This window comes from Gouania willdenowi, chromosome 16 (genome assembly GCF_900634775.1).
Source record: "Gouania willdenowi chromosome 16, fGouWil2.1, whole genome shotgun sequence".
Classification (NCBI taxonomy): Eukaryota; Metazoa; Chordata; class Actinopteri; order Blenniiformes; family Gobiesocidae; genus Gouania; species Gouania willdenowi.
The window spans coordinates 38,287,572-38,431,750 of NC_041059.1; the positions used below are offsets into that span (position 1 = coordinate 38,287,572).

The 144,179-nt window shown below is 39.0% G+C and overlaps 2 protein-coding genes and 1 long non-coding RNA gene across 5 annotated transcripts; 1 reads left to right on the forward strand and 2 right to left on the reverse strand.

Moving 5' to 3' along the window:
- The first annotated feature begins 19,994 nt into the window (after positions 1 to 19,994).
- On the forward strand, positions 19,995 to 20,697 carry LOC114478302 (uncharacterized). Its single transcript, XR_003675833.1, has 2 exons — positions 19,995 to 20,179; positions 20,305 to 20,697. It is a non-coding gene; the product is annotated as an uncharacterized LOC114478302 (long non-coding RNA).
- A 4,333-nt stretch (positions 20,698 to 25,030) lies between these two features.
- otud7b (OTU deubiquitinase 7B) lies at positions 25,031 to 98,851 on the reverse strand. 3 transcript variants are annotated; one of them, XM_028470982.1, is made up of 13 exons: positions 98,435 to 98,495; positions 56,735 to 56,991; positions 56,117 to 56,349; positions 52,164 to 52,334; positions 50,976 to 51,215; positions 50,030 to 50,131; positions 47,762 to 47,889; positions 46,949 to 47,055; positions 46,752 to 46,879; positions 45,131 to 45,280; positions 43,507 to 43,621; positions 42,419 to 42,497; positions 28,690 to 30,033 (listed from the first exon to the last, which is right to left on the reverse strand). In XM_028470982.1, exons 3-13 carry the CDS (start codon positions 56,199 to 56,201, stop codon positions 28,690 to 28,692), a joined length of 2,649 nt encoding a protein of 882 aa, XP_028326783.1. In that variant the 5' UTR covers positions 56,202 to 56,349; positions 56,735 to 56,991; positions 98,435 to 98,495. The 3 variants fall into 3 exon arrangements, with proteins under 3 accessions (XP_028326782.1, XP_028326783.1, XP_028326784.1); XM_028470981.1 differs by lacking the exons at positions 56,735 to 56,991; positions 98,435 to 98,495 and adding an exon at positions 98,665 to 98,851 and having other exon boundaries at positions 25,031 to 30,033; XM_028470983.1 differs by lacking the exon at positions 98,435 to 98,495 and having other exon boundaries at positions 56,735 to 56,993.
- Positions 98,852 to 104,553: 5,702 nt separating this feature from the next.
- rbm8a (RNA binding motif protein 8A) lies at positions 104,554 to 111,116 on the reverse strand. The gene is made up of 6 exons (XM_028470793.1): positions 110,995 to 111,116; positions 109,331 to 109,390; positions 109,179 to 109,256; positions 107,172 to 107,308; positions 105,905 to 106,041; positions 104,554 to 104,809 (listed from the first exon to the last, which is right to left on the reverse strand). The coding sequence occupies exons 1-6, from the start codon at positions 111,059 to 111,061 to the stop codon at positions 104,761 to 104,763; spliced, it is 528 nt and encodes a 175-aa protein (XP_028326594.1). The 5' UTR covers positions 111,062 to 111,116; the 3' UTR covers positions 104,554 to 104,760.
- Positions 111,117 to 144,179: the final 33,063 nt, after the last annotated feature.

Here is a 144,179-nt window from a genome sequence, read left to right on the forward strand (position 1 = left end):
GCCTCGGGCCCGCTGTTGTTCGGGGTGTGCTGGCGTCGGGGGGGGTGTCTCGTGCCGGTGCGTGGGTCGTCGGGGATTGCCTCGGTGGGGGGGGGGGGGGGCTCTATTGGCGCCGTTGGTGTGGGGGGGGCGGTTCCGGGCTGGGGGTGCTTCGGTACTCTGGCTTGCTGGTCCGTGGCTGGGGGGATGGCCCTGCTTGGCGGTGGATGGCGTCCTCTCTCGTCGGGGGGGCCGGGGCCGCCTCCCGGTGGAGAGTGTTGTATCGTGGCGCCGGGTGGGCCTGTGCTGGCCCTGGTGTGGGCATGGGCCTCCCCCCTGCTCGGCCGCTCCCCTTGGTGGCGGGGTGGCGTTGCTCCGGGCCGGCGGGCGGCGGGGGTCGCCCCCTGGGGCGCCGGGGGATGGGGTTGGTGCCTGGCTGTGCCCGGGGGTGGGGGGTGTCGCCGTGCTCCGCGGGGCCGGCGCGGTCTGGGGGGTGCCGTGGGGGGGGGTCTCCGACTGTGCTGTGCCACTTGCCCGTCTGCGCCATCTACCCTCTCGCGTGGCCCGCCACGCGGACGGGCCCGGCTCACACTGGACAGGCCTCCTACATGTTCACTTCACCCCACTCCCAGCTGGTCTGGCTCACTCACAAAATGCACCACACACCGATACCCAACCCTTGGGGGGCTGGATGGTGGGGCTGGGGGTGGAGGGGGCCGCCACCTGTGTTACTATGTAGTGGCGTGGGGGCGGCCCTCCCACCTCTAGTTGCCCTACTAATCCCTCCAATTTTAATCGCATCTCAACATGCCACCCCCCGGAGGGTGTATCATCATTTACACCCTCCGGCCTATTACACCACATACACATAAATCCACAGAGGCTGGAGGGGGAGCACCGCTCCCCTCCATCCCCCTTCTTTTAATTACACCCCATACATTCACCAAACACACACATTCACACAGGGGATCGGGAAGTGCCTCTCCATTGGGGAATGGAGAGGCACCATAACAGGGTGGTGGGTTGGTAGACATATTTGGGCCTCTCCGGTGGGGGCCTGGCCCCTCTGTTGGTGGCTGGGCCACTGCATAGAGTAAAAGTACATCAAGATGGTGCGGTCGGGCGTGGCGGTGGGTCTCGGGGGGGCTTTGCCGGGGTCTTTCCTTGCGGGGTCTTTCCGGGCTGTGTCGGCCGGGTGGGGCGCGGGGGTGCCTCTCCCCCTTGGGTGTGGCTTGGTGCTTGCTTTGTCTCCTGGTGGCCTTGGGGGCGGGCCCCGCGGTGTGCGGGCCCGGGGCGGCCTGCCTCGCCGGTTTGGGGGGTGGGTGTGCTGGGGGGGTGCTGGTGTCCTCACCGGGGTTGGGGCAGGGTTGTTTGGCGCCTCGGGATGATGCTGTTTACTGGGGGGGGCGGCGTTAGCTGTTCCGGTGGTTGAGGTTGCTTTCGGCCGCCTGGTGGGTGTGTCCTGCCATCTGCGGACTGGTGGGTGGGTCCGGGGCATCTTTGGCTGGGGGCTGCTGTCCCGCGCTGGATGTGTGCCGTTGGGGTGCCTCCGTCCCCGCGATGGGGGTCGCCGGTTGCTCGCGGGCCGGCGGGGGGCGCTGCCCCGTGGCTTGCGCCGTCCGGGGGGCGGCGGGCCCTGGGCTGCTGGCCTTGTGCCGTCTGGGGCTGTGCGGTCCTGCTAAGCTGTGGCCGGGACCTGGGCTGGGGTGGGGGGCGCGTCCCGGGGGGCTTGGCCCGGGGGCTTGCCCTTGGGGGGTCCTGGTCCCTGGGGTGCTTGACCGGCTGGCCGGGCCGGTCCTGGCGGGGGTCTTCTGGGGCGGGTGGCGCGTGCCGCGCCCTTGCATACCTTCTGGTGCGGCCCCTGCTTGGGCAATCCCCCGTGAGGCAGGGTGTCGGGGCCAGATTAGGGGGCCACATCCCGGCGGGGCGGTCTGGCTTGGCCTCTGGAGGGGGCCCTGGCTTTAAAGAACTGAAGCTCGTGGCGCGGGCGGCATCAGCATCTGGGGCGCCCGGGGGGGCTAGGTTGGGGTGCCTGGGGACCGGCGGGGGGACCCCCAGCGGCCCCCTGGTGCCTTATGCGGCTTGGGGTGTGGTCGTTCGCCCTGGGCGGGCTGCTCCTGGTGCTGCATCCGTTCCGGGTCCTCCTGGCCTGGGGTCGGGTCCCTGCTGGCTCTGGGCTCACCGGCTGGTGCCCGCCGGCTGCCCGTTCGGCGTGGCTCTGGTCGTCTGCTGGGCGTGGGCTTTGGCTCCTCCGCTGGGGTCTCGGGCGGGGGGCTCTCTGGGCCCTCCCCTCGGGGGGCTGGGCGCGGGGGTGTGGGTGGTGGTGGGGGGGTGGGGGGCCTGGGGGTTGGGGGTTGGAGTCGGTGGCGTGGTGCGCTGGGTCCTTGGCTCCTTGGGGGCTTTTCGGGTGTGTATGGGGGGGGCAATGGCAGCCTCTCGGCTTGGGACCTTGGGGGCGTTCGGGGGGCTGCTTGGCCGTGGAGTGGTCGCCGGGGGCCCCTAGATCTCTCGCTCTTTCTGCTGGCCCGACTGCTTCTTCGGGCCCGGGGGCGGCTCATGGGTTTTGCAGTAGCGGTTCTTGGAATCACATTTGTCATGGACGCACTGGCCTCGGGCTGTGGGATAACACTCATACTGGGCTCAACCATAGACACGTTGTTCCCAAATACCTGTTTTATGTAACTTCCACTCACTTCCTCCTCTGCTCACAGCCACCACCATTATTCCTAAGCCGCACACTGGTCACCAGACTGGCTTGATAACACAACAATAAGCACAATATACACAACCACAATTTCACATCACATCACTTGAAATTTATTGACTATTCCCCACCCATTCGTTTTCCTATCTTGTATCCCTCCTCCCTGTTAACTCCCCCCCCCCCACCCCCCTCACCCTGGTGTAACACTGCCCTCTCTTTTTTACATCCTCCCTTTATTTACCCTTCCCTAGGGAGGGCTCGTGATGGTCACAATTATGCAATGAAATAAATTCATTTATTTAATTGCAATAATAAAATATGCATTGCTGTTAAAAGATTGCACTTCTTGTAGTGTTAACCTTCAACAGCATGTGCAGACAAGGTGAAAAAAAACAAAAAAAAAAAAAAAAACATTATTGCGGCCAGAGACTGATTTACATTGGCTGTCCCTCTGCCAGATGTTGCCAATGTAAGCACCAAAGGTGTCCAGGCTGGCAGATTTGTCCAGGGTCCAGCAACGGCTGATGCCATCGCAGCACAGATTAACAACGGCAACTCCTTGCGGCCAAAATATTATTTATTTTTTATATTGCGGAAGAGTTATGATAATTTGTCTAGAAAGATTCTTATTTAGTTATATTTTTAATATAATTCTAGACCCCAGTAAACTAGCCAGACCTACTTCAACACCAAAACCAGGACAGAACTCTGCTCACAGGACTCAGGGGTAAAAGTCACTGTCGTTGGCACCGAAGGTGAGGATGTTTTACATCTTCATGTAAAAAAAAATTGATGGTTCTTCATCACAGTCCAGCTGTGGAGTCCAGCTGAATTCCTGTCTAAATATATGTATCTGTATATCAAAGCAAAAATGAGATCCATGAGGTCAAAAGAACTTCCCCAAGAGCTCAGAGACAGAGTTGTAGAAGGCACAGATATGGAAAAGGCTATAAAAAAATGATCTGCATTTATAATTTCTAAGAGCTCAGTAGTCTCCAAAATTTTGATATGAAAGAACTTCAGGTCAACCAGGACTGGCCGTCCAGCCAAACTGAGCAGTTGGGGGAGAAGGACCTCAGAGAGAGAGAGGTAACAAAGAACCTAAAGATGACTGTGACTGAGCTCCAGAGATCCTGTGTGGAGATGGAGAAAGTTCCAGGCCTACAACCACTGCTGCAGCTCTGCACTAAAACCGGGCTCTATGGCAGAGTGGACCAATGAAAACTTCTCCTCAGTGATAGACAAATAAAAAGGCAGCACAGAGTTACTCACAGTATGGGAGTCCTTCAGATGTATTTTTTAAAAACCCTATCCTGCCTTTCATGTGGTCTGAAACTTTTTCCATCTCCTCACAGGATCTCTGGAACTCAGTCAGTCATCTTTTGGTTACCTCTGTCACCAAGGCTCTTCTCCCCAGCTGTTCAGATTGTTTGGACGGTCAGCTGTAGGAAGAGTCCTGGTTGACCCAAACATCTTCCATACCAGAATTATGGAGACCACTGAGCTCTTACAAAAAACACCAACAAACAACCTTGTCCAGATCTGTGTTTTGCTACAGCTGTCTCCAGCTCTTTTTCAGTTCTTTTGACCCCATGGATCTCATTTTTGTTCTGATATGAGCTGTAAGGCCATATAAATGATTACACGAATATAAAAACTCTCTGCTCCATAGTAGAAACATGGGTCATATGCAGTGTTAACGTTACTTTTGACAGTAACTAATATTCTAATGCAATGTTTTTTTAAAAAAAATAACACAGTTACCGTTACAATATGGTGCGTTTGTCCGTTACTTTGCTAGCTGCAGTGTACTTCCTGTTTGTAGTGACGCTACATTTTTTTGCGGGATGCCGTGCCAACCACGGTGAAACAGAAGAAGAAGAAGCATTGTCAGCGTATTTCTGTTTACATCACGTGCACCAATCATGGTGAGTCAATGCGAGAGCAGGACGAGCTTCTCAGAGTAGAAATACGCACATCATTTTACCAAAGGATACATCAGTCAAGCGCTAAGCTAATGCTGCGTTGGTGGACGTGATGGAAGCCTCTGCACCAAAACAACAGCGGCTGGATTTTAATGGACTGTGACCATTATCCAGGGATAGATCAGCAAAGCTATTGCATGGTATGTTGTTGTAAATAAGCAGCCTGTCGCTAGTGCTGAGTCACCGCTAACAGCAGCTCATTAGACTGATACGTTTATCATTGTGTAGCTGAGAAAAATGCTGTGAATTAGTTTTTCCACATTTATTTTTATTGATTTATTTATAAGCATTTTCAACAGCAGAATGTTCACCTGGAATATGCACAGCTTACTTCACATTACTGTGCTAAGGTTGAAAAATTGCAGTTTTGAGCAGTGGTTTTTGCTTTATATGAATATCATTTATGGTTGTTTCATAGCAGTTTTTGTAAAGCAGAGTTGGTCAAAATTTATTCCGAATGTTAATTCAGATTGCTTTAATTTGCTTTAGAAGGTTTTTTGTGTTTATGTTGTTCATTGTTGCTAGTTTTTGTACTAAAGCTGTAAGGGAACATTCTAAGGCTAAACACAACTGTTTTATGATGCTGAAGCCACTTTAATTTTTGATCTTTGATTTTTGATAATATTTAGGTTGTTTTGTGTTTTATTTATTTCACAGTTCCTTGTAACATTTTCAGTTTCTGCTGGTCTCAGGCAAAATAAACTGGTATTGAAAAAATATTTAGTGTTTCAGTCAGATTGGTGTTTGTAAAGATTAATAATGAGCAGAGTTTAGTTCTGTGAATGTAAATGATTATTAACTGTAGGGTTGGATACAATAACATTTCATTTATCAGAAGCGCTGATATGAAGCTGTACAGACACTAATGACCCAAAAAAATAATACAATTACTAAGTAACTCAAAAGTTACTTGTTCCAGTAGCGCATCACTTTTTGGTGTAAGTAATCAAAATACTTACTGAGTTACTTTGTGAATGAAGTAACTGGTAACAGTAACTAGTTACATTTTTTCATAGAACAACACTGGTCATATGTGATTTGGTTTTAGATCAAGAATAACATCCTGCAATTAATCGAATAACCAATTATCAATTCCTTTATATTTGAAGATGTACAGTATGTAAACTCATTCCATGCTGCAGACTTCTCCAAAATTAATGAGCCGTTATTCATTGGCTCCAATGCAAACACCTCTTCCTCTAAATAAATAAATAACTGTTAATGAAAACAAGCATAATAAAAAAGTAAATTAATTAGATGAAAAATTTCAATTATGATAAAAAATAACAATCATGTTCCTAAGATCTGCTAACTCACTCATCAAATATCATCTCAACATGACTGTACAGATTCACAATATTTACTGTATTTCCTCAATAAGAAAAGATATATCTTGATAAAAACATGGTGAAATTTGATCCTAAAACTGCTTTTGTCATGCCAATATTTAAAATCATGTAAAACTGTGATGTGACATACAGTATTTTACTGTATGACCTTATATGTTTCACTCTGTCCTTATAAACCATTACTCAGCCACACACACACACACACGTATTTGTACTAAAGTATAGTGGTTCACACTGACTGTGTGTGACTGTCCTCATATGCCAAACACTGGTCTCATACACCATGATCATGTAAACACAAAAAACACACAAGCCATAGTGAATCTTAGTCATACACAGAAGCAGTGAGTCAGCATTATTTCAGGTCATTTTAAAGCACTTCCTGTGTTTTAATCTCCACTGACACAGTCAGTGTACTGACAAACCTCTTTGACTAAGACTGTGGGACCCTTAGCATGAAGTAGTTTATTCAACTGTACTACATGTATACCTGTTTTATACTAAAACTGAAGCAGTATACTTGAAGCTTTCCCAGCTGAACGTGCCAGACTCCACCTGCAGGTGAATCACAGACTTCCTGTCTGACAGGAAGCAGCACGTGAAGCTGGGAAAAACCATCTCTGCTCCCCGGACCATCACCACTGGATCTCCTCAGGGCTGTGTTCTTTCTCCTCTGCTCTTCTCCCTGTACACCAACAGCTGCACCTCCTCTCACCAGTCGGTCAAACTCCTGAAGTTTGCAGACGACACGACCATCATCGGTCTCATCGCTGATGGAGACGAGTCCGACTACAGGTGGGAGACAGACCGGCTGGTGTCCTGGTGCAGCCAGAACAACCTGGAGCTCAATGCTTTAAAGACAGTGGAGATGATAGCAGACTTCAGGAAGAACCCAGCCCCCCTCACCCCCCTCACCCTGGGAGACTCTACAGTGAGCTCTGTAGAGTACTTCTGCTTCCTGGGGACCATCATCATCCAGGACCTCAAGTGGGAGCTGAACATCAGCTCCCTTATCAAAAAAGCTCAGCAGAGGATGTACTTTTTGCGGCAGCTGAAGAAGTTCAGTCTGCCAACAAAGATGATGGTGAACTTCTACAGCTCCATCATCCAGTCCATCCTCTGCTCCTCCATCACCATCTGGTACGCTGCAGCTACGGCCAAGGACAAGGCCAGACTGCAGCGTATCATCCACTCTGCAGAGAAGGTCATCGGCTGCAATCTGCCCTCCCTCCAGGACCTGTACGCCTCCAGGATTTTGAGGCGTGCAGGAAAGATTGTGGCCGACCCCTCCCATAAACTGTTTCAATCTCTCCCTTCTGGTAGGAGGTTTCGGTCCATCAGGACCAGAACCTCCAGACACAAAAACAGCTTCTTTCCCTCTGCCACCATCCACATGAACACACCCCAAGTCACCCACTGAACCTCCCCCCCCCCCCCCCCCCCCACCCGATCACCACCTCCACCAGCTTGATACCTGCTGCACTGTATATATATATTTATATTTATATTTATCCTATTTATCCTTTATTCTCTATCTATCCTTTATTTATCCCTCATCCTTTATATTTATCATTATTATTATTATTATTGTTGCTGGGTTGTTCTTTGTTGTTTTGTTTTTATTTCTTTTATTTCTTTTTGTTGTTTGTTTTGTGCACCAACCACCAAGTCAAATTCCTTGTACTGTCCTCAAAACTGTACATGGCAAATAAAACATTTCTGATTCTGATTCTGAAGTATACTTTTTATATACTATGTTTTATATACTTAAGAAAAGTATAGTGACGTATACTTAGCTTATACTGAAAAGTATAAAGAATAGTCTCAGACTAAGTACAATAATACTTAGACTTACATTTTAATACTAAAGCTTATACTTGTACTATAAGTGTACTTATTTTATACTAAAACTGAAACAGTATACTTCAAATATACTTTTTTTATATACCATGTTTTATATACTTAAGAAAAGTATAATGAAAAATACTTAGACTATCTTTATGCTTTTCAGTAAAAGCTAAGACTAAGTACATTGAACTTAGACTTACACTTAAAGCTTATACTTGTACATTAGTATACTTTTTTTTTTACTTCTTTCTACCACAAAGTATTAATATTTTGTATCTGGATCCAAGTACAGAATAAGGTCAAGTCATTTTGCTTACATTTCATTTAGCAGAATAAACAAGTTTCTTACTACACACATTTACTTTGAGGTATAACCATTGTTATAAACTTACATGTTCAACATCATATAGTGCTGGAGTTTAAAAGTTTACAGTAAATAGTTTGTGTGCTCAACTGCATTAACTTTATGTACCTTAAAAACATAATCAAAAAAAGAGAAACATTTGACTTGACATTATTGATCAAGTTCATTGCAGTCTAGTGAACGTACAGTAAGTAGACTGCAATGAGTTAATTTAAGAAGCATATTTCAAGTATATAGATAGTATGCTACAAATATGTTAAGCAAACCTATAAGTATGCTTAAAGTATAACAACAAGTAAACAAGTAAAAAAAATTGTAGTTTATTAAAGTATACTCTAAGTATACTTTAATAAACTAAAATGTGGACAAAAACTATGTACTTAGTACACCAGTAGTATATATGTAACGGTGTAAATAAGTTATTAAATTCATGTAAAGTTTGGGACGCAAATATTATTATTTATGTTTTATTTTGAAAATCCCAGCGGATGTTAATGCTTCGTATTGTTTGACTTTGCGCAGTCTGTGTGATGTCTGCTGGTCTCCTGTTCACCAGTCACATTCCTGTTAAAACATGTGTTTTAAAGTGCATAGAGAATGTGGAAACCATGATGTTTAATCACAAGAGTGTTAATGGTGAAGTTAGCATGTAGATTAATTTACTGTGTTTCTTTAATAGTTAATAGTAAACTTGGAAACTGAGCTATTAGCTTAATCAATGCTAACGGAAGCTAACCGCTAATTAGCTGAGATGCAGGCAGTGTTGTGCACATTGTAGTCTTACTTGCTAATGTGTGACTCTGTTTTTAGTTAATGCTGGAGTGAAGAAGCTGCCTATTTGTTGTCTCATGTGGCAGATTAAACAGCACTGTATGCTCCATCCATCCTGTCTCCTGGAAGTGTGTTTAAAACGACAAGCAGAGCAAAGTAGAGAGGGTCACATATAGATGAGTGTACTTGTCGACAGATGTACGCAGAGGCATGTGCACAGGTCTTGCAGAAAACAGTCACATGAACGACGAGTAAATAAATAATCGTGCCACAGTTATAGTGCGGATCGGGCCACATTTTCTCATCCAAGTCTGACCCAACAGATTTTTTTTTCTTAAAGAAATGACATAAGTACAGACCCTTTTCAAAAAATTAGAATATCATGAAAAAGTTTTTTAGTTTCCAAAAAACCATTCAAAAAGTTAAACATTCATAGATTATCGATTCAGGGCATACAATTTAAACAATTTAAAGTATTTATTTGTTTAATTTTACATAATTTAGGCTTCCAGCTCATAAAACCAACAAAAACAGGATTTCAAAAAATTAGAATACTGTGAAGAAATCACCATTTATTTCTCAGTTTTTGCAGAAAAAAGAGGAAAAGAAGGACTGGACTGTTTTTTATTCAGGTATCAAGGTCCAAGTGTTTTTGGAGGAAGACGGGTGAGGAACAGAACAGAACATTGCACCCAAAATCATGACTGACTGTGGATATTTCACACTGGACCTCAAACAGCTTGGGTTCTGTTTTTGTTTTTGAAGGGTCTGTATGTTTGTTAACTCACTCATCAAATATCTACTGTTATACTGTACAGATTCACAATATTTACTTTTTTTCCTCAATGGCAAAAGGCATCACTTGATGAAAACATTGTGAAATTTGACACTAGATGTATACAAAACAAGAGCAAAAACACATTAAAAAACACAAAGCATTAAAACATTGCAGAAAAAGACAAGAGAAAAACACAGAAATTACTACAAAAATTAACAAAGCGACAACAGTAATACACAAAATTGCTCAGAAAAATATGGAAAATGACAATAAAATTACACAAAAATACTAGAAAAACACAAAAAATGACTCTGCAAACCCACAGTACTAACAAATAAGCAAAACGACAACAGAAATAAACAAAAATTACTCCAAAAAAACACAAATTATAGCACACAGACAATATGACAAAAAAAAAACATATAATAGATACAAAATATATTTTACAGGAAAAATACCCAAAAGGATTACAGAAATGCACAAAATGCCTCAAAACGAGTATGCCAACAACAAACATACACAGAATGATAGAAAAACTAACTTTGTTCTTTCCTGTATTAATGCTCAGATTGCTCATTATACTAAATTCTGACATGAATGTTGATCATGTGGCCCGCCGATCAAACAAACACAGTTTTGTGGCCCCCGCTGTGATAAAAGTTGCCTATTTCTGTTATACATCAATCGAATCAGCCAGACCTGGTCTAAAATACAGCTAAAATTAAAGCTGCAGGCGGCGTCTTAGATTTCAAAGAAGTTGCCGGGGTTGGTAACCCAAGGTCGCGTATCCCAATGTTGGGGATCAGGGTTCGGTTTGATCAAATTTGGTGCAAATTGGTAGAAAAACAGCTGACATATTGCATTTAAAATGTTTTAGCATTAGCATTAGCCTTGCAATAGCATTAACCTAGCAATAGCATTAGTGTGACAATAGCATTAGACAGCAATAGCTTTGCATTAGCATACATTTAGCATTAACGTTAAGGTAGCATTAGCATAAATCTAGCATTAACATAGCATTAGCCTAGCATTGGCATTAACCTAGCATTAGCATTGGGCTAACATTAGCATTAATCTACTATTAGCAATAACCTTGCATTAGCATTAGCCTAGAAATAGCATTAACCAAGCATTAGCATGAACCTCGCAATATCATTCACCGAGCATTAACATTAGCTAGAAATAGCTTAGCATTAGCATGAACCTAACACAAAAAAAACAGTATAACTAGTAAAACCAATTAAAGGCCTGTTTACCCAGTAGTATTAGTTAAAAACCCAGTAAGAAGAGAAAACCAGTTAAAAAATTTTGATGCAAATCCATTGAAAAATAGCTACATAGATACAGCATTTAGATGTGATGGCGAAGGATTTTCCAGTGACATTATAGGCCCCTCCCACTGCTCACAGCCTGTTTTTTCTTCATCAGTGACCTGCTCCCATCTTATAAGATTCATCCAACACTAATTTGACGTTAACATGACATATCGTCTTTCCGCTAGAACTGTTGGCGTCGGACGCCACTAAAAGCGGCGCCCTCTGAGAACGCAAGGCATGATGGGTAATTTTGACATTGAGTCTTATTTAGGGATAGACAGTCAACATGTGTATCAAATATGAGGCTGTTTGAACGTTGTAAATGAGAGTTATAGCGGTTTTTCTATTATGGCGTGCTAAATGACGCCAGTCAAGAACGCAAGGCATGATGGGTAATCATCACATTGAGTCTTGTTTAGGGATGGACAACCATCATGTGTGTCAAATATGAGGCAGTTTGAAGTTTGTATTTGACAGTTATAATGGTTTTTATATTATGGCGTGCTAAATGGTGCCAGTCGAGAACGCAATGCATGATGGGTAGTTTTCACATTGATTCTTGTTTAGGGGTGGACAGTCATCATGTGTATCAAATATGAGACATTTTGAACTTTGTATATTAGTTATATGCATTTTTCTATTATGGCGAGCCACAGTTACCGTAAATTGCGCCAGTAGAAAACACAAAGCATGATGGGAAATGTTTCAAGGCAGTCATGAATGGGCTTGGGCATTAGCTTAGCTTCTAGCTAAAGTGCTAAAGCCAGGAACCTGTGATGACAAAATTAGCTTAGCAGCTAACTGCAGTGCTGGCTGGTTCTCACTGAATTACAAACCAGCTGATGATTTTCCCGCCTTGTGTGTATTATTGGCGGGAAATTGTGTGTATTTTCCCGCAAATGTGTGTAACTTGCAATGTCTCCTGCAGCCTGTGGGGGCGCTGTTAGACACACGTCATGGTCTCACAAACCTAACCTACATTATGAGACCAATATGTGTGAAGCTCAGAAAGGAAGGGGGCGTGTCATAACATTAGAACAACTATATTAACTGATTACACTATAAACTAAGTATTCACACATATATTTATAATGACTTTTACAATTAATATTCAATAATTATAACATTATAAAGTTTTAGGTTTACGAGACCATCAAAATTGGTTCCTTAACCCGATTGGTCTGTAATGCTGGTGAGTAAACCTGAAAATTGGTCTTATAAACCATGTATGCACACACACACACACACACACACACACACACACACATACACACACACACACACACACACACACAAAATCCTCCTTTTGTATACTGTATAACTAATATGCTTCCATCATGTAATTTGTCTGTTTTTTTATGGTTTGTATTGTTTGTCTTGCAATAACAATAAAATAAAAACTTTATGCCTCTTCATGTTTGTTTTAAGCCTCATAATTAAAATGCTTACAATATTGCTTGAGGACAAATGTTGCTACACATTTTTCTGTGAGACTGGTTTGGTTTGTGACACACCTTTCTAGTGCGTATGATAGGCATAGGGCAGGGCTTGTTCTTTTGACAGCTCAAGCTATAATTAAAATCCTGCTTTTTTTTAGGTTTGCATGCAACAATACCTATCAGTGGGCAATAGTGCAAATAGTGAAAAAAATGTTTTGAAATGGACTGAAAAAAAAATGGCAAACGTTTTGTGAAGGAGATGAAAGCTGTGACATCAAATGTCAATGAGGGAAAATATTCTTTTGTGCAGTGTGAGCATAAATGTATACACACACACACACACACACACACAGGGATTAATTTATCAATATCTGACCCATCCCAGCGCACAAATTCAGTGGCTGAATTTGATCATCATTACTGTAACATATTACACTCTTAAATATTTCTGGTTCAGAGGCCCCGCCCCCTGAGGTCAAACAAACACTGATAAGAAAAGAAACGTTTCTGAGATGAAAATCGGCATCCTCGCAGCTGAGATGTAACAAAACAAAAATGTGCTTTTTGACAGTGTGAAAATAGCAATTAAAGGAGCTCATAAAACACTCTGTGGAAGAGAATAACAGATGTAGTAAACAGTGTTGGAGTTGAGGATTAAATTAAATTCTTAAAATTAACTTAACCAATGCCTAACAATATTTTAAATGAAATGTTACTCACTCACAGCCTGAAAGCTTAAATGCCTGCTAAATTATCAAGAAAAGTCTTTACATTTGGATCATGAAAAGGACAAGTGAGGTTGGTGAACGTGAGCCAGTGCCGTCACCAAACCTCGTATCAGGGCAGAGATCCTGGAGAGAGACGCATAAATATTTTGTTTACGGGCCTCAATTGTCTGGAGGTAATAAATAACACACTAAAAGAAATTAATGATAACCTAAAATAACTTCAATTAAATGTTTAAAATACTAAATGTTGTCCCTGTTTCATCTTGGATATAGGCCTACTTCATCACATTACTGATTGAATACTGCAGTGCATTTGTTACTATTTTAGGTATACTTTACCTTTTAAAAGCAATGAACAAGGTCCTGCATGTCTCCTCCATAATAGTCCCCAGTGGAGGCTGTACTGCCACTGGTCCTATTCTGGCTCCTCACGCTGTGCTGGTACATCAGACATCGCTCCATTCAACGCAATGTGGCTCCCGCCTGGGGGACGGCCATTCCCCAATGGAGAGGCACTTCCCGATCCCCTGTGTGAATGTGTGTGTTTGGTGAATGTATGGGGTGTAATTAAAAGAAGGGGGATGGAGGGGAGCGGAGCAACGCCACCCCGCCGCCAAGGGGAGCGGCCGAGCAGGGGGGAGGCCCGTGCCCGCACCAGGGCCAGCACAGGCCCACCCGGCGCCACGATACAACACTCTCCACCGGGAGGCGGCCCCGGCCCCCCCGACGAGAGAGGACGCCATCCACCGCCAAGCAGGGCCATCCCGCCAGCCACGGACCGGCAAGCCAGAGTACCGAAGCACCCCCAGCCCGGAACCGCCCCCCCACAGCAACGGCGCCAATAGAGCCCCCCCCCCACGGAGGCGATCCCCGACGACCCACGCACCGGCACGAGACACCCCCCCGACGCCAGCACACCCCGGACGACAGTGGGCCCGAGGCCACCAGCCCCGCCCCGCCCAAGGCTGCGCAGCGCCGCCACGAGCCGCGGCCGGTCCCCGGGCAGATGGCAGGAGAGCACTCCCCCGGACACGTAGACCAAGGATCCGCCCCCGGGGCACCCCCGCCCCGAAATTGCGCCCACGGCGCCCGGTGCACCCAGCCAGCAGACCAGCCAATCCCGACGCGGATCCACCAGGCCAAGAACCACGCGCCGCGCCCCCGCACACCCACCCAATACGACCCCCGGGGAGGCCCCATAGCACCCCCCACTCCACCCCTCTAGCCGTAACGGCCACACCCCGGCCATTGCGGTCATACAAAAAGCCCCGGAGGGGGCCCCGCCCGGCTCGTCGCGCAAGCGACATCCCTGGCAAAGGTGCGCCCCAGGGAGCCAAGCCGAGGACCCGCAAGGGCCGACGGAGCAACCCACAGCCACACCCCGCTACCCAGCGACCCAGGAGGCAATCGCCGACCCCGGGCAGCAGCCACCCCCAAAGCCACCCCCACCCCGGATCCCCCCGGACCGGAGCCAAGGACCCCACCACCCCAGGCCCCCCAACGAGACCACCCCCCAGCCAACCCACCCGGCACGGCACCGCCCGTCCCCCAGGCGGGAGCCACAGCCCCCCCACCAGTGCCCCAGGCCAACGGGAGCCCCCCAAACCCAACCCAACAGGATGGCGGGCGCAAGAGCAAAGGAGGAGGAGGGGGGGAGGACGAGACAGGGGGACAGGGAGCAAGGGGGAGGAGCGGCAGGGGAGCACGCAGGGCCCCAGCCCCAGAGACCAACCAGATGCGCATGCAAGGGGCAACAGCGCCAAATCAAACAGCCCCGGGACCTCGTGAACACCCAGAAGGAATGCACACCCGTGCTGAAGCAACAAGGCACCCTGGCAACCCACCCCAGCCATCCTGGCCAAGACTACCCCAGAGGCCCAAGGCGGCCCAGGCCTACAGTTGGGCTAGTGTGTTAGTAAAGAGTGGTGCTGGCAGTCGCTTGCAGGCTAGATCATCAGGCTTTTAAAAATTTAGATTTAATGCAATTAAAAAAGGAGTCCAACGCTCCTCAAAGCACATTATTTTTTTTTGTTTTCTGAGAGCAGACATCTTTTCCATGGAAATAAATTCTGTGAGGAGATTTTGCCATTGGTTTATGTTTAAGGATTTTTTGTCTTTCCAATTTAGTAATATTGTTTTTTTTTGCTATGGCTAGTGCCGCAAGGATTGATTGTGATTGGTTTGCTGGATGTTGAAGCATTGTCAGGTCTCCTATCAAACAAAGATTTGGAGATAAAGGAATCCTGCAGTCCAAAATGGAGGACAGTTTTTCAGTGATTAGAATCCAAAAGTGTTGAACTGGGGAGCAAAGCCATAAGGCATGTAAATAGGAATCCGCTGTATTCTGGGTGCACTGAGAGCAGATGTCTGTTGCTGAGAAGCCCATTTTATGCATTTTCTGTTGGGTAATGTGGGATCTGTGGAGGACCTTGTATTGAATTAGATGAAGGTTTGTGTTTTTTGTCATCTTAAAAGTATTACAACAAATTTCTGCCCAGAAATCAGTGCTCGGGGTGATTGAGAGTTCGGCCTCCCACTTCGCGATTGGTAAGTAATTACAGTTAGTGTTCGAGAGCGCTCTGTATATTTTTGAGAGTTTTTTGATTTTGTTGAGATTTTTTTCATATATATAGCCAGTTCTGGAGGTTGTAACGTAGTTAAGTCTAGTGGAGTGGTTTTCTTTATTGTCTCTGTTACTTGTAAGTACTGTAGAAAGTTACTTTTATTTATATCGAATGCTTGGGTTAGATTGTTATATGACCTGATCTTGTCATTTTCAAAAAGGTCTTGGAGATGAGTGATTCCACTCTCTTCCCATGTCTTCAGATAGAGTGGTGTTTTTTTTATTTTTAAAGTCGGGGTTGTGCCAGATTGGAGATAGTATACTAGTTTTTAATTGAACATTTGTGATGTCCAGGGCTTTCCACCATGCAGTCAGTGTGGAGGCAATTAGTGGGTTTTTAAAGCAGTTGTGATGTTTGAGGGTCGCAGTGATAAAAGGGAGATCAGAGAGTTTAATGTGTTTGCAGTCTAACTGTTCTATTTCTAGCCAGGTGTTGTAGTATTCTTTTGGTTTTAGCCATTCTGTTAAATATAGTATTTGGTTTGCTAAGTAATAATGCATGAAATTAGGGGCTTCTAAACCACCCTCGTCTTTGTTTTTTTTGAAGGGTTGAAAGGCTTATTTTAGGTTTTTTATTTCTAGTATAGAATTTTGTAGTTGTAGAATCTAATCTTTGAAACCATTGTTTTGGTGGTTTTAGTGGTATCATTGAGAACAGGTAGTTTATTTTAGGTAAGATTTTCATTTTAACTGAGGCTATCCTGCCAAGTAGTGAGATGGGGAGATTGTTCCATCTCCGCAGATCTTCTGTGACTTTGTCCAACATCGGATCATGATTTAGTTTAATTAATTCATTTAAGTTTGGTGATATATTTAAGCCTAGATATTTAATTGTATTTGTGGTGGAGGGGTGTTGTGGATTTTGGTGTGCAGGATTCCATGAGTTTTTTGTCAAAGGGAGGATTGATGATTTTGTCCAGTTAATGGAATAGTCTGATAATTTAGAGAAGCTGTTTATTAGATTAAATACTTCCTCTAAAGAGGATTGTGGTTCTTCCAAATAGAGTAAGATGCCATCCGCGTAAAGATTAATTTTGTATTCTGAGATGGATGAGTGGATTCCTTTAATAACAGAGTTCTGACGTACAGCTGCTGCGAGAGGTTCAACGAATATTGCAAAAAGCAAAGGTGAGAGTGGACAGCCTTGTCTGGTTCCCCTCTGCAGTGTGAAGCTTTGGGATGTTATTTTGTTTGTGGTTACTGAGGCCTTAGGTTTATTGTACAGGGTGGAGATCCATTGTATGAATGATTCTCCGAAGCCAAATTTGCCAAGGACAGTTAGGAGGAACGACCAGTTTACTCTATCAAATGCTTTTTCTGCATCGAGTGACAAGATTATTTTTTTCTTTTTAGAGTTCTGTGCCATGTTGATCACATTAAACAGTCTTCTCACATTGTCTGGTCTTGGTGTATAATTGACTGTACTACTTTTTCTAACCTGGATGTGAGTGCTTTTAAGTCTGTGTTAATAAGTGAGATGGGACGATAGCTTGAGGGTAATATGGGGTTTTTGTCTGGTTATGTAACAATTTAATGTTCGCTGTATTCATGTGACCTCCTACATGACCTTTATTTTTGATCTCTGTTACTACTCTGAAAAATAGTGGAGCCAGCATTGACCAGAAGTGTTTTAGGAATTCAGCAGGGAACCCATCTGGACCTGGTGCTTTGCCTGTTGACATGCTGTCTAAAGCATTTTGTAATTCTTGTAAGGTTAATGGTGAGTCTAAGGTGGTTTTCTGATCTATAGTGAGCTGTGGTAGGTTTAGTTTATTGAGAAAGGTTTTAATATCTTCAGGGTCAGGGTTTAAATTTGATGAGTATAAGTTTTGATAATAATCACGAAAAATGTTATTAATGTCCTGAGGTAAGTTTAAAGTTTGACCTGCGTTATCAGAAATTGCTGCTATAAAGGAATTTTCTTTATTGTGTTTAAGCTGATTTGCTAAATATTTGCCTAATTTATTATTGTAGTCAAAGTTTTTGTATCGTAATTGTTGCAAAATGAAGTCGGTTTTTTTAGATAAGATGATATTCAGATTAAGTTTTGTATTTTGAAGTTTTTCCCATAGAAGTTCAGAAGGGTTAGCTGCGTATTCTTCCGTAAGTTTCTTAATTTTTTCTTCAAGTGTTTTTTCTGTTATCTGTTCCTGTTTTTTCTTAAAAGAAGAGTATGATATAATCTTCCCTCTAATGACAGCCTTGCCAGTTTCCCAGAGTAAGGACGGTGATATTTCCGGGGAGTCGTTTGTCAATAGAAAGTCCTCCCATTCTTTTCTTATTATTTTTCCAAATTCACTGTCATTAAGTAATGAGGTGTTAAAGCGCCATAGAGAGGATACTTTCTGATTAGAGTCACACTGCAGGGTTAGGCATATTGGGGCATGATCGCTAATAATTATAGGATGTATTTTAGAGGACATCTTATGTACGATGGAATTATTTGAAAGAAAAAAGTCAATTCGGGAGAAGGATTTATGCACGGGGGAGAAGAAGGTGTATTCTTTTTTAGTTGGGTTATTCAGTCTCCATACATCTCCTATTCCAAGATCTTCCATGTAATCCATTAATACTTTAGCAGATCGAGATGGTTTTGTATTTGAGCACTTACTAGATCTGTCCAATGATGTGTTGAGCGCCAGATTGAAGTCACCTCCGATGATTAAAGATGAGTCTGCAGAAAGGTCTGAAAGCTCTGAGAAAATTCTATGGAAGAAATCAGGGTCATCATTATTGGGGGCATATAGATTAAGAATTGTGAAACATTTATTATAGATTACTACTTTGATAATAATATATCTACCCTCTGGGTCTATGAGGGAGTTGATTATGTTAACAGGTAACCTTTTGTTGAGAAGAACCGAGACTCCTCTTTGTCTGGAATTGAAACATGAATTATATATCTTATTAAAATTTGAATCTGTCAGGGATTTTTCTTCTGATTTAAGTAAGTGAGTTTCTTGAAAGAAAACAATGTCTGCATTTAATCTTGATACATAGTCAAATATCTTAATCTTTTTAGCCTGCGAGCGAATGCCACGCACATTCCAAGAAGTTACTGTAAACTGATACATAGAATGAGGTGAATGTTAGTCCATACAGGTGTGAGCATAAGTGAGAATCTGTGGTCATTTCTGCACAACTGTGTTATAAAAGGCTTGGATGCAAGAAAAAAAGAAGAGGAGACACACTTATCATGCGATAACACCACGTGGTAAATGACTGGATCAAAAAGGTTAGTGAAAAGCACAAACATACAACAACAACAACAACAACAACAACAACAGGTATCAAAAGAGTAAAAGGAGCAAGGGGTAATTATAGGAGGTGTAGGAGGTGGGGGGTGTTGTGGGTGTTGAGTGAATGTGAAAGAAAAAAAAGAGTGAGGGGTGGGAGAAGAAAGAGTTGACATGAGGGTAGAGAGTGTCCTGTGAGAGAGTACGTGCCGAAAAGTGTTTACCAAAATCTAAGCTAATATGTAGCATACATACAAACATACATACATACACACACGTGTCTATATAAACCTATCCGTGTTTTTTTTATTTTTTTGTTTTGGTGTTATTATTTGTATGTATTTATTTATTTTAATTGTTATTATTATTTTTTTGGAATTATCATTATTTTATTTTTTATTTTTTTCCTCTATTTTTATATATATACATACATACACACACACACAGACATATATACATACACATACTTTTTTTTTTTTTAATTATATATATAGATATATACATACACACACACACAAACATATACATACACACACGTACAGCACATATATTTATTTTAACTTTAAAATAATGCTACCTTAACTTCACCTTAAGTAGAGAATTATCCTTTGAATGTTAACTCACATATCACCTATGTTTTTTTCTGCTGCACATCAGGTTTTAAAATCCTGTCAGATTATTGAAGGGACATTTGTTTTACTCTTTATATTTAGTAGCATGTTATAACCCATGTGACTTGACCTACTCTTATTTTGAAAACGTTCCGGCTGCACCACTGTTTTTCCGCCTCCAAAATGGGGTCATAGTTGTTTTAACTTCCGGGTGATTTGCAACCCAGCAGCATGCGTATTTAAATCCTATGGTGAATAGTGATGGGAAAACCGGTTCTTTCCTCTGATTCGATTCTTTAACTCTCGAACATTAAATTGAACGAGTCCCGAACGAATCATTTCGTTCATTTGTACAGCAGATGGCGCTGAAGCCTGCACAATGCAGAACTCATACCGCCGACGTGTTTTCTCCAACTATAAATACTGTAGACAAGATGGTTTGCTTCAGGTGACAAAGTATAACACACAAAATGCCATAAGCTATTCAAGCCATTTGAAAACCCAGGAAAGCTAACACACACCACAATAATGTAACTTGTGTCCTGTATCCTCTCTGTTATCATTGTTTAACAGCACGGCAGTCTGGGTAACTGTCACGTGACAGTGAAAACAGACCAATCAGAGAGAAGTAATGCTGCTGGCGCAGAGCTCAGCCTGAGCCAGAGCTGTGAACCGATGAACGATGAACGAGAAAGACCCGGTCAGCCCGCGAGTCATGTGACAAAGGAACCAGTTGGACGAACGAGAACGAAGTACTGAGCTGTGAACGATGAACGAGAAAGACCCGGTCAGCCCGCGAGTCAGACTCGTGACAAATGAACGAGTTGGATGAACGAGAACAAGTACTGCTCTGCTCCACAGCCTGAGCAGACAGAGACCCTTTCGGCTGAGCAGTCGATCACATGACAGCTGGGGAGAGGACAGCGAATGTAAAACTAATTTTGACAATTAATGATACAATTAAAACAAAAAATAATAGTTGATGAGTTGCCTATGTTTACATGGTGCATTTATTGTGTCCAAAAAGTGACATTATTATTATTACTATTATTGTTATTTTTATTGTGTTTGTTGTTATCATTGTTATGTTTGATTATTTTGTGGCAGAGTATAACACAATAAATATGCTGATATAATTTTCGAAAGTATTTATTTACAAACACATTCATTATATAGGCTATACAATAACACAACAAGGACTGAAGACCACTATAATTATGATTTCGTGAATAAATAATCTATATCGGGTGTCACATGACAAATAAACTGTAGATATCAGACATCAATCATTTCCTTGTTCAGCTCTCAGTCAACAGCCCCCCAGCCCCGTAGCTGTCTGAGCCACAGCTGTCACGTGACGAATGAACGAAAGAGCAATCCGTCATGATCCGTATGAACGAATCGTGAACGAACCGAACGAACTGCAGTGCTTGCTGCTCACAGACAGCCTGTCTGTCACGTGACTAAAGAACTGGGACCTGAGAATGGATCCAGCTGAGTGAGTGGTGAACGAATCATTTCTGTTTCCTGTCTGCTGCTGACTGAGCTCATGCAGCTGCTGCCATGTGGCGAGAGAAGGTACTGCATGAAAATGAACGAATCGCTCCCTGAGAAGACTCGTTACTCCCGAGTCATATAAAAGATTAGTTCATTTTGAACGAATCGTTCACGAACGATACAACACTAATGGTGAATCGGCACAAAAGTAACAAATTGAATCGATGGATGGATGCTGAATAAGCAAACTTTGAGTCGGATTCAATGGTGAGTGTATCGGTCCTTTTGGTTTTTAGGAGTACTAGTACAATGCCCGTTAGAAGTATGTATTCATATAGCGGGAGCTTAAGTAGAGTTGTCAATTATGGTCAAATGAGTTTGTGTTTGAAGGTTGGATGTACAAAGAGGTGAACATACTCTGAAGTGTTATAAAGGGGTTCATTTGTGGGTGCAAAGTAAAATAGTGTGTGATTTCCCTGGTTTAATTCTATGGGACATGAACACATGATATATAGATAAAGGTTTGCTGGACTTAGGTAAATGGATAATAAATGTACCAGAGCATCCCCTGTCTTTAGACCCTACCTCAGCAAAGAAAAACACAAAATTAATTACACGTAAACATGTCATGTACATCCAACATACGACCATAGAGAAGAGACAGAAAAGTGGGGGGGTTTTACACTAAAGGTGCCCCTCTCCATTTATCCAGGCTTGGGACTGGCACACAGGAACACACCGAGTGAGTCCTTTAGCGACTGGATTCCCACCACCACACCATGTTAGAGGTTAGTTTGTTAGTGGGTTCGTTCTTAGTAGTAACAGTACGTAGTATCAGTGGGCGTGTCACTCAGACACTCCTCCCTCTCATGTCTTGTTTGGTCTAATTTAATCAAAATTAATGTTTTGAAACGTAATTACTAAAGAAGTTAAAAATAAGAATCTAGTAACTATATGATAAAAAAAATTATATATTATTAATAAACTATATTAAATAGTGCTAAAGTAATATAATGATAATATAGCAATACTAATAATACAATGAGAATACCATTAACTATAATATAAAATAATAAAAAAGAATATGAGATTATAATGGTAATTATAAGAATAGCAATGACATACAGTAATACAGTAGTAGTACAATTAAACAATATTAGCAATAAAACATGACAATCCAGTAACTATAATAAACAACGTTGTATTTTTGTGCATTTTTTTGTATAATTATAGTTTTTTGTTGCCATTGTAGTGTGATTCTGGACTCATTTTGTGTATTTTTGTGTCTTTTTTAGTGTACTTTTGTTGTCATTTTGTGTACTTCCTGTATAAATTTTTTTTAGTTTTTAGTTTTACGTCATTTGTGCATTTTTTGTATAATTATTGTTTTTTGTTGCATTTTGTAGTGTGATTCTGGAGTCATTGTGTATCTTTTTTTTAGTGTAGTTTAAGCGCTTAATTAATATTAATATCTGTATCAATGTCAATCCAAAATAATTACATTTCATTAAATTGCTACATTTATGCAAGATATAGACCTACATAACATTGTAGACATACACATGTACAACTGCATTGGTAGCTTACAAGATATGAATCACTTTACTTTTCAGTGTTTGTGAGTTTCTGTGAACGCTCTGATGAGCGGGTCCCTTTATATGTTGACCCCAATAATTCACCCCAAAGATAATAGGAGGGTTCAGTCTTGTAAAAAACATAAGTAATAAAAAGCAAAGACACAGGAGTGATTTTTCTGTAATGAGATTTTATTCAAACAGTGAAAAACGAAGAAACAGAAAAACAGCCTGAAGCACAAACTGATGTCATTTCACTCTTAAATAAAACTACCCTCATGTGCAATGATGATGATGATGCTCCGGCTCATGCACAACTAAATCCAGCAGAAGTTTTGTCAGATATTTAAAAATAAAAAAGAGCCATTTTTCTCTTCAGTTGGGAAGGAAAGCAGTGAAGCCGACATTTGAACATTAAACCACAGATGTGACTATAAATATAAATTCTGCTGTTTCATCTTCTGCACAGACACCGACTACAAAAATAAGCCCCAGCTGGGTTTCCTCTGGAACATTTACAAAATAAGATGACAGGAGGAAACTCCCTTTTTAGGCTTTGGGCCAAAAATCAACACAAACTCCTTCATATTTTAGAATGTGGGAGAAATTGTCAAAATATAATCAGATTTTCTGGTTTAAATTTGCCTTCTTTCTTTTAAATCTTGAAACGTTCATTTTTAAAACTGAAAACCAGCTTTATCTCGCATAGTAATTCCAGCAAGTTCATTTTTTCTTTTTTTAAAAAAAATAATACATTATGGTTTAATTTATTCTGAATAAATGAAATCTCAAATTTTCAGGGTTAACTCCGCTTTATAAATCCGAAACAGTAGCTTTGTCTAATTTTTAAAGATAAATTCATTAAATGTAACCAGTTATGAACTATTCACTAAAAATTAAGATAAATGGTTAGGTTTTTTTTACACATTAAATCCTGTTTTTTCTCTATTTTAAGCTAAATCTAGAACATTAGATCAGTTTTTATTCAAAAGTTGGTTATGTCTTTTTTTTGGTCATTAAATTATTAAAAATGTTGACTTTTTTTCTTTTGAAAACTATTTATTTAGCAAATTTGCAAACATATTTTGTAAGTTTTAGTCATTACACATTTAGAGTAAATTTAAAGCAAGACTGGAAAAAAAAAAAAAAATCAAACAAAACAAAAATAACCCATTGTTAAAAAAAACAGAAATCAACAAACAAGGTCGCCCTCTGGCGGGCGTGGCAGTGTATTGCATATTTAATTGTGCTTCTTTTAATCAAAGGGAGTTTCATTCCCACTGTGGATTCAAAGGAGAAAAAAAACGTAAGATTGCAGCAGCTTTAAGGAGAAAATATCCTTAACACACACACACACGCTCACATTCATATCATACAGCTGGCTTCAAAATAAAAGAGATAATTTCCGACTTCAGTGTTTCTCAGCTCCATTCATTTCAAATTAATAAAGCAGTTTATTAGAAGCTAATTAATTTATTTATTTATGCAACAGAGTGTCATTTAATCTCATTCCTGAGAAAAACATCTGATGGTCAGGTGTGATGTACTATATTACAATTATGACCATTATAATTGTAATTAAAAATATGTTGCTGTTGTAAACTGAATTGTAATTGCGTTCAGATAATTGACAGACATGAACATTGAAGAACAGTCATGTGGAGACAGGACCATCTATAAGGGGAATAAAGGGGAGAGATTTTTGGGGTCCTTCCATAAAGTCAGTAAAATGATGGTCTATTGTTCTATGAATCTGTGATAAACACATTTATTTATTCATCTGAATAAAATCCACTGTTACACAAGAAGTGTGTAATTTGTACCATAGTATATAGTTATCTTAAATATGTAAATCATTGTTGCAATAAAAAATAAAATGGGTTAAAAGTGTCAAAAATGGTGGAAAAGATGGTGAAATGGGAAACTAGACTGAAGTTGCAAATTAGAGTGAGAAAAAAACAGACAGAAAAGTGGTAAAAAGGGTTCAAAGTATCAATATTGGAACAATTAGTTTAAATTGGTAAATAATGGGCATGACATCATGTGATTAAATTGGCAAAAATAAGCTTGAAATATGGTGAAAAAAGGTTAAAAGTGACAATAATGGGTCAACATATGTGACATTAGGTGAAAAAGTGGTGGAAAGGGTTTAAAGGGGCCAAAATGTCTTTAGAGTGGAGAAAAAATGCACAGATAGAGCCCTGGTGGTGCACGTTTGCACTGCATGAGAAAAGTTCCCTTTCTGCTGGAGCCCAATTTTTTATTCATTTTTTCCATTCATTTCAAAATGTGAATTAGTCTCCCTGTCACCAATTGTGTTTGGTGCTAAATTAACCACATCATCACTGGTCTGAAGATTCCTAAAAAAAACAATATACTAATAATTTTAGTTTAATGACCTTTGTCATGTTTAATATGAGTTTAGGGAGAGAATTTAAAGACAGTTTTAGTGTTCTGCAAATTAGACAAGTCCAGTTCATTTAGTTTAATTTAAAATGGTCATTATTGAGTTGAAAGGCAGGTGTTAATTTGAGCTATTGACAGTGTGCTGAGGTATACTGTGGTATGTGGTATATTATTAGTGTGACATGTTCACCTGAATGCTTGTGCAGAATCATTACTGGGGAAACAAGACTTGGGGGTCGACAGAGAGGTGAAGACAATGATTCTTGGAACAGGAAACAGAACAGAACAAAGGCCTAATAAGTCGTGCTGCTGGTTATCACAGGACCAGCAAAAAGCACCAAAGAACAAGGGAGTAAGATAGAGAAATATGTCTTATGCATCCAGAGCAGCCTGCTGTGAAGGACGCAGAGAACCTCAATCGTGCTTGTAGCTGTACATGTGTCAGGGTTATTAATTAGCAAAGGTATCAGGGTTAATTATTGTGTTTATGAATCCTGTTATCTGTGTGAGGTGATGAAAAAAATAACCAGCATTAAAAGTTCTACACTGACCGATGCTGCTCCTGGTTGAATATCATCTCCCCCTCGTCGCCCAGCCCCCGTCCCCGGGTCCATGACCCACCCCCACCTGCCCACGTGCTATGTTTCGTGACTGTGTGTTATCTTAACTGGGTTTTTTGTAGCAGAGTGGTTTTTTATCCTGGTTCTGTACTTTGTTCTCTTTTAGGGAATTCAGTTCATAATCTGCTTTTTCCCCTCACCTCTCCTTGAGTTGTTTTTCATCTAAATACACTTGCCACAGGTCTCCCGTTCTTGTCTGCCATGTTATTTATGACTGTTTTCCATGCTCTCTTTAGACGGGATGTGGGATGATACCAAATTTTTTTTTTTTTAAGCACTTTGTGGTTTCTACCTGTAAAAAGCGCTCTATAAATGAAGTTTACTTATGTACTTCACCTGAGGAGCTGAACTAACCATCCTCCTCACTTCATTTCACTGGAGCCTTTCCTTTGTAAATGGTTATATTTTATACTGTGTATTGGATGCTTCATTTCATTTAGTTTTGATAAGTTTCAAGTTCAAATATGTTTTGATTGTTTGATAAATTGTTTAGTTATTAAAAATCATTTTGGCTTTCTTTTTTCAGTTTTTTTTGCAAATTATTAATTTATCTATTCAATTTTTTGATAATTGGAGTTTGTATTGATTGTGGGTCATTCTATGTCATTTCAACAAATTTTCAGGACATCTTACGCACTTCCGTCCAAAGAAAATTCATAAATTTTTTCCCAATTGTTCCTTAATAATTTAATTGGCACACTATAAAATTTAAGTGTGATCAGATGAATACTTTTTGAGACATGGCCAATTTATTGAGGGGGGTATGTGTCGATTTTCATGTCCTTATTTTTCTTCCATTTTCAGCTTCCAATATCTCAGGAACTACATCATATAGGTAACTAAAGTTTGGTATAGTAATACAGCACCTCCTACTCTATCAGAATATACAAAAATATCTGCTCTACATTCTATCTGATGGACATGCCAGCCTCTCAAATTTGGGAAAAAGTTTGTCTGGGTTTGGGTCTGGAACATGTTTGGGCCTTCAGTAAACAACATAGCATATGCCTCAACTCTCTGTAATTTGATCAGCTGTGAGCTAAGTACATAGACTGTTCACATCACTAATGATTAGGGGGATAGTCTCTTGAAATATAAAAAATTACCTTTTTCTTTTACTTTTTTCATTGGCCCATAACTGCATGTGGGAATGTCAGAAAACATCTGATCTCTGTTATAATTTGTAGTATAAAGGTTACTCTTTCTTGGCATATGAAACAATTTTTCTTTATGTGATGACTTCATTTTATTTATGACCCCAACTTTGGGTTATTTAATCACTTGCGGATATTGAAAATGCTTTACATGAGGTAATTGCAGCTTGGCTCTGTGTCTTATCATTTATTGTTATTTTTCATTAGATTTCAGAATTTTTTGAGACAGAAGTGCATTGGCCATTTGTGAAATGACATGGAATGACCGTTGTGTTAACTAAAAAAACTGTATACAAGTTGAAAATACTGCGATGGATTGGCACACTGTCCAGGGTGTACCCTCCCCTAGTGCCTGATGTCAGCTGATAGAGATAGGCACCAGCAGACCCTGAAAACAGGGTCGTTCCATAACGTTACATTACAAAGTAAGAGTTATGACAACACCACACGCTGCCCGTTAAGCAACAGAGCTTCATTTTACAGAATGTTCACAAATTTGTAACGTGTGAAAATATTCACCTTTGACAAGTCCACAGAGAAAATGTTTGAAAACAGAAACATTTAAGATGGTAACATTAAAAAAATTGATCGTTTCATGTAAAAAAAGTAACATCACTCCATGTAATGTTAAAGGCCTGGAACTTTTTGTAACTAAATGTTAGCAAATGTAATGCAACGTTACTCAATTCAATGACAAAATTTGTAAAGTCTAAAGTATAATATTACAGTTTAAGAACATGTTATGCATCAAAATGGAAATGTTTCAAAACAACGTTTTCCAGTATTTCAGTCTAAGAATGACTTAACGCTACATCAAAGGCCTGTAATGTTACCTTGAAGTGCGAGCCACTGAATGTTACTTCATGTACCAGGAAGTTATGCAACAGAATTGTATCAGTGTCAAATTGTGGATTTTTTGTAATTTTATGTAAAGTCTCGTTACAGAGTGTGTAACTTTAACAAATGTGTATCTGTAACTGTCCAAAGTGTTAATATCAGACTGTTGCACTCTGATAGAATTAATCAGTAGGTTTGTAAACAAACAGATTGATGGATTTCTAATGTAAAGTTAGAACATAACATAGTGGAATATTACAAAATTAATGATACTGCAGGAGACGCCACGTTTCCTGTTCTTAAATACTAAAAAATAAAGCTCAGTGTTCAATTTTCAAAGAAAAACTTGAAATATTAATGAAAGTAGAAACTTTTTAAAGTATAGATGCTGTTTTAAAAGTAGTGTGAAGATAAGGAAGAGACGACACTCTGCTGCATAAGTAATATATAGTGTTACCTGCTGTAAACATTCTCTCCACCAGGAGGCGACAGCAGCCAGGCGTTCAAACTAAGAACTGAGGAGAACCTGCAAGTGTCCACACTCTCACACACACTTTCTCATACACACACACACACACACAAGTCTGCATCAGAGCCACAGCAAACAGAAAGTAACAGAAGTGCAGTTGTTCACTCGTTTGTTCTGAGTACGGCGGTGCATTTGTGCCACGATCCTGCACAATTCTTCCACCTCTATGGGAGGGGCCAACCTTTGACATGAGCGCGATGTATCATTTAGTGTTGGAGCGTCGACGCGCAGCAGAACGACAGCACAGATGTGATGCCATGGAGGAGGAGTTTAAAAAGGGGGGAGGAGTTTCTAAATGAAAAAAGGCCACTCGTCAGAATTCAAGCCACAGTGAAGTCCGTTCAGAAGCGGTGGATGCTAGGCTCCGCCTCCCTCTTCTTCAGCTCCTCACGATAACAGTAGGAGCAGTAGTTGCCCGTCTCGGGGTGTCCGTAGTAAGTGCAAGTGGGGGTCCGACAGCGGCTTGACTGCAAACCGGACAGACCCGCGGCACTGCCCAGAGAGTAGTGTCTGACAGGGGGTGGCCCATTCCGAGGGTCCACCTCCCTGAAGCCATTGGTGTAGGACTCAGCCCCAGGGTAGTCAGGTGGCTCCAACTCGGGAGGATAAATAGGTGCGAGTCGGGATGGACTGAGTGAAGGGGGGGCCTGAGTAGGGGGGCAATGGCGGGGAAGGGTGGCGTATGACGGGTAGCCGGGGTAGGAGGCCGGGGAGCCGCCGGCCAACTGTCGTCGAGTGTCTAAGTAACCGTGCATGTGGAAGGGCATGGAGGAAGGAGGGGGGTCAATGAAAGATGCGCGGGGGATGGGGGTGATGGCTGAGTACATGGACGGGCTCAAAGGAGATGGCGTGCTCAGCGTGTTGAAGCAGAGCGGCGGGTTCTCCGACAGCTCAGCACTGCCCACGGTCTCCTTCTTGCCATTGCCGAGACCGTTGCCAAGGCCTTTCCTGTCAGCATCGCGGCGCTGCTGCTCCTGCTCGGCGCGGAAACGCTCCTCGGCGTCGGCCAGGTAGCGCTGGATCATCTCCTCCTGGAAGGGCTGGCGGTTGCTGGTGGTGAGCAGCCCAGAAAACACCAGCTTCCTCTCACCCTGCATGGCGGCGCGCAGGATGCCCAGACTCACCTTGACGTCGGCACTGTACTTGTATGTGTCGCTATCGGTGCTGCTGCCGCCGCTGCTCATACTGCTGCTGGCGCCGTTGAGCCGTTCGCTGCCCGAGGATGGGGAACCTTTGCTTGAGTCCTCAGAAGCGTGGGCGGACGGTGAGCCATCCTTGCTGCCCTTCCTCCCCCTGAATGAGCTTTTCTTCTTCTCCACGCCCTCCTGCTTGGCTCCTCCCACTCCGGGGTTCTTCCCGGTCATCAGACCGCCCACATTCTTCTTCAGTTTGCTGCCGAGGCTTTTCCCGAAGCTGCCAAGCTTATTGGCCACAGAGTCGGCCCTCTTCTTCTCTTTGTCCTTCTTGGACTTGTCCTTGGCAGCCGACCCGCTGCTGGACGAGCTGGACAAGGATGACGAGCCGTTCTTGGCGAGTGAGCCTCCTGCGGTGCTAGCGCTGGTGTCTCCGTTCCCGTTGGAGCTGCTGCTGACAGATTCTTTGTCCGATTCTCCGGAGTCGGGAGGCGTTCGGGCGTCTTCTCCTGCCGACGCCGTGGGCGACTCGGGCTGAGCCAGCGGCGCCTGCTGCAAGAAAAATAAACAAAAAACAGGAGATGTTACAGCAACTGTGACTCAGCAGCAGCAATACCACCAATACAGCAAAAATCCTGCTATGTAGACATGAAGCAGTGAGGAGGAGCAGCATATGTAGATGCAACATTGTGCTTACAAACTCCTTAATTTTTGGTAAGTTTAGTGCAAGTTAGGCAGGCAGGTACACATGCAATGGACTGGTGTGCATGAATTTAGAATGGATTCACCCCCCATACGCATGCACGCACATAAAACCAGTTCGCCCAAAGGGAGCAAAGGTGAAACCACTCCAGCGGCTTGTTGGCGTTGTCCCGACCGTGAAGCACTGTTCCTCGAGCCCCCGTCTCAGCTCTGCTACCCCGACACAGAGCCTCTGCACAGCCCGCAAGACACACACGCATGGACGACGCCCCAGTCCCAGGCCGCCGTGATCAAAGCCAGCAAAAGCTCAATCCACAATGATGATGTCATCAGTTCTAAAATTGTCCACCCGGCGTGGACAATTTTATGAAAGAATCTATTAACGGTATCATTGCAGTCCAAACAATCTGACGTTGCACACCCTTAAACCAAGCAGCAGCCATGTTGAAAGTCTCAGCTCTGTCTGTCCCTGAACCGCAGAGATATTTGAGCCACACACACAGAGACAGAGATTCCTTGCTTTTACAGATAGACTAGTACAGTGTCGAAAGTATGCATTTATGTGGGAGCTTAAGTAAAGTTGTCAATTATGGGTATGTGTTTGAAGGTTGGATGTACAAAGAGGTGTAAATACTGGTGCAAAGTAAAATAGCGTGCGCAATTTCCCTGTTTTAATTCTATGGGACATGCGTTGAAGAATTGATAAAGTTTGTACCAATGCGGCGGTTTAGGTCCAATCTGATAAAAGACAAATTCGTACAAATAAAAGCATTTATTTAGCATTTAACATTTGTTAATGCAGGGGTAATTATCATGTGTGTGTGTGTGTGTTTGTGTGTGTTATTATAGTTAGTGCTGTTTATTGTAGGTGTTAAGGTGCTGTTAAAATCTTTACTCTTTGAGGGTGTGGTACCGCGAAGAAACAGGCCAGTGTCACGGTCTCAGTTTACCTCATACTGAGATCAATAATGAGCATGCGCACTTCCGGAAAATGAATTTTTGCTAGTTCCGCTGTGAGCTTTGCTACTTCCGCCGTGCTGAGATTGAAAATTCAATTTCAAAGCTAATGTTGAATGGCTCCTTTTCGTGGGGAATTTACTTTTTAAAAATGTATTCTTGCTTTCACTAATTTCCCATGGCAATCTCAGTATGGCAATCTGAGTGACAGTCTCAGTCAACAACTTGAGTAAGTAATAGTGTCTCATGCAGCAATCACAATACGGATAGGAATAGTTTACTCCAAAAAACATAATAATAAAACTCAATTCAATTCAACTTTATTTGTATAGCGCAAATTACAACAAAGTCATCTCAATGCACTTATCAAAATATAAAATTCATAACAAAAAAGAAAAAACCCAACACGATCCACATGAGCAAGCATTTAGCGACAGTGGGAAGAAACAACTTCCTCATCAGTAGTGTTCCTCCGGATCATAGGGTGTTTCGGCCATTCACTATACACCCTCCCCAGAGGTGGCCAGCCACAGGGTGACTCTGATGCAGCTTTGATGGCCGCGCACTGGCTCTGGCCCCTGACTCCCAGGTCTCTGAGTAGTTTGGTGGTAGATGTTGCTACAAACCCTCTGCATCCAACCTCCACTGGGCGGACTTCTGTATTCCAGCCGTGATGTTGTGCTTCTGCAGCTAGTTCAGAATAGCGCAGGTGTTTTTGCTCATATGCCTCATCTACGGAATCCTCCCAGGGTACGGTGAGCTCGATGATGTAAACCTTCTTTATGGAGTGGGACCAAAGCACCAGATCAGGTCTTAAGGTGGTGGTGGCCATCTCTTCAGGAAACGCCAGTTGTTGGCCAATATCTACCAGCATTGCCCAGTCACGTGCTAAGCACAGCTGGCCTCTCTCTGATGGTGCAGAGCTGCTCCTGGTTGCTTTCACCCCTTCACCAACAAAGGCAGTTGTCTATGTGGGGTTGGATATTGGGCAGTGGTAGGGAATTGATGGCAGATCTTTTGCCCTCCAAGGTGGCCGCAAGGCTCTTTAGGACTTGGCTGTGGCGCCAAGTGTACCGTCCTTGGGTGAGACTGGCTTTACAACCTGTTAGAATGTGCCGGAGAGAGGATGGCCTGGTGCATAGGGTACAAGCTAAGTTCTCCCCAAACCACTGATGGAAATTGGCAGGTGTTGGAAGGACATCATAAGTAGCCCTGATGGTAAAGCGCAAACTCTGTGCTTCCATGGCCCACACCTCTCTCCAGCTGAGCCTCCTCCTTTCCACATTGTCCCACCGTGTCCACTGTAATGTTTGAGACCGCCTTGGCCCACCTTGCAGCCTCCTCCTGACAGCGTACTTCTTCCACCACCATCTTCCTCTGTGTAGGCGCAGTTGCCTTACTCCATGATGGTTGGCTGGTATTTAGGCCAAGGCCTCCTCTTCCGCGCTGAACATTCCCCATAATGTTAGCATGTTTGAGAGTTGAAGTTTCCTCCTCCACTGCTGTTGCTGGAGTCCCAGTAGCAAAGGTTGGTGCATTTGTCTTTGGATTCATTCAGTGTCATCTGTAGTCCTGTTTTAGCACACTTGAACTCCTCCGTGAGACTGGTGAGGGGCAACTTGAGCACACCATCTCCATAAAGGCCTATGTTAGTGAGGCATCGCGGAAGTCCAAGCCACTTTTTGATATGCGCTGTGACTCCTCTTTCCAGCTTCTCTACTGTTGGGATGGGGACTACACTGCGCCACAGCACCCGGGGTAGGAGACCAAATTGAAGGCACCAAATCATTAACTTTCCAGGTAGCTGGGTATTATCGATGGACTGTAGGCCTTGCGCAGTTGTTGCACCTGGTACCTGTCCTTCAGGCTTGCATCGTAGCACCTTCCAAGGCTTTTGATTGGCTGTTCAGATACTGTGGGGATTTGTGACAGTGCAAGCCCGTCCCTAAGCGTACTTTACGGCAAAGCATGGTAAGAGGCGGGCAGCAGTCTCTCTCAAACCACATCCACACATGCACACACTCGATAGTTACTTACCTGTTTATCCGCTCCGTTTTCCGCTCGGTTTCTCCATCCATCCATCACAGTAGTCTTGGGTGCACACAAGGCCACCGTGAAAAACATCCATAGCCATAGTTTAGTAGTCCATAAAGTTTAGACAACGTACGATCTCTCATTTCACCATCCAGCTATTCAAACCGAGCACCGCGCACACTTCCGGGTTTTATCCATCACATGCGGGACGTCGGCGTCTGACGTCATCGGTGACGTCAGCGCAAATAGCAGTTTTCGTGACAAAACTAATTTAATTAATGTCATGTTGGCAGATACAACAGGGTTGAATTAATAATAAATGGCTCGATTTTTACATAGATGTTAGGGTGGAAATGAATGGGCTTTTAGGTAGAAAACCCTGATTATGGGTTTTAATGTACAAGGGGGAGGAGCCAAGGGCTATAGAAGGGAGCCAGTCTCTGCTCTCCCTGTCAGTGTATGTCCTGCCTGGGTGCAATGACGGTAAGCCAGAAGGCCTCTGTTATTTTGTTGCATGTGCAATTGTATCTATTATAAATATTTATTCTCTTTTTCTGTGTATTTGTCTAGCGCTCCTCTTCATCCTGGAGTTTTTTTTTGTTATTGTTGTTCACTTAATGGAATAAAAGCACTAAAAATGTAAATCCTGGCTATGCCATCATTTATTTAATCAAGAACCACGTCACAGGATTGGATCATCACCAATGAAGAACTTGAAGTCAGCAAGCACTCCTTTCACCACTGAGATGCTGCATGACTGAGATGGCTTGATCTTCATACGGGCCCAACTGATGTTCTCCAGTTTCCTGACCAGCCTCTTGGTGCATGGAATGGTGGTGGTCAGGGTGGTGATGTCATCCATGTAGGCTCTGAGGGGAGGAAGGCGCAGCCAACCCGCTGTCCACCTACAACCCATTTTGAGGCTTGAATGATGATCTCCATCGCCATGGTGAATGCCAGAGGACAGACAGTGCATCAGGCCATGATGCCTACTTCCAGGCACTGCCATGAGGTGGTGAACTCAGAGGGTGAGAAGCAGAACAATAAGTCTTGAAAGTAGGCTTTAACTATAGCTAAGATGGTGATAGGGATATGGAAGAACCTGAAAGCAGTCCAAATGAGTTCATGGGGCACAGAGCCAAAGGCGTTAGCGAGATCCAGGAAGATGGCATGGAGATCCTTTCTCTCCAGCTTTGCCACTTGGATCTGATGCCAGATCATGTTAGAGTGTTCCAGGCAGACAGAGAAGCCTGATACCCCTGCCTTCAGTACATCTGTATCAATGTACTCATTTCTTTGTAGGTACACGGCTATCCTCTGTGCAATGACGCTGAAGAACCCTTTACCCTCCACATTAAATAGGGAGATTGGGCGGAACTGGCTGATGTTCTTTGCATCTTTCTCCTTCGGGATCAAGACACCACCTGCTCTACGCCACACTTTGAGTATCATTTTCTTCTGCCATACTGTCCTCAGGAGCTTCCAGAGAAATCTCAAGACATCTGGAGCGTTCTTGTATACTTTGTATGGTATTCCATTGGGCCCAGGGGCTGATGCTGATCTTGCCCGATCTACTATGCTTTCCACCTTCTTCCAGGTTGGAGGGCCAATTTCAAATTGATGTTCTGGGGGGGCTATTGGTGGGATGTCTGAAGGGATGGTCAGATGTTCGTAGCGCCTTGGATCAGAGTGCGTTGTTCTCAAGTGCTCTTCCAGTTCGTCTCTTGTTGTTTGTAGGGCACCGCTTTTTTCCTTAGTGAACAAAGTTTTAAGGAATTTGAAGGGATCCTTGCAGAACTGTGTTCGTGTATGTTCTTTCTTTCTCCTTCGGTTCCTTAAATTCTCTGCTTTGCGGAGGGATGCCAGACAAGTTTTAATGTCAGCTTGGAGATTATGTATGCCCTCCTTTTCCACTTTAGAGGCTTTCTTCCAATGTTTCCTGAGCTGTCTCCTTTCTCGGACGAGACGCTTAATCTCCTGCTGCCTTCTGGAAACTGGTGGGGTTGCAACCTTTTTAGCATCTTTAACCTCTTTAACCCAAAATTGTTCGGCCCCATAATGATAGATGATGTCTCCCATTTTCTCCAACTTTTTTTCCACTGTGCATCAAAGTTGCTCAAGGTTCTGTGTCAGGTCAGCATTCACCGTTTCCCAAAGCTTCTTGTCAGCAGCACTGGGCCACTTCACATGCAGTCTGCACCCTGGGAGCCTCCTTTCAACTGCAGGTCTGGGAGGTTGGGCGGGTTCCACAACTGAGGTTTGTTCCACCACTGATTCTGTGCTTGAGTTTTCATCTTCCATGACATTGGTGCTGATGCACTGCAAGCTATGGTTTGTGTCCAGTTGCTGTGCTTCACTCGACTGATTTGATCCCTTTCACAGAAAGTAGTCAATACGAGGCCCTTGTCTCTCTTTACTCAAGCACCTTTTCTTTCCCTGGTGAATCCTCAACCCACGGTAAGATGTAATCTTCCTTCATCCACAGGCACATATCTGTAGTGTGTGGCCTGCTGTTGCGTCAGTAGCTTTGACAATTGCTGTGGTGTTCTCTTGCACTGTGCTTACTCATAGTCGTTTCCGGTCCAGTTGTTACCATGTTGTCAGCCGATGAGTCTTCTTCCGCCCCCGCTCTTGCAGACTCTGGGGGTATTCTTTTTTCTTTCATTGACTTTTTGTAGCTACGACGGGTGTCTCTGACATGCAACAAAGCATGAGAGATTACAGTCATGGGCAGCTAACCCATGACTGGTCTATTCCCTCCTGCCAGCTGTCTCTCCATGCCGTCACAGGGGCTTTCCCCTGTTATCAGCTGATCTTTCTCAGCAGTCACTGAAAAGGTCCAGATAGTAAGATTCTAAAACACAGGACAAGATGTTAATATCCTTTTTGTGCGGACTGTAAATCATAACCAGCTACATCAGAATTTGAATCTAGTAAGTAAGTAAGTAATTTACTGTATCTACAAAGCGCTTTTCGCAGATAAAATCACAAAGTGCTGTACAGAGCAGTGGAGAAATTAATACAAGTGCAACATCATAATAGCATAATAAAACAAGGGGGAATATACATCATAGGAGCAGCATCACAAAATGATAATAAAAATTTAAAATCCAGTTCACTAAAAGCTTTTCTGAAAAGCAAAGTCTTCAACAGTATCTTAAAAGTGTCCATACAGTTGAGCTCCCGGAGAGACTGGTGCAGGTTTTTCCAGAGTCTGGGGGCCACAGCTTGGAACGCCAGGTCTCCTCGGGTTTTAAATTTAGTTTTTGGGATCTTTAGGAGACCCTGACCTGAAGATCAAAGGCTACACCCTGAAGTGTAGAGGCACAACAAGTCCGAGATATATTGAGGGGCCTGACCATGTAGCACTCGGAAAGTAAGAACTAAAATTTTATATTCCATTCAAAACTTGACTGGAAGCCAGTGCATGGTAAAAAAGAATGGGGGTGATGTGGAATGTTCTGGGAGCACCAGTTAAAAGTCTGGCAGCAGCATTCTGTACAATCTGGAGTCTGTTTAGGGTTGACTTATTAAAACAAATGAAAATAGAATTACAATAGTCAATGCATGATGATATAAACGTGTGTATGACCAGTTCGAGATCCGATTTTGCTAACAAATGCCTCACTTTAGAGATATTTCTCAGGTGGTAAAAACAGTTTTTAGTCCGTTGACGATAGTGTCCCTCCAAAGACATTGCTTTATCAACCACAACCCCAATGTTTCTGAGGCTGGTATTCACAGATGAGCCCAAATCACCAAGGGAGTTTTTAATCAGAGGGATCATATTATCAGGCGCAATGATCAGAGTTTCTAATTTTGTTTGAATTTATCTGGAGATAATTTGATAACAATCAGTTTTTGATACGGGTTCTACAATCTAAGAACTCCAATAAAAAGTGAAACTCTGAGTCATTGAAGGAGCAGTACAACTGGATATCATCAGCATAAAAATGACAAGACATTTTTAAAACCACGCATCAACCAACCAAGAGGCATCAGACACAATAAAAACAAAACAGGCCGCAGAACAGAGCCCTGGGCTACTCCACATGGCAGGTTGGCCATATTAGACATAACATCGTTAATAGCAACATTAAAAGTTCTTACATTTATATAAGAGGTAAACCACTGGAGAACAGCACCAGAAAACCCCATCTCGGATTTAAGTCGATCAACCGGTCTACTGTGATCTACAGTATCAAAGGCAGCTGTCAGATCAAATAAAACCAAGACCATGTAACGACCAGAGTCAGCGGCCATCATCACGTCACTGGAAACTTTCAGAAGAGCAGTTTCAGTAAAGTGGACTGACCTAAAGCCAGATTGATATTTATCATAAAAATAATGGAACAACCACTTCTTCCATAATTTTTGACATGAAGGGAAGCTTAGATATGGGCCGGTAGTTTATAGGCTCCCCCGGATCAATTTTGGGTTCTTGAAGAATGAGATTCACTATGGCATTTTTAAAGAACCTGGGGACCAAGCCAGATGAAAGTGAAAGGTTTATCAATTTTACCACCCAAGGACCGACAACATCAAAAACATTTAAGAGTAGGGAAGTAGGAATAATGTCTACAGTGCTCGCCCCCCCACACCGGCGCAGCAGGCCGGTGTGGCGCCTGGCCTGGCGCTCTGGGATAGTGCCCTTTGCTGGGAGGCGGCTCTAGCTGTTCCGGTGGTTGAGGTCGGTATCGGCCGCTTGGTTGGTCTGTCCTGCAATCCGCGGGCTGGTGGGTGGGTGGGTTCTGCGCCTTTGGCTGGGGGCTGCTGCTTCGCATTGGTTGGGTGCCGTTGGGGTGCCTCTCTCACGCGGTGGCGGCCGCCTGTCGCTCTTGCGCCGGTGGAGGGCCTTGCCCCGTGGCTTGCGCTGTCCGGTGGGGGGCGGGGCCTGGGCTGCTGCGGGTTCCTGGGTTTGCAGTAGCGTTTTTTTCACATATACTGGTATACGATGCACTGGCACGCCTTGGGATGTGGGATAAAACTCATACTGGGCTTAACTTTAGACACGTTAATCCGAAATACCTGCTTTAGGTACTACCACTCACTAATTCCCCCTGTTCACAGCCACCACCATTATAGCTAGGCTTCACACTTGTCACTATACTGACTTGATTACACAACACAATAAGCACAATATATTCTACAACTTCACATCTCACCCTCAATGTAAAACAATCTATTCTTCCCCACCCTTTCTATTCCCTACCTTGAGTCTCTCCTCCCTGCTCCCTTTCCCCTCCCCTTCCCCCTCCCCCTCCACTTAGGTGTAACACTGCTCTCCCTTTTTATATCCTCCCTATAATAAAAGATTTCTTACCCTTCCTGAGGGAGGGCTGGTTATGGTCACAATTGAGCAATAAAATAAATCAATTTATTTTATTGCAATAACAAAACATGCATTGCTGTCTATAATGATTGCACTTCTTGTAGTGTTGACCTTTGACAGCATGTGCAGACAAGTAGGGAAAAAAAAGTTAATGCTATTATACGGTATACGCTTCAGCATATAAGTAGGTTTTGAGTTTAGCCTTAAAGGTGGAGAAGGTAGCAGCCTCCCGTACTGAGACTGGGGGCTGGTTCCAAAGGCAAGGAGCCTGGTAGCTGAAAGCTCTGCCTCCTGTTCTATTTCTAGACATGTTAGGAACTTCCAGAAGGCGAGCAAACTGAGAGCGGAGTGATCTGCCTGGACGATAGGGCACTAATAGGTCTTTAAGATACACAAGAGCTTGATCATGTAGAGCTTTCTATACTAACAGGAGGATTTTAAACTCTATTCTAGATTTTACAGGAAGTCAATGAAGGGAAGCCAACACTGGGGAAAGATGCTCTCTCCTGTTTGTTCTAGTTAGTAATCTAGCTGCAGCATTCTGGATTAACTGGAGACTTTTTAGTGAGTTACTAGGACATCCTGAAAGTAGGGAGTTACAATAATCTAATCTAGATCTATCAATGCATGGATTAGTTTTTCAGCATCACTGTGAGCCGAAATATTCCTGATTTTAGAGATATTACGGAGGTGAAAGAAGGCTGTCCTTGAGACTTGTTTAATATGAGAATAAAATGATGAAGTTTTTTACTGTGGTGCTGGGAGACAGAGTAATGCCATCCAGAGATACTATTTGCTCTGATAATTTCTCTGAGGTGCTTTGGACCAAATAAAATGACTTTGGTGTTATCCTGGTTAAGACTGAAGTTTTAATAACTGATGAGTTTAATCTGATTTCATTGACAATAGAGCTGTGTGCCATCCGCATAGTAATAGAAATGTATATCATGTTCTCTGATAATGTTACCTAGGGGAAGCATATATACAATAAAGAGTATTGGTCCCAAAACTGAACCTTGTGGAACGCCATGATTAACACTGGCGTGCGCTGAGGAGAAATTATTAACATATGTCTGATAGGTAGGATTTAAACTGTTTCTTTAATCCCAAAAACGCTTTCCAGTAGAGATAACCAGATACAACTTTTTCACTTCCGATCCGATACCGATATTGCATCCTTGAGTACTGGCCGATACCGATATGAATCCGATACAATAACGGCACAAATCATACATACTTTTATGACTTACTTTGTAGCGTGGAATGTTAGAAAAAGCTTGATCAAGTGATGTTACTCAAACAGAGAACAATAGTCAGCAACAGTAGGTATGAGAGAAACTGAACCATTTATTATTAACCAAGCGGTTACATAAATTTTAACCTTCAACATAATATCTACAGCATTCTACAATTGAATAAAATAAATTAAAAAAAATTATTATATCGGTTATGATATCGGAGATTTTAGATGCAGTCTGGTAAAATCCGATATTCGTTTTCTGGCCGATATCGGACCGATATCCGATATCACTATCGGATCGGGACACCCCTACTTTCCAGTCTCTGCAGCAATAAATAATGATCCACTGTATCGAAGGCTGCACTGAGATCTAAGAGTACCAGAATTGAGAACAACCCTCTGTCTGATGCTAAGAGGAGATCATTGGTTACTTTTACTAAGGCAGTCTCTGTGCTGTGATGGGCTCTAAAGCCAGACTGAAAACTCTCATATAAATTGTTCCTAAGTAGGTGATCACATAGTTGACCTGCGATGACTTTTTCAAGAATTTTGGAAACAAAAGGAGATTGGATGTTGGCCTATAATTGGACAAGTCACTTGGATCGAGGGGAGGTTTTTTAAAAAAAGGTTTGATTACAGCGGTTGTAAAGGCCTGTGGCACATAACCTGTTACTAAAGATGTATTAATCCAGTTCACCATATTAGTGCTGATTAGTGGAAGAACATCTTTAAATAGTGGAGTTGGGATTGGATCTAAAAGACAGGTTGTTGGTTTAGAAGCACTAACTATTGAGGTCAGTTCAGATAGGCCAATTGGAGTGAAACTATGTAAATAAAAGCTACATCTTGGGGTAATTTCAGGAGCTGTTTTGTTTAAGAAATTATTGAGCACTCCTGCAGGGGGGACATTAGCTTTGTTTCTAATTGTTAGAATTTTATCAGTGAAGAAGTTGAGGTCATCACTGCTCAGGATGACAGGAATCGAGGGTTCAACTGACCTGTGGCTTTTGGTGAACCTGGCTACAGTGTTGAATAGAAACCAAGGATTATTTTTGTTTTCCTCTATTAAAGTTGAGCTTTTTTTATAAATTAAACTCTTTCTCCAAGCAATATGAACTTCTACCATGTTTGAGGAGAGCCACTTTCTTTTCAATTTTCAGATTTATACCAGGGAGCGACCGTTTTTATGACATATCGTCTTCTTTTTAAGCGGAGCAACAGCATCCAGAGCTGTGTGCAGTGACATCATTGCACTGTTGATAAGATAATCTTAAAAAACACTGTCTTTTTTTTTAATAGATCAGCACATTTCCAAAAGAGGTCAAAGTTATCAATAAATGTGAAATTATGGATTTCGCAGCTGGATTATAAGAAGTTGTGCTGCTGTAATAAGCGACTAAATTGTTCTATACCCCTATTTAATGTAGGAAGAAGGCCAGAAATGAATAGTGATTTCCCACATGCCTTTAGAACGTTGAAGAGAAGGTAAAACTCGTTCATGGTCTATATCAATTCACGTCGGGTGGTATTGTTTGTGTACTACATGTAACACTATTTTAGTGACAGTTGCTGCAGCAATCTCAGTACGAATAGGAATAGTTTATTCTACAAAAAACATGATTATAATAAAACTCAATACAAAAAGGAATAATTTATTTTCCAAAAAAACATGATTATAATATACAATGCAATAAATAACAGTTAACCTAATGTAACTTTACAATAATAAGCTGTTGTATTCATATAAATCTGATCATGACAATCATATTTTTATATCATTGGTTTTTAATTTTACTACTTCCACCGTGCTGAGATTGAAAATTCAATTTCAAAGCTAATGTTCAAAGCTAATGCTGAATGGCTCCTTTTCTTGGGAAATATACTTGTATAATTTATTTTCCAAAAAAACATAAAATATATATTGCAATAAATAACTTTACAATAATAAGCTTTGGTATTCATTTAAATCTGATCTGATCTAATCATTTTTTTTTTTTACCATGGTCGACTGATGTGATGTTTTAAGCATTTTTTTTAAAAATAAGTACAGCAATTTCTGTGCACAGGTACATCTCAGTATGGAGCAGTCACGTACTGAAATTGCAAGAGAATCTCAGTACGGAGGTAAACTCAGACCGTGCCACCGCCACAGTGTGTGTGTGTTTACATTGTAGCTATTAGCATCTTAACACAGAATAATATAAGAATTAACACTTACCGTTGCGTAAACTCAGACCGTGACACTGGTGTTGTGCCAAAATCTGTGACCCCAAACAATCTGTGACCACAGGTGGTGACAGTTCCAACCTCTGCGGCTTCTTGGCGGACATTTACTCCCTCTTCAACACGTTTGTAATTATTCTCCAGTCTGCATTTACTTCACCCACAGGAGCGTCATGTTGAAGGGGGAGTAAACAGTTCCTTAATAGCTATGAAGAGGTTTATGCAGTTGACGTAGCCTCTTCTCTAACGCCGAGAAGCCGCAGCGGTATGGGACCCATCCGCTCACAAAAAAGTTACATTCCGCTGTCTAAAGAAGCAGATAGTTTGTGATATGGTCGGCTATTGGCCGCCAGTTGCCTATGTCCGATGTGGGAAATGTAGCGCAGCAAAAGCGTCCTTTTGCTTGAGGTAAAGCAGGAAATGAAAAAGCTGGTGACGTTGTTGTTTACCTCACAGGGCAGCGGCAGCCACGTCACTGTCATGTAGCTATGCAGCATCTGCAGCTTGGCCTCCAGAGACAGAGCCACACTGTGACAGAGAGGACACATGATCATCAGCCTGAGCAACATCTGTACACATCTGCCGCACACACACACACACACACACACACACACACACACACACACACACACACACACACACACACACACACACACACACACACACACACACACACACACACACACACACACACACACACACACACACACACACACACACACACACAGAGGCTGGATCAAGCAGGGTTAGGGTCAATTATATATGCAATTGCGTAATTGATAATTAATGTCAATTATGTCGTAATTGAATTATAATTGACTTCAGATAATTGGCTTTGTAATTGTAATGGTCATGGAAATTCTATGGAAAAACAATTTAAATAAAAAAAACATGTTTTCAGCTTTATCAAATAACACTGGGGAACCATGTACAGTTCTATGTCTTATACATACATAGTTAATTATTAAAATGTGTTTCATATCAACTTTTCCCTCTACCTGTCACTTCTCTTGAGGATCATTATAGTAAAATAAAATAATAAATCTAGGAGTACACTGACAGAAAAAAAGCTCAGACGCCCACACCAAAAACATTAATACCAATATTTTAATTGATTAGGAAGTCTAACAATGTAACCAAGGGATGAGAAACAAATTAGATGATAGATAATATTTTTTGTGTATTTTACAGCTGATTTAAGACAAAGGTCAAAACTGACCAGTTATCATAAGAGATGCTGACAGAAAGCTAACACAAAAGGATGGTTACATTTTATGGGCTTATTTATTAAAAGCTCAGTAAGTGAGATTAATTGTAATTGAACTTTAATATTTGGGAATGTAACTGTAATTGATTTTCAGGAGAAAAATAATGAGTGTAATTTCAATTGTAATTGGAAAAAATCCTGGTCACCGTAATCACAATTGAGTTGTAATTGAAGATAGATAACTGAAGACATCGTTGTAATTGAAAATGTAATTGCCCCCAAACCTGGCTGGATGTTAAAGCTACTGTTGTCGTTGTCGTTGTTGTTTACCTTGCCAGCATCACATTGTCCATGTCATCCTTCCCCCACTCCCAGTCCTTCCCTGGATCCACGGCGAAGTGCAGAGGCAGCATTTTGTGCTCAGAGTCCGTTAGAGGAATCACAACTGCACAGAGACGAGAGAGAAGCCTGATTTACACAAACTTTACAGCAACAACACAAACACCTTGTCAAGCACTCAAATATGGTTTCTCTATTTCACATCAAATCAAATCATCTCATTGGTCAGCTATATATTAAAGGCTTAAAGGTGCAGTCTGCAACTCTTATAAAAGTGACTTTTTGTCATATTTCCTAAAGGTGTCACAATATAAGGACAGCTTCACATCAAACTAATAGTTTGTGTGAAAAAAATAGACTCATTGAGCCCCGCCCCCTGCTGCTCCTGCAGCCTTTGGCAAATTGCCAAAATGCACTGCGACCAAGCAAAAAGAACAGGAATGTGTTTGATGGGCTGTCTGGCGGCTGTTGCTCACGGTCCCCGCCCCTTTCCCGGGCTGGAGCGCCGTCTTTTTTACAGTGTATGGTCTGGAGGAGTAGAAGATGGAATTGGCGACTTTCCTGCTAGAAAGGTAATTACTGCTGCTTGATTTACATTATGTTTGATTTGTAATTGTTACACTAGAACTCTGTAGTGCATGTGTTGTTGATGTGCGTGTTGCTCTCACAGCAGCCTCCGTGTGAGCTGATGTAAGTGTCACTGTGTTGTTGCTGCTGCTGCTGCTAGATTGGTGTGTGCACATTGAGAGAAAGAAACGCTGCAGTAATATGCTTTTAACAGAGCATGCTATATTACTGTGATGTTGCTGTCAGGCTAACGTTAGCTTGTTAGCTTCTCTGAGGCAGGGCAAGAGAGCAGCGGGGAGGGAGGGATCTGAGAATTGCGGACTGCACCTTGAACCCAGGGGAGCCCAACGCATCGATCATGATCTACTGGTCAATCGCAGAGGCATTTTGTGTCGATCGCACTGTGAACAAGAACGGCACAGTCACGTATACCAGAAATGATAAGTAACAATTCAGCCGCCAACCATCGGCACTACACAGATCGAGTCTTTGCTGGTGTATGATCACCAGTATCATAGTAAAAATCTTAATAAAAATCACAGTAAATCGTAGTAATCGTAGTAAAATGGGAAGATGATTATTTTCTATGAAATGTCATAAAAATGAAACAATTGCATAAATTAGGAGAAATAAAGTGTTTCATGTTGCGAGCCTTCCTTATTATGTTACCCACTAAATAAAGTGAAACCATTAAGTTTGGTATTTAAAATGTGTTTTTCTAACCGGTAGCCCTTCAGAGTGTTCAGTACCTATGAAGTAGCTCACAGTTTCAGAAAGGTTGAAGACCCCTGATTTAAATATCAAAATCAGATTATTTACAGTTATAACACCCCAACTAAGTAGATCGCAAAGAGCTGTCCATGGTAGAACGTGCTCGCGAGCCAAAAAAAGGTTGGGCACCCCTGCCTTACCCATTCCAAACCTGATCTTAAGTGTGGATGAAGGCCTAAACAATCAGTGCATAGTAGACACACTTCCTCACACAAGGTGGAGCTTCAAACTGACGTGAACATTCCCACGTTATGAAATCATAAAGTTGTGTGCTCGCCTTGTTCTTTGGTGTTGTCCTTCTGCTCCATGGAGACCAGAGCAGAGAAGTGAGCCTGGTCGTAGGCCAGCACCAGCGGAGAGCGATGACACTTGGCCGCCAGCACCTCCAGGGGGAGGTAGATCCCTCCAAACGGGATGGGAGCAAATGCTGAGGAGGCGAAAAACTCAGAGTGTGAGTGAGGAAAACTGGGACAGACAGAAGGATGATAAAGAGAGGAGATGGACCACAGTGGACACCTTAGAGCAGACATGGCAACTATTATCACAGCGATTATCTCTGATCTGAGGGTCACATGATCAACACACACCAATCAGAGCATTAATACAGAAAACTACAAAGAGTTTGTGTGTTTTTGTTGTTGTTTCATATATTTAACTGTAACTTTCGTTGTCATTTTGTGTAGTTATGGAGTCATTGTATTTGTTTGTGAAGTCATTGTGTGTATTTTTGCTGTTGTTTTGTGTATTAATTTTTTATTTTGTGTGTTTTTTTGAGTCCTTTAGTGCATTTATTTTGGGGGCTGAATGTGATGTAGTGAGATCAAACCAAAGCACCAGAACTGACCAGCAGAGGGCAGCAAACCACCAGTGATGGTTTTATGTTTTTTATTAGTGGTGGGAGTAGATTAAAATAATTAATTAGAGACTTTGTAATTAATTCATCTCCATTAATCTAAATTAATCACCTAACAATATTAGAATTTAATTTAAATGTGTTTTGGCATATGACTGAAAACAACAAAAGAGCTTAACAAAATAGTGTTTATTATTTCCATCACAAAGTGTTAACATAATGTATAATATGAATAAAGAATATTATGACTACAATGTTCACAAAGCATAAACTTAAATTTAACTATATTCATGCTTTTCAAGAATTTTTTGTAAACTTTCTAAAACAAGCGTGTTTTTGTGTATTAAAATAAAAAATATTACTTAGTACAGAACATTCCAGAAAAGTGGAAAAAACTGTGCAAAATAGTTAGAATATCTGTGTCATGAAAAATACAGAGCAACTGATGAATTTAGTGTGAGATAGTTTTTCTACATAGCAGTTGATAAGTTGGGTCAGATGCTATCTGTAGCAGCACTTCTAGCCCCGCCCACATCCTTTACCACAGAGTGGTCGACTGTCCACTACAATCATTTATCCACTGACTTTGTTACTCATGGATTTATTCATTTTGGTTCTGAACCCTGTCTGAGTGTCCAGTGTGGACTGGAGACACTGTCAGCTCCTAAGAGGACCATTGTCCTTGCTAGCTGCTACATGTTAGCATTAACATGTTAGCATTGACATGCTTACTGTCCTGATGTATAACTCCGCTATACATCAGGACAGTAAAACAGTCCAGCATGTAAACCCAGACAAACGTGAGGGGCGAGGACCAACTTGCCGCTGCACAAATGCCCTGAACAGACACTCCCCTGAACAAGGCCCAGGACGTGGCGGGACATCGATTCAAGTGTGCGTGCAGGCCCTCAGGCAGCCGCAGACCCTAACCCTCGTAGAGGTAATTTATTAAAGTTTCAGTAATTGTGATGAATTGAATTTGAACTTTAGTAATTCATAATTGAAGACAAAATCATAAATGACCCCAACCCTGGTAGAAACACACCCTCTCCTCCAGAGTCTCTCAGCATGGTGTCAGCCACTACCACGATGGGCCGCCGCAGGACGTGAGCCAGCACGAACACGTGGAACTCCTCCAGGCTCTCGTAGACGGGCTCGTCCGACGACTCCACCCTGAGCGACACGAACACACCTTCAGTCCCATCCGTGTCACGTGATTGGTCAGTTGTTAGTGTCTCTTACCCGTTAGTGCCATTGGTGCTGTAATGGATCCTGGGCTCACTGGACGCCAACTTTAACAGCTCGTTCCACTCTTTCTGCCACTCCTCTTCTGTGTACACTAGACCGGACTGAGGACACACACCACACACACCAGCTTTACTGTAAAGCGACAAGTTATTTGTTGAATTGGTGAAGGTGATGATGAATATAGTTAGAGAGTTACTGATGCTTGGTGTATATATATATATATATATATATGTAGGTCCTCCACTAATGAATACTCACACTGTATAGACAAGAAATAACATTTTATACAAAAAACTGATTCAAGGATGCACTTTTCAAATTTAAATGAGGTATTATGTGGGACCTGCAGTAATATATGAATAAACACGCACACACGTAGGATGCACACTTTAATCGGGCCGAAAAAAGAAGACTCGGCTCGAGAGAACATGGCCTGAACCCGTCCGACCAGAATGAAGCCGATGTCTCTTTAAGCCTGAACAAGTTTCAACCAGACGGTATTTACATGTGTGCACGCATGTAGAATGATCTGTTCATCAGCTTCATGTGTCGCTACACACTACGTCTGGTTGAGGCTCTGTTTATATTGGACAGTGATTACAGGCAACATCGGGGGCTAAGTGGCTGCAGGGGTCCTCGGGGTCCTCAGGTAAAGACAGGAACATGCTGATGTATTTGTTTCTTGGTTATACAGATTAAAAATAGAGGTAAAACAATCCATGACACAAGTGTGCAACTATTATTACAACGGTACCGATTAAAAAGGAAAAAAACAACAGAAAATCCCCACAGCACAGTTTTACTGACCTCTTTGTTCTGCTGAGTCTGCTGCCACCTCCATCGGCGCTTCAGGGCTTCTCGCTCCGGTCCGTGGTCCATCAGCGCGTACAGAGACTTCCTTAGCATCAGGTCTCGGTCGTGAAAGCCCCACATGCCTGCGTCGCAAAGCAAAAGTGCTTCAGTGAACACGTTTACATTTACATTCACGCGCACGCACACACGCTGTGTACCCTGAGCTGTACTGGGTGTAGTGATGGGTATCTAACTCTGTACTTTATTAGGTACAGACCAAATTCTTTCGGTAGTACCTGGTACAGGGGCGTAGCACCACATTTTGGGCCTTGGGTACAAACCATCTTGTTGGGCCCCTACTGTAAGATATGTACACTTTTTTTTACCCCCGGAAACTATATTTACACTAGTATTCTTGCATTATTATATAAGCTTTCTTTTCTTCACAATAACCTAATGACTCCATATCCATTGCTTGTATTTTATGAATTAGTTCTACTATATTTTAGTGGTTTATTGAATATTGTGTTTGTGACATACATTTGCTGCAATTTAGTGGCTGGTAAATTTTTTTTGGGGGGGTGGGGAGGGGAGTCTAACTTATATATATATATATATATAAACAAAGAATATGTCATCCTTCAATACAAACGATACATTTCCATTGACGACGTATCTTAGTGCTCGCAGTGTCGGAAATTAGCGAGGGCCACAGTCCATTTCACCCTCAATTTAGCCAAGAATGCCGCCAAAAACAAGTTTTTATTTTCTGAAGCGCCTTTGATAGGAGCGAAAGACCCACCCAACAAAGTGAACCAGTCCAAGTTCCTTCACCAGATCCACCCAAAGTTCCCACAAACATAAATATAAGACTGGGTTAAAAGCTAATGCTAACGACTTCATAAAAGGAAGAGATCAAGTAAAAAGTACACGGCTTACCATCATCAAGCCACAAAGAGCTACTGATTTACTTATGGTCAGATGTAACACTTGTATGGCAGGATAAAAGCTAAACATGACACATGTCCTGTAAAATAAATGTTAGCATTAAACCAACGTCACTATTCATCTGTCCCAACTTGTGAAACACAATATTTTCAAATTATATTTAACATTTTATCAAGACAAAACTGACAGTAATGTAACTATTGTGACTATTACACCTAAAAAGCCCATTAGTAACACTTTCAGTAATTAATGATTAAATCATCAAGTCTGATCTGGTTTAATTAGAGGAAATCAGAGAAATATTTATCAACCATAACTTTATGTAACTCATTATTAGATATAAAATAAACTAGATTCAGCTGCAGTAAAAACACTATTGGAGTTATTTGTGTGTTTTTTTTAGAAAAGAATTGCATTATAAATGAATGAGGAAATAAATGAATTGTATACAATAACACTGAGTGACCAAAATGCAAAAATATATATTATGTTTGTAAGGAACCTGTTTACACTTTAAGTTAGGAATTGTTTTGTGTAAAAGAACAACATAAAGAGACATTACTCAACAACAAAATACACACAAAGATGTCTTTCACATGAACAATTCTATTTGCAAATTTTCAATTGCCAATTAGATATTTGCCTTGAGAATACAGGTCTTGCCTAGGTATTTATTGTTTTTATTTATCAAAAAAAATTTTGTTTACCGTAAAAATGATAATCAGACTGAATATTACCAGTAACTCACAAAACGACAACAAAAACACAAAATAAGTGAAAAATATACTAAATAATAAAAAGAGCAGACAAACAACAACAAAATACACAAAATGACAACAAAAACACACTAAATGTGAGAAAAATGCACAAAATCACTACTAAAAACACAAAAATTACATAAAAACAAACTGACAATAAGAAACAACCAAACGACACCAAAAACACACACACACACAGACAGAACATTTAAAATAATACCAACAACACCAAAAACACACAACATTAGAACATGAACTGAAAATACAAAGAGCAGCCTTGGACCCACATCAGAAGGGAGATGGTCGGAAATTATAAAAACTATAGAAATAAGGAGGCACTAAATACTGTTGCATTTTACTCACTTACAAAATGAGATTATTTAAAATGTGTGTTATCACTCATTTATTCCATCATTATGCTCTATAGTTATTGTTTTCTTCATTATATTCTGAGCAAAATGTTGTAGTCAGACAAAGGGGTACTTGGATTCAGAAATAAGAAAAAGGGGGTGCTTGGGCTAAAACAGTTTAAGAACCACTGAACTAAAGCATGTGTGTAAAGGTGACCGTCACTCACCCAGTGAGGCGGCGTGCAGCAGACAGTTTCCGTCCCCACTGGTAGCCAGAGGAAGGAGACTCTGACAGTTGGGCACCACTTTAGTCCACCAGTTCAGACGCCCTGAGGGAGCAACAACACACACACACACACACGCACACGCACGCGCACGCGCACACGCACACGCACACGCACACAGAGAGAGAGTACATGGACTAGTCACGTGTGCTGATGTAATTCCAACATACATTGACTGTGTTGCAAATGTCACACTAACATAGTACTACACATAATGACTAATAAAAATCCTTGAATTATGTATTTTTTTTTATCTGTAAAAAACAAAAAGATAAATACATTTAAAATTAAAAAAAAAAAAAAATTAAATATTTTATTTTTACTAGACATTTCAGACAACACCATTTTATTCCCAGGTAACCCCAAGGTTGAAAACGGTAACTTATGTAAGCTTCCAGGTTTGGTGTTTTTGGAGTAAAAGACACACCAAATCAGAAAAAATACACAAAATGATGACAAAAACACACAAAACATAAATTAATTTTTTTAAATATTCCAAAAACAATCAACCAACAAAAACTCCCCAAATGAGAGAAAAAGACACCCAAAAAAAAAGAAATCAATAATTACAAATTAAAAATCCTGGAATTATTATTATTATTATTTTAATCTGTGCAAAAAAACAAATAAAAATACATTTAAAATTGTATTTAAAAATGTAATTTTAATCAGTATTTTTTTTATTACTTTTATTAATTATTATTACTAGACATTTCAGGCGACCCCATTTTATTTCCAGGCGATCCCACATGGGGTCACGACCAAAAGGTTGAAAAACTTTGCATTAAAGGTAACTTATGTCACTGATGTAAGCTTTCATGGCCCTGAAGGTTATGTGGGCAGGGCTAAAAGGCCTTTAACCTTAAACCAAAGCAAAGCCGTGACTGACCGGCGTGCTCCAAGGCCACCATCATGGACTGCTCGATCAGGTCTCTCTCGATGAAACCGCGGAAGTCGTCTCGGTACACGGTGAGGTCCGGCAGCTGGAAGGTGCATAGAGGCGTGTCCAACAGCTCACTGCCTCCGCCCACACCACCGCCATTACCGCTGCTGGACACGTGAGAGCGAGCCAGGGAGACGATGGTGGAGCTGGCGTGGGAGATTCCCCTCGACAGGCGCTTCTCCGTCGCTGAGACACACAAGTACAGGTGGAAGTAGGTTTTTTTTTACAAGAATCAGACACGTTTAGACAGAAATGTCTGAAAAAGTCTAAAGTTAACGAGGCTCGAGAAAGCTGGATATTCTTTCACATGATGTTGATTTATAATAAGAAGGAAGATCGGAGGATTAAAGTCCCTCAACAAACAATTTTTGCTCCAAAAAACAGACAAAAGGACAGAAAAATACACAAAGGTACAACAAAAATGCCCAAGACATAACAGTAAGGAAAAAAAGAAATCAAAAACAAAATCAACAAACCAAAACTCACCAAATGAGAGAAAAATGCACCAAACAACATAAAAAATACACATATTATCTTTAAAACAATCAATAAACAAAAACTTGTAAAACAACAAAAACACAACAAACGAAATAAAACAAAAAAAAAAACCTAAAATTACAACAAAAAAATACAAAAACTTACTCCAAAAAAACAAACAATAAGAAAATTTTAATCCAAAATAATTTAAAAGACAAGCATAACTAGAACAAAAAGCCTTTGTTGTTTCTTGAAATAATGCTCTGATTGGATGTTGATCATGTGACCCACAGATTAGATGTTTGTGGCCCCGCTGTGATAAAAGTTGCCAATCCCTGCTATATTTAAAAACAATATCGTCTTATTCTATACATTTCTTTTAGTGTAAAGTTTTGTATTTGTGACTCTGATGAATGAATAAATAAAGGTTCGAAGTCAATGTTTCCTGCTTGGATTATCTTTGTTCTCGAGGTAAATGTTGCTGAATGAGCAGAAACTAATGAGCACTTTTAAAGTGAAATTACAGATTTTTTTATTCTGAATCCTTCTGGAGTGTCTATTGATCTTTTCTGTATCTTTAAACATTGACGTGTGTGTGTGTGTGTGTGTGTGTGTGTGTGTGTGTGTGTGTGTGTGTGTGTGTGTGTTGCAGCTCACCTTGCACCACCTCGTCCTGACGGTGGAGTATGGGCCGTCCAACGCGTGCCATCTCCTTGTCGGGGGCTGGGTACGTGCGCTCTGCTGCCAGAGAGTATGTCAGGTTCCCAGCATGCACCTGTCGCAGCTGCTCAAAGTCACTGAGGGCGGCGGTGAAGTCCCAGTTCTTCCCTGCACACACACACAGACACACAGCGTGGATTAGACCAAGCAGGGTTAAACATTGAGTGGGAGTCACTGCCTTATCTCCTGTAAAGGCCACATTCCTGCAAACATCAGGATTTACAGCACATCTGTAGGAGTTACAATCTAAACCCATATTCTTATATGCAGCTTCCACTGCTGCTAGGCAACAGGAGCTGTGTTGACAGCAGCTAAAACGTGACTAATCCAACAACACTCGACATGTTTCAGACCAATCACATCATCAATGAGACATTCATTAGTCCGAGAGCACGATTTCTCATTGAACCATTGTCACAACACTGTTACACTGCCAGTGTTAAAATGAAGAGATGACAAAGTTTCATTAACAGTTTCATCTACTTTTACAAGCTGAGATACATTACCTACTTACTTATCTACCTATTTACTTATCTACAGAGTTATTTCTCTACATAGTTATTTATCTACCTGGTGACTTATCGACATAGTTATTTATCTACCAACTTACTTATCTACCGAGTTATTTCTATACATAGTTATTTATCTACCAGGTTACTTATCGACATAGTTATTTACCTACCTGGTTACTTATCGGCATAATTTCTAATCTACCTAGTTATTTTTCTACATCGTTTCTTATCTACATAGTTATTTATCTACATAGTTACTTATCTACATAGTTATTTATTTACATGGCTACTTATCTACATAGCTACTTATCTAGCATTAACATTATCATTAATATAAATTAGCATTAGCTTAAGTTTGGATTAGCATAAGTTTGCATAAGTTAGCGTTAGCATTATTCTAACATTAGCATTAGCATAACGTTAGCATTTGTCTAGTATTAGCATTAGCCTAGCTTAACATAAACCTAACAATAGCATTAGCATAAATTAGCATTAATGTTAGCATTAACATTAGCCTAGCATTAACGTAGCATTAACCTAACAATGGCATTAGCCTAGCATTAACCTAGCGGTAGAAATAACCTAACTTAGCATTAGCTGAAAATTGGTAATAAGGTTTAAAAGGTTGAAAAATGTTGAAATAGGTTGAAAAAGTTGAAAAAAGTCCAGAAATTGTTTGAACATTTTGCACGAAACTTGTTGGAATCGGTTGAAAAATGCGTAAGGAGTAGGAGTAAGAGAAGAAGACGAATTTCTGGAATAAAGTTGAAATATAGCCGCAAGCTGTGATAAACAGCCCTCGCCTTCGCTGCGCCGCCTTTGGTGCGCCGCCTTTGCCGCACCGCCTTCGCTGTGCTACTTTTGCTGCGCCGCCTTTGCCGCGCTGTCTTCACCAAATTGCACCGCCTTCGGCAATCTGCGCCGCCTTTGCCTTGCCGCTTTTGCCGTGCTGCACCACCTTCACTGTGCCGCCTTCGATGCGCTGACTCAAGTTCATACAAAGACATAATATAACAGTGAATTTTATACTATCAATGCATTATTATTGATTTGTTTAGAACTGAACTTAAACATATTTATGATTTTTGTTGTTGTAATAACACATCCAAAAACATTGCTGGAGCTGTAGTTGAAGTAGTAAGGCAAGGCAAGGCGAGGCAAGGCAAGGCAAGGCAAATATATTTGTATAGCACATTTCATACACAAGGCAACTCAATGTGCTTTACATGATAAAGCATTCAACTGTTTAAATACAAGAACATTTAAAATCATCATTAAAATCAATTCAAATCATCAACAAACACATTACATCAACAACATGACCAAAAATCTCTCTCAATCATACGCAGTAGAGAAAAAAAGTGCCTTTAACTTTGATTTAAAAATGTTCACATTAGATACTGACTTCAGCTCTGCTGCAGTTTGTTCCACTTCTTTGCAGCATAACAACTAAACACAGCATCACCATGTTTACTGTGAGCTCTGGGCTCCACTATCTGACCTGTGTCCATAGATCTGAGAGACCTGCTGGGTTCATACCTGACTAACATGTCACTGATATATTCTGGACCAAACCCATTCACAGATTTATACACCAGCAGCAGAACTTTAAAGTCTATTCTGAGGTTGACTGGGAGCCAGTGTAAAGACTTTAAAACTGGACTAATGTGTTCTGACCTCTTTGTTCTGGTTCAGACCTGAGCCGTGAGCGTTCTGAACCAGCTGTAGATGTTTGATGATCTTTTGGGGGATTCCTGTCAGAAGACCATTACAACAGTCCAGTCTGCTGGAGATAAAAGCATGGACCAGTTTCTCCTGATCTTTCTGAGTCATTAAACCTTTCACTCTGGCATTAGTGTTCCACCTTATGTCATTGATCACTTGAGATGAGATAACGATGAGAATGAAAACCTGACTGAAATTTATCAAATATTTTGTTGAATGTTAAGAATTGACTCAGTTGGCTGAAGACCACTTTCTCAATGATCTTGGCCATGAATGGAAGGTTGCTGATTGGTCTATAGTTAGCCAGTATAGAGGAATCCAGTGTTCTCTTTTTTAACAGAAGTTTCACAGCAGCTACTTTCAGGGATTTTGGTACGGTGCCTGATTGGAATGAGCAGTTAATTATCTGACACAAATCATTGACAATTGACTTTACAACAGTTTTAAACAAGTTTGAGGGTATTGTGTCAAGGCAACACGTTGATGGATTCAGCTGCTGAACAGTCTCCTCTATTGTTTTTGGGTTCACTGTAATAAACGCTAACATTGTAATTGACTTATCCCTCAGTGGTTGAAGCTGTTAAAGCTTTTTGTTATTTTGCTGGTTTGTGATGTTTGACCTTATTGATTGTATTTTTTCATTGAAATATAAATCAAATTTATTGCATTTTCCAGCTGACAGTAATTCAGGGGCTATCTGATCTGGGGGGGTTGTGAGCTTTTCAATTACAGAAAACAATGTGCGAGAGTTGTTGACATTTTTGGCAATAATTTCAGAAAAGTATTGCTGTCTTGCTTTGAACAAGCCATCATTGAATTTTCACAGACTTAGTAGTAGTAGTAGTAGTAGTAGTAGTAGTAGTAGTAGTAGTAGTAGTAACAGTACTAATAGTAGCTCCAGGAGGATTGTGTTAAAGTTTGAGCTGACAATTTTCAAAATTTGGCCAATTTCCTATAAACACAAAATGGAGAGAAACTCGATACAAAATAGCACGATAAAAAAACAAAGCTTGCATCTCATTTACTTTTTTTGATCGAGAGGCCATAACGCGCCAATGTCCGTATTTCCATATTGAGCTGGTTTCACTTCTCTAGATGATCTCCAGCGATTTTAAGCCCGTCAGTGAAACACCCTAGCAGGAGTGCGTTAAAATACATCTGCCCCATATTAAATTGTCTTCGCTAACGCACCAATGTCTGTTGTTCCACATTGAGCTGGTTTAGGGCCGAGAGTTTGACGCAAATCGGAGTTCGTATGTGCAAATGGGAGCATTTTCCAAAAATGTTATATTTTGTAATTTTTGCTCAAAATTCACGGCCAAGCCCCTGCAAACACCGTAAAAGTTATCAAAAATCCATGGATCACAGAAATAGCAATTTTGCAATTTTCAATTCAAGTTTCTGGACTTCCTGTGAATTTTTCTGCGTGGTCTAAATAATATTTTTTACTTGTCTTGTCATGGTCTACGTCTGTGTCAATTTTCATGATTCTACGATGAATTAATTTTTTTGGCAATTCATAGCTCTTAATGCATTATTGGGGTAGCTGGGGGTGCTGGCGCGTCAAAGTTTTGCATTAAAGAAAGAAAGAAGGAAAGAAAGAAAGAAGGAAAGAAAGAAAGAAGGAAAGAAAGCAAGTTTCCTGAGACTCACCCTCTAGCAGGTCTCTGGCCAACCCCGGTTCAGCTCCAGTAGAACGGACAAAGTCGGACAGGACTGCGTCCATGTCCACAGTCATGTGATCATGAACTCACAGGTCGGCGGTTTGCGTCGGGGCATTTAAAAAAATCAACAACAAAGAGATGGAAGAGAAAGACAAACGTGGCTCCCGTGGCGGACGGCGATGGCGGTGAGGCTGGGGTCAGCGTTTACTCCAACAGATCCATCTGAGGACACACGGAAACACCACCAACACGTCATATCTAAACATCAGGAGATTAACGTGGCTTCACTTACACAGAAAACATCTAAAATTACAAGTGTTTAAAAAAAAAAAAAAAGCTGGAGGATCATCAGTCATTAATTAGATATAATTTCTTACTTTATGAAAACAAAGCCCTGCCCCTATTGTATTGTGTTGAAACTGAAGGAACTAGATTTAGTGACCAGTCCCACATATTTGGTTAGCTTAATGAGTAGCTACCAGTTCCACATGTATAATTAGCTTAACATATAGCTACCAGTTCCACATGTTTGTTAACTTGGCACAGAGCTACAAGTCCTACATGTTTGGTTAGCTTAGCACATAGCTACCAGTCCTTCTCCTCCTACCATCTTCTACTGCTCAGTGACTCAGCGAATCCTTTCTAACTGATGAATCACTGTTATGCTCTTCTTCCACCTCTTCCTACTTTCTGCAGCAGAGCAGCACACTCGTCACTGGCTTTTTCAGGATTGGTTTCTTTCCACAGTGCTTTGCTCCCAGCAGGGCTTTGTTCTGCGTGGTGAAGTTGGCAGCAGTGTTTCACTGGGCTTTGCCCCACAGGTGCTGATGAGTGCGTGATGTGTTATTATGATCAACAAGGCAGCTAAAAAGAAACACAGGAGGCATAGAGAGGTGGTGCACTGCCAAAAGTAAAGACACACACAGTCTGGATGGATGAAAAACAAAAACACTGTGCAAAGACCAATGACTCATTCTTCAAATTAAACCAACTAAATTCTTTAAATATGACATGCAGCTGTAATAAAAACTTTTTTTTGGCCTTGGGGTATATATGAAGCCTTTGATGATTTTTTTTTATTTATTTTTTTTGCAGCTCTGAAAGAAAAGCACAAAATGAAACAAAAAATACAAAAAAAAAAAAAAAAAAGAACTCAACCTACATAATAAGACAAAATGACAAAAAACTAAACACAAAAGGACTCAAACAACACAAAAAAAGGACTTAAATTACACAAAATGACACAAAAGCACATAAAACAACAAAAAACAAAACAAAAAAAGGACTCAAACTACACAAAATGACAGAAAACCCCACAAACTCTTTGTTATCTTTGTGTTAATGCTCAGATTAGTCATTATTCTAATAATGCTGGCGTGAATATTGATCATGTGACTCAGATCAAACAATCCTGTTTTTGTGGCCCTGCTGTGATGAAAGTTGTCTATATGTGTATTTTTAATTTGACGCTCATTTAGCAGCTCAGTCAGTTATAGGCCTGTACAACATTATTTCATGTATGAGTGGGGTCAAGTTAAACCAGTGTTTTTCAACCTTGGGGTGGGGACCCCATGTGGAGTCACCTGAAATGTCTAGTAACTGATAAAAAAATGTAAAAAATTACAGATTATAAACACATTTTTAAAATGTTTTAACCATTTATTGTTGGAATCTCAGGGCTAAATAAATATTTTCATATTTTTAATTAATTCATTTTTTGAAGCATTAATATTAATTTATACAATAACAATTTAAAAAAATGTATTTTAGTGCAGTTAGCACACATTTATAGCCATAAATGCAATACGAAAAATAATTTGCATAAAAATTCATTTTGGTTTTAGGTTTCGGCAAAAAAAATTAATTCCAGTGTATCCCTATTTAATACAGACATTCAGACATTAATTAATACAGTGAGGAGGAAGTGCTTCCTTTGGTCTGCAGCAGCAGGAGGATGAAGAGGAGGAGGAGGAAGAGGAGAGGCCGTTGACACGAGGAAGGCACAACAGAGATTAGTAACGTCAACTCTGTGACGGCTGAGCTTTTGTCTGTCCGCAGCTCTTACGTAACCAGAGCTGCCGATGATACGTGGGTGGGAGAGAGACGAAGAGGAGGTCAGCGCTGCATCATTGCAGTACGGTGGCTCAGGAGGGTCAAACAACCTCGGGCTGAGGATGACGCTTTGTTTACACTCAAGTCAACACCAGTTACTCGAGGGACGGCTCTCCCATGAGGGCTGGCCGATTTATCAAGATTCAATGTGTATCGAGTTTTCTATTTTGGCGATAGAGAAAAATACAATATCGCCTATATCAATTTGTTAAATATTAAAATACTTGTTTTAGAAGTCCCTTCTTCTCAAAACAGCATGAAAAGCAAAGTTTATAAATTTTTTCCTCCTTTTGTACATTTTATTGTCCTGTGAATTTTTTTTTTCTTCTGTGTATTTTTCACAAATTTTGGACATTTGGACATAGTTTTGTGTATTTTTTGGTATGTATGTTGTTCTTGGATTTTTGTTGTCCCATTGTGCATTTTTTCTCCTTTTGTGTATTTTTTTGTTCTATTGAGTATTTTTTTCCTCTAATCTACCTATAAAAGCACGGGAGGTCTGTGTGCGTGTGTGTGGAGCAAATATCTCCCAGACGCGGTGCGAGTTCGACCTGAAACTTGGTCAACGGGTTCCAAATACCCCAAGTGCGTGTATCTGTTATTTTGGAGTAATTTGGTCATTTCAAAATGTTTATTTTAATTTTATTTCACTTATAGACGGCCCCAAAATCAAACCTATTCAACTTTTGACCTCAGGGTGTGAGGGGGCGCTAGCGCACCATCTATATCTATTTCACTGCACAGCTCCTCACCCGAGCAAGAGTCACGTTTGCGGCCAGAGCACTACATCGGTATTTACATGGTGAACGTTGAGAGAGAGTTGCGACTTTGGTGTTTATTTTTCATGGTACTTTCGGGTCTCTCTCTCTTTTACACACGTACACGCACACGCACACACACAATGAGTAAAATTAAACTAAAAACTAAACAATATTTTTTACAAAAAGTACACAAAATGACAACAAAAACGCTTAAAAAAAATATACAAAAAGGCTCCAAAAACACACAAAATTACTCAACTCAAACATACATTACAGAAAAATACACCAAACTACAACAAACATATGAAAATGACTCAAAATACACAAAACTATATATTTATACACAAAATAACAACAGAAATACACAAAACTACACTAAAAAAGATACAAAAATACACAAAAAAGATTCCAGAATCACACTGCAATGGCAACAAAAAACAATAATTATACAAAAAATGTGCAAAAAGACAACAGAAAGATACAAAAATACACATAATGACTCCAAAAACATACATTACAGAAAAATACATCAAACAAAAAAAATATAAAAATGAGTAACAAAAAAAATAATTATACAAAAAATGCACAAAAACACAACAGAAAGATACAAAAATATGCAATTATACCCCTTATGCTCCCACATGAATGCATACTTCCGACGGGCACTGTACTAGTCTTATTAAAGCACTGTGATGTTATTTTAGCCTGTGTGGCATTTTACATCAGCAAATTTAACCCTGAATCATCTTTCTGGTATGACTTGATTTGAACTAAAATGATCTATATTTATATATATATATAAACAGGACTGAATCATAACACAATCTGATCACGAGAGCGGACATGGGCTTGTCTGTAAATGGTCGAATTTACTAATTCAATAAACGGAAAGAAATTTAAATTCTGATGTAGCTGGTAATGATTTACAGTCTGTATGAACTGGACTGAATCATACCATTACCTAACCGCAAGAGCGAACATGGGCTCGTCTGTGAATATTTACAGACCTTGGAGTCTCTGTTAGCTTACCAATAAACAGTAGGGATGTAACGATTAATCGTAAGGCAGTTAAAAATCGATTCATAGGTACCACGGTTTACATCGATGCTCTGAAAATTGAATTGCAGTACTTTTATATATTAATCCTTCCAGAAGCGGACGTGACGGGCGGAATCTGCTACTATTTTCTTTCTGGCCGCCATTTACTGTTAAACATGCTCATAAATGATTCTTTACTCCTTTAGCACCGAAAGAATATCTGTAATATTACGTGAATATCTGTAAAAGTCATGTTTTTCTATTAACTCTGTCTGCTAGCATAGCTTCTCTTCTTCACTGGTGGAATAACTGCATGCCAACCGACCACTGGGTTACCAGCGCCCTCTGCTGGTCTAAGCAAATATCTGACGTAAATACAGTAAAATGACTGTTTTTTTTTTTTTGTTTTGTTTTTTAAAAGTCCAATTGTTTAGGCACAAAATACATTTTCAGTTGCACTTTTAAAAAGAAAAAGAACTATTACGCAGTTTTGAATTGTTTATTATAGAACCAGAATTTAAATTAATAGGTTTCTTCTTCATTTGTATTATTCCTTTATTTATTTCATTCAAGATTTATTTTTATTTAAATTGCATCATTTTGAATAGTTTATCAAGGGATTCTTTTGACAATGAAAAATAAAAGGAAAATAGTATAGTATTTTCCCCAAAAAAATAAAGGAATATTTTTCAGTCATTTGTCAACATTCCCATTTTGTAAAATAAATCGTGAGAAAATCGTATCGTGAACCCAGAATCGTGAATCGAATTGTATCGGGAGTTGAGTGAATCGTTACATCCCTAATAAACAGGAAGAGATTCGTCACTTTTATAATAAGTGTTGAATAGGGAATGAGGTCCAAGGCCAAGACAGGCTGACTTGATAATACTGTATCATGTTTTTCTGCAGTCAGTGCCTTCTCCTCTCCCATCTCTCTCTGCTCTGTTTCAGGTGTCGTGACGCTGATGTCAGTTCCTGATCTGTGGTTCACGGCTCAACTAGTCTAGACTAGACACTCTGATGTTCTGTTGGTCCTTCTGTTTACTAACCCCAACCAGTCAACGCAGATGGCTGCCACCTCTGAACCTGGTTCTAACGGAGATCTCTTCCTGTTAAAAGGGAGTTGTTTCTTCCCACTGTCGCTAAATGCTTGTTTATGTGGATCTTGCTGGGGGTTTTTTTTTGTATCATGAATTTTATATTTTGATAAGCGCATTGAGATGACTTTGTTGTAAATTGTGCTATACAAATAAAGTTGAATTGAAAATATTGTATATCAACATTTTGATAAAAAATATTGAAATATGAATTTTGGTTGATATTGTCCAGCGCTATCTCCCACAATCGTAAAGCAAAACTATCATTTAAAAGAAGGCTGAAACTAAGCAGTAAAAATCACAATCAACACTTTTCTCTTTACTTTTTAACATGGGAATATAAAGAATCTGGACTAAAGGAGTGTAAACTGTATATGATGACAGTAAAGGTGTAAATAGTTTCAGCACATTCAGCTCAGGCACCACGACGTTGGAATTTTGCTACCTTACAGAGCAATGGCGCCCCCTACACTCTTTTTAGCAACGTAGGTTTTTTTTTTCATAATAATTGTTACACACTTGGACTTCCAGGCGTGCACGGGTTGTTTTAACTCTCTTTTTAATCTGAATAACCAAAAAACACACATCAGCGGCTGCACCGTGTATTTATTATTTACAAGCAATCTGCTCGGATGCTTTAGTCTATAACTGAAGACCCAGAAGAACCCTGCAGCCAGTTAGCTGCCCCCAATGCTGTCTGTCTGCATCATCCGCGTATTTACCGTCCAATATAAACAGAGCCTCAACCAGACGTAGCGCGTAGCAACACATGAAGCTGCTCGTCACGTTTATAACTCGCAACGAATCATTCTACATGTGCGTGCACAGATGTGAACACCGTCTGGTTGAAATGTGTTTGGGCTTAAAGAGACATCGACTTTTTTCTGGTCTGACGGGTTTGGTCCAGGTCTTCTTTTTTTGGCCCGATTAAAGCTGTACTGTGCACATCCTGTGTGTGTCGCACATAATACCTCCCTTAAATTTGAAAAGTGCATCTTGGAATCAGTCTTTTGTAATCAGTATTTATTAGTGGAGATCTATACCAAGCATGACTAACTCTTTAATTACATTCATCACACCCACTCCGCCACTCCCCTTTTAACTTTAAAGTAAGGCTGGAACAAAAAGAAAAAAACAACAAAAACAACTTTAGCTTTACTTCCCTAAATTTCTAAATGTTCCACGCAATGTGGTCCTCTATTCTATGAAAACTTCCTGGTGAGAGTCCTGCAGGTGACTGAGTCCCTCTGACACACGATGAATGACCATGTGCGTAAAGATATCACTTCTATTTTGGTTCACTCACGTAAACCCTTCCGATGATCCGAGCTCTCAGCTGTGCTAAAACTATGTCAGTAATAAGATGAAGGGCATACACAGGGTGAGTAAACAGGGTGAGTAAAGAGTGTGAGGATGAGGAGTGCCCCATGTCACACACACATTTACAGACCAAAGACCAGAACTGGAATCTAATCCACAACTAATGTTACAGTTTACACAGATAACTGGGCCAGAAGGGTATTTCATCAAACCCAGCTCAGGGTTAAGTCCAGGTTTAACCTGAGAGTCTGGCTTCGTTAAGCCAGGTTCTAACTGGATTAATTAATTCAATTAATTAATTAATATATCACTTCACTCGTCTGCGCATACGGATCTAGACACAGTTTCATCAGCTGACTGTGAATGTGTAAAAGCATCACATTATTTATGATATTAATCCATTGGATGAGATATCCCATGATCCAATGGATTAATATGATAAACTATGTGATGCATTTATACATTAACAGTATCAGCAGCTTCCTGTCTGGGTTATTTCATTCCTGCCTTTTCTGTAATAACAGTGTTGTTTTTGGTCTGAATTATGGATTTTAATGATTGATTCATAATTTTAATTTTAAGCAACACCTAACCAGTCGGGACCAAGTTATGAAATGGATCAGATCTGAGCGAGTATAAAAGCTCCACTCAAAATGACGTAAAAACACAGCAAAACACCAACACATAATATGACATTGCAAAGACACAAAGATACACCAAATGGTCACAAAACAACAAGTAGAAAAAGCGTGACTATCAGTGAAACCAGCAAACCCAGTGCTGAGCAATGAAAACAAAGCAGCACTGGTACATTCTTCCCCAGCTCAGACTGGTGAGCTCAGCAATGCCAAGAGAACTGGAAGACCAAGGAAAACAAGCCTGAAGCGCACAAACACACACCGTAAACAGCAGCAAACGTTAGCAAATATCACTACAGATCTGCAAGGTTAGACAACATCATCAACATAGAGCCCCATTTGATTTGATGCACGTTCATAAAATCAGTATGATTCCTTAATGAGAGGTTGTAGTTGTTCAATCAACTTTACCCTAATTCCCATTTTTAAAAGTTAATAAAACGAATATGGTGCAAATTAATGTGGTTTGCTAGGCGTAGATCTTCTAATAATAAGTAGATTTCAAAGATTTAAGGCCACGTTTGTAAAAACAGAGTATCCCTTAAACGCAGAGGTTTCAAACTCATTTTACTGAAGTTTAGGGGCCAAATACGGACCGGTTGGATCTCAAGGGAGCTGCATTATTTTGACAGGGAAAAAAAAAATATTTGAACATCATTGTGCCCTAGTTTTCAATATCTGTTCAATTAACTTAAAAATGATTGATTTTGCTACCAATTTTTGTGTAATTTAGAGTACATTTTTGGAATTGTTTGTGAGAAAATTTTCTTTCCACAATTTGCTATTAAAAAAGACTGCATTCATGTGAAATAAAGTACAAATGTAAGCCCCTAAAAATACTGTGGAATTTCATTAAATTGGATTTTAGATATTTACAACTGGATGTTTTCTCTGTCATTTTTTACTTTTTTTGCGAGCTGAATTGGATGCTCTAAAAGGACTAGATTTGGCCCCTGGGCCTTGAGTGTGACATGTGCTTTAACATGTCAAACACCTGCATTAATCCAAACACGCTGCTCCACATCTACATTCCAGTGGTTTTTCATTTTTTATGCTGGTTTTAACTGTATTGGTGCTACGTTGATGGAATCAAGTGCAAAGACACCAAAGAAATCAGAATCTTTGAGCGCTGATACCTGAACAGATGAAGCAGATGCTCCAGGGATGCTAAAAGCCAGCTAAAAGATGGTGTGTGATGTGTCAGTCAGTTTGAAACGCTGAGAAAACACGAGGGAAGGAAAACAGGAAGGTGTGGCCGCTCGCCGCTGCCCTTCAGCAGAGCGCTCTGCATTTGAGACCTGCTCTAATCTGGTTAGTGACTGAGAGCGGCCAGCGTGCATACGTACGTACACTGAGCATTACATAAGGAGGAGGTTAATCTGTGAGAGTTAGCACTCTGACTGAGCAGGAACACATATCTATAGCAGAACAATGCCACACAAAGACCTGCTATACTTACAGTATGTTTACAATGTTTAATAAAACACAAGAAGCACTTTAAATAAAACACAATAACTAATATGATCAGAGGGGAAAAGGTTTGTTTCTTACTTTCTTAAATAAACTAAACACAACTGTAAACTCTAATTCTCGATTCCAGTGGTTCCCAAACTTTTTTCACACTCACTTACCACTTCAGATGTTTAACATAAAGACATGTATCCCCTACTCTTGCATACCTAAAATTTATGGGTGCATCGATTGCAATTTTCTGGGTGATCACAGATATTTTAAAAGCCTGACCAGCCAATGCCGATTTTGGCCGATCCCAATTTTTTTTATATAACCGACAACATACTTCTTGAATGTTCGAATCTTTATTTTATTGTAAAACATTCAACAATACCTGTGAAACAATACAAACGTAATGTTTTAACTGCAAATGAGGTAGTTATCTCAAATATAAATCAAAAGTTTAGAACATTGCTGTCCAAAATATTAAATGATCACTTCCTTTAGTCTTTCATTTTTCACATTTTAAAAACAAAATAAACGTGTCCAACAGGCTACACTGCAGACCTGATTTCAGCTCTTTGCCAAACAGCGAACTGTGTCGAGTACAAAGGAGTCGGAGATGACGCTGTGGAGGCAGACCAAACTGAAACTACGTGAAGCCTCCATCAGCTTTAGAGGAGCAAAGATATATTTCCTGACTGTAGCGTCGCAAAACCTGCTGTTGCTTATAGTCTATATTCACAGGTACACAGCGGAGGTGGGGCGCACACACACGCAAACACTAGGGCTGCAGCTAATGATTATTTTAATAGTCAAGTATTCTAACGATGAATCTAGTTTTTTCTTCATTAAATTACTTTAACTAAATTTAATAGTAATAAAAATACTGAAGTTGAAAAAATGCAATTAATTGAAGTCAGTTAAATGAACAACCAATTAAATTCCTCTTGAGATAACATTTCTTATTGACAGAAAACATAACTGCACTGGTAGCTGCTTCTTTAAAGAAAGAAAAAAGTGCATTTGGATTGGATTGAAAGTGGAGATGATCTTCTGGAATCCTTCATCCTCCACCATGGACAGTGAGCGCATGTCTGTGACAATCATGTTCAGAATGCTGACTCAGCAGCTTGCGCAGTTGAACATGATGGAGCCCTCTGTACGAAGCTGTTCAAAGTACCACTCTGCGATTTACTGGAAAAAAAGTAGTAGAGTATAATTATTTGTTATTTATTCATTGATTACGAGGCCTAAATGAAAAGCTAATGTACATAATATGGTGTTATCGACAACTGATGATCCTACTCTCTGCAATACAATTAAAATGAATAAACCCAATATGTTGTCGTTAATATAATGTACCTAAACAATTAAATAACAGACAATGACCAGTTCTGACAACCTCTGGTGTGTGTGTGTGTGCGTGTGCATGTGTGGCACAATCATAATGATAACGTGAATGAAGTGTAAAGCATCTGTAGCATTTTATTTTCTGTGTAATTTTCTAACACTACAACTGTTTCCACTGTTAATCAGCCATTATTCAGCTACTTGAATGTTCTTTACATGCTGCAATCTACACTAGCAATCACTGATCTAAATTAAATACTTTCCATTAACATTGGACCTACCTGTTGGGTCCGCTCGGCAGGCTCAATGCACACAGTGGATGCTTTCGGCTCGGATGCAATAGCACTTAAGAAGTGACTCGCCTCCGTCGGTCTCCGTCTCCATTCTGTATTCCGTGCTGTGCGCGGACGTGACGCTTAAACAAAGCATCGAGTCAGATCCTTTTGCCTTGACGGATTTTAGTAATCGAATTACTCGACTAACTCAAGGAATTGTTTTAGCCTTAGCAAGAGCACACGCACGCTTCTGTGTCCACCATCAACAACAACTCTTTGGTGTAAGTGAGACGAATAAAACAACGCAATAGATCATCTACAGAATGTTTCATCAGAACAGTGACGTCATTGATCAGATCGGCGAATTAAGACAATACAGCCGATCACGTAATTGCATAAAATGCAAAATATCAGCCGATCAGATCGAGGTAATGCCTATTATAGGAAATCAGGAAACACTTCACTGTGCACTGCGACGCAGCCGGAGCACAGCACGTTGGGCACATGCAGACGCACGCTAATGTACGCACTATGCACTGTGAGAATCCCGCCACAGGAAATGGAGAAATGCTCAAGAGCTGATTATTGTTAATAAGGATTCAAAAACCAACTGTAAGTGAATCATTAAAACAGGAAGTGTGTGTGTTTAAAAGGGCTAAGTTATCAGTGATTACCTTGTACTTCTCAGATCCTGTTAAAAGTGTGGACTGTGTGTGTGTGTGTGTGTGTGTGTGTGTGTGTGTGTGTGTGTGTGTGTGTGTGTGTGTGTGTGTGTGTGTGTGTGTGTGTGTGTGTGTGTGTGTGTGTGTGTGTGTGTGTGCGCGTCTATGGTTACAGTGATCAGTATCTGATGACTCAAACAGCACTGATGTGTATGTTGACTGGAGTTCTCAAATCTTTCGTGGTTTCTCTTTCTCTCCAATGCAGAGCTCCATTCATATTCTGGAAAGTTCCCAGCTTTAAGAGGCAAATGTGTGACTCTGTGAAGGTGGAGATCATCATGTCTTTGTCTAATATTTAAACATTGAGTCAGTAAATGATGAGGAGGAGGAGAAGGCAGTTGAATCATAGCGAGTGACTGTGAATCTCCTTGTACTGCTCAGACTTCCCACAGAGCCACAGAGACTGTGCAGGCACGCTGCTTTTCAACGGCTTGCATAATGCTGAAGCACAAGATCAGCAATGCTGCGCTGCTCGCTGCTCCAACGTTTGGCTGATGTTTCACTTCTCCCTCATCCGACTCTGCAGCAGCACTTTTTAAACACAACATTTGAAACAACCATGAAATATTGGATTAAAAACAGGAATGCCATCAAAGGGATTGTGTCCAGTGCCTCCCATTCTTTGTGATGGAGAAAAACAGACAGAAAACTAAAACAATTCATGTTCTGAAACAGAAAAATTAACTGGTCCCCCACCCCTCTTTATTTAAAAGGTCACAGGCATGGATTTTTCACTGAAAAAAAGTGATTAAATGTCTAAAAAGTAGGGGTGTAAAAAAAATAATACACTCAACAATTCGATTTGAATCCCAATTAAAAAAAAAAAAAAAAAAAAAAAACTCAAATCAAAAATTGGGATGTAATGATGCATTTTAACACCTTTCAATTTGATGCATAGAAATTAAATTTTGGAGAAAAAACAGATTAGTCAAAATACAGATTCTTATTGTTTTATTTAAATAGTCAAGAATGGTTTTAATGCAAAGTTAAACAACTATATTTATAGTAGCGGTGTGCCAAAATATCGATACGATATATCGCAACATTTTGTCTTGCCATATGTTATCGCTACACTGGCGTAGGGGTGGGCGATATGGGAAAAATATCATATCACAATTTTTTCTTTGTGAAATCACAATTATGATTTTATCACGATTTTTTTTTTCATTCAAATCATTTAGACTATTTTAAAGTTATTTACCAATAAATAAAAAAAACAAATCACCTACTTAAAATCATCGCCCTAAATGGAAAAAAGGAAAAAAATATTATTTAGGACAAGGTAATTATCAATTTTTTAAAAAAAATTGTATGTAAGCAATTCATCAAACTGGTTCCTAGTATAATTAACATCAAACAAAAAGGCTGACAAGTTATTTTAGTCACACAGTCTTTTTACTTTGTTTGACTAAAGTGATGTAGCATTAGCATTAGGGATGTAACGATTAATCGTAAGGCAGTTAAAAATCGATTCATAGGTATCACGATTGACATCTGATTCTTTTGACAATGAAAAATAAAAGGAAAATAGAACAGTATTTTCTAGGTTTTTTTCCAAAAAAAATAAAGGAATATTTTTCAGTCATCATTTGTCTACAGTCCCATTTTGTAAAATAAATCGTGAGAGAATCGTATCGTGAACCCAGTATCGTGAATCGAATTGTATCGGGAGTTGAGTGAATCGTTACATCCCTAATTATCAGCACAACATAACAAGGCAGCACATCAGTCTAGTGATTTGTATTTGTTATTGAGGCAAAACACATATTAATAAAATCCTACTTTAAGCAGTGTTTGAACGCCTCATTTCACACAGTTTAGACAATCATATCCTTTACAAGATAAAACGTTACTGCTTTGGTTACATTAGGCCTGGGTGATATGGACCATTATTCATGTCTATATTTTTCCTCAGAATGGCAATAGGTAATATAAACTCCATTTATCATTAGGGCGACTGTGGCTCAGGTGCTGGAGGGTCGTCTTCTGATCGAGAGGTTGGGGGTTCGATCCCTGTCCCTGACTATGTGTCGAAGTGTCCTTGGGCAAGACACTGAACCCTAAGTTGCTCCCAATGGTCGACTAGCGCCTTGCATGGCAGTCCTGTCCCATTGGTGTGTGAATGTGAGAGTGATTGGGTGAATGAGCTGATCTGTAAAGCGCTTTGGGACTGCTTCAGTGTGGTTATAAGGCGCTATATAAATCTAGTCCATTTACCATTATTTTTTTCAATAGTTTTTCAATAAAACAATAATGGGTCAAAGTCAGTAGTGAAAAATGCCACAAAGACCCTTTTATTAATCACTAGCAGCACAATAACAACATTTTGTATCACTTTTGACTTTTTCCTTCATTAAGGCTGAAATGTGATTAAATTATGTAGCGTTGCTTTTTTTCAGGGCAGCTCTGAGTTGATGAAAGTAGTTATAAAGGGGACATATCATGCTACATCCACTTTTTTAGCCCTTAAATGCATTTTGTTGTATATTTAGAGTGTTTAGAAGTACAGAAAAGTTCAAATTAATCTCTTCAGGTGCTCCGTTGATATCTTTATATTCTGTTTTGGTCATATTTTTCAATCTGTTTCAATTTTTCGATTCTCTATTACGTTTTTTGAACAATAACAATTTGCAGCGGAACTGCCAAATTAGGACATCGACTCCAGGCCCAACACTTCGAGAAATCCGCCATTTTTATTTCTCGCTTTTATTTTGTAGTCCAAGCTCAAGGATGTTGAAGTTACGAGAGGATAAGTCAAAATGTTGGGTTGTTGGATGTAGTAACCCACACGCTTCATTACACCGTCTCCCAGCATCAGAACCTTTTCAAAGTGCCTGGTTGAGGTTCATTTTTTACAGAAATGTACCCACATCTGTGGGTAAGATCATTTTTGTGTGCGCGAAGCACTTCAAGGATGACTGCTTCAGCAACTTCCGCCAAAATAAAGAAGGATTTGCTGAAAGACTTTGTCTGATTGAGGGTTCAATTCCTTCTATCTCTGGAGACGATGAACAGAGCACTTCGGTAAGATGTAAATAACGCTAAAAAGTGTGATGATAAGACATCCCTGTCATTGTTTTGTTAGCATTAGAAGTTGCACCGTCTTCATATGTTAGCGCTGTGTGCTCGTTTTAGATCCTTGATGATATGGCCTACGTGATTTAATTTAAGTCTAAAGTTTTCATTAGTCATTTCATTTTGCCATTTTTGTCTTTGAAAAGACTGTATTAAAATGCAATTTGTGACGTTAGCTTAGCGCTAGCGTTAGCTCGGTGCATGTGTTAGCTCACTTGTTAGGGTTCTGCAGGTTCATCATCTTCATTATCAACTCGCTCGGCTGGGTCAGACTCTTGGCTCGAACATGTAAGGCTGGATGGACAAGTCTTCTATTGTTGACATTTTGTAAATAACGTGTGAATAAAAAGTTTTCTACACCGCTACATAATCGTGTCTCTTCTATCAAACTACAAAAATGGCCGAACAGGGTGGAGTTGAACCGAGTGTCACCTCTGTAACCTGGAGAGGGGGCGGGGTATGAAGTGTCTCATTTGCATTTAAAGAGGCCTCACCAAAACGAGTTGCTCTCAGAAGCACATCAGAAAAGGGGTGGAGCTATAATAATGAGGAATTCAGACCCAAGCATTGCAGTTTTGCTTTATATAGACCACAACTGCATGATTTATATGTAAAAAGGAAGGATTTAAAAGCATGAAATGTCTCCTTTAAAGTAAATCACATTCAGGACACTGTCTCTTTAAGAATGTGTAAACAGCCCTGTTAGCTACAGCAGCAGCTACAGAGTTAGTTATAAAAGAGAAACACATGCAGTGTTTTCTCAAACATATTTCAGTGCTTCAACACTCAGAACTGATAAAGTTTAACAGACAGACAGACATCTGCACTGAGCCTCTGACAGACAGTCGCTAACACAGCTGACTGTGTCCGTGCACTGGGGGGGAGGGGGAGCAGAGCGTACTTCTACACTGTTAAAGCGCTTAATAATCTGTAATATCGGTAACGCTGACATGATGACTAGCAAAAAGTGAATTTGCACAAACATTATTAACAATATTTTGGTAAAGCATTGTTTGGTAACACATGGGGCTGAAACGATTCATCGAGTTACTTGATAACAAAAATCCCTCGAGGCAAAAATGGTGCCTCGAAGCATCGTTACATTCCTATGACACGCACTATACGCACAGGGACCGCACACCACTAGCGCGCCATTAATGCGCGATAAACATCCTGCATTTAGTTGGCGCTAAGAATGTGCGATATATCGTCAAAAACATTCTCACCGGTAAGAATATGTCATCCCACAATAGAAACGATAAATTACCATGGCGAAAATTAGCGAGGGCCACGGGCCATTTGTCCCTCAATTTAGCCAAGAATGCCCCTAAAAACCTTGTTCCAGGGGTCAAAATTGCCCACAAGTTTGTTGTCAATGTAGGGAACTAAACCCCCAAGTTGACCTGACTTAGAACACCGGCTTCACCAGTCCGTGGAGTCAGAGTGTCTACCTCTTGCTGTGAAATGCAAACGTGCCCCAAGGGGGGTTTTCTTCCCTTCCTGCCCAAACAAAGGAACGGGAGAATCCGAGAACAGTTTGTCTCCCTTTATCACCTCCCTGCTACATTACGATCAAAAGAAGAACATCCCTCTCCTTCCCCCTGCTCAAACAGATACCTCTGGATGCTGTAAGATCAAAGAACTGTCCCAATGAACCTTTGACCCCCTGTGGTGAGATGTCACCGAAGAACACTGTCCAGGCACCTATCTGAGGTGTTTCCCAGTAAGGAAGGGAGAACAAAGAAATTGTACTATGTTTAAAAAGTTACAAATGAAAACATTATTGGAATGATTCATACAGAAATTGAAATTGCAAATATTGTCTGTTCGATCACACTCGTTTCATGTAATGCAATAACCAACAGAATGCTGTTTTAAAGTGTTTATCATTTAAAAGTGCTTAAAAATACCAGAAAACATCACAAAAGTTAGTTTGAGGTATTTACTGCAATCATATAGTTAAGAGGAGGCATAACATGATTTTTGACATTTATGTTTATGAATAATTACAAGCAAAATGCATTAATTAGTTCCTAAAGTGATTCGAGGCTATTTCCTAGTCGTGTTTGGTATCAAACTCTTTCGTAATACATGATATTTCAGGATATGATGTTGAAAAGATGTTTTGAAATATGTGGAATTAATTATTAGGCATTCTTTTATGTTTAGAATCATTCCTTTGTTGTCTGTTATCCCATTCACATACACACACCCAAAGGCACCCAGCTGGGATGCTGGCAACTTTAAACCAATCAACGAAGTTCCCTCTTCAGGAGGCAAACCCCAAAGATAAGCTTTTAAAAGGAAGAACGCCGTTCCTAACTTCAGTTTTGGACGCGGGCGTTCATGCTCACCCGTCTTCCCTCATGTTTCCAGTCTTTCATTTCATTCTTATTTTTAGTTGAAACAGTTAGATTTTGTAATCAACAGCTGCTTGGTTCGGACGAATTCCGCACCCAGTGACGTGCGTAACAGCCGTAAGGAAGCCCGGCCCGCGACCCTTGGGGTTAGCCAAGAGCCATTATCGAATCCAGCTGCGAAGGCCTAACCGCCCGGATCGGCTGAAGGGGCTAAATTCTGTGGAACCGAAACAGAACCAACGGTGGCACGTCCTGCTACATTGCTTCAACAGCACCTCCAGGTCCAGCCTGACCTCACCTCCAAGGTACAAGAATGAACTTTCATCAGCAATTTCATCTACAATAGATCACATACATATTTCCATAACTACAAACTTACACGCATTAACAACATGCTACACACACAGTACATCTCATTCATGTTTGTTCGTCTCCCCCTTGTCCGTCCTCCTCTCTTTGTTATGAGCTCTCTTTATTTTATTCTTTGATTTTATGATTTTATTATTGAATATGTATCCTGCAATTTTATTCAATATTTAGTAGATTAGCATCCTTCTAGATTAGTGATTTCACTTTATTACGTATAATCCTCACCTTGATTAGCCTAGAAATGCATTTTATCATGATTTAATTATCCCATTTCAATTGATATTTTGACTGTGTTAATTGTTGACTTTTGAATAAAAGGTTAAACATAATCTTTGATTCCTCTGATTCATTAAAGCTGTGATGATGGTGTAGATGTCTGGTAGAACTCACTTTTCCCTGGTTTCACATTGATGAGTTTAGTCTAAAAACTTAGACATATTTCTCCTGTTAAAAGGAGTGGCACCCCGCAAATTTGAAGTAATATTAATAATCATAATTAATATTCTTAGTTATATAACCCATTAATAATAACTCATCTCATCTTCCTACATCAACAACGTATTATTCTCTGGAGCAGAGCGCTGGTCACGGCAGCTCCGCAGCGAAGCCGCCACCGTGTGCACCACCGCCGCTCCCACCCCTAACCCTCACACACACCCACAGACGGCGGTGCTCATCACAGCTACCTGAAGCTGCCGTGTTGTGATACATCATGGACCGCTACTTGGTTAAAACCAGATAACCATCCAACAAAGTGAACTGATTCAAGTTCCTCCATCAGATCCACCCAAAGTTCCACAAACACAGGGACAGAGATTAACCTGTAGCAACGATTATGAACTGGAAACTCTGCTAAAGCTAACTATGCTAAGCTAACACACCGACTGGTCTAAGAGCTAATGCTAACCACTCCATATAAGGAAAAGACCAAATGAAAAGAACACATCTTACTGTCATAAAACCACAGAGAGCCAACGATTTGTTTATGGTCAGATTTAACACTTGTATGGAAGAATAAAATCTAAACATGTTGTGTGTAAAAAATGTTAGCATAATAATAATGTCACTATTAATCCGTCCCAATTTGTGACGTAACTATTGAGATTATTACACATAAATATACTGAATGATTAAATCATCAGCTTGATCTGGTTTAATTATAGGAAATCAGAGTTATTTATCAATCATAACTTTATGTAACTCATTATCAGATAAATGAAAAAAGATTTAGAAACAGTAAAAACACTAATGAAGTTGTTTTTGCTTTTCATGTGTTTTTGTTTTAGAAAATAATTCTATTTCAAATGAGGAAAAATGAATTACATACAATAACACTAATAGAGTGACCCACATGCACAAATATAATTCATAATATATCAGCTCATGAACTCTGTGAGTCAGCAGATATTGTAGCCTTTTTAAATGTGTTTCGTGTTGATGTATTCACATTTATTTGTGTTTGTAAAGAACCTGTTTACACTAAGTTGTGAATTTTTTTATTTATTTATTTTATTTATAGTTTTTATTTATCGTGATTTTTATCGTTATCGTGATAAATACCAGAAATTATCGAGATAATTTTTTTTTGTCAATATCGCCCATCCCTAAATAATAGTTTAATCTATTAACCCTATACAGTATGTTTGGTATGATTTCATGAAGTTTAACAGCAGTAAAGTCAACAAAACGGGAAAAGACGATGAAAGAGAAAAGTGAAACATGAAGCGGAGTTTGTTTAACTCTGAAACAGGATTTGGTAACATTTGCGCTGGATGATGACGACTGATCAACTGAACGTTATTTCTGTTTCATTGCTCCCATTAGAGCCTATGCTTTAAAAGTGAAGTACGGGTACCCCCAGGGGTACGCAAATTGTCATTAAAAATTGTAAACTAAAATATAAATAGAGCAGCTTCCATGCATTGCCACAAAATAAACATTGGCCTCTGTACGACTAACCTCTAGTGGTGAGAGAGAAACAATCTCATCAAAAATGCGCAAATATGACAAAAGCTGCAATGCTTTGCGCTAGCCAAATGTGCTTGATGACCTTTGCTACCACGACCTTGCGTGAAAGTGGATTTTCAGCTTTGACAAACATGAAAACAAAATATAGAATATGACTTTACGTGGAGAACGATTTAGGACTCTCTAATCCAAACAAACATTGCAGAATTCTGTTCATCCTCTAAACCTCACTTCTCATTAAAGTTGTAGCAAGTTTTATTTTACAGTTTCAGGGTGAAGAATATGTTGTATTACTGATAAATGTTCATTCAACATATGTTTGGTAGTACATATTTAAGTTTCATTTATTCAGCCAAGTTTTTTTCAGGAAATGTTCTCTCCTGACATGTTTTGACTGTCAACTGCCAGTCGTCCTCAGAGGTGATTGCTTTGATTTTTTCCTACGACGCATGAAAGCCATCGGAAGATGCTTTGATTCTTTCCTCATGAGAGAACTCGAAACATGTCAGGAGATAAAATTTCCTGAAAAAAACTTGTCTGAATAAACAAAACCCTAACACATATTTAAAGAAGGAGGACAAAATGAACTTGATGGAAATAAAGGTTTGGTAGATTTATTTGTCACTAAAAATGCCAGTAGGCTAATTAATTAAATAAATCGAGTGATAATTCTGAATAAGATGTTTGATTGTGTGGTTACAGATTCTTCTTCTTTTTTTAAATTATATATTATTACAGAACAGGATATTCTGAAACAAATATAACTATATTGTATCTGACATTACATTATTATAATGATTGCTCACCTTTAATTTCCCATATTTACAATATAATGACATAATTAACCACTTAATTGACATCAAATGAAGGAACTTCTGCTTTTTACAGAATTTTTTTTAATGTGTCATTTCTGGGAGAAATGCTGTAATTTCTGGAAAAATTTCAAGGGTGCAAATGACTGTATTATTCCTCAACAGGTGCGGAAAAAAACACATTTCACTTAATGGATACAATATATCTGACAAGTGTGCAGTAATAGGGCGTACATGAGTCCAGGTTAAATGTCTGAAGGAGTACAGAACTGTGAAACGTTTGGGAACCACTGCTTTAGAGATAAGGAGGCAGACGACATCAAACACATGGTTGCAACATGATTAGACACTCTGTATCGTTACAAGGTTTGTGATCGGGCAGATTTATGGACGACTGACTTTAGTCTGTACCATCACATCGATATCAAACATAAAACAGTGATTAATCCTGCCAACGAGGAAATTACAACATGTCTAAAGCCTTTGTCAGTGTGTGTGTGTGCGCGTCCATGTCACAGATTCCTCACCATCCCATCCCATCCTTCCCTTCCTGAGGCAGAGCCACCTGAGCTGCCTCGTCATCACACACAACCCTGGCAGCTCCTCCTCCCCTGAGTCACGCTGACAAACGCAGAATAATGCAGAGAGAATCCTCTGTGAGAACCCGTGGCAGAAAACTAGTTTTACTATCAAATCAGCTGAGCTCAGCGTTATTGTTTGGACTGTCAACAAAGGAACTGAGCTGCTCAAGTGCATTGGTTTGGCCTTTGCTTAAGCTCACAACAAGGACACCTTTACATGGCACATGACAGCAGTGGATATAACAACATCATGTGACCGCACAAAGCCAATCAGCAACTGCTTTAGTCTGGTCTTGGTTTATCTCCTAAAGCCTGTGAAACTTCAGCATCCAACCACTGTGTCGGTGCTTCAAGCTAGCAGCAAAATGACCGCTTTAATCTGTGAGTCAGCTCATTTGTGATGCTCTAAAAATAATCCTCGTTTAAACATAGAAACAGTGCGACAGCCCTAACACGTACACCACCGAGACAATGGTGACAAACACTCACCACCACCACCCAACGACCAACAGCCTCAACGCTCAGGCCCAGTGAAGCAGCAGTGCAGTGTGTGTGCGTGTGAGAAACACATCTGCAGAAACCTAATGTCAAAATAAGGGTGCACAATAAAATAAATGAAAAAATAAAATAAGGCTGCACAAAAAAAATGTAATTAAATATGGCTGCAAAAAAAGTACAAATAAATAAATAGAAATAAAATAAATCTGCACACAATAATTAAATTAAATATCCAGGTTATTTTCAAAATAACATACAGTGTTCAAGACGGATCATAATTCCATCCATTGACTGAGGTTACCCCTGGCAGAGGAAAACACAGACCTTCCAGGGCCTCCAGCGGTCCCATTTCAGACTCTAGCCAAAACCCGAGCACATATTCAGAGAGGAACCAGACCTTTCCCCTGATACCACGTTTGGCCCGATCCAAGCACTTTTAAAATCATATTTCACATATATAAATTGCATTTATCCATGGTTGAATCACATATATATCGTGCGATTACACATGAATTAGCAGGATCTTCTGAGTCCTTGCTGCAACAGATACAAAAAAATCGGAGGTGGTAGGGATTGAAGGACTGCGAATTGCGAGCAGTTTCGGAGAAGATACGGATCCAGTGAAAATCCGGAATAAGTACTGCTGCTGCTCTCTGATGCTCATGTGAATCCCCACGTGCTGCAGTGACGTCACAAAGGCCGTCGGGCTCTCCATTCAGGGGATTACGCCTGTTGTTTGGGATCAACAGGGCAGGAGTGGCTGCTGTCCTCAGAGTGAGGGAACATGTTTTAACTAAAGCCACAGATTAAATCACTGCTCTTTGAAAAGTACAGAATCTTCAAGATAACAGGTTTCCTCTGACAACACAATGCCATGTGATGTCTTATTGTGCAGCACATTCTCCTCAGATGCTTTGGATGCTTTGGATGCTGAGTCAGCGCTTCAAAGATGGGACGTATGCTACATGCTAAGCTAACCCAACATGTGGGCCTGGTGTCTCAGACTCAAAAGAAAAAGAAGAAAAAGCAATATGTGGAATGCACAGATTAATCTTCAAGTTTCACAACAACAAAATAAACATGCACAATTTGAAAAACAGACACAAATGTCTCCAAAAACACACAAATCAACAACAAAAACAAACTCCAAGTCCCAAAACAACAAAGACATGTAAAATAAAACTAGAAAAGATTCCCAGAGGAAGGAAACTAGTTTCAAGTTTCCTCATCTGTCACCTGTAAGATGTGGATTAATGTGTGCATAAAATTGTTCAACTGTTCTAAAAAAAACTTTTGAGTCAGAGGCCATAAGGAAACATCAGTGTAATCATCATCCCTAGACAGGAACAAATATATTCCTTAATGTCTGTAACAATGAACAGGAAATACTTTTCTAAGGACACGCAGTCATTGACTGATGACCTTTGTTGACTTTTGATGCTGATCTTTTGACTGCACAAAAATAACATTTAAAACCCTTTAAAACCTGAATTCTGTTTGTTTACAGATTTATCTAAAAAGGTTTTAGGCAAAACAAAAAACAAAAAAAGAATGCATCGCTCAGACATTGGTGGGCAAAGCCATAGCTCTACTTCCTGTTTTTGTGGCTCTGACAGAAAAACGCCAACCAGTGGTGCAGGTGTCCATAACAATGACAGATGAAAGTATCCTCATTGATTCTCTGTAATGTTGGAGAGGAGAAGGTGAAGTAGTCAATACATCAGGCTCACATTACATCAGATGGGAGGGGCCACATCTCTGCTACCGATGCACCAGTATGGATCCCCCCAAATAATGATGACTTAACTAAACATGGCAGATGACCAACTTTTACCAAAACAAAAGTAGGAAAGTGAATCCATTATAATCCATTCAGTACATAATGTATTATCTATCGTTTTAGTGGAGTCTATTTATTTATGTCTAACGATGTTAAGTTCATTAAAGTTTTACACAAACATTTAAACAATAACAGCAAAGTGCATTAGTTACTGAGCAGAGATGCCTTTAAAGAGTCTTTTAAAAATGACATTTGTTACTTTGGTTTGTTGAGAGATTAAATTAACAATAGATCTGTCCCTGTCCTTTGTTAGACATATAAGGAATAGATCTGTCCCTGTCCTTTTGATACATACGTATACAGAATAGATCAGCTCAAGTCCTTTGATATATACGTATAAAGAATAGATCTGTCCATCTCCTTTGTTACAGACGTATAAATAATAGATCAGTTCAAGTTAGGGACGTAACAATTCACTCAACTCCCGATACGATTCGATTCACGATACTGGGTTCACGATACGATTCTCTCACGATTTATTTTACAAAATGGGACTGTACATAAATGATGATTGAAAAATATTACTATATTTTTTTGGGGAAAAAAACCTAGAAAACACTGTACTATTTTCCTTTTATTTGTCATTGTCGAAAGAATCCCTTGATAAACTATTCAAAAAAATGCAAATAAAAATAAATCTTGAATGAAATAAATAAAGGAATAATACAAATGAAGAAGAAGCCTATTCATTTAAATTCTGGTTCTATAGTAAACAATGCAAAACTGCATAATAGTTCTTTTTCTTTTTAAAAGTGCAAGTGAAAATGTATTTTGTGTCTAAACAATTGGACTTTAAAAAAAAAAAAAAAAAAAAAAAAAACAGTCATTGCCCTGTATTTATGTCAGATATTTGTTTGGACCAGCAGAGGGCGCTGGTAACCCAGTGGTCGGTTGCCATGCAGATATTCTGTGCAGTGAAGAAGAGATGCTATGCTAGCAGACAGAGCTAATACAAAAACGTGACTTTTACAGATATTCACGTAATATTACAGATATTCTACAGATAGGTATCGGTAGGTTGGGTGATCGGCCAGAAAATTAGTGATCGGCCAGAAAATTGCAATCGGTGCACCCCTAAATAAAATATACAATCCCTCAAAAAGTATTGGAACAGCGAGGGGAATTCCTTTGCTTTTGTTGTATACTGAAGACATTTGCGTTTCATATCAAAACATGAATATGAGACAAAAGTTCAAGCTTTTATTTCATGGTATTTACTTTTAGATGTGTTAAACAACTCAGGACAGAGCACCTTTTGTTTGAACCCACCTACTTTTCAAGTGAGCAAAAGTATTGGAACATGGGACTGATGGGTGCTTCTAGTTGCTCAGGTGTTGCCTTTTAGATTGATTGCTTAAACATTCCACCCTAAATTATATGGAGCACAAATGCTAAAATTAAATCTACAGTCTATGATTCACAACTCCACACATGCATGACTAGCTGAGAATAAACCTGCAGTTACAACAAACGCTTCCATAGATAAGCCCTTTACTCAAAATATAGAGCAATTATACCCCATAAACACTGTGCTGAGCAGTACAGAGCAACATGCAATACTAAATAAAGCTCACAATAGTGGAGGTAACCATAAAAATCTCATTACAATTAAACTACAAACAGAACACAAAACAATGACTCTTAAATATCAGATCACTTTTGTCTAAATCTCTTGTAGTGATCTTATAACTGACCATCAATTAGGTGTATTATGCCTCACTGAGACTTGGCTCAAAAATGAAGATTTTGTTGCTCTTAATGAAGCCAGTCCTCCCAATTATGGCAATCACCATATTCCCCGTGAGAGTGGTCGGGGAGGAGGAGTGGCAGCAGTTTTTCACTCAAGCTTATCAGTTACCCCAAAAACCAAACTTAACCAAAATGTATTCGAAAAAATCCGTGTATCATTCGTTCATTCGTTTTTCATTATGTAACAAAAACATGAAAAATGAAAAAAAGCACTCATTATTTGATATTTGTTTCCAAAACCAAAATGAAAAAACGGAAAACGCTTTGTTTTTCAAATTCAAGCTCTTTTGCTTCAGTACAGAAGCAGATGCAGAGGAGGACGAGGAGAAAGAAAAAGATTGACAAATATTTAGTTTTGGCATTTTGTGGTGCCGATTTGCTTTTAAACACAGATCCTTTATGATATGAACCTTATTCAAGCTTTGACCAGAACCCGACAAAGCAAAAGTGATGAAGGACCTCCGCCAGGGTGTATTCTAGTAATCTCCGTGATAAAATGCAATTGACGAGATTTCTCGTCAATTGCACTGAGCGTTTGGATTTGAAATGACGAATTATCTCGTCAATGGCACTGAGTGAGTTAAGGTAATTCAAGTACAGAATTTCTGCAAAATAAAAAAAAACAAAATACATGTAACCTGTTGTTGTACTTTGCTGTTATTTAATAGTTTTTTTGTTACATCATCTTTTAAAATGATATCAAACAAATGACCTGTTATTTCAGCCACTGCTTGTTGCAGAAAAACTTAATATTGACACTGAAACCTGAAAACATTTAGCAAATATTTCTTGAGTCATTGTCAATCTTTACTTCATAAAAAACTACGGTACGCCAGTTAAGTCAACTATTCATCAGCATGCATGGCCACAACTATTTTTTCTTTTTTTTTCTTTCCAATGGTATTGAAACTGATACCATTGCTGGTCGACCAATGAAAATCTTGATTGACCACGGCGGCATCGACCAATCAGTCGACTAAACGACCCAAGTTGGCAGCCCTTAGTAGCACCCAATGACCTTAGGTTGATGTTCAGTGTACATTCCTATTGTTCACATTAAACAAGGTCAGATCACTGGAAACAGAAGCTGCTCAGGAAGAACAGAAAGATCGGCTGCGTTTGTCCTACTAACCTGAAGAAAAGCTCATCTGGTTTACTTATTAATCTGAGCATCCTGTGGGAGTAACTGTTCGGCCTCTGACTGATACTGGATCCTCCACAGCACACGTACTACACACGCACACATGCACACAGCAGCTGCTCGGGGAGAACCCAGCCCAGGACATCTATACATTCTGACGGTTACCTCATGAAACACGACCTGGACCGTTAAAAAAACAGAACTCTTCATGAAGTTATCAAACAACTGCAGACTGAACGTGTTACCAAACCAGTCTAACTGTGCTGCACGATAAATGCACGTTAAACCATAATCAAATTAAATAGGACACGAGTATCAAATTTAAGCTAGTTCAGGGCCACATGTGACCTAATTTGATGTCAAGTGGGCTGGACAAGATTTTCCTTGATTTAAGGAGAGAAAATGAGTCATTTTAACATTATGGTGGGCTAGCTGGACCCTCCACGTGTAAAGAAAACTCACTTAAATAACCCTAAATGTAAAGTAATATATTACACATAAACACCTCCAGGATGTTAACCTTTAAATCAAATAAAATAAATTTACAACCACCTTTCACATTTGAGCTGATACTCGGTACCTATGAATCCGTATCAGGACTCAACGGTACCAATTTTTGGTACTTTTGCATGTGGTAATAATTTAATAGTAAATAATAAAATCTCAAAAGGGCGATCGGCGGGTGCGCTGAGCTCACCGGGCATAGTGACGGTCACGGAGTGCATGTGGGGCGCTGAGCGGAGAGCACGTACGCATAACGCATACACGATTCCACACCAAAGAGGAGGACCTCATCAAAATCATCATGGAGGGACCAGAATTGATGGACTATGATGCCAGGCCAGATGTTCAGCTGTGGTTCTCCCAGGACAGGGGTCTGCAACCTGCGGCTCTGGGGCCTAATGTGGCTCTTTGACTATTTTGCAATGGCTCCCTATAGCTTAAAAAAAACTATTGAAATAAATAGTTATTTTTTTACAGAAGCTATTAATGATTAATGACAAATAAAATCAAGGTATAACAATTTGTTAACCTAAAATAAATCACGTTGTGCAATGACTCAGCACTTTCCTACATCACCTCCTGTAACATCTACAGATCATCAACTTTCCTGCACCTGTGGCTAACCTTAAGTTTTAAATCCCTGGTAAGATAATCAAACACTATTCTGGAAGAAAATAAAGATTTTAATTGTGTGGGAACAGATTCATTTAACCACCAATGTACAGGTTAAATATGTATGTTTTATGTGTGGCAAGAAATGAGTAATTAGCATGTGTTGATCACATGATTACATGTTATTAAATTCATGTTACTTTTGTAGCCTTTCATATACATGAACTAAAAAAATCTTCTTTATATAACATTGTGTTCATGTAAACTGAGATGTGTAAGAATTTGAAGATGAAGATACTGTTTTATTTCTTGATGTCAATTTATTTTATTTTAATTTAAACTGTTTTTAAGTTTCCATTTACATGATCAATATAAATCAAGTTAGAGTTGAGTTTATTTGTCATTGCACATGTTACAGAGCAACAAAATTACATTTCAGTGAAATTAAATCAAACATTATTCTATATAATTTTAACTTTATAGAATTTAATACACTTGTCTTCATTGAGAAGGTATTTTTTGGCTCCAGGAGGACTTTTACCCCTTTTTGGCATTTTTTGTGTGTCTTTTAGGCATGCAACAATTCCCAACAAAAAGATAGTCATCAACATCCCCCGCCAGATTGGTTCTCATTATAACTCACAACCTTTTCCAAAACGTCATAAATCTAAGAACTTAGATGTATACATAATAAGGTCTCCAAGAGTATGTTGACATCCGCTCATAGAATATCAATGTGAAATTGTGTGTGTGTGTGTGTGTGTGTGTGTGTGTGTGTGTGTGTGTGTGTGTGTGTGTGTGTGTGTGCGTGTGTGTGTGTGTGTGTTCTTTCACCAAATGTAAACATGTGGGCTTTGGTGGTTCACAATATCACATTTTGCCTTTTTCCTATTGACATTTTGAACATCTGTACCAAAAATTGAGCCAATATAACATAGGGTTGGGTGGTATATTGAGATTCAAGATATACCAAGTTTTCTATTTTGGCGATATAGATATTACAATATCACCTATATCAATATATATACATTTGATAGTTTATTATCTATTAAAATACTCGTTCTAATTTTGGATGTTGTTTTGTGTATTTTTTGGTATGTATGTTCCCCTTGTGTATTGTTCTTTTTTTTATTTTGTTCTTTTACATATTTCTGCTGTCCCATTGTGCATTTTTTCCTCTTTTTGTGTCCTTTTGTGTTCTTTTGCGTATTTCTCCGTTTGTAAGTTTTTGTAGGTTTTCGTTGTGTATTTTTGTTGTTCTTTTTTGTATTTTTGGGTATTTCTCTGTTAATTAGTGTTTTTTGTAGTCATTTTGTGGATTTTTTGCTGTCATTTTGCGCATTTACTTTTGGGGACTGCTAGTGGCCTCTGTTTGTGATACACACACAAGTAGTTGTGTTTTTTTTTACCAATCTTAACAGACTGTGATGTTATATCAGCCTGTGTGGCATTTTGCATCAGCAAATTTAACCCAGAATTGTCTTTCTGGGAAAACTTTAATGGAATTAAAATTATGAAGATTTATATTGTATATTGTCATTTTGAGAAAAAATATTGAGATATGAATTTTGGTCCTTATCGCCAGCCCCAATGTAACGTCAGTGAGGGTGGCACACTTTTTCGCAATTTTTATTTCACAGATATCAGAAACTTAAACAATATAAAAGTAAGTATGTTTTTAATAGTTTCAACCTGTATTTATATTAAATGAGTAAGAACATTAGAACAGGTCAAACACTATTCCTGAAAATAGTAAAAACATCAATATTGTAAAAAAAAATGTCTCTCCCCTCAATGTGCAGCAATTGACTCTATTTTTGCTCCAAATGCTAAAGTTACAATGTCAATTGGAACAAGGCAAAATTTGATGAAAAGTAATTATGTGAACCACCCTAATGTGTACGTTGACAACGAGAAGTCGTGTGGGTTTTGTGACGAGAATGCTGTAACCAGAGGGGTATTCCATAAAGGAGGGTCAAACTCTGAGTCTATCCATAAACTCTGGGTCAACATAGCCAGCGATGGGAAACTCTGGGTGTCGGATTCCATTACAGCTGGTATGAAGTGGGTCAATCAACCCTGAGTATGTAAACCTTGGGTTACTGACGTGCACGCGTGCGATAAAAAGCCATCATCAATGGATCAAAGATGAGTCGAGCTGCCATGGCAACCACCCGGAAAATAGTGATTTATTCACCGTAATGGGTGAAATAAGCCGGTGTTTGAGGAATATGAGCCTGTTCTAAAGGTGTGTTCAGTCTTCAGTGACTATAGTGGCTGAAATCACCTGTAATTAGTCACACTTTTTGATCGCTTCATCACTTTATTGCTTCAGTGATGTGACGAGCGGTGAATAATATGAATAAAATGTGTCTAAGGAGACGTGTCAGCAGCATAGGATGGCTACATAGAGAGCTCTCCTGTTACACTGGATATTAAGACAGTAAATGCCGCTTGATATCTAATGTAATATTGTCACCAGGGTCATCTCGACGTCCTAAAAAATGTCATAAAAAAAACACTGAAGCGGGACGTGAACCCACAACCCACCGCTTCCAAGAGCAGCATCACAACTCACTGCACCATCATATGTACCTTCAAAGAGCCGTGATCTACAGATTTAACTGTATAACAATATAAAACAACAATCGAGCCTTAAACGTGGATTCATTTAAATGATCATCTCCTCCTTTATATTATCCACAGGTTTTTATTCAGAGAACTTTACTACAGACGTCAGTAAATGTTTTAATGCAGATCAACCTCTCAGTGACTTTCACTTAATGATCTACATCTATAATGTTAGAAAGAAAACTACCGTTTGCACACAAAACAAAAAAAAAAACCGTAAAGCAACACAACATTATTAATGATGTGAACACGTCTGTGGTGTGTGATGTTACTAATGTGTTTCAGAGAAAAGTGTAAACGTTCATTAAAGTGTTCTGAAACGGTGTTCAGGTGGGCGGAGCCAGGTAGAAACCCAGGGTTTCTTTGATAAAACCTGCCAGTGACCAGGTTTAGTTTACGGACAATGTTGCCATGGTAACATACTCAGAGAAGAACATACCTCGCGTTTAGGAATGAGATACTCAGAGTTTCCCTTATTTGAGCCTGAACATACTCAGAGTTTGAACATAACACGCTTTATGGAATACCCCTCTGGTAGTTTAGGATGAAGAGTGAACCCAAACATCAAGACAGAGTGCACAAGTTAATCCCCATTTATGTAGGACCTCAGATTTTGCAAAAAAAATAAAAGAAACGGAAATGCAGAATTCATTTCCTGAAATGCAAATAACCATATTGCAATTAGAATTATTTATAATTATTACTTAAAACAAAATGTAGTCTAATGTTAGCGTTAGCAAGTGTAGCAAAAACAGATGGATGGCCAATCTCATTACAACAGTTAATTAACTCCATTAACTCTATTAAGCATGTTTGGCACAATTTCAGGGAATTTACCAGCCTGTAATGAACTCTGATTAGGGAAAAACTGTGAAACGAAAATGTGTAAACTGACGCCAAAATGGGTCAAAAAAGACAATAGAAGGCGCTATACACACAGCTAATAAAAAACATGTTTAATGTGACTTTCTTCTTCATCTTTTGTAGTACAACAAAAAAAAGTTTTTAGAGAATGATTGGAGCTTCTTTTTTGTTTTTTCTACCTCCTGCTTTACTGTGTGTTACACAGCACAACACCACAAACTAAGTGACACTGTTGGGCTTTGACATCTGATTCTGCTCATAAATAACTTGCACAAAATGTTCCTCTGTTCTAATTGGATATCTGTTATCAATGATAATGTTTGGGAACCAACACACATAAGGCCAAACACATACAGGTAAAGCATGCCAGTATTTGCTTTTTCATTTAAAAAAACATCATGTTCCTCTAACACAAACCGGCTAGAGTCATGAGCTGCTTAAGGACACCCTGCTGCTGCTATGTGCTAAGCTAACCCCAATATGTGGGACTGGTATCTCCATCTCAAAAGAAGCAGCAGCACACTTAATGTCAACAATACATGTGAATGTATGAAAAGTCCAAATTTGCACCAATCAGCCTTTTTATTATCACTGTGACATAATATGATGATGATGATGTCACTCCATATTTAGGGTTCAGTATCCTCTGTGACAAAAAAACTGATTTAACTTATTTTTACTTTATTTTTTAAACAAATTAAAGTTGAAATTGCAATCCGATATCGAGCATAGCATCAGTGGGCAACTTCAATCACAGCTGGGGCCACAAAAATGTGTTTGTTTGATCGAAGGGCCACACGATCAACATTCATGTCAGCATTTCGAATAATGACCAATCTGAACTTTAGCACAGGAAACATTCTGTGTATGTTTGTTGTTTTCTTGCATGTTATGAGGCTTTTTGTGCATTTCTGTTGTCGTTTATTTGTGTATTTCCTTTAAGTCATTGTGTATTTGTGTTGTCGTTTGGTGTTTTTGGAGTAATTTCTGATGTTGTTTTGATTGTTTGCTAGTATTGTGGGTTTGTGGAGTCATTTTTTGTGTGTTTTTTTTTTTTTTAATCTTTTGTGTACTTTTGTTGTCATTTTCTGTAATTTTGTATATTTGTTTGAGTAATTTTGTGTATTACTGTTGTTGTTTTGTTCATTATTTAAATAGTTTTGTGTGTTTTGGAGATTTTTCTGTGTTTTCCTTGTCTTTTCTTGCTTTTGTTTTGTGTATTTTTAATTTTGTAAGTTCACTTTGGGGGCCACATGAAATTAGACCGAGGGCCGCCAGACGCATTTTTTCTGGAGTATAGCCTCACATGCAGGTTTTGGAAAATTATCACGCAATTGGTTTTCGTAAAGAAATGCTTAGAGATCAAAATGTCAATTCTCGCACAAAATATGACGTTATACATTGTCGGACTTCACCTCCTTAAATGGAAATATCTATTATACACACTAAACCAGAGGTCTCATTCTCGCGGCCCGCGATAATTTGTGGCCCGCAGGACAATGTGAAAATGTAATGTTAATGTGGCCTGTGTGTTTTATACTGTATTGTAATGACATGACTTGAGCGTTATCAGAAGTTTATCGGCCTTTAATGGAAGTCGTTAAAACATTATGTACCCCTCATTCTCCGCTTACGCCCGCCCTTCCCTGGCCTCCCAGCCAATCAACACGCAGAACACATGCAAACAAAGACGAATATTGGCAGAGAAAGCTGCACGTAACGATGCTTCAAATGCATGAGAAACCACAACACCTGTTAAACATTGATTAAACTAGTTAAATAGAACCCAGTCTGTTACAATATGAATGGCACTTTACAGCATTGTGCATTGACGATGTCACCAAGGGAAGCACACCTCCAATGGAACCACCCACCCAGCCAGCTTCCGAGGCTGGGGGCTCATAGGGAACCTACCCGCCTTGGTTATAGTCAATGAAACATCAGTGTTGGCTAGAACGTACAGCTGATTCCATGGGGTTATTATAGAAAATAAAAGCCAGTAAATAACGTCTCTATGGTTGCATCCCATGGTTTATATCGGCTATAATCGGTTAATGTCCCACTGTCCCGAAGGATAGTAAACACTCCACTGGCGATCGCCTTTTTTCCGCTTTCTATCTTGGTACTTTCTACCATCTACAAATGTAATGATGTTCATGTCATCACGAAATACATGAAGGGCAGTTCATGTTCAGAAAAACCCATTGAAATTAAAGAATTGTTAGTAACGACATTTATGAAGATTTAATTTTTTTTCACCAAAGTTGTTTATGCAATACTTGAAATTAAAGCTAGGGTAGGCAATTTTCTCCAGATACACTTTTTAAGTTTTGGGTTGAAATTGTCTTTATGCTCTGACAGAAATTAAGATCTTATGTGCTCTGAAAAAGGAACGAAGAAAATGTGTTATCTGTAGCAGCTGTAAACCTGTAATAACTTCAATCAATAGAAAAAAAAATCACGTATCCCCGTTTCCCTGCTCGTTCTCGATCCCTCGCATGTACAAGCTCACACTGAAAGCTCGTCACCGCTGACAGAGTTAAAACAGTGTTTTTGGTAAAGTCTAGTGTTTACTTACTGCAGAATGAGACATGAGACAACGTTTCTACACAATACAAACGATGAGCTGAGCTCCGCTTCTGCAGCAGCTGTGCGCATGCATGTGAGTGAGACGGAGCACAGAGGGGAGCGGGGTAAAGGCGGAGTCGTCAGGGAGGCTACATTCAAAATCATGCTAGCTTTCAAAAATTGCCTACCCTACCTTTAAAGAACTGTTAGTAATGACGTTTATGAAGATTTTATTTTTGGTAACACTTAGGGAACATCTATTAACCATTAGTTAGTTGCTTATTAGCATTAGTAACATATTGGCTCTTAATTAGCAATATTAAGTACTTATTCATGCCTTATTATACACTTAATGGCAGTCTCACAGTCCAAAGAGGGTTAGGGTTAGGATTAGGGTTTGGGTTAACCTTAACCCTAACCCTAACCCTAGCATGTTAAGATTGTAATTCCTATACAACTTCCTTACTTAATACTAATACGTAATAATTCTGAGGTTATTGAGGGAAAACTCTTAGTTAATGGCTTAATGGTTGTATATTAAGGCCATGCAGAACAAGGCATTAATAAATCCTTAATAATGACTAATTAAGAGTCAATATGTTACAAATATGCATGCTAATAAGCAACTAATTAATGGTTAATAGGTGTTCCCTAAATTAAGTGTTACCTTATTTTTTTTACCAGAGTTTTTTTGTGGAATACCTGATGCGGCCCAGCCTCACCCAGACTCTGCCTACTGTGGCCCCCAGGTAATTTGAGTTTGAGACCCCTGCACTAAACCCTCGCCAACATATTTTGTTATGTTTCACAATCTATCTTGTAGCAACTTTAGCAAAAGGACAGACGTCAAATCTTGAGAGATTTTAGTGCAAATACAGCTAAATAATATGAAATTGATGAGTCACTCCTTAATCCTTGGTGACTCCTTAATCCTTCTGTCAAATTGCATTTCATTTAGTTAAAAAAATGTTTAACTGTATTACAACATACCATATATGTAGTATCTATTCTCTCATTAACATGCCTTCACTTTGAATTAAAAAAGCAAATTGAAATGTATTCTGTTTCTCAAATGGGGGTACAGGGGTACACGATGGCACTGAAGGGGGTACTTGAGAGAAAGTGGATTATAAACAAATTAAAGCATTAAAAACATGGGGTTTTATAATGTGTTTTTAAGTTCATAATAATGATAATGGAAATTATCATGATTAGAACATAAGGTCAAAATACAATACCGTCTATGTCCCGGGCGGAATATGACCAGACAAGATAAAAAGTGTAGAAATAAATATATTCAGGAGGAGGCCCTAAACACTGTTTCTCGGGGTGCACCGATTTTTTGGCCATCACTGGTCACCGATTTTTTAAAAACCTGACCTGCTGATACCGATTTTGGAGGATTCCGATTTTTTTTTTATTTTTATAACTGACAACACACACCTTGAATGTTCCAATCTTATATCTATTGTAAAACATTGAACAAAACAAATGTATTGTTTTAACTGCACATGGGGTAGTATATGAATTAAAAGTTTAGAACATTGCTGTCCAAAATACTAAACTACATCACTTCCTTTAGTCTTATAAACATGACCAAAAGGTTCCACTTCAGACCTTTTTGGAGCTCTTTGCCAAAAATAAAGTGCACAGCAGTATTTAGTTTTACAAATAAAGAAAATCACAGAGTTTGGAGTAAATAATATAATCAACAGGTAATGACAGAATGAACATGACAAAAGTTAGTTGTTTTCAGTCTTATTGGGGCTCTATTCTCCCATGTGCGTAAGTCCAAAAAAACCGTGCAGCAGCGCTGTTTTTGGCTGCTCGCTATTCTCCCTCTGTACTTAAGTCAGTCGCTGCGCACCTTCATCCCAGTTACGCACTGTGGGCTGAGCATCCCTGAAATGTGGGTGTTCCCATTCAAATCTGTCTTCATGCACATTCTCCGGTGTGCGTAAGTCCTTTTCCTCTTATGCGCTTCAAACCCTGGAATAAGTGCAGCGCCCCCATAAAGTGAAACATTATATTGCACTAGAAATATGGATCTAGTTACATTTGAAGCCACACAGACTCGTGACAGATGCAGACTTCTGTCCACGTTGGTCACAGTGATTCATCTATTTTCATACTGTCCAATGTAAAGTCACAGTTTGATCCACTACAGAGTGAAACAAGTTGTCATATGCAGATGAGGATGGACCACACATATTTCAATAAGGCTCAGCTCAGGTTGCTTTAAACAATTGATATTTAAAACTGTATATTATGGAAACCAATGGTTGTGTTTCACTGTAAACATTACGCTCTGTGGACATGTTATTTCCTCATATCTCCAGCATCTAACTCTGTCACGCTTTACAGCGATGATGATGAAGATGATGATGATCAAGGATAGAGATTTTAACTGTGACTCAGTCAGAATGCGGCCGATCCTCAGTCACACTGCAATAATCTAATTAAATTAACCTGTTATATTGTTTATCAATGAAGGCGTTTCAAATTAAAAGTGAACTTTATCATTTTCACGGATTTCAATGACATTTACTTTTTTTTTTGTTTGCACATGCTGTCAAAGGTCAACGCTACAAGAAGTGCGATCTTTTTTAGACCACATTGCATTTTTTTTTTTTTCGTTATTGCATTTAAATAAATTGCATTATTTTATTGCATAATTGTGACCATCACCAGCCCTCCCTAAGGAAGGGTAAGAAACACGATAGGGCAGTGTTACACCTAGGTGAGGGGGTGGGGGGGAGGTGGAGGGGGAAGAGAGCAGGGAGGAGCGATTCAAGGTAGAGAAATGGAAGGGTGGGGAAGAGTTAGACTTAACTATAATGGTGGTGGTAATACCTGAAACAGGTGTTTGGGATAAACGTGTCTAAAGTTAAGCCCACTACAAGTTTTATCCCACAGTCCAAGGCATGCCAGTGCATCATAGACCAATGTACAGTATGTGCAAGATACTGCCACTGTAAACCCAAGCGCTGCCCTGGACTCGAGGATGCAGCCAGAATAGCAGAAAGAGTGGGGGCCAGGGAGCCAGGGCAACCCCCCCCCGGCCGAGCAGCCCCCCAGACACCAAGCCGAGAGGCAGCCATCGCCCCCCCACATACACACCCGAGAAAGCACCTAGAAGCCGAGGAGCCGGCGCACTCAGCCACCTCCTCCAACCCCTAACACCCCACCGACATCCACCCCACCACCCCTGCACCCAATCCCGCGAGGGGAGGGCCCAGAGAGCCCCCCGCCCGAGACCCGAGCAGAGGGGCCAGGGCCAAGGCCCACGCCCAGCAGACGGCCAGAGCCGCGATGAACGAGCAGCTGGCAGGCACCCGTCAGTGGGCCCAGAGCCAGCAGGGACCGGGCCCCAGGCCAGAAGGACCCGGAATAGAAGCAGCACCGGGAGCAGCATGCCCGAGGACAACAACCACACCCCCGGCCACCCTGGGCAACGAGGGGACGACGCACCGCCAGCCTCCAGGCACACCGGCCCAGCCCCCCAAAGCGCCCCAGGTCACCCTTTTTGGACACCGCGAGCACGATGCGCCTCAGTTATTGCTAAGGTCCCCCCGCCTCCCCACCCACCCCCAAGGGCCCAGCCAGACCACCACACCGGCATGCGGCGCGCGCAAACCAGAGGTGGTACTTTGGGTACCGCCCAAGCAGGGGCCACCCCACGCCGCACCCACTGGTATGCAGGAGCGCGGCCCGCACCACCCACCCCGGAAGACCCCCGCCAGGACCGGCCAAGCCAGCCGGCCAAGCCCGCCGGTCCCCAAGAGCAACCCCCTGGGACCGGGAACCCCCAAGGGCGTGACCCCGGACGAAGCCCCCCTCAGAGCAGAAGACTTTAAGACCTTTGTGGAGGTAGAAAAAAACAGTTTCATATGCAAGGCACATAAAGGAAATCGGCACTGATTGATTGGCCGGCCAATCTGTGCATCCTCAGTTTTGTAACCCATAATCACCATCCAATGTAAATGGTACGCTTCATAATTAGTGTGTGGGGGGCGTGTCCATAACTGTCCCAATATTACTGCAGATCCCACATAATTTGAAAAGCGCGTATTGGAGGATAGAGATGGGCTATATTGACTAAAAAAATTATCCCGATAATTTCTGGTATTGTCACGATAACAATAAAAATTAAGGTAATAAATAAAAAAAAATAAAAATAAAAAAACATTCACAACTTAGTGTAAACAGGTTCCTTACAAACACAAATGAATGTTAATGCATCAACACTAGACACATTAAAAAAAGGCTACAATAGCTGCTGACTCAGAGTTCTTGAGCTGATATTTTATGGAATTTATTTGTGCATGTGGATTACTTTTTATTATTTATTTTCTAAAAAAATAAATAAATAACTCCAATAGTGTTTTCTACTGCTGATGAATCTTGTTTATTTCATATTTGATAATGAGTTACATAGAGTTTTGATTGATAAATATCTCTGATTTCCTATAGAGAGGTTAGCATTAGCTATGTGTGTCGGTGGGTTAGCTTTAGTTGAGTTTCCAGTTCATAACTGTTGCTACATGTTCATCTCTGTCCCCGTGTTTGTGGAACTTTGAGTGGATCTGACGGAGGAACTTGAATCAGTTCCCTTTGTTGAATGGTTATCTGGTCTTAACCAAGTAGCGGTCCATGATGTATCGCAGCACAGCAGCTTCAGGTAGCAGAGACGAGCGCCTCACACACACAGACGGCGGTGTGTGTAGGGGGCGGTGGCAGTTCACACCATGGAGGCCCCGCGGCAGAGCTTCCATAAACGGCGTTCTGCTCCAGAGCATATTTAGTTTTTGACAACAAACAGGGGTAGTTTTGGCCCATGGAAATCGTTTTTTTTTTTTTAGGATTTTTGGCTAAATTGAGGTACAAATGGCCCGTGGCCCTCGCTAATTTCTGACATGGGAATTTATCATTTATATCGTGGGATGACATATTCTTACCGGTGAGAATGTTTTGACGATAAATGATAAACAATAAAATATCGCACATTCCTAGTGGAGGATCTATACTAAAAATGTAGGGCTGGGATAAATTATTATTTTTTAAACGATTAATCTGACGTTTCATTTTTCACTGCCTCGCACTTTTGAAACGCAGCGAAGCCTCCGCGGCAGCGGTGTGCACCACCGCAGCTTCGGCCCCTCAACCCTCACACACCCACAGGCTACGTCACGGTTACCTGAAGCTGCGATACATCATGGGCCGCAATTTGGTTAAAACCAGATAACCATCCAACAAAGTGAACCAGTCCAAGCTCCTCCGTCAGATGCACCCAAAGTTCCACAAACACAGGGACAGAGATGAACCCGTAGCAACGATTATGAACTGGAAACTCTACTAAAGCTAACTATGCTAAGCTAACACACCGACACACAGACTGGTCTATTAACACAAGATTCATGTAACAGTAAAAACATTTATGGAGTTGTTTTTGCTTTTCATGTGCTTTTTTTTTTTAGAAAATAATTTCATTTTAAGTGAGGAAATAAATGAATTACTTACAATAACACTATTAAAGTGATCCACATGCACTAATATATTCCATAAAATATCAGCTCATGAGCTCTTTGAGTCAGCAGCTATTGTAGCCCTTTTTAAATATGTCTAGTGTTGATGTATTCACATTTATTTGTGTTTGTAAGGAACCTGTTTACACTGTAAGTTGGGAATTATTTTATTTATTTATAATTTTTTATTTATCGTGATGTTTATCGTTATCGTGATAAATACCAGAAATTATCGGGATAATTTTTTTTAGTCCATATCGCCCATCCCTAGTGGAAAAAGTGGTAAAAAGTCCCAGTGAGAACCTTGCCATCATAATATTCATCTTAACTTTGTCCGGTGATGTCCATTTTGTGAAATAAACACAAAGATCAATATTCAAGTTTCCTTCTCTGTATGAGAATAAACTGTATGTTTGAGGATATCTGCATCGTTTCCATGACAAGAAGGAAGTTGTTTCAACTGTGTAACATCAGTGCAGGAGCCCAGGGTCCCTCCTTCGATTTGTACTGAGCTTCTGTGTTACGCAGCAAACAAAAGGGTCAACAAAAAAAAAACTAATACAAGAGCTGAATAATTTAAGGCAAACTGTAACACAACGCTCTCTGTGATGGCAGTGATGCTGGAATGAAGGCAGCAACAGCTCCAGTCCAATTTCAAAAGAAGAACACAGCTCTGAATCCAATGACTGAGCAGCAGAATAATAACAATAATATTAAAACTGTCCCTATTAGGGGTGTAAATCACCAGCTTCATCACAATACGATATGATGTTGATGTGTTTGGATGACGATACGATGTTTGCCGATATCACAAAGTCGGTCACGATGCGATTTCGATTTGATTCGATTCACAAGCCTGCGATCGAATTGATGTGATATCATATGCCCATCTCCCACAATCATTTACATGTACATCAACTCCCAAAAAACATTAAGGATAAAGCACCCTGAGTTACTGATAATGCCCAAAAATAAGAAAAAATAATTTATTCTATTGTGTCAGTTTAATCACTGATCTGAACAGATTATATGAAAATAAAATGCCTGTGCATACATAAATATTGCAGGCATTACACACTGCCATCATAAAATCAAGTGCATCAAGTAACCATTGCAACACATTGAAAGCATTGTAATCACTGAAATAGTGCACAAATACACAAAAATATTGATTAAATACCCCCCAAAAATTAAATAAATCAATTTTAAAAATCGATTTTTTTAAATTAAAAAATCTTTTTAAAATCAGCACCCAAAAAAAAATATTGCAATATATCTTGAAATTATTTTTTTTTTTTCACACCCCTAATTATAACTGACAACTACTAACAACCCCAAATTGAGTATCTCAGAAAATTAGAATATTGTGGAGGAGTTTAACACTGAAGACACCTGGTGCCCTGCAAAGACCTCTAAATGGTCTCCAGTCTAGTTCTGTAGGCTACACAATGATGGGGAAAACTGCTGACATGACAGTTGTCCAAAAGACGACCATTGACACCCTGCACAAGGAGGGCAAGACATAAAAGGTCATCGCTAAAGAAGATGGCTGTTCACAGAGCTCTGTGTCCAAGCACATTAATAGAGAGGTGAAGGAAAAGATGTGGTAGAAAAAAGTATACAAACAATAGTGATAACCATGCCCTGGAGAGGATTGTGAAACTAAACCCATTCAAAATATGGGAGAGATTCACAAAGAGTGGACTGTAGCTGGAGTCAGTGCTTCAAGAACCACCACGTACAGATGTATGCAAGACATTGGTTTCAGCTGTCACTTTCCTTGTGAACAAGAGACAGCGTCAGAAGCGTCTCGCCTGGGCTAAAGACAAAAAGGACTGGACTGCTGCTGAGTGGTCCAAAGTTATGTTCTCTGATGAAAGTACATTTAGCATACGCGATACAAAGCTCACGATAACGATTATCTCACGATATGACAATACAGCGATTATCAATATATTGGTCAGAAATCAACCTACGATAATCAGGACAAAACAGTAGACTATCACCTTGAATGGACTATTTCTGTAATTAGTAGTGGAGAAGATAAAAAAAGCAACATAGCAGCTCCGGTGAATGTTTAAAGCAGCTGATTGACGCTGCTGCTGCTGCACACACACCCTGAAACAGTGTTTTTCTGACTCACAATCATAATAGCCTCTTAAATACTTAGCCATGTGTTTTACTGTAATGTGCAGTTTTTTGGCTGAAAACAATAACAAAAGTGTGTGTTGGATAGCAAAAGAAAATCACTTTGGTGATCAGCTGTTGTGTGGAGTCAGCATCTACATACACGCCTACTCATGAATATGCATAAGGCCCCAAAACAGCCTGTTTTTATGAGCGCTCAGAAAGTTACTTTTCAGTGGCTAAAACTCTGGAAAATAGGCGAGTTTGGGAAAATACCCCTCAAATACTATGTTGTTGGGGTTCTTAGAACAAATGGAGATGGGTGAAAAATAGCAAAATACTGGACCTTTAAGTGGACCGAATGAACCATTACAGCATACTTTAGTGCAGTGGTTCCCGACCTTTATTGGATCATGACCCCATTTTGAAAACAACAATTTCTGTCGACTCATTTTTTTTAACAATTACATGTTTGTTATACTGCACGTGCGTCAAACACCAAGACAATATCCAAGCAGTGATAGATATCAGTCCCAGCAGGATTTTCACTTGTAATTTCCTAGATTTTGTACCAATTTCTATTTAATTATATGGTTATAATATACTATATAATAATTTGAGAAAAATTGAAGGATTTTGTAAGAGTTTTTAGTTTTTTTTTAGCAGTTCAACATTAAAGTTGACTGCAATCATGCGCTATAAGCACCAGGAAAACCGTGAGCCCCTGCAAATATTGTTGAGTTTCATTTACACAATGATTCATGTTTTATTTTTTACTTTCTCCTTCAAGCCGAATTGGATGCTGCAAAGTGCCGGATTTGGACACCGGGCCATTAGTTTGATAAGTATGTTATTATTATTGTTATGTGTTGCATATTGTTTTAAACTGCATTCTATCATTATTATTAACCACATTTATATATAAAAAAATGAAAGTGAAGAATCCAGTTGTTTAAGATTTTAATTTGAAAATGAATCAAAAATGTATTTCTAATCAGTATTTTCTTTTGTCATTTACGAGACGTTTCAGGCGAGGACCCCATTTAAACTCCAAGTGACCCCACATTGGGTCCTGACCCCAAGTTTGAAAAACACTGCTTTTAGAGTGTGTGTGTGTGTGGGCGTCACTTCTGAGCCGGTGCGTTACATCACACAGACTCCTTAAATAAGAACAAACTAATCTGGATTGGGACTCTCTGCTCTGGTAAGGAAGGATGACAAGGAAACACACACACAAAAAAAAAAATCTAGGAACTAAGAGATTAAAGTGGTAATGAGAATATAGTCATAATATTTCAAGATTGTAATTTTTTAGAATAAAAATGAAATACAAACAGGGTCTTGTGTGTTTAGTTGTCACTCGTGCGTTACGGAGAATGTGGAACATTTAGTGAGATTATATTTATCTTTAGGTTTTATTTGCATTGACTTAAACAGGGAATTCTGAGCTCTAAACCATTACAAGCTTTTAAATATGTATGGCTTTATTCTCATTAAATTATGACTGTTTATTGTTGTTTTCTCAAAATATTATGACTTTAATTTCGAAATATTACGACTTAATTCTAATCAAATTATGACTTTATTCACATAAAATTGTGACTATGCTCAAAATATTACGACTTTAATATCATGATGCTCAGATTTATTTTTTATTTTAATGTGACCCTAGTACGCCGTTGTAGTAATATTATTAAATGTTAACCTTAAAACTTCCAAGGTAACAGGTCTTTGTATTCTACATTATAGTATTGTTGTGATGCACACAATATGTGATATGGCTCTGCTTATTTGCTCAGAAAACACATAAAAATCAAAAATACTTTAAATTTAGTTGGCTTTCATGAGCTTCTTTTACCTCAGGTGTAAATGTGAAAAAACTTCTTTGTTTCCATCCTAGAGTACTTTTATCATCACTGCTTTTCATTTCATCTTTAATTTCATTTCTGGAACAATTGAGACGAAGCGCTGCATTTCTTCTTATTTATAGTTAAATGATTTTATGTTTTGTTTTTAACTTTTTAGTATCGAACTTATATTTTCTCATGTCATGTATGTGACTGAATATTTAGCACATAAAAGATATTTTAGATGAACTTTTTCCAAACGTTTCGTCTCTTGTGTTGAAACAGGCTGCCTGACAATGTTTAGTATATAGAGTACGGCGTAAACAAAGTGTCAAATGTGAGATATTTAAATATTAAAATGGCTCTTTGTATGTACTGTTCAGAAGTCTGACCTCTTGTATTGAACACGTTGCTTTCCAATGTGATGTACACAAAGTGCCATGTAAACAAAGTCTGACTGACGCTTACATAAACGCACTGGAGTCGTTCAATCGGACGTCGCTTCATCGCTTCGTCAGCTGGTACAGCGCCTTTAAAAGCCAACTTTAGACGCCCTAAATATCAATAAAAGTCAAAGCAATGCGGTTAAACAGCGAACAGCCTGGATCGTGTCGCTTTAGTTAGCGACAAGCTACTTCAAGACAGGCTAATCAGCGGCTAACGTTAGCTCGTAGCTAGAGAATCCCTTCACTGCTCACCTCTAGCGGCCTCGTAGTGGTTGTTTTCATCCTCCCGTGCAGTTTACCGGCGAGTATCAGCTTGTAATCACCACGTATGTTTCCCAGAATGACGGTTCCCAACTTTTTAGTGTCTTCGTAGAGCAGAGCGGGACGGACGGACAATCCCAAAGCGGACCACAAAGTAATTTCTACACCACTTACCACAACGTCAAACCACCGCTTAGTCCCGCCCCCCACACACAACGGCAGCCTATCGGTGATGCGGTTTACGTACACAAAGCCCGCCCTAGAGTTAGGCAGCCAATGGAAGTTCTTGTTTGATTTGACACGGTGTGAATGACCGCCTGCACAAGAGAGAAAGCCAATCAGAGGGGCCATTTTAATTAAATGACTTGTAGAAGAGCCAATGACCATATTTGAGTTTGAGCTCCGTTACCGATTTAAATAACCACCAAATGACAACAAACGAGTACATTTATCAAATTAGGATTTAGAACAGAAATAGAATTCAAAATACCCCTGCATTTCACTTTTCTTTTAGAAGGTAATTAGGGGCTCGAGGTCCTGCATCGAGCGTGGCTCGAGCCAATTCAGCTCTTCATCATCACCCCTCCTCTTCATCACCAATCATCTTCTTGTGTGGGGTTTGCAGGTTCTCATTTCACACCCACAACTTAAAACTTTAACTGTTTGGTCATTTTTCAACCGATTTTCACCATTCAAACATTGAAATGTTTAAAAAATTCACCTCTTCGTCATCACCCATCCTCTTCAATACCAATTCTCCTTTAGCGTGGGGTTTGCAGGTTCTCATTTTACACCTAAAACTTGGAACTTTAACTGTTTGGCCATTTTTTAATGGATTTCCACCTTTCAAACCGGCAACAGCCCTCGGGCCCTTCCCACAATTTCCGCGGAAATTGTCTAGTTTACATTCTTTGACCACATGTGTCAAACTCAAGGCCAGGGGGCAAAATCCGGCCCTTTAGACCAGAGGGGTATTCCATAAAGGAGGGCTAACAAACTCTGAGTCTATCCATAAACTCTGGGTCAACATACCCCGCGATGGGAAACTCTGGGTATCGGATTCCATTACAGCTGGTATGAAGTGGGTCAATCAACCCTGAGTATGTAAACCTTGGGTTACTTACGTGCACGTGCGCGATAAAAAGCCATCATCAATGGATCAGAGAATACTCAAACTGCCATGACAACCAAATGGAAGATAGTGATTTATTCACCGTAATGGGTGAAATAAGCCGTTGTTTGATGAATATGAGCCTGTTCTAAAGGTGTGTTCAGTCCTCAGTGACTATAGTGGCTTAAATCACCCATAATTAGTTACACTTTTTGGTCATTTCATCACTTTATTGCTTCAGTGACGTGATGAGCGGTGAATAATATGAATAAAGTGTGTCTAAGGAGACGTGGCAGCAGCATAGGATGGCTACATAGAGAGCCCTCCTGTTACACTGGATATAAAGACAGTAAATGCCGCTTGATATCACATCATTTATATTGATTTTTAATGTAATATTGTCGCCAGAGTCATCTCAACGTCCTAAAAAATGTCATTAAAAAAACACTGAAGCGGGACGCAAACCCACAACCCATCGCTTTCAAGAGCAGTGTCACACTTCACTGCGCCATCATACCTTCAAAGATGTATGATCTACAGATTTAACTGTATAACAATATAAAACAACAATTGAGCCTAAAAGTGGATTTATTTAAATGATCATCTCCTCCTTTATATTATCCACAGGTTTTTATTCAGAGAACTTTACTACAGACGTCAGTAAATGTTTTAATGCAGATCAACCTCTCAGTGACTTTCACTTAATGATCTACATCTACAATGTTAGAAAGAAAACTACCGTTATCACAAAAAAAAAAATGTAAAGCAACACAACATTATTAATGATGTGAACACGTCTGTGGTGTGTGATGTTACTAATGTGTTTCAGAGAAAAGTTTTAACGTTCAATAAAGTGTTCAGAAATCGTGATCATGTGGGCGGAGCCAGGTAGAAACCCAGGGTTTCTTTGATAAAACCTGCCAGCGACCAGGTTTAGTTCACGGACAATGTTGCCATGGTAACATACTCAGAGAAGAACATACCTCACGTTTAGGACTGAGATACTCAGAGTTTCCCTCATTTGAGCCTGAACATACTCAGAGTTTGAACATAACATGCTTTATAAAATACCGCTCTGGGGTTCCTAACTAGTCTCACCCTGGGGACCCACTTTTTTATAATTTACCCAACCAAATTTAGTTTCAAAAAATAGCTGTTGAAAACACACATCGGAATCAGAATCAGAATCAACTTTATTGACCAAGTAATGTATTGAATACACACGAGGAATTTGTCTTGGTGAACTGTGCTCTCTCTGATAGTGTGAACATGAAATAATAACAATCAACTAGAATAAAGAAAAATAAATAAAAAAGAAGTATAACAAATATAAAGAGTAGTTAGACTAATATGTGCAAACTAAATAAAATAATAATAATAATAATAATAATAATAATAATAATAATAATAATAATAATAATAATAATAATAATAATGAAATGAAATAAAAATACAATAATAATAGTAAGATAATAGTGCAGTAGTGCATTGATGAGTAGTGCAGGTGAACATTTAAATCAAAATATTATGTCCATGAACATTCTCAGTGACAGGATGATCCAGGGTTGTTATATATTTTTTAAAACATAAATCTATATTTTTTTTCTGTGCAACATGCATTTCATGGCATGCCTGTCAAAAGAAAAGTTTTTTCCAAAATAAACAACCAACATGAGAGACATTAAGTATTTATTGATTTTAAATTCGGCCCACAGGAGACAGTTAAAAAGACCCAAAAACATAATTTATTGTCCAAATTACCAAATAATTAAGATGTAGATAAATCAGATAAGTAAATACACAAAGCCAATAAAACCACAGTATTTGGAGGATCACAATTTTCTTTTGCTTTTTTCACATGACTGCAGTCATTTTAAATTTCTAATTGTTCAAATTAGACACATTTTTTATTTTAAATAAAAATTGAAAACAAAATAAATTAAATTTTAAAGACAAAATCCTGCAGGGACCGATATCTGTCACTCATTGCCTGGATATTGCCGGCGCTTTACATACTTTATGTATTATTTATACGTTGTGTAAAGCAGTGGTTCTCAAAGTTTTTTGGCCCAAGACCCCCTTTGTCTGACTACAATAGTTTGCTCTGCACACTATGAAAAAACAACTATAGATCATAATGATTAACACACATTTTAAAGAATCTAATTTTGTAAATAAGTAGAATGAAACAGTATTGAGTGGCTCCTGAATAGATTTATTTCTATAGTTTTTATTATTTATTGTCATCTCCCTCCTGATGTGGGACCAAACATGTTCTCAAGATAATTTCTATCATAATTTTATTTTTTTGGTGTCATTTTGTTGTTTGTCTCTTCTTGTTATTATTCAGTATATATTCTCTTATGTGTGTTGTTGGTATTATTTCAATTATTCTCTCTCAGTTTTAGTGTTTTTAGCATCATTTGGTAGTTTCTAAAGTCATTTTGTAAGTTGATCTTTAATTTTTGTGTATTTTGTAGTGATCTTGAGATTTTTGCTCTCATTTAGCGTGTCTTTGTTGTCATTTTGTGTGTTGCTGTTAATAGTAATAATTTTTCTCCATTAATGTGTGTGTCTTTGGTGTCATTTTGTGTATTTTGTTGTTGATTGTTTGTTTTGTTTTTTATTATTCAGTATATTTTTCTCTTATTTTGTGTGCTTTTGTTGTTGTTTTGTGAGTTGCTGTTAATATTTAGTATGATTATAATTTTAAACTAAAAATAAACATTATAAAACCTCATGTTTTTATTGCTTTCATTTAATAATTTTCTTCTCTCTCTCTCTCAAGTGCCCCCTGCGGTGTCATTGCGTACCCCTAGGGGTACACGTACCCCCGTTTGAGAAACACGGCGTTTGACCACAGAATGTACTCAATAATAATTCAACAATGGCTACATTCAAGCTCCATTAAGGATCATGGTGTACAGTATGTATTAAAGGAGGTTACTAAATAACTGCTTCTCAGAGGAAAACAGTGGGAGATTATGTCCTTCACAGGCTAGTAGTGACACACCATGGTTGACACGCATGTCTCTGATGTGGGGTTCCTCCTCTGAATCACTAGAATATCCTGGATGTCTGGTGTCTCTCCTGTTGCACAGAGTGACCTGCCAGCTGCTGCTGCTGTTGTGTGTAAATAATGCAGGTGGCTGCTCAGCGCTCAGGTTACAAAAAAACACCATGATCAGCTCCAACGCACATCACTGTGTCTTCAGTATCAATAACTAAAGTGATATTAACCCTCAAACACGTTTTACCTCTGGGGTCAATCTGACCCTAGGGAAATTTGCCTCCAGACCAAGTATTTGTGTCAGACACTTTGTTTATTTGTCGAATATATAAATAAGCCCTTGATAATGAAACCTTGACCTGTTCTGTAGCGCCACCATCAGGACAAACTTTTCATTTAGAGGAGTATGAACCTTTTGGTCGTGGTGATGATATGACCTTTAACCTTTCCCGCAGCGCCACCATCAGGTCAAACTTTTATTTACAGAGTTGATGTAAAATCTTTTATGACGACTCACAGAATCAACCATATTGATTCATGTTTTTTTTCCATTTTTGGAAGTGATTGCGTAAGCTGGAGGGTCAAATTGACCCCAGAGGAACATGCAATGTGTTCAGCACACTGAAAAAAATGTTCGTGCTTCATCAATTGTACACATCAAACTGGCAAAAATCATGAAGCATTTTTTTGAATGGAGTCAAATTGACCCAAAAGGATAATAGGAGGGTTAAAGAAAATGTTCAGGAAAGCTTAAACTAAAAAAAAAACTAAAGCTAAAAAAGAAGGAGGAGCTAATGCTAAACACAGCCCCAGGCTACACGTTAAAAAACACATTAGAAGTAAACATGACTAGTACAGGTTCTTTAACAAAAAACTGGTGTTTTTCCTATAAAGCCCTCATTAGAGACTGGAGGCACAATGAGGTCATACAGTAGGATGCGGTCATTGTTGCAATTACATTTTTCAGTTCAATTACAGGTGACCAGCATTTTTTCCCATTACGGTATATTTTTGTTATCCTCAGAAAGTCAATTACTGATAAATAACCTAATAAAAGTTCACTTTCCTCTCGTGTTAGCATCTCTTATAACAGGACAGTTTTGATCCATGTCTGAAATCAGCTGTAAAATAAACTAAAATATCATCAAAGCTATTATCTTATTTTTTCTATCTATTGGTTACCTTGATAGGCTTACTAATCTATTATGTGGGTGTCTGAGCTTTTTTTTTTTTGTCAGTATAGCCCTATTAAATGGATAAAATGTGGGAAAGCTTGATATGAAACATATTTTAATAATTAACTACAACATACTTTTCATGACCATTACAATTACAATTATCTAAACTAAATTATTACAACAGCAACAGATTTTCTAAATTACAATCACACCAATAATTGACCCTAACCCTAGCTCCAACACACATTTATTATTTGACAATCATTAATAAACAAAACTGGTATTAAAGAAAATGTGGAGTAAAGCTTAAATGTTAACATAAAAGCTAAATAAAATAGGAAAATCTAATGCTAAACATAGCCCTAGAATACTATGAAAAATTAATTATAAATTAACATGACAGGTGTAGGTCCTCTTTAACAAAGCATAATTCAACACTCTTCACCGTTGTTTTTCTTATACTGTGTTTTGTATTGATTTGTGTATATTGTGCGTTAGTTGCTACAAAAACAATCAACAAACCCCTCAGTAGAGACTGGAGGCAGAATGAGGACACACACACGCACACACAACAAATCCACAACTTGTCTTTTTAAAACTTTAATTTCCCCGTGCATTTAAAGAAGCATTGAAACCTAAACATGTGACCTACAGCACAAACATCTCCACTGAAAATGACATTAAACGGAAAGCTCGACACTTGCATCAGTTCTAGACAAAGATGGTAAAAAAAACAAAACAAAACAAAACGACTGCTTGGGTGAAGAAGGCGAGGAGGAAAACGGTTGTCAGCGGCGCCGCCGGTCTGGACTCCTGCTGCGTCTCCGCCCTCCGGTCCTGTGACAACACACAGCAGGTCAGACAGGAAAAGGCAGCGGTACACACCCACATGTGCACACCTGTAATACAGAGGCTCACCTCTACTCTACTCTACTCTACTCTACTCTACTCTACTCTACTCTACTCTACTCTACTCTACTCTACTCTACGTTTACATCAGGAAACTCCACGATCAACTTATGATGCTCTTTCATTAAGAACAACTTTAACGCCTTTCCCAGATCTTCTAAAAACAAGCTAGAAACATCAAAATCTGCACCAATCAGCCTTTTAATTATCACCACGATGCCCTAATATGATGATGTCACTACATATTTAGCATATTGATGCTAACAATCATGCTAATGCTAATATCAGGAGCTAAGAGCCAGTCAGTGGAAAGAGCACAGCTACTACGAGGAAAATGATGAAGTTCATATAATTGGACATAAATAAAAACATTCCACTATTGAACAAATGACTGTAATAAGTGTGAGAACAACTAACTGTGTCATGTTCATTTTGTTATTACACTTATGAAAATGTTACACATGATGCACTATATTATTTCTGTAAAATGTTTGACTGTTAGGAGCTTAGATAGGAGTTATTTTTAGATTAATATTTTTACATTTAAATATGCACAAAGCTGCTGCATTTGGACTTTTTTTCTTTTTGCTCTACAATTAAAGCCAAAACTCTGAATGCTTTGTTAATTTGTCCTGTTGATCATTATTTTATCATCTACCTCAAACCTTGTGATTTTCTGTTGCACAAGTTTTGTTTGTTTTTTGGACAGCAAAGTTCTCATAACGACCGTTAAAACAACACCTTTGTATTGTAAAATTGTAATGATCATGATAAAAATCGATGACTGGCCAGAAAATTACCATCGGTGCGCCCTTAATTTAATCTCATATGATTCTTTGGTTATTGTTTCTTTGACATTTCTGCTCAGTATCATTTCTACTATGAGCCGCTGTAACTAGTTATTTCGCCCTGAGATTATTATAGTGTTTCTGATTGAATTAAGAGCAATTAATGAAGCTGATTATTGACAGCGGAGGTGAAGTGTGTGTGTGTGTGTGTGTGTGGAGGGGGGACACTCCTCACCTCCTCTTGCTCTTAGGGGGTCCTCTGACAAAGCCCCAGTCCACACTGATGGGCTGTCCCATCATGTCCTGACCGTTCAACCCCTCCATGGCAGCCTGAGCCTCTTTGTAGGTTTCATACTCCACCAGTGCGTAACCCTGACAACACACACGTTACACACTGAGCTTTTCCTCAGTAACACAGAGCAGAGACACAATGGTGGAACACATTAAACACAAAACACTCACACCAAACACAATGCTGCCACCTGGTGATCAGAACAATGCATTACACTGTATCAGACTGCACTACGGTGCACATTATAGGAAGTCCTCAGGTCTCAGAGTGAGGTATCAGGTTACAGGTAAACCTCTGTCATTTATCAGACCAAACGGACTCATGACTCAGCAAAACCGCCGTCAAATGACACGGCCTCAGGTATCAAAATAAAAGTCATCAGACTCGACAGCCTCAAGACGTAAAACACCACATGCCAAATTTTTTTTTCTTCTTAAAAAACGGAAATACACATGATGTCATCAATATGTGCTGCTTCAGATACAAGAGTAAGTTGAAACCTGTTATTTTCTATTTATTTATCTTCAAAGGTTAAAATATATCAACGTTCACCATATATTTATTAACCAAACAATATGTGGATATATTTTAATTTTTAAAAGATAAAAAGAAAGAATAGCTTTTCAACTTACTTTGTCATGTGTACTTTTGGTTCCTTCAAAATAAAATGCCATGTTGTGTCTTAAGGCCTGAGGCCGTTGAGTCTGATAGCTTATTTTGAAATCTGAGGCCGTGTCATTGGACAACGTTTGGTTTGATGAGTCATGAGTCTGTTTGGTCTGACAAATGATATAAGTCAGACCTGAGGATGCACTCATCATCTCAGCTCTGGATGGAAAAAGTCTGATAAACAAGTGTAGCAAGTGTTCAGAAGAGACTTCAAAAAAGAAAACATACGCAAAGATAAGCACAGAAAAAATTATATCATTTACAAGGTTTAATAAACTTCAGTAAAATTTGAAACAGAAAATCAAACTTTTCTTACACGTAAATATATCAGATACGGTGCTACTTTATTGATGTTGAGAAAATGTATGATAATTTTACAAAATGCTTCCCCGTCATCATAAACAAATATTTAGAATTATATTTGCAAGAAATAAATTATTTGTGGAAACGTAATTATTTTTGCAGATCTCTCCATTGATTATTCCAGTATAAAAGGTGAAACACTGACGTTTCCAGTCCCTCAACATTTGGAGTGTCTCACCTTGAGGTATCCTGTTCTGCGATCAAGGTTGAGGTGCAGGTTCTTGATTTCACCGAACTCTGAGAACTTGTCGTGGATGTCCTCCTCTGTGGCCTCCTCGTGCACGCCCGTCACAAACAGGATCCATCCCTCCACGGCTGTAACACACACATTACAATTACATCTTTAATTATCCATGTTCAAATACGATTCCTTGACTAGTATTCTTTCCAATTACAATTAAAATTACAATTATTTTTTCCCCTTAAAGTCAATTACAATTACGTTCTCAATTACTTAAGTTCAATTATAATTCATCACAATTACTAAGCCTTTAATGAATAAGTCTATAAAATGTAACCGCCCTCTTATGTTAGCTTTCTGTTAGCATCTCTTATGATAACGGGTCAGTTTTGACCCATTTCTTAAATGAGCAGTAAAATACATTAAAATATTATCCATCATCTTATTTTTTTTGTATCTCTTGGTTACCTTGTTAGGCTTCCTAATAAGGCTGCAATAACTAATCAATAAAATCGCCTTTTAAAAGCTTTGGCAACAAATTTCAATATTGATTCACTGCATCGTGGGATTTATGTCACTGACCGTGACGCAGAGCAGTTTGCTTCATCTACAGAGCTTTGTGTGTGCAAGACACATCACATGTAAGTGTTATTTCACCACTAGGGGTAGAATATTTTAAAGCATCAGAAGTTATCATTAATCTACGATGTTTCAGACTCTACAATCCCTGGTATTGATGGTCTCATTAACAACAACAGAACAACTTTATCCACAGATCTTCTGTAGCTCTGATGAGATGTTTAAACTCTCTGAACAGGTCAAACTGATCAAAGCTGCTGCTGTTCTCATGGAGCACAGCAGCTACAGTACATGAGAAACAAAGTTAAACGAGCACTGGTCTGCTCTGATTTAGGAGTCAGGAATGATTTGGGTAGTTTTTTTGCCAGGTTAGACGGTGTAAAGGTGGTGTTTGAAGCGGCGAGTGGGAAACACATTTTCGCAAAAAAAAAAAAAGTCCTTTCCCTCATGGTGACAGCGTTTAAACCAGATTCTGTCCATTTCAGCGTTCAACAGTAAATTCTGTTTTCATTGTTCGATTACACGATTCCGTTTGCGTGGATTTTATAGGGCCCTAGTATAGCTGTTAGCGCACTCAGAGACTCGCTGCAGCGCATACAAGCATCTGAGGTTATGTTATCGCAGTTATAAAACCTTAATATCGATGCGTTTAAGGTCAATCATTCAGCCTTAGTGTACATATGAGTGTGTGTGAGTGCGCCAGTATTTGCGTGTGACTTGCGTGTCCAAGAGATACCTTTTTTTTTTTTTAAAAATGAGGTTTACAGATAAACTTAACTTGTAAACAATGGTGGTCATAGTTTAAAGATTAAGCCTCAATTTTTATTTTTTTTTATCTGAAGTGTGAGTGATGGACTCTGGGCTGTGATGGAGAGAGGACGGATTCATTGTTTTAAAGTAACTTATCACTTATCTACTCAAATTTGAAGATGAAGCTCGACTACAATGATCCTCACCTTTAATCCAGGTCACATTCTGCCCTCAATGACACATTTTACATTTTACAAAGCTCATGAAGAGAAATTATTTTGCGACTTTCAGGGAAGTGAAAACTGAAATGAACACAAACATGTTCTAACTGCTGATATATGGACACGTGTAGCCAATAAAATCCTGCCACTACATTCACTATGGGACGAATAATGAGGATGAAATTATAAATAAATTATATTTTGTTCAGTGCTTTGAGACGACTTTGTTGTATTTTGCGCTATCGAAATAAAGTTGAATTGAATTGAATATATGTAAGACATATATTCAGTTGTAATTGAGAGCCAATTACATAATTATCTGAACTCAATCAGTACTAAATTATGATTAGAACAGCAAGAGTTTTTCAATTAGAATTACACCATAATTGTAATTAATTATCAAATACACAATTATAAATCACCCCAACCCTCGTTCAGGAGCAGCAGAACTTACATCTCTGGGGGCCTGGCTCGTCTCCGTCCTGCTCCACGGTGTCATAGTTCTCCTTGGTTCTGGATCGAGCTCCTTCCTCTGGACACAGGAGGAAACGTATCAGACAAACACGCCATGAAGATTACCGTCACATTTATGAAGCGTGTGTTCACCTGAGCCGAACCCTCGGCCTTTCCTCTTCTTGGCTTTCTCCTTCAGCTTATGGATGCTCTCTATGGAGGGAAGACACCAGGAATGTTAGCACAGCAGCAGCTATTAATTATTATTCAAATATTATCACCCGCTGCCTTTCAGTCACCTCAACCCCACCACATAACGTCAATCAAAGGAAACCCTGCCCATATCATATCAAAGGTGAAAGTACTCAAGGTGCTGTAATTGAGTTGCTTTTATTGGTACTTTGAGTATATTTCTAAATCAGAAATTTTACTTGTACCCAAGTATGTTTTAAAAGAAGTAAAGTAATTGATTACATTTCTATACCCAACCATTACAGAGTCAATTGTTATTTTTAGTTTTAAAATGATCGACAGACATTGTGAAATAACCAGACAACAATCAAATGCATCACATCATAGCCGACCAATCAGATGCAATGTAATGCACAGCACCAAAGAAGCTTTAAATGGAGATTATTCTCTCCGTTTTAGAGTTAATACATGTAGCTATATTTAGAGCCTGAGAATTTTTATTGAATTTTATTCAATGAAATAGCATTTTATTGATTTTTTTTTTTTTTTTTTAAATTGAATTCATTGGTGTTAAGAATAATAATTTTCTACTGATGCCTTTGTGGAAAATAAGTTTTAACTGTGCAAGACCTTGTCTCTTTCTTTTTAAGTTTATGCATGAGATGTTCACTGTATGCAAGGGAACGGTGGCAGGATTAGCAAAAATAAACGTGGGAAGTAAAAGTAAGTTTTGCTTTGAGTACTATTTAATTTAGCTACTTTTTACTTGTACTTGAGTATTTTATGTATGACTTGTTGGGATGTCTCGATACAACTTCCGATATGATACCATACTGCAGCCTTGCGTATCGGCCGATACCGATATTGATCCGATACAATATCAGCATGAATCATACATATTTTTATGACCTATTTTGTAGTGTGGAATATTAGAAAAGGCTCGATCAAGTGATGTTACTCAAACAGTGAACAACAGTAGAGATGACAAAAACTGACCCATTTAATATTAACCAAGTGGTTTCATCCATTTTAACCTTCAACATAATATCTACAGGATTCAACAATTTAATAAAAACTTTCATGTTTTGTCGGCATTCCTTAATTTTTTGGGGTATAATTCAGTTAAATACACTTTAGAAGAGCCGACTCTCTAAAACTACACTGAATATCACATTATTATTTATTGTGCATTTGTCAATATATTAAAAAAAAAAAAAAAAAAAACAACCCTAACCAAATTGAATGTGGATTAGCGCGTGGTTAACGACACAAATACTTGTTAAAATAATACTACGAAATGCATGATTGAATAGATTATATAATAACATTTAGTTATGGTACTGAAACTGATTAACAAACGACAGTCCCGCTAACTAAAAGCTCGGTGTTACTGCACAATAGTTTATTTGTATTAAACTGTTAGCACAACTTGCGGCTAGCTCGCTGTTAGCATACGGTGCACTCACCGTTTACACTCTATTAGCTCGATGCTAATGTTAGCATTTCTCGGGCCTACCGCACCGATGACTTCCCGCGCGAATCAGTCAAACAGAGTCGCTAAAGTTTAAACGTCAGAAATCGCTTCGTGATACAAACATCATAAACGTAACTTTAGCAGGTCTTACCGTCGCCATCCTCGTCCATAGGAAAGTCTTCTCCCCCCGCTTCATGAAGATCCAACACGTCCGCCATGATGAACAACTGGTTGTGATGCACACTGAGTGACGTGGCCGACGTCACAAGAACGCGACAAAAGCGTGGACGTGAAATAAGTTTAACCTAAGTATCAAATTATATAATATTCTTGCATGAACATTTTGAAACAAGAAAATCTCCTATTTTCAAGCAGACCATGTAGAGGAACATTTTGCACATCTACATTTGTGCATATAATATTTTGTTATTATAATGTTAGAATAATAATAATGTTTTTTTATTTTTAAGGAAGATGCCATATTGAATATTTTGAAATGACCAAAAATCAATGTTTGTATATTTAGAAAACAGCAAATCATATAGAGATTGGACTATTTAACACTCATAAAAGAAATGTTTTGTTTTTTCTAAATTTGCTTTGCAATAAAACATTTAAACCGGTTTAAATGTTTTATTAATAAAATCATTTGATGGATAAATGTAATTTAGAATTTTAAAGTGGACTTCTTTATATTTTAAGGGAATAGGACATTTTAAATATGTTGTTCTGATGGCTGAAATTCAAGATTTATCGTAGTTATTGAAGTTAGGTGTGGTTTTTGCATTAAAAATTACATTGAATTTTCTAAATATTGTTTCAGAAATTTATTATCACACTTTTTTCTAATAAATCTACATTATCTATTTTAATCTCATGTAATTTGGTGTTGAATTTTTAGCTACATTACTTTTTATTGACTGAATGAGGATATTTGATATTTTATTCTTGATCTTATGATAAATCTTTGCAGAGCACCCAGATTATATTTAATCTCAAAATCGTCCCAAATCAATATGTTTCAATCCCCGTCCATCAAATATAGAATAGACCAAATGTGTTTCTCCATCCAGTTTTCCATAAACATTGATTTCCTTCTGTCCAAAATGACTGTTGTTTTTTAGTGGGACGTTATGGGGGCTGACATTATGTTTGAGTTTTTGGACTTTTTTTTTCAAAATGTATTCTAAAAACTAGTGAATAAAGATTTGATTTTGAGAAAAGTCATACATATTTTTCTTACTCTTTTTCCCTTGTACATATTCACAAACTCTATGGTCTGATATTAATGACTGACTCTCTGCAAAAGTACCTCAACTCAATAAATTTTCAGAAAAGGATGTAATCTTTGTTCTTATAATGAATAATTTACATCATGACAATAATATTACTATACTTGGACAATACTACTACTCTCCTTTGAATATATGTCATTCTTACTGAAGGGTGATTCAAGAGTTCTGTTTTTAGTCGTTTATAGACCCCAAAATATTCTGGAGAATTCATGGATGAGTTTGCTGAACTGCTGTCATTTGTATGCACTGAATACAACTTTTTAATAATAACGGGTGACTAAAATATTCATGTAGACAATAACATAGACAATACTGCCAAAGAACTGTATGCTTTAATGGACACTGTTGGTCTTATAAAACATGTGACTGGTCCGACACACACTCAAGGTCACACTTTGGATCTGGTTATCTCTAAAGGTGTTGATATCTCTGCTGTTGATGTAAGAGACTTAGCTCTATCTGATCATTACTGTGTCTTTTTTGACCTAGAGACTGTAACATCTGTTCCCCCTAGTTATGTGTGTTTAAAGAAAAGGTACATAAATGACAACACAAGTGCACAGTTTATGGAAGCCATAGCAATGACACCAACATTGAGTGCTGAGACAGTTGATGATCTTCTGGATGAGTTTAATACAAAAGTCTGTAATGTCATAGATGTGGTGGCTCCATTCAAAACTAAGAGAAAACCAAACACACAGAAAACACCTTGGAGGAGGACTGAGATAATGTAGAAATTGATATCTGACTGTAGAAGAGCTGAGCATAAATGGAGATCAACAAAACTCCAAATTCATCTAGAACTATACAAAATATGTCTGTGAAAATTCAATGATGGCTTGTTCAAAGCAAGGCAGCAATACTTTTCTGAAATTATTGCCAAGAATGTCAACAACTCTTGAACGTTGTTTTCTGTAATTGAAAAGCTCACAACCCCCCCAGATCAGATAGCCCCTGAATTACTGTCAGCTGGAAAATGCAATAAATTTGATTTATATTTCAATGAAAAAATACAATCAATAAGGTCAAACATCAGAACAAACCAGCAAAATAACAAAAAGCTTTAACAGCTTCAACCACTGAGGGATGAGTCAACTACAATGTTAGAGTTTATTACAGTGAACCCAAAAACAATAGAGGAGACTGTTCAGCAGCTGAATCCATCAACGTGTTGCCTTGACACAATACCCTCAAACTTCTTTAAAACTGTTGTAAAGTCAATTGTCACTGATTTGTGTCAGATAATTAACTGCTCATTCCAATCAGGCACCGTACCAAAATCCCTGAAAGTAGCTGCTGTGAAACCTCTGTTAAAAAAGAGAACACTGGATGCCTCTATACTGGCTAACTATAGACCAATCAGCAACCTTCCATTCATGGCCAAGATCATTGAGAAGGTGGTCTTCAACCAACTGAGTCAATTCTTAACATTCAACAAAATATTTGATAAATTTCAGTCAGGTTTTCGTTCTCATCACAGCACAGAAACTGATCTGATCAAAGTGATCAATGACATAAGGTTGAACACTGATTCAGGAAAAGTATCTGTTCTCATTCTATTGGATCTAAGTGCTGCATTTGACACTGTAGATCATACAATTTTGTTGCACAGATTGCAAACATGGGTTGGACTAAATGGAAAAGTAATGCAATGGTTTAAGTCGTACTTGGAGGAGCGAAGTTATTTTGTAAGCATTGGAAACTCTGAATCTGACAGATTACCAATGTCCTGTGGGGTTCCTCAGGGCTCTGTTCTTGGACCTCTTCTGTTTAGCCTTTATATGCTTCCTTTAGGGCAAATTTTACAGAACTGTAAGGTTGATTATCAGAGCTACGCAGATGACACACAACTATATCTATCACTGAACCCAGATGACTATGGTCCCATTGAGGTGTTGTGTGACTGCTGAGAAAAAGTAAACTGCTGGATGAGTGAAAACTTCCTTCAACTAAACCTTGACAAGATGGAGGTTATTGTCTTTGGTAACAAGGAAAAGAGGATCTTGAGTCTCGATCTTTAAAAGCTAAAGACCAAGTCAAAAACCTTGTTCTGCTGCTGGTTATAAATGTGTGAATGGGTTTGGTCCAGAATACATCAGTGACATGTTAGTCAGGTATGAACCCAGCAGGTCTCTCAGATCTATGGACACAGGTCAGATAGTGGAGCCCAGAGTTCACAGTAAACATGGTGATGCTGCTTTTAGTTGTTATGCTGCAAAGAAGTGGAACAAACTGCAGCGGAGCTGAAGTCAGCATCACATGTGAACATTTTTAAATCAAAGTTAAAGGCACTTTTTTTCTCTACTGCATATGATTGAGAGAGAGATTTTTGGTCATGTTGTTGATGTAATGTGTTTGTTGATGATTTGAATTGATTTGAATGATGATTTTAAATGTTCTTGTATTTAAACAGTTGAATGTTTTATCATGTAAAGCACATTGAGTTGCCTTGTGTATGAAATGCGCTACACAAATATATTTGCCTTGCCTTGCCTTACTACTACTACTACTACTACTACTACTACTACTACTACTACTACTAATAATAATAATAATAATAATAATAATAATAATAATAATAATAATAATAATAATAATAGAGCAAAAAAAACTTGGTAAACATGATTATTGAATTTACATTTACAGAAAAAGCAACGCCCCCTTTAAATCTGTTTTCTACTGTATCATTGAATTATCCCCTTTAAAAACCCTTATGTATGTATTATTATATCATTTTTATTTTTATTTTTTTATTATGTTTTTCTATGTGTGTTTTGCTTGTTTCTTTATTCTGTTCCTCTGTATAGTTTGAACTTGTGGTATGAATTTTAAATGTGCTATCCTATCTATTGATTGTTATATATGACCTTTACATGCCTTGTTATCTGTATATACTCTGCACTTTTGTTCAATAATAATAATAATAAAAAAAAAGTAAATGTAGAATTCTAGCAAGATTCTTTTTGTCTTCTTTTTGAATAATATGTTTAGGTTTCATTTATTCAGACAAAGTAGGAATAAATGAAACCTTAAAAGAACCTTAAAAAGAAGACAAAAAAGAATCTTTCTGGAATTATTACGTGGAAGTCAATAAAAATTCCACACTTTTACAAATGCCACAACATTTACATTTTTGAAAACAAATTTACATAATTAGCTAAAAAAAAATACAAATAGCAAAACACTTTTACAAAGATTTACAAAGACACATTGTAAGTGTAAAAGTGTTTCCATATTTGTTCATTTGTTTTGACCTTTTGTAAAAGTGTTGCAGTCATTGGCAAATGTGTTTTGCACAAAAATGTACATTTGTTGTGGTATTTGTAAATGTATTTTGCACTTCTCAGCCACCGTAAAAACGGCCCAATATTTTTGTATGTTTAATAAATAACTAATAATTCTGATGGGAATCTGCAACATTAAGTAACTGTTTTAACTGTGTCACTCTTCACAGAAACACTGTGTGCTTTTGTTATCTGCTAAGGTTTGACTGAATGAACTCTGTGCAGATCATAATAACAATTACAGGTTAATTGGGATAAGATAAGAAGAGCTGGACTTTAATCCTACCTTTGTGGAACTTTTAAATTCACACCAGCTCTTGCCGCTGTTTGGTCCCCATCCTTCCTCTTTTCCTTCCTCCAATCAGGGTCCATGTCAGGGAACCTTTGATATTTTGTCATTATTAGGCATCAATAACAGTAGGAGTGTGTAATAAGTAATTTAAGTAGTAAGATAGAGTGGGTCAGCCCTCTGTGGTTTTTTTGATGAGGTCATCAACCTTTTCATCATTGAGCAGCACTGATATCATATCATATCATATCACATCAGTGACTGTTGGTTTCAACAGACAGAGCCTATTTTCAGTAAATTTACTCATGTTATGTAATTAAGTCACTTATACTTGTATTTTTTTGAGTATATTTCTAAATCAGTCATTTTACATGCACTTAAGTACGTTTTAAAAGAAATGAAGTAATTAGTTACATTTCTACACCCAACAGTTACTGAGTAAATCATTATTTTTTGTATTTATTGACATAATCCATATGTTTTTAGTTGTGTCTTTTGTGATCAAAGCCCAAGCACTTTCTATGGTTCTTGTCGGGGTTTCTACCTATTATATTGTTTTATTTTTATTTTTTTGGTATTTATTTTTTAGACACTGTTTTAGAGTTCATCAATGTATCTAAACTTAGAGCCTGATCATTTTTTTAAAATTTTGAATTGAATTAATTTGTGTTATATCAATAAAAAAAAACAAAAAAAAAACAGAATTGCCTTTGTGGAAAATAAATAAAGCTTCAAGATGTATTACCAAAAATAAACATGGGGGGTGAAAGTAACTAGTAACTTTTACTTTGAGTACTATTTAATTGAGCTACTTTTGACCTGTACTTGAGGATTTTATGTATGACTTACAGTAGTGTTGTAGTAGTCGAGACCGGTCTTGGTCTTGAGACCAAATTTCAAAAGTCTCGGTCTCGTCTCGGACTCTGAAGCATTTTGACTCGGTCTTGTCTCGGACTCAGGATTTTCCTTGAAGACCGTTCGAGACCAGCACTAATTCCTGCTATTTTTAAACTTTTTTATAATGTGATAATAACACGGAGCAGAACGGGATAAAACAATCCTTTATTCATTATTTAATCCACCCCGTATAATGACCACAACCTTCCTTAATGTGACTGAGTGACGTGTGTGTGTGTGTGTGTGTGTGTGTGTGTGTGTGTGTGTGCGTGTGTGTGTGTGTGTGTGTGCGTGTGTGTGTGTGTGTGTGTGTGTGTGTGTGTGTGTGTGTGTGTGTGTGTGTGTGTGTGTGTGCGGCTACGGTGTCAGTTTGGACCGTAGAGCGCAAGGGAGATATGACCTAATCACCGGTAAAAATCACATTAAAACTCCGGTAAACAATCACCATGAATAAATATTATCTCCCTGGTAAATATAGTAGCTCTAATAACTGGTAAAATGATAAATGATATTACAGCCTGTGAATGCAGTAGGGGGACGCAATTACTCCGCCTCTGGGTCCTAGTGCCTGCCGCCCGGTGACGCCTGTTCCGTTTACCGAGGTCCATGTGTGTTTAATACGTTTGTGTGTGTCTGTGTGAAAGTCTGCATGTCCATGCCTCTGTCCATCCACTCTTTTCATTATATCCATGTCTTTTAAGGCTTTAATTACACAGTGTCGGCTGTAGTCCGGGCCGCCGCCATCTTGGATTATGTCATCACTAGAGCGTCATCGCCGCAAGTCGTACATGCGCAGAACGACTCAAACTGTAGAGGTCTTATATTAGTCTATTTTCTTTTTAAAGTGGTATTTTTTGTAGCTTTAGACTCCAATTACATGTATGTATATAATATGTTCCCCACAATGTAAACAGGTTGTACCTCAGATAGAAATGAAATATAAATATTTTAGATAGGGGATGAAAACCGGTGGGAAAAACATGCTAATAAAATACGAAAAACTGAAAAAAGATTAAAAGAAAAGAAAACAACCAAAACAAAAACTAAAATGTAACTGAACACAATCAAAATCAGAAAAAGCTCAATGGAAGCATTTTGTGGCTGAGTTAGATGAGGTTCAAGGAATGAATATGAAATGTGAAAGAAAAAAATGAACAGACTTTAAGGAAATGAGTTTCTGCATTAGTTAGACGTGATTAAATAAAGAAATAAACAGTCGTTCCTATTGTAGTGAGTAATGAGTGTGAGGTGGAAACAGGTTATCAGACACTGATGGACTTTGCTGAGATCCAAAGGTCAGTGATTTGTGATTATCTGTGATTCACTCACACTGAGCACCTATAAAAGCAGCGCAGTCCCTCACTCAGAACCTTTAGGTCACATCAACCTGCAGGTGAGTCTGGAAACCTCCTCCCTCATCACCTCCTCTTTTAGCTCCTCTTTTAGCTCTTCTTTTAGCTCTTCTTTTAGTTCTTCTTTTAGCTCTTCTTTTAGCTCCTCTTTTAGCTCCTCGTTTAGCTCTTCTTTTAGCTCCTCTTTTACCTCCTCTTATAGCTCCTCTTTTAGCTCCTCTTTTACCTCCTCTTTTAGCTCTTCTTTTACCTCCTCTTTTAGCTCCTCTTTTAGCTCTTCTTTTAGCTCTTCTTTTAGTTCTTCTTTTAGCTCTTCTTTTAGCTCCTCTTTTAGCTCCTCTTTTAGCTCCTCTTTGACCTCCTCTTTTACCTCCTCTTTTAGCTCTTCTTTTACCTCCTCTTTTAGCTCCTCTTTTAGCTCCTCTTTTAGCTCCTCCTTTAGCTCCTCTTTTAGCTCCTCTTTCAGCTCCTCTTTTACCTCCTCTTTTAGCTCTTCTTTCAGATCCTATTTCCATTCTTCTTTTAGCTCCTTTTTGAGCTCCTCTTTCAGCTCCCCTTTTAGCTCCTTTTCACCCAACCTTCACCTCCTTTTTTAGCTCCTTTTCACCCTGAAACGATGAAGTCCTCCATCCTCGCCCTCGTCGTTCTGCTGGGCCTCGCTTACGGTGAGACACTTTCAGCAAACTAAACTAAATTAAACTAAACTCAGACTCAAATCAAGCTTAAAACAAACTTAAACTAAGTGTAACACTAATTTCAAACAAAAAAGACAAAACAAATTTTAAGGCTTAAATTAAATTAATAGTTAGACTAAACCAATAGTAAAACTATATATAGACAGAAAATAAACCAAAACCTAACTAAACAAAGACTAAAATCTAGATATCTAGATCTAGATATATTGTATTTTGTTAGATTTTCTTTTAATCTTTTATTATTTCTTTAATGATTTTGCGTTGTGGTCAAAGAGCCGTGTAGCGAGCGGCCTCCATCACCTAAAATATATTTCTGTGTGTGTGTGTGTGTGTGTGTGTGTGTGTGTGTGTGTGTGTGTGTGTGTGTGTGTGTCAGGCGCTGAGGCCAGGACGCTGGTAAAGCGTGACGTTAAGACCGATATAGATGAGATCACCTCCATCCTGAAGGAGATGTCAGCCAGCCTCAGCGCTGCCACACAGGACATGGTGGAGAAGGTCAAGGCCCTGGAGATGACCCAGACCGCCCAGTGAGTATCAGCACGACTGGGAACCAGGGCTGGGGTCAATTACATTGTTCAATTACAATTACGTCTTCAATTATCCATGTTCAGTTACAACTCAGTTCTGAATACAGTCACCAAATTTTTTTCCAAATACAATTAAAATGATTATTTTTCCCCTGTAAGTCAATTACACATACGTTCTCAATTAAAGTTCTATTACAATGAATAACAATTACTGAGCCTGAAATTAATAGCCCCAGTCCACTCTTGCCTCGGCCCTGAATGACCTAAATCTGGCCCTGGTAACATGGTTCCACATGTTTGTGTTTAATTTAATTGTAATTGACAGTTTTGATCGAATTTCCATTCCACTTACAATTACAAAGTCAATTATCTGAACTCAATTATGATTACAACAGCAACATCTATTTTCAATTGTCAATTATACAGTTACAATTCTAATTTATCCCAGCCATGGAAACCATGGATATGGCACATGCAAAGCAGTGCAGTGTAGAACCCCAGCGTGTTTATTTCCTCTTCAGGACGTACGTGGAAGGAGGGAAAGAACAGTTCCAGCCCCTGGTGGACAAGGTTCAGGCCGAGGCCCTGAAGCTGCAGGAGCAGATGAAGCCTCTGACCGACAGCCTCAGCGCTCAGGTCCAGCCTCTGGGAGAAGTGATGGAGAAGTTCTTCCAGCAAATGGTGGACCAGACCAAAGCTCTAATCCCTGCCCAGTAAGACCAGCTCCAGTTCCAGCTCCAGTTCCAGGATATTCCATCATTAAAGGAGTTTAAAAGTCACTCGTCCCTCTTTTATTTATTTCCTCTGCTGAATCTTTGTATTTGGATGTTTGTATCTACTCAGTTACTGTAATGACGTTACTTTTGGGAAATCACTACTTTTTTTTCATTCTCACTTTTATTTATTGCATTACAGTTCCAGAGTACTCACGTTGAGTTGCTTTTATGGGTACTTAGACTAAACTCCAACTAAATTACCGGTAAGACTAAATTAAACAAAACAGAGACTCAAATCAAGCTTAAAATAAAATTATGATTCAAATTAAACTTTAACAAAACTGGCACTCAAATCAAGCTCCAAAATAAATTTGAACTCTAAACTAAACTCCATCTAAATTAGGACTCAAACTAAACCTAAACTAAACTGAGACTCAAGTTTAAAAAACAGTTTGGTCAGGCGCTGAGTCTAGACCAGCATGTAAATAGTTTGGTCCGCTCATCCTTTCATCACCTACAGAATATAGTGAAACTCAGATCTGTTGATGATTGTTCATGCTTTTGTTTCATCAAGGCTTGATTATTATAATTCACTGTTTACTTGTCTTAGTGTCACTTCTGTGAACTGCCTACAAGTGGTCCAGAATGCTGCTGCCAAACTTTTGACTGGATCATCCAGATGGTCTCATGTGACACCTATTCTTAAATCCTTACACTGGCTTCTCGTCACTTTTCGTGTCCAGTACAAAGCTCTTATTATTGTGTTTAGAGCCTTACATGATCACGCTCTAGCTTATGTCATTGAGCTGCTGAGGCCTTATAATACCAGCAGATCCCTGAGGTCCTCTGACCAGGGTCTGCTAGTTGTTCCTCGCACAAGGTTAAAAACCAAAGCTGACTGTGCCTTTGAGGTTGTGGCCCCCAAAACTTGGAACGGTCTTCCCCCAGAACTGAGAGCCCTGATCTCTGTGAACGTTTTTAAAAAGCACCTCTCTGTTCAGACTTGCCTATAGCTGATATGTATTTCTGCATTGTGACTGTTCTGTATTAATTCTGTTTCATTTTTCCAATTGTGAAGCACTTTGTAACGTTTCTGCTCTTGAAAGGCGCTATATAAATAAACTGTTACTTTAATTTAGTTTAAAATGTCCAGCATGTAAAAGCGGACAAACGCGAGGTCCAACTCCTCTGAACAAAGATCCAGATTCGAGGGTGCACGCAGACCCGTAGGCAGCTGCAGACCTTGACTCGAGTAAGCCAAAGCAATAGCCTTCACCACCCAGAGTGACAGTAACAGGCTGATCGCTCCTCCTGAGGCTCCTTGTCGTGCATGAATTGGACATAACACATTCAACCGCTGCTCACCCTGTGAGGCCGAAAAGGCCAAAAGGTCAATAGGAGAACATGAGCCCACCACCTTCGGCACAAATGCCGGGTTGGGTCTCAGAATGATCCTCGCATCACCTGGGAAAAGTACGGGTGAACCGAGAGCGCATGGATGTCACTGACCCTCTTGGCCAGTAACAAGACAGCCTTAAGAAAGGCAAACTTCAGGCCCACCTCCTCCAGTGGTTCAAAAGGAGGATGTTTAAGTCCCTCCAGATCCCACGGTGGTACCAGTGGTCTGGCCACGGGTGACCTGTGAAGGCTACGTATGTTAAACACGGCCAGTGATGACGTGAGACGAGCCCAGAGTTTCGACCGCCATACGGGCATGTTCCAGACCCAAGCAGTTGGAGAATACTTTGTGCTTGTCTTTAGAGGAGATTTTGAGCAAGAGAATGACATTTGCAAGTAATCCATGGTGTTTTGCTATTTGTACGAATTGTTTTGAGAAATGCACTTACTGTTTTTCAAATGTCGAGGATGATTCGAGAAATGTACCAAAGCGACTGAGAAAAATAGTAAGAACACTTGGATGAAATAGTCCCCAGAGTTATCAGGCACGAGCAGACAAACGACGTCAACAAGACAAAAATAAAAAACACAACAATGGAACTCAAAGACGAGACAGAGCACACAAGACAAGGTTTGGTTTTTATAATTTAATATAATAATAATGATGATAATCACAGCAATAATGTCTCAAATATATTTTATTATGAAATCACAGAGTTTATCAAACAGACAATAATAACATTAAATATTTTGTTAAGAATGTGTTTTAGAAATATATCTGTTTACCTTTGTCATGACCATTTTTTTAATCCTGTATCAAATTATAAAAAATAAAAAGAATCATTATCATTAATAATTAGTGCTTGCAGTTGGTGTCTGAGAGCAGAGAGGCAGACGGTGACTTGTTGTCAGTTACGACACAAAACAACTAAATCACTAGTCTTCCACACTGCAGCAGACTGGGTTACACCCACCTGACAGATTATAGTAATACAGATTATAAAGACTACAGATGATAATAATATAGATTATAATAAAACAGATTATAATAACAGATTATAAAAACTACAGATTATAATAATATAGATTATAATAATACAGATTATAAAAACTACAGATTATAATAATATAAATTATAAAGACTAAAGATTATGATAATATAGATTATAATAATATAAATTATAATAATACAGATTATAAAGACTACAGATTTTAATAATGTAGATTTTAAAGACTACAAATTATAATAATATAGATTATAAAGACTACAGATTATAATAATGTAGATTTTAAAGACTACAAATTATAATAATATAGATTATAAAGACTACAGATTATTATAATTCAGATTTTAAAAACCATAACAATATCTCACTGACGGTTTCTTCTGCGTCTGTGGTTGATCTTCTGATAATCTCAAGATGGCGTCGGGGAGTCGAGCCCTTTAAATGAAAAATAAAACATAAAGTTTAAAGATCTTAAAATGAGATGAACTGTGATGAGTTTAACTGCACACACACACACACACACACACACACACACACACACACACACACACACACACACACACACACACACACACACACACACACACACACACACACACACACACACACGCATGTACACACACTCTTTTTTAAATGTCATTTTTCATTCATATTTCTAAATAGGGAGGAATTCCTTGTATTCTATATAATTGCATATGTTGTATGTTCTTGTACTGAAATGGTACGAGATGGAATGTAATTATACGATAATTATTCTGTTGCTGATTATATTTCAATTTCTGACATCATTGAAACATTTTTTTAAATTTTTGACTAGACCAATCAATTCCATATGATTTAACACTACGATAGAAAGAAAAACAATAATTTTTAACACAAGCTTTTTAACAAAATCCATAAATTCTGCCATTTTGACCATAGAAATGTTGAAATCATAAAGAAAGTCAAGCTTAAATTAAACTTCAACTAAATTACGACTCAAACTAAGCTTAAAATAAACTAAGACTTAAACTAAACTCCAACTATGAATTAAGATTCAAACTAAACCTAAACTAAACTGAGACTCAAATCAAGCTTAAAATAAACTTAAACTAAGTATAAAACTAAACTCAAACTATAAACTAAGACTCAAATTAAACTGGAACTAAACTAAACTAAACTAAATTAAACTAAGGCTTAAACTAAACATAAATAAACTAAAACTAAATTAAGACTCAAATCTCACACTAAATTAAGACTTGAACTAAACTGGAACTTAACACAAATTAAACTAAGACTCAAACAAAGCCAAATGTTAGACCAAACTAAGTCTAAATCTCAAACCAAACTAGGACTAAACTAAACAGAGCCTCAAATTAAACTAAGACTAAACTAATTCTAATGCATGAACTAATACTCAGACTAAACCAAGAGTAAAAGTAAATGTAGTTACAAAATAAACCAAAACTTAAATATAGTTAAACTCCAACTAAACTAAAATCTAGATATCGAGATTTAGAAATATTGTATTTTGTTAGTTTTTCTTTTTGTCTTTTATTGTCATTAATGGGGTTTTTTTTTTTTGCTCTGTAGTCAAAGCACAGTTGAGTGGAAAAATTAGTTTTATTTGATCATTTTTAGTATTTTACTTGTCATGATAGCTCCGCCTCTCCTGCCTGCACGCCACGGGCAAACAGACAGACAGACAGACAGACAGACAGACAGACAGACAGACAGACAGACAGTCTATTGGTTCTGTCCTACTTTGTAAAGAACTCATCCAAATTGATGAATAGTGTTTTTGGTTCCAGACCCGTCCCAGGTAGATCTGCTGTATTTTATTGACTATAAGTTGCAGCTCAACATTAGTCACTTTTCAACAAATTCACTATTTTTCTGTCTGTGCCGACTGACGCCGGCCCTGTTGTCAGTGCCGACTGACGCCGGCCCTGTTGTCAGTGCCGACTGACGCCGGCCCTGTTGTCAGTGCCGACTGACGCCGGCCCTGTTGTCTGTGCCGACTGACGCCGGCCCTGTTGTCAGTGCCGACTGACGCCGGCCCTGTTGTCTGTGCCGACTGACGCCGGCCCTGTTGTCAGTGCCGACTGACGCCGGCCCTGTTGTCTGTGCCGACTGACGCCGGCCCTGTTGTCAGTGCCGACTGACGCCGGCCCTGTTGTCTGTGCCGACTGACGCCGGCCCTGTTGTCAGTGCCGACTGACGCCGGCCCTGTTGTCAGTGCCGACTGACGCCGGCCCTGTTGTCAGTGCCGACTGACGCCGGCCCTGTTGTCTGTGCCGACTGACGCCGGCCCTGTTGTTAAGAGGTTTGCTTTTAGCTGAAGAAGTTGCCAGTCATCGATCGACTTAGCCCAGTGTTTTTCAATCTTGGGGTCGGGACCCCATGTGGGGTGGCCTGGAATTAAAATGAGGTTGCCTAAAATGTCTAGTAGTTGGTAAATAAAAAAAAAAATGTTGAAACTTATAAATTTACATTAAAAAAAAAAAAAAAAAAAAATATATATATATAAATTTTCAAATACACATCACACACATTAAATATAAAATAATTGTGTTCTATACTTTTATACCATCTAGTTCAAATAAAATGCAGTATAAAAATATCTGAGATGACGCAGTGTATTTAGTCTTAAATCTATATTATTATAATCTGTCGTCTTTATAGTCTGTATTATTATAATCTATTTTATTTCAATCTTTGGTCTTTATACTTTATGTTATTATGATCTATTTTATTATAATCTATGGTCTTTATACTTTATGTTATTATGATCTATTTTATTATAATCTATGGTCTTTATACTTTGTTATTATGATCTATTTTATTATAATCTGTAGTCGTTATACTTTACAATATTATAATATGTCATCTTTATAGTATTATTATAATCTATATTATTATAGCCTGTCGTCTTTATAATCTGTATTAGTATAATCTAAATGATTATAATCTGTGGTCTTTATACTTTATATTATTATAATCTATAATCTCTGTTATTATAATCTGTAACATGATCAAAAACTATTTCTAGAAAAGAAAATGTCTCTGGGGTCGACGCCCAGACATTTGTGATATCAAAATGGGGTCAAGACCCAAAAAAGGTTGTGAACCTCTGAGTTAGCCAATCAGAGCAAGCCTGGGCTGGGCTTTAGTTCTGCTCATATTTTCCTGACAAATAGAGTTTCACTGCATTCCTGTGAGTTCTTACATAACGCCTGCTCCTCTACACTGCTCCATGTCTGCATTAGAGTGCTTTAACATCGTGTTATGCTGCTTTCTTATTACGCTTATGGTGTCTGTCCCTCATGTGTACATTACTGTGGAGGAATCCAGCTGGAGTGTGGTTAAAAACACGCTGAGACCTCTGCCTATGAGCAATCCATGGTTCCAACGTTTGGACTTAAACTAACGAAACAGAGTTTTCAGGGAATCAAACCCTGCCGTGGTTAAAGTGAGCCAAAGAGGAACTTGTGTGAATTTATTTGAATTTGAATTTGAATTCGGAAAAACAAAACAGAACAAACAACACTCCATTGTGTAATTCTTCAGCCAAAAGGGTGTAGGTTGAAGCACAGCTTATCTACCCCATCACAATAAAACAAGGTTCTCTACATAATATCATACACACACACAAAGTAATTTATATTTTATTACTATTTTCACAATATACATTCAATATATATTCTGCACAAGTTGTATATATACAGTTTAGACATGCATATCAAACATATACACATACACATACACATACACACACACACACACACACACACACACACACACACACACACACACACACACACACACACACACACACACACACACACACACACACACACACACACACACACACACACACACATATATATACATACACATGAATGTACACCACATGTACATATTAATAATATTATCTATCTATAAAGCAAGAAAGCTCTGTCTGTGTGTGTGGCTCAAATATGTCTGTGGTTCAGGGACAGAATGATTGAATCGTAATTGAGTTCAGATAATTGACTTTGTCATTTTGATTGGCATGAACAATAAATTCTATAAAAACTGTCATTTACAATTTAATCAAATGCAAAACTCCGCTTTCAGTCTGCTGGTCAACTAGAGGTTCCTATAGTGTCTAGATGTAGAACAGAAGGCACAGCATTCAGCTACCAAGCTCCTCCCCTTTGGAACCAGCTCCCAGTTCAAAACCTACCTATATGCTAAAGCATATACCGTATAATAGCGCTAACCTAAACACTAGCAACAAAGACCTAAACCATGCTAATGCTAATGCTAATGCTGCAGTCTGTGCCTTCTAAAAACCTTTTAAAAAAGTTGAATTTAATTATATTGAATAGAAAAACTGGGGACCCATGTTACAGATCTATGTCTTACACATCTGTAGTTAAGAATGATTTAAATATGTTTCAGATCAATGTTTACCTGTAACTTCTCTTGACGATCGTTTTTACTATTTTAAATCTAATTGAAATGGAGGAGGATACTGACAGCCACACCAACATGATCAATACCAATATTTTAATGGGAAAGCCTAACAATGTAACTGAGATGATAGATCATTTTTTAGTGTTTTACAGCTGATTTAAGACATAGGTCAAAACCAGGACTAGGACGAAAATTCCAGCCTAGCATTTTGTGTCTAACACATGTAGAAGTCATCACTAGGTCAGTGATTCTCAACATGTGGCTCTTTATGTCTTAATTTGAATAATTATAAAGGCAGAAAACCTTTAAAAGCAGAAACTTTTTAACCTCTTTTTATCATTAGAGATGCAAACAGAAAGTTTCATGGGCTCATTTATTTCAGGCTCAATAATTGTGAATAACTGTAATTGAACTTGAGTAACTGAGAATGTAATTGTAATTGACTTTCAAGGGAAAATAATAATTGCAATTTTACTTGTATTTGGAAAAAATGTCAGTCACCGTAATCCTAATTGAGTTGTAATTGAACATGGATAACTGAAGTTTAATTAATTGTAGTTGAAAAATGTAATTGAGGGTTGGCATCAATTGTAATTATAATTGCTGAATTGATAATTAATTACAAATATAACAGAATTATAATTATAATTGTAGCTTAAAAAAAATGTGTTGCTGTTGTCATTGGAATTAATTTGTAATTGATATAATTGACTTTGTTAAAAAATAACTAAATATGTTTTATATCCAGTCCGTTCTCTTCTGGATCTTTAAACCATTTTCCAGACGTAAACTCACAGAAAATAGGCTCAGACGCCCACACCAAAAATATTAATACCAATATTTTTCATTGATTAGGAAGTCTAACAATGTAACCAACAGACCAGAAACAAATTAGATGATAAATAATATTTTACAGCTGATTTATGACAAGGGTGAAACTGACCCGTTATCATCAGAGATGCTAACAGAAAGCTAACACAAGAAAAAGATGGACTTTAATGGGCGTATTTATTAAAGTCTCAGTAATTGTGATTAATTTGAATTCAACATTAGTAATTGAGAATGTAATTAGTGAGTAATTAGTAATTATCCTCGCTATTATATACTATTTTATGATTATAGCGTTTTCTTCCGTCGTAGATTTCTCCGAGTTTCACCTCCTCCATTAAGATCTCAAATGTGTCAACATTTTTCCACGGGGCGTGTTTGTACTTTTGTGATTTGTAACTTTGGTCAAAAATATTTTTTTTTTATAAATTTTTTGTGTAAAAATGTTTAATTATAATAGTAGGTTAATCCCTTTTTTCAACTTTTTCCCTTCAACTTTGAGCGTCAGCTGTTCGACCATTCTTCAATCGATTTCAACCATTCAACTTCTAAAATATTCTGCTATCTGTTGCCCTTTAACTGCTATCTTCAACTTTTCTCTATCTTTAACAGTTTTGGACGTACAGCCCTTCAACTGCAGTGAGTTTTCAGCTCTGATCTTATTTTCGGAGTGGAACGAATGGATGGATCTCCTAAATTCCCTCATGCAGTATCTACATCCTCACCTGCACTTTCTTCAGCAAATGCAAATATACTTATATTTATAGTTATAATTGACTTTCAGGGGAAAATAATGATTGCAATTTTAATTGTAATTGGAAAAAATGTCAATCACTGTAATCGTAAATGAGTTGTAATTGAACACGGAGAATTGAAGACATAATTGTAATTGACCCCAAACCCTGGATGTCAGACACAGTTTGAATGCTCCATACTTCCTGCAGATTCACTGGGAACTCTGGGAAAGCTGGAAAGCAACGAGACAAAGCGGCGATATGTGGATGGATTAAACCAAATATATTTGTTCTGGAAGTGGAAAAACATCAGACATTTTCCCAAACCACATCATACAAAGATTTACAATGAAATAATGAAGGAAAGGGATTTCTTTCATGTGTAAATTGGTGCCACTTACCCTTTGGTTGGATCAGACGTGTGGGGTCGCACGTTTCGGAAAACCAAAGTGGAAAAAAAGACTCTGTGGGGAGTAAAAAAAGAGAAAGAGTGATATTACATGAGAGGAACGAGAGTGAAGCTTCATCAGCTGCTGCTTCTCCATTGGCTGATCACTGAACACTGACACACGGGTTTCTGATGGCGTGGCTTATGTTTTTACACACACACACACACACACAGACACACACACACACGCACACACACACACACACACACACACACACACACACACAGGTGCTTTTCAACGAAACTCATGTGTAAAAGTAGTGACGTCAGGGACAAAAAAAAATGGAGCCCGTTAGGCTCCGCCCACCACCACATGTTGCTGCTCTCGATGTTTATTCTTCAGGTTTTCGATCTGTTCCCTCTTTGTCTGCAAGATCTTTGTGCTCCTGTTTCTCCCACACACACACACACACACACACACGCACACACGCACACACACACACACACACACACGCACACGCACACACACGCACACACACACACACACACACACACACACGCACACACGAGCACACACGTTCCTATGTTTGTCCTTCATGCTGCACACGCCACAATATTTCATTTCTGATGTTCTCTTCTTTGCCGTTTCTGCTTTTCTTTTTCACAAAATGCGAAAACATGGTATTTTTTTTATATCCCTCCAATTTAAAACACAGCTCTCTCTCTTTCTCTCTCTCGCTGATGTTGAAACACCACTTTGTAAAATTACAGAACAATTTTGAAAAGTAGAAACAGGCAGTAGGCAATTCAGGTGCTCAGCCTCCGCAACAATGGAGCGCCAGCCTTGGTGAAGGTTGCTAGGAGACGGAGGAAACACAATGGCCTCCTCTGAAACCAAAAGCCCTTTAAGTGGAGGGTGGACAAACGGACAAACTCACAGAAACAGACGCTGAGTTCAGACACAGCAGTCACTGAAAAGGCTTCTTCTTCTTCTGTTTGGCAGCGTAGAAGAAAACGCAGAAACGAACGGCATCGCATTAATATGTATACGTTTCACCACCATTGTTTCCTCCTTCGCGGAACCAAAGATTCACAAAACCACCACAAATATCTTATTATATCATCAACGTGACGTTACAATCCCACTGTGTTGTGTTGAATGACGTCTAAAACACAGAGGAACAGGGTCACATGATCAACATTCACATCAACATCTAGAATAATGACCAATCAGAGCATTAACACAGTTTGTTTGGACTCATTTTGTTTGTTTTTGTTGTCCTTTGTGTATTTATTTCATCTTATTGAGTATTTGTCTGTCATTTTGTATGTTTTGTAGTCACCTTTGTGTGTTTTTGTTGTACTTTTTTCTTTTCTTTTTTTTTACTTGTCTGCACATGCTGTCAAAGGTCAACACTCCAAGAAGTGCAATCTTTTTTTAGACAGCAATGCATTTTATTTTGTTGTACTTTTGAGTATCTATTTTGTCCTACTCAGCATTTTTTGTGGTCATTTTGTGCGTTTACTGTGGGAGCCGCATAAATTAGACAGATGGCTTCATTTTTATTTCTTAGGCAGCTTTAAAATGTAACTGTTTAACTGGAAAGAAAAGTCTCCACACACTGCAGATGGTAATGGTGTCTATATTTGCATTGAATGTGTAGTTTTGGAGTAATGTTGTGTATTTGTTCTGATTTAATTTAAATTTGGAGTCATTTTTATATTTGTTTTGATTTTTGCTTGTTTCAGTTGTCAATTTTTGATGTTGTTTTGTGTGTATTTGTTGCAATTTTGAGTATTTTTGGAATCATTTTGTGTAATTTTTGTTGTTATTTTGTTTTTAAAATGTTTTGTTTAATTTTGGAGTAATTGTGTGTATTTTTGTTGCTATTTAGTACATTTGTTGTGATTTTTGTGTATTTTAGTTCACACTATGAGTACATTTGTTGCAATTTTGTGTAATTCGGGAGTCATTTGTATATTTGTCAGGATTTTGTGTTTTGGTTGTCATTTCAAGATATTTTGAGTCATTTAGTGACATTTGATTGTTTTCTAGTGTATTTTGTTGTAGTCATATTTTTTCCAAATGCCAATAATTTAATGTGGACTTTCCCATGTGTGGCATAGCAAACCTTACAGATGTGGGAATCTTGATGACGTATACAGAGCCAAAAATTGTGTGTCCGTAGGTGAAAGTGTAAAACTCTCCGTGACGTCGTGGCTGTGACATTTGTTTTCTCATAATTAAGCTTTACTCTTTTCCTCAGTGTCTGATATTTGTCTAATTCCAGTCTTTTCTTAAAACCTGCAGCCAAAGATTATTTTGATATTTTCATTGTGAACTTTCTCTCATTGACTGGACTGCGTGGGTTTAAAAAAGGGAAGAAAAAGGCAGGAATATTGACAACATGCTTTCTGTTTGACCTCAGACTGAAAGTTCAAATATTTCCCCCTTTTTTGGAAACTGTGTCAGAAAATGTCCTCTGCGTCTTTCTCATTGTCATGAATACTTTCAATAACTAAAGGCCCCTAATGTTGCTCATTATTCCTGCATTTACATTTAGGCAACTTTAATTACAGCAGGGCAACAAAAATGTGTTGTTTTTTTTTTATCAGAGAGCCACATTATTAACACTCAAGTCAGCTTTTAGAGTAAAAGAGTTTTTATAGTTTGTGTGTTTTTCTCTCATTCTGTGTATGTTTGTTCTTGTCTTGCTCGTTGTGAGGAATTTTGTGCATTTCAGTTGTTCTTTTGTGTATTTTTCCTGTATAATACATGTTTTTTGGAGTAATTTTATTGTATTTCTGTTGTTGTTTTGTTTGTTTGTTAGTACTGTGGGCTTTTCTTGTCTTTTTGTGTTTTTTTGTTGTCATTTTCTGTAATTTGGTATATTTTTATGAGAAACTGTGTATTACTCTTGTAGTTTTGTTCATTTTTGGAATAATTTCTGTGTTTTTCTCTTGTCTTTTACTGCATTTTCCTGCAAAGTTTTAATTCTTTGTATTTTTTAATGTATTCTTGCTTTTATTTTTTGTATTTTTCTGTAATTTTGTACGTTCACTTTTGGGGCCGCATTCAAATTAGATTGAGGGCCGCATGTGGCCCCCGGGCCGCCAGTTGCCTACGTCTGCAGTAAACTCTTTAAATGTTTTTGGTTTTTGCATCAAAAGTTAAATTAAAATACGTTTAATCAGCATACTGAGGAGAGAAGGATGAAGCTCTTTGAACCAGGGTTAGGGTCAATTATAATTGCAATCATGTAATTAATAATTGATTACAATTATGGTGTAATTATAATTTTAACTGTAATTGAAAACATCTGTGGCTGTTGTAATCATAACTGAATTGTAATTGAGTTCAGATAATTGACTGTGTAATTGTAATTGTCATGGATATTCTATGAACATTGTCTATTACAATTTAATTAAACACAAATCAGGGCAAACATGTTACAGTTCTGTGTCTAACACACATATGTAGTTAATAATGATCAAAATATGTTTCATATCAACTTTTCTATCTTCTTCTTGGTGAAATCTAAGGCTATACTCACAGGAAAAAGGCCAGACGCCTACACTACAGACATTAATACCAATATTTTCATTGATTAGAAAGACTAACAAGAAAACCAAGAGATAAGACACAAATTAGATGATATATAATATTTGTTAGTGCATTTTACAGTTGATTTAAGACGTGGGTCAAACAATAAGAGATGCTAACAGAAAGCTAACACAAGAGAAAGGTTACATTTTATAGACTTATTTATTAAAGGCTCAGTAATTGGGATTCATTGAATTTGAACTTAGGTAGTTAAGAATGTATTTGTAATTGACTTTCAGGGGAAAAATGATCATTTTAATTTTAATTGTAATTGAAAAAAAAATACAGGTCACCTTAATTGTAACTGAGTTGTAATTGAATATGGATAATTGAAGACATAATTGTAAAATAAAAAAGAAATTATCTTTACAAATGACACCTTTTATTAACATAGCATTGAAACAAGAACAAGATCAATACATTCCTTCATTATAAACCATGTTTTGTGATTTATTTATTATTTTTTTATGAATTCAGTTGAGGAAATAGCTTCTCTTGATAGAAAACAACATGCTATAAGAATATTTGTCATTTATCCAAGGCATTGGACACAATAAATCACGTGATTGGAGCGGTATGACATCACTGGTATGGCTTTAGATTGGGTGCAGAGCTTTTTGAGCAATAGAAAGGAATTTGTTAATTTAGGGGCACGATGTTCTTCTTCCTTATATGTCTTCTGCCTTCTAGGGTCTTCTGCCAGTGAACATCGGGCCAGGAGCGAACATCTGATGACCACTCGTTTTCAGGAATGCTGCTGCATGGGTCCCACAATCGTTCACCTGTACTTAAAGTGAGTCCTTAAAATAAGCGTCAGATTCCTCAGGTGACAAGCTTTCTACATACAACAAACTATTTACGAAACTTAACAGCGGTTCATTCATTGCCATTTTTCAATTTTTCAAGCATCACATATGGAAACAACATGGTTTCTGCACAGAGTATACGTCCCGCTCATTCTCCAACTTAAAACTCATTAAGAACCAGTTGAGGAACACAGTGGGACAGGAGAGACTGGGTGGACTTGCCATGATGTCCATAGAGAATGAGAGAACAGAGAAAAATACACACACAGAGCATCGTGGATGAGTTCATGGAGCACAAGGTCAATAATACTTCATATTAAATAGTGTTTGTGAACATGTGGGCCGCTGTGACAGTTTATATCTACTGATACAGGCTCTGAGATGAAATGGTTAAAGTGGGTGTCAAAATAAAGCAGTTGCTATCTGTGGTGATGAGATGATTTGAATTTATGTTAGTGACCATCTTAATGTTTTTGTTGTTCTCTTGTTTTGTTATACTTCATGTTCGTTTGATGGACTTCAAAATGACATAATCGCTCTTCATGGTGTCAAAGCTTGAAAGCCTCGCTGTTCCAGGCATGTGTATGTTGTAAAAAGATGTTTTCATGAGCTTTATATTTGGGTTTAAAGGGCCCGCTCATTTGCCCCGCCCCCAGGCCTGGAAAAAAAGGACTGCTGTCAGCAAGTATCTTGAGTCCCAATCTTTAAAAGCTAAAGACCAAGTCAAAAACCTTGGTGTTCAGATCAAATCTATCACAAAAACATCTTCTACCACCTAAAGAACATCTCCAGAGTGAAAGGTTTAATGACTCAGAAAGATCAGGAGAAACTGGTCCATGCTTTTATCTCCAGCAGACTGGACTATTGTAATGGTCTTCATCAAACATCTACAGCTGGTTCAGAACGCTGCAGCTCAGGTCTGAACCAGAACAAAGAGGTCAGAACACATTAGTCCAGTTTTAAAGACTTTACACTGGCTCCCAGTCAGCCTCAGAGGAGACTGTAAAGTTCTGCTGCTGGTTATAAATCTGTGAATGGGTTTGGTCCAGAATATATCAGTGACATGTTAGTCAGGTATGAACCCAGCAGGTCTCTCAGATCTATGGACACAGGTCAGATAGTGGAGCCCAGAGCTCACAGTAACCATGGTGATGCTGTTTTTAGTTGTTATGCTGCAAAGAAGTGGAACAAACTGCAGCAGAGCTGAAATCAGCATCACATGTGAACATTTTTAAATCAAAGTTAGACTCTTTTTTTCTCTACTGCATATGATTGAGAGAGAGATTTTTGGTCATGTTGTTGTATGATTTTAAAGGTTTTGTTGCAGACTTTAACGTTCTTATTGATTTTAAGCTGTTGAATATTTTCTGTTCCAATTGTTGATCATGTATAGCACATTGTGTATGAATGCGCTATACAAATAAATTTGTATTGCCTTAAATAGTATTACAATATATTATATACTATGATATTACCATTAAATAGTATTACCATATATTTATAACATAATATTACCAAATCATAGTATTACCATATATTATATACATAATGTTATCATTAAATTGTATTACCAAAATATATACCATAATATTACTATTAAATAGTATTACCAAATATTATATACTACTAGTACAGTGCCGGTTAGAAGTATGTATTCATATAGTGGGAGGAGCTTAAGTAGAGTTGTCAATTATGACCAAATGAGTATGTGTTTGAAGGTTGGATGTACAAAGACTACTCTGTTATAAAGGGGTTTATGTGTGGGTGCAAAATAAAATAACGTGTGCGATTTCCCTGGTTTAATTTTAAGGGACATGAACACATGATAAATGTGTTTTTTACTCATTTTCATATTTTTTCATTTGGTACATTTTTCTGTAATGTATGTTTTTTGAAGTCATTATGTGTATCTTTGTATGTTTCTGTTGTGTTTTTTTATTGTTTTTGTTGCCATTATAGTGTGATTCTGGAATCATTTTGTAACTTTTTTAGTGTAGTTTTGTGCATTTCTGTTGTCATTTTGTGCATCTTTTGTATAAATATTAAGTTTTGTGTATTTTAAGTCATTTTCATATTTTTGTTGTCGTTGGTGTATTTTTCTGTAATATATGTTTTTTTGAGTAATTCTTTATGTTTTTGGAGTCTTTTTGTATATATCTGTGCATTTCTGTTGACGTTTTGTGCACTTTCTGTATAAACATCGTATAGTTTTTTGTTTGATTTTACTAATTTTGTATATTTTTATTATAAATTCTTTATGTGTGGTGAAGGCGTGTTTTAAAGGGCCCATGTTACGTTATGTTGACTTTTCTGTGCTTCAAACATCATAAAGGTCTATTAGGGCTTCAGACACAAGTGTTTTTTTCATTGATTCCCTCAATCATTAGTCAGAGGGTGATTTGCTACTTTCTTACTACAGTGTGAGCACAAACGCCTCGCTAGTGTTGTGTTCAAGACCGCACTATCCGAGACCAAGACTTGCCCGAGACCAGAATGCACCGAGACCAAGACAAGACCAAGACTTTCGGGAGCCGAGACCGAGTCAAGACCAAGACCGTAATTTTTTTTTTTAATTAAAAAAAATATATAAATAAATAAAATGATCGCAAGGTTTGACAGTTAAATAACATTCTCTCTTTAGTTTTAGTTTCTTTTAAAAACATTTGACAGACAAAAAAGGTGCTTGCAAAAAATTTACTAAAATATGTATTAAAACTACTACTGCTACTGATAAATTCACAATTATTCTACAAATTTGAAAACAAGATTTTTATGTCAGCTGAATGTACAGTAAGTGTTTAAAAGTATTTCTGCCAAGAAAAAACATAGCTGGTCACAGTTTTTGCGGATGTTTAACACACAAGGCAGCTTAAAAGATTTCGAAGATGTAAGAACAATACGAGCCAATAGGAAATACTTTATTTGGAACTTCAACACCATTATTCCCTAACAATTCGACTGTAAATTACATCAAATGCCCAGCCGAAACAAGTTATGTACCAAAATACAAAAACAACTACAAATTCAAGCTCACATAAAGTGCTTAAAGAAAAACAAAGAAAAAAAAATCAAGCTCACCACCATGACAAAACAAACCAGCTAAAGACAACCATGTCTCAAAAAATAAATAAATAAATAAATAATAATAATAATAATAATAATAATACTGGCGCCCTGTCCAGGGTGTACCCCCGCCAAGCGCCCTATGAGAGCCGGAGATTGGCACCGGCAGACCCCCGCGACCCTGTTAAACGGGAATAAGCGGGTAAGAAAATGGATGGATGGACGGGATAATAATAATAATAATAATAATAATAATAATAATAATAATAATAATAATAATAATAATAATAATAAACCAAGCTCACATAGTGCTTAAAGAAAAACAAAAATAAAATCAAAGTCACCACCATCACAAAGCAAACCAGTGTGGAAGCTAAAGACAAACATGTCTTAAAACAAAAACAACTAAAAGTTCCAGCTCACATAAAGTGCTTAAATAAAAAAAAAATCTATGGCACCACCATGACGAAGCAAACAGGTGTGGTAGCTAGAGACAAAAATGTCTCAAAACAGTCCAATTTTATTCCATGACAAATCACAATTTAAAGCAAAGCAATGTTGCATTTAAGAAAAACAAGCGACTGCAGCATTTTGTGACTCATACGTGCACGGTGGGGTCTCATAATAATGCCTCCTCTACTAAAAACTCTCTCAACCGGTGCAGAGGTGGCAGGAACTGATAGCACTTTCAGTGCAAACTTGTGGAGCTGTGGAAACCGGTCACAGTTTTTGTCCCAAAAGACAAGTGGATTGTCAGTGTGAGGGTCCTGGATGGCATCAAAGTATTTGTTTATTTGAGTTCTAATGCTTGAATCCTGTCCTAAGATATGGTTTTTGTGAGCCTTGTAGCGAGAAAGGAGGCGTGGGACTTTGATAGGTGGTGCATGAGTTGGGATGTTAGCATTTGTAGCTCTGGGGTCCAGTGCATTTCCTTCAGTATCCTCCACCGTTAATTTCTCTACCTCGGAGATCAGATGTTCTGCAAAACAGAGACACAAACACATACAAACTGATTTGATTGGAATTTTAGACATACACTATGTTTAGGTATTAAATTATTTAACACAATATTTTGGCAACAAGTGTGTTCCTAGTAAGTTGAACATAATTATGATTAATATTTTAGGTTTTAAAAGGTTATATAAAAATTACAGACTATTTAAGGCTTATGCATGATAAAATTGGATGCATAAAAAAATAATTTACTCATAAAAATAGCAAACAAATTTCTCTAAATGTGTGCTGACCTGTTAGTGTCTTCTTAGGTTCATCTTTGAACCTCTTCTGTGATTTTGCATTTTCTCCATTAGTGACATCCAGATCCACCCAGCTAAGTCCAAAGTGTGGATCAAGCATTGTTGCCAAAAAGTAAACATCATTGTTGAAAGGTTGGTCTCCTCTCTTCTCTCCATCCATGTTTGTTTTCAAAAAAATTCCACTGAATCTTTTAATCAGTGACTGCCGAAGGGCAGTCACTAATGATCGACACTGCAGCCGGGCTTCCTCCTTCTTCATGAGGTGTGTATTGAGGTCTAGAACAGTTGGAACCACCATGCTGATGGTTACGGATTTTTCTCCCTCCGTCAGGTCGGTGGCCTCTGAGAATGGTGCTAAAATTTTAGTCAATTCATTTAGCTGGGCCCACTCACGAATGCTATACACCACTTCTTCGTGATCGCTGTTGCACATTTCAGTCAGAGCTCTGTGGTCCAGAGCTGTGATGGCCTGTATTTGTTTGAAGGTGCTGTTCCATCTAGTGTTATTTGCTGCCGGAATAGTTGTATTACAGTCAAATGTGGCCTCAAACTTGTCTTTGAACTGTGAGCTTGTGTGTAACAGAGTTGAGAGGCGTGAGGTTTTGGCTATGGTGCGGGAGATGGACCTCACTTCCTTCATGCCATCATTCACAACCAGCTGTCAGGAATGAGCAAAACAAGAAAGACGCTCACCTGATGCCCAGAGAAGCTCATGGTCTTCATCAGAACTAAGGTCCTCCCACATGTGATAGTTGTCAAGGTTTTCCCCTTCGCTTTCACTGTCATCAGACTGTTGTTGTGGCATGTGAACTTTCAAAGCACCTTTCATGTTTGCAGCATTATCAGTGATAATGAAACTTATCTTATGACGGATATCATATTCCTCTGTGATCTCCTCAAAGGCAGAAGCAATTCTTTCTCCACTATGTTTGCCTGTAAAACGTTTACAGTCAAGCAAGTAAGATTCAAGTACATAAAAGTCCTTTGACTTGCTGCACAAATGGGCAGTTACACCCAAGAAAGAACGAAGCCTGCGATCCGACCAGATATCAGTTGTTAGGGATACAGCTGATACTCTTGCCAGCTTCTCCAAAATTGTTTCTTTCACATTTTTTTACCAGCTCTGGTATTCGTTTTTCAGAAATTATTTTTCTTGAGAGTGGAACGTACTTGTTATCCAAGATCTCAGTGAAATGTCTAAAGTGGGCATTGTCCACAAGGGATATTGGCAGACTACATCCAATGATAAGGTCTTTTACAATGGCATCACTGATGACCTGCTGTCTTGGTGAGTGTGGACCGTAGAGCTGTACTTTCTGTGAAAAGAACGCTATAGATGGCTGCCTGGTATCTGCCGGTTAATTAGAGATTAATTCCAAAGGTTAAAATTATTCAGATAAAAATGGCAAAGCAGTATACTATGAAATAAAATTAAATATGTAACCCAAAATGATGCATGCTGTGGGTGTCCAAAACACCTTATAAATGTCTTAATAAGAAGCACTATTGGTTTTTTTTAAAATCACATGGAAGTAGGAACCTTAGTGATGTGAAATTTTGAAAATATGATATTGAGTGACAATAAATTGTTATAAATATAAAAACCTGTAATTCAACTAAAAAAAAAAAAATATCCAGAATTAAAATTAAATGGGAAACCATTAATAATGATAAAATAGGCCAAAAATACACGTTTTTTTTTTTTTTTTTTTAAAGTTGAGGTGGAAGCAGTTTTGACAAGTGTGGACTGTGCCATTAAAAAGATTTACAATCATTTGTAGTAAAACCTAAATTATTCTTCATTTATCCCGTATGGGGAAATGTGTTCCCAGAATTTCAACCATCTCCGAGAAGGAGTGAGCAGTCATGGTGTAGCATGTAGCTGCTGCGGTTAATCAGCTACACAGTTAAAAAGTGTTGACCAGCACCAGGCTCGAACCTACAACCTTACGGTTACAAGCCCGTTTGCTAACCACTATTCCACTACTACTTCGTATTAGTGGAGTGACACCAACGTCTCTGACTCACATGTCTGTTGTATAAAGCCACTGAGGTGTAAAAGACAAAGTTAGCGTTGCTAGCGTTAGCTTACCTGTCTTTGTGTTTCCTTTCAAGATGTCTGATGAAGTTAGACGTCGTCCCCGCTGTTTCGCTCAGTTGCAGACTGCAGAACCGACACACCGCAGAGTGTTTCCTTTTCGCTGTGCTTTTGCAAATGTATTCTTTGTGGTTCGTGAAACCAAATTTCACAACCAACGAGTTAGCGGACATGTTTCGCTCCCGCCTCTCTCTCCTGCTTGCTTGCTTGCCTGCTTGTGTGTGTGTATGTGTGTGTCACACACGTCACTCAGTCACATTAAGGAAGGTTGTGGTCATTATACGGGGTGGATTAAATAATGAATAAAATATTGTTTTATCCCGTTCTTCTCCTTGTTATTATCACATTATAAAAAAGTTTAAAAATAGCAGGAATTAGTGCTGGTCTCGAACAGGCTTGACGGAAAATCCCGAGTCCGGGCAGCCCGAGTCCGAGACAAGACTGAGTCAAAATGCTTCAGAGTCCGAGACAAGACAAAGACCTTTAAAATTTGGTCTCGAGACCGGTCTCGAGACCAAGACCGGTCTCGACCACCACAACACTACACCTCGCTACAATTTGATGACACGTTCTCACTTTGATGATGAATTACACGCAGCACTGAGCTGGAGAAGCCACGCCTCCAGGAAGCGCAGTGCTATGTAAGTATTTTCTACAGTCTATGTATGTACCGGAGAACGCCCCGCCCCCACGCTCTGTCTCGTGTTTATAAAGCAGCATGAGCTTGGCTACGGAGTGGGTGGGAGGAGGGCGGGCCATCCTCTGCCCCTATGTCACCGTGTCCTCTGGCCCTACGTCAACTACATGTTTTTGTTCAGTAATCTATCCAAATGCTTGGTCTAATTAACCAATTTGCCAGATTAATTCTACAGCATTAAAGTACAATCTATAAGAAAATAAACTGCAATAGACTACCCATATCTATAAAACTGTTCAACTACAAACCTATAAGAAATGACATGCAAGATTTGGTCATCAATATATTGCATATATTATGCAATAAACACTGACTGGAATCTCAACAAAGCGCCACCTTGAAATTTGTTATAACACAATATCTACAATATAAAATGTTCCACCATTCAGGTTAAAAACCAGAACAGTGGAAATCAGTGTCAGTAAAACATTCAGTGCAAAACAGCTGACAACAGCAACCAGGCCTAGTGTCCATTCTTGCTTGGTAGTAACAAGCTGTCCTTGAGGCTGTTAGCTCTACTTGTAAGCAAGTATTCTAGTTTGAAGAAACTTTACCAGTTTGCAGGAATACCCACACATGTTCACACTGCTTTGGGTATTTTATGTCTGAAAGAAGAATGCCTTGACGCAGACATTGATGGCCTGAAGCAGGGCGTCGTGTTCCAAAGCCTGTCCAGCAACGATGACAAAGGCCTGAGATGCATGCTGGTCGTCATTTGCCAGTGTCAGGACGTAGGGGTATGGTCCGGATGCCTTGGCCTCATGGAGGTGCTCCACCATGGTTGTTTTAAGATCTGATCGATAGTCCAATTGTTGTCCCTAATGCACTTGGCCCTGTAGACTGCTGTGTCCTGCATGCATGTCTTTACCTGGCTGAGGGGCTGAGGACCATTCTTTAAACTGTGACGCACGTTCTTCTGATATGTTACATTCTGTAAAAAAGAAAACACAAGAATGTTGTCAGTCACCAAAAATATAAATGGCTGATGCAGTCTGATGTAAACACCTTCTGTTCCATAGACAGACGTTCTGTTGGTTCTCCTTCACTAGTTATTATTCTGGAATGTAATAAAACTGTCTATTTTTTTTCCCCTAGCTTCGCTCTGTTTGAGCAACTCCACACAACGCATGTATGTGGCATGACACATGGTTAGCAAACTAACTAATTAGCCTGCTAGCAAAAAAAACAAAAAACAATTCTGCTAGCTACTGAAACAGCTAACTAGCTGGTGAACTCAAAATAAACATGACCATATTTCATGAGCATTATAAACTAACTTAGTTTTATTAATTCATATGTTAAATGGCCGAGACCAAACAGAAAAGCTGTATCTGTGTGTGCTTCCATGATAACGGCTAAATGGTTAGCTTGGGTTAGCTACGTTGTTAGCCAAACCAACCAACTAGCCTCAACTACATAAAGATACTACTTTAATAGGTAATGCAACACAGACAATGTGAATTAGATATGTAGTGTGCACAAACCTTTTATTGTTGATATTTATCACCACGAGGATGATGAGTCAGGTTCTCCCAGCGCTAATATGTGTGAGCTCTCGGTGCATGAAGCGTGGCCTCCCCCATCGCCTCAGTTTCAATTTTTGGCCACAGCATTCCCCTCTTTCCCTCCATTACCAAACTTGGGGTGAAGTTTGACCCCCACCTCTCCTTCGACAACCATGTCACCCACATATGCAAAACCTCTTTCTTTCACCTCCGTAACATCTCAAAACTCCGTCCTTTCCTCTCCCTTTCGGCTGCAGAGAGGCTCGTCCATGCGTTTGTCTCCTCCAGGTTGGACTACTGTAACGCTCTCCTCATCGGGATCCCTGGCAGGAACATCCAAAAACTCCAGTTTGTCCAAAACAGCACTGCCAGGGTCCTGATGAGGGTGCGGAAATACGATCACATCACCCCCATACTCCGCACTCTCCACTGGCTCCCCATCTCCGCCCGCATAGAGTACAAGGTCCTCCTGCACACCCACCACTGTCTGCACGGTGATGCCCCCACCTACCTCACTGACCTCCTCACACCACACACCTCAACCAGGACCCGGTCAGGCCAACAGCACCGTCTGCTCACGCCCAGGACGCGGCTCATGACCATGGGGGACAGGGCTTTCGAAGCTGCCGCTCCTCGTCTGTGGAACGCCCTTCCTGACCACCTTAGGTCTCCACAGATGGTGGATGCTTTTAAAAAAGGACTAAAGACCTTCCTTTTTAAAAAAAGCCTATAGCTAATTTTAACTTGTCCTGCTTTTATTGTTGTATTGTATTGAATTTTTATCCTGTTTTACTATGTAGCACTTTGAGATTTTATTTGAAATGTAAAGTGCATTATAAATAAAATTCATTATTATTCTTATTATCATGAAGCCTGGCGTGTGGAGGACGTCTGTCGACATGACAACGTTCAAAGCCCAAACAACCCAGGGTTCAACGTTTCACAACTCTGCAGTTGGGTAGATTAAATAACCCAGCAGTTTTTAGTGTGTAGGCTAATTTTAATGCTAGGCTAATGCTAACGCTAGGCTAAAGCTAATGCTAGGCCAATGCTAATGTTAGGCTAATGCTAACACTAGATTACTGCTAACTCTAGGCTAATGCTAATGTTAATGTTTGGTTACTGTTAATGCTAGGCTAATGATAATGTTAGGCTAATAATAGCGCTAGGATAATGCTAACTCTAGGCTAATGTTAATGCGAGGCTAATGCTAAGCTTATGCAATGGGACGAGGGTAAATACACTGCTGTTGTGTTCATGTTCGAAACAAAAATTAAATCAAATAAAATCAATGAAACAGGATTACGTTGTTTGATAAAAACTACTCATATACAGTATATATGAGTAGTTTATATATATATATATATACATATATATAAGTATATATATGTATATATGTATATATATATATACATACATATGTGAACGTAATGTGTTGAGGTACACCCGGGGGCGTGGCGAAGGCAAAGAGTTCAAACTTGATTGACAGGTGACAGGCTGATTGAGCCCCATAAAGATTTAAAAAAAAAAACAATATTCCATCAACAACCCAGCGCTATAAGTTGACTGGACTTACTGAAGTGAAGTCTGGTGTTGTAATAGTTGTGCTGCGTACAGCGAGAACTCCAGCAGAGGCTTTAAGTGACTACGCTGACATTTTCCAGCTGTTTAATGCACAGCTAATTTAGCTTTCACGGCTCTTATTTCTTACTTTCCCACACTGCAGGTCTTAATGCTCAATTCTGATTTTTTGCTCAGATCCCATTTTTTGTTTGGTCGTTCACATTACCATTTAAAATGTGACCTGTCCTAGATTCTAGTGTGAAGTGACCCACCTGGTTTTATCACACTTGGAATTTTGCTCTGAGTTTTGGTCGTGCGCTGCCACATCACACATGCGCAACCTGCAAATTGCACAGAATAAGGCATTATGATGTGTCTACTGCGTTGCCCAAACCAAACCAGTGTAAATCACATGCTTAACTGTCTTTCATGGTTAAAGGTAAAGAACAGACTTATTGCCTCATTACTTGTTTTTATTTGAAACATTTCTGCAACTCAACAGCTAAAGGTTTTATTTAAACAATTGTCTTAGTTCTGATGAACACGCATATAAAACAAGGCATGCTACAGGAGGCAGATTCACTCTACCTAAAGCAAAGACTAATAAAATAAAAAGTACTGTGATGTACAGGGACACGGTGACAGGGAATGCTCTTCCAGGACAAAATATTCAAGTAAATAACAAATTTAGATTTAAAAAACTACTGAAAGAACATATGTTAACAAAACTGCTCTAGGTGACGAATGATGAAAGCTACAGAATACAATTAATTAGGGTAAGTTTGATTAGTTTTATGTCATCTGTGAATATATATAAATTGATAAATATCTATAAATGTATATTGTTAAATAGGCCAATCATTTGATTGTTAATTGGAACTAAGTCCGACTGTA

Excerpts from the sequence above, each read along its gene's own strand:
- otud7b (XM_028470981.1), bottom strand. The coding sequence starts at position 56,201 with ATGACTGTGGACATGGACGCAGTCCTGTCCGACTTTGTCCGTTCTACT. Across the intron at positions 52,335-56,116 it reads GGCCAGAGACCTGCTAGAGG|GGAAGAACTGGGACTTCACC; the intron begins GTGAGTCTCAGG and ends GTGTGTGTGCAG. Across the intron at positions 43,622-45,130 it reads GGACAACACCAAAGAACAAG|TTGTGATTCCTCTAACGGAC; the intron begins GCGAGCACACAA and ends GTCTCTGTGCAG.
- rbm8a (XM_028470793.1), bottom strand. The coding sequence starts at position 111,061 with ATGGCGGACGTGTTGGATCTTCATGAAGCGGGGGGAGAAGACTTTCCT. Across the intron at positions 109,391-110,994 it reads TATGGACGAGGATGGCGACG|AGAGCATCCATAAGCTGAAG; the intron begins GTAAGACCTGCT and ends TTCCCTCCATAG. Across the intron at positions 107,309-109,178 it reads CGAGCCAGGCCCCCAGAGAT|CCGTGGAGGGATGGATCCTG; the intron begins GTAAGTTCTGCT and ends TGTGTGTTACAG.